Source organism: Manis javanica, chromosome 2 (assembly GCF_040802235.1).
Source record: "Manis javanica isolate MJ-LG chromosome 2, MJ_LKY, whole genome shotgun sequence".
In the NCBI taxonomy this organism is placed as follows: Eukaryota; Metazoa; Chordata; class Mammalia; order Pholidota; family Manidae; genus Manis; species Manis javanica.
The window spans coordinates 51,367,509-51,489,404 of record NC_133157.1 but is presented as its reverse complement, the minus strand read 5'-3'; the positions used below and the strand labels follow the sequence as shown (position 1 = coordinate 51,489,404).

The 121,896-nt window shown below is 43.5% G+C and overlaps 3 long non-coding RNA genes across 7 annotated transcripts; 2 read left to right on the top strand and 1 right to left on the bottom strand.

The window, feature by feature from the left end:
- Nucleotides 1-9,095: 9,095 nt before the first annotated feature.
- LOC140847683 (uncharacterized) lies at nucleotides 9,096-89,529 on the top strand. 5 transcript variants are annotated; one of them, XR_012127703.1, is made up of 7 exons: nucleotides 9,096-9,157; nucleotides 10,027-10,162; nucleotides 15,041-15,133; nucleotides 30,837-30,931; nucleotides 48,883-48,954; nucleotides 87,719-87,858; nucleotides 89,394-89,529. It is a non-coding gene; the product is annotated as an uncharacterized lncRNA (long non-coding RNA). The 5 variants fall into 5 exon arrangements; XR_012127706.1 differs by lacking the exon at nucleotides 30,837-30,931; XR_012127704.1 differs by lacking the exon at nucleotides 48,883-48,954.
- LOC140847685 (uncharacterized) lies at nucleotides 81,573-93,739 on the bottom strand. Its single transcript, XR_012127709.1, has 4 exons — nucleotides 93,618-93,739; nucleotides 89,405-91,187; nucleotides 84,837-85,193; nucleotides 81,573-82,051 (listed from the first exon to the last, which is right to left on the bottom strand). It is a non-coding gene; the product is annotated as an uncharacterized lncRNA (long non-coding RNA).
- Nucleotides 90,990-93,627, top strand: LOC140847684 (uncharacterized). Its single transcript, XR_012127708.1, has 4 exons — nucleotides 90,990-91,110; nucleotides 91,970-92,089; nucleotides 92,279-92,459; nucleotides 93,290-93,627. It is a non-coding gene; the product is annotated as an uncharacterized lncRNA (long non-coding RNA).
- Nucleotides 93,740-121,896: the final 28,157 nt, after the last annotated feature.

Here is a 121,896-nt window from a genome sequence, read left to right as displayed (position 1 = left end):
TTGAGGGATGCTGGCATAAAAGATGCAATGTAAAAGCAAGTGATGGGCATTGTTTTCCATAAAGGGCCCCTTGTTTGCATCTACAAGAGGCCCCATTTGAGGGCTAGGAAGAAATACTGAGAAATTTTCTTGATATCAAGGCCAGACGGTAGACATGGCTCTGGACCAGTTAGAAATGCTTTCTGTGGCGGGGGCTCCTGTGCTGCTGCTGGGTGGGAGCTCAGAGAGGGGCCTACTGGGAACTGGCCTGCAGAACAAACAGACCCAAGGCCTCTGCACTAAGAGGACCCAGGGCCACATCAGGATTAGCCAAGGGACCTGACCAGCAGTAAGGGGGTGGGGGGCCTGTCCCCTGGTGATTTACAGCCAATGATGCAGGAAGCCCACAGGCGAAGGGGGAGTCAGAGAATTTTGGGGACATTTTCAAAACTGGAGGTCGTTCAGAGGAAATTACTCAATAAAAACCAGGTTTCTCTAACTGAATAGATCAATTTACAGCTCATAAGGTGGAAAAAGTCCGAGACTTCATGGTTGTGGCTGGGAGAGTCTCTTCAGGTTTCCTCCCTCGGCAGAGTGGCTGTGGCTTCGGCGTCCACACACCGAGCGCCCCTTCTGTAGCTCTCGGGGCCAGAATTCTTCTCTCATCTTTCTTCTCTCTTTCTCTGCTTTTTTCTTGTTTTTCTGGTTAAGATTCTTACCCTCCACCCTCTTCCTCTTCCTCTTACAAGCCTCCCACTTTCAACTTTCACCTCCCTACAGTTCTGTTAGAAAAGCCCCTTCCTTCTGTGTTTTCCTGGTGATAAAATTTCTTTTCCCCTGATTCTCCTGCTCAGTGGCCTCCCCTCTCCAGGGCTACTTCCCATGTCCCCCGTGCCTCTGTTTTCCCTCAGGTGCCCAAAGCGTCTGCCCTCCTCTGTCAGCTTCCCAGGCTTGGTTTTCTGCCCCTCTCCCCACCTCTCTAGTTCTCCCTGTCTGCCTTTTATCCTCCCAGCCCTCTCTCTGGCTGCTCTCTTGGTCTTTCTCAGCTGTTACGGCAGTAATTCATCATGAGCATCCAGTAACACTGTCACCTATTGCCTGCACTTCTGTAAGTTACACCAGCAACAGTTCTCAAGGAGCCAGGATCACAGAAAGATGGACAGACCCAGAAGGAGCTACGCTGGAATTCTGTCATCATCAATCATCATTCATGTACCTGTCATCCATCCATCCTCCCATCCACCCATCCACCCACCCAAGGCTTCATATAACCATTCATAGATTAATTTGTTCAACAAATAATGCTTGCATATGTGCCTTATGCCAGGCACTGGGGTAGAGAATGGTGATCAAATATAGAAATGGGTCTTGATTTCAGTATGGGCTAAGGAGATGGGACCAAGACCATCTCATTACAAGTTGACCTACTTAGGAATGGAGAATTCTGAGATCTGAAGGCTGAGAGGCAAGAACATGCAGCCGGGGGGGGCCAGCTTTTGAGAAAGCCTGCCTTTCCTTATCTCTACCAAATCCTCTCCCATTTGCTGTCCAAGGACTCTAGTTCTCCTAGCACAAGTCAAGGTTATTAGGCCACAGAGTCAAGTGCAGAACATCACATGACCTGGTAACAATGACTTAAATATATTCAGGCTAAACAGTAAATAATGGACATTAGTCCCTCCCTGGAAATAGGCTTTATTAGGGGGTAAAGGACATTTAATATCTGGAGGTGGGAGACTGTAGGGAAGAGGTCCCTAGTATGTGGGTACCCCCAAGGATGACGGGCTTACTCTACAGAGGTGGACTCTGAGGGCTTGGGGGAACAGCACACAATTCCTTCCTATCTCGCTCTTCCAGGTGTCAGTTGTCTGGTCCAACAAGCTGCTCCTTCCTCCTTTGGGGCCTCAGTGCTTCCGTAAACTTTGGATACCAGGCAGGTCTAGAAGCCCAGCACCTCCCTCCTCCCTTTCACTGGCACTGGTCACAAATTCAAAGCAGCCACTCGGTTTCATGGCTAGATGGCCTTGTAATTGTTATTGGAACTCTCCTTGGATAGATTTACGGTAATGAATTCACCTAATAGCAATTCCGTCCCAGACCTCTTTGCAGACAGGATCTTTTCTGAGTGAAAATATTAGAAAACCTTTCTGCAAAGGAAAAGCAATACTGACCGGTGACTTCAAGTTTAGGAAAAACACCACTGTTTGAGTTTTTCTGTTGGCCTCTAACTTTAAACACTTCATTGGCCAGTTGCTAACCAACATGATTTTTGGCCAGGGTTCTATTTATGTTGGCTCCAAATGTATGTATCACAAGCAGTTTGTGTGTTTCTGGGCATGTGTGTATGTGTGTATGAGTCTGTATATGTTACAAACTCCAAAACTTTTGAACACAAGGTTTTGTACTCTTTTTGCAGATTCTTCGGGCCAAGAAAACAGGCAACTGGCAGTCAGGGCATCTATGTGCATTAATGACTTGCTTTCAGGCCACCTCACCCTATGCCACCCTCTGGCTTGGCTTGGCTTGGTGCTCAGCTCTCTGGCCTCCCTGGACACCTATCTTACTGAGTTATGAATGAGCAAGGTGGCCTTGGCCCTGTAAAAGGGGCTTTGGGGACAGTGGATGCTTTCTGTGTCACCTCAGTCTGTAGGACCAGGAGGCAAGTCATCAGGAATGCCTGGGAGCAGGAATTTTCTCCTAGTTGGGGCCAGAAAGGCTCCATGTTTTTGTGGATTGGCATTAAGCAAACAATGGCTTTTTTGTTCTCTCCTCAAATTATTTGTCCAAACAAAAAGCAACTGTCATGAGGAGAAAAGTACAAATTTTCCAGCATTTGCCCCTTTCTGCACCCCTTCGCACAGCATGCTTTCTGACTGCGCATTTCCACAGCTCGGGGTCAGATTTCCAGTCCACAGTAAAGGCAGGGTTTGCTGCTTCTAAATGGGGAAGCTACCTTCCACCTCTCTCAGGCCTCCTAACCTAATGCCACATCAGAGCTAAAGGCAAGTTTCACAGGGTGGCACCTTCTCTCTCCAAAGTCCCAAGGGGTATCCCAAAGCCTGTAAATCACAAATCAAGAAACATTTCCCTAGAGACTGTAACTTTGGATCAACAGTGAATCCTAGAAGAAAGAAGGTCATTTTCCCTCAACCTCTCTTTCTTTAGAAAGTTTAGAAGTTGTGTTCTTTGCCTAAGAAAGGACTGTTATTTAATCACAAGTCATCCTTTAGAAAAGACACAGCTTATCAATTTGTATCTTACTATAATATGGTAAAATATGCTAAATAATACAACCAAATGATGTAGAATTTAATCTTCTGAGGCTTTTAGGGATTAGGCTCTGTCCTTATCTATCCAGCACACTCATGATTCTCCTTCAAGACCTGGGGCAAGTGTCACCTACCTCTGACCCAGAGACGCCCTCACCCACCCAGCAAAATTAGGGCCACCTCATTTGTGCTCCCATAAATTCTCCAAACACTGTCACATTTGCAATGTTTACACGTTTTGTTCTGACATAATTTCAGACTTATAGGAAACTTGCAAAAGAATATAAAGAATCTGATATACTAGTGTTACTCAATCTTTTTCTCATTATCGCTCCCCAGGAACCTTTTCAGACATTTTTTTCCCTAATTGCTCTCTGCCGTGAAATTTTAATATCACAGATACTGTATATTTGCTGTGGACTTTATGAGTATTTGAGCTTTACGTGGAAAAAGAGCAAGATGTTTTTGTCCCCAAGAACAAACGATCTTTATTCCTTTGACTGCAGTATTGCCTTGCAGAGAATGCATGCTATATATGTTTTACCCATATTCCCCAGATGCTAATATTTCCCCATATTTGCTTTATTGTTCTCTCTCTAAGTGTGTGTGCATGTGTGTGTGTTTATACATATATCACAGAAATATATGCACATAAATATACACATTTATATATCTGTATATATGTACATACATATGTATGTATAAATTTTCTTTTCCAGACTCTTTGAGAGTAAGTTGCAGGCATGATGCCTCTTTACCCCTAAATATTTAAGAAAGCATTTCTTATAAACAAAGACTTTCTCTTTTGCATTTTTAACAAAAGATTTCTTTAAAAATTTCCATTTCTTCCACTCGGCTATTTCTCAAAGTCAGGAAGCTATGCGTTACCATCTTTGGAAACTGTAGTACCAGGATAGGGCCTGGTATGCAGAAGGGCTATTGTAAAATAATGCATTTCATTAGCACATGGTATATTCAATGCATTTCTATATAATTTATATATAATACAAATATCATGCTAGTTTCTTTTATACTAAATATATAATACAAAATATAGTATGCTTTTATTCAGATGCTTTTTGTTTTATAGCATTCCATTTTATTTACAAATGAATGGAAATCTCGGAGTCTGCATTACAGATTTCAATCACAAAGTATTCTAGCATCTAGAAGCTGGAAAAAGTTGGGCTGAAATTTTACAGACTTTGGAATTTGCTTCAAAGCCAGTAAATAGCAAGAAAGTACTTATCTGATATCAACTTCATAGGCCAAGAGCAATATTCTGAGTTGATTGAGGTTGGCATTTGCCATCCCAGTCTCAACTTTTATTGCTATTTGAAAGGCAGTAGTAACTGTCACACTTCTTGCCTTCTTGAGTTCACTCACAAATGTTTATTGACAACTTCCACTTGACAAGCAAATATTGAGGCTCCTGTATTTTATTTTTTGTTTTCTGTGTACTAAAAAGGTACCTAGCCCTTATTTGCCTTGATTTCCTTGACTGCAAAATGGGTATCTACACATTGTGCCTTGTGCTGCTTCCTAGGTCCATGGTTAATATGGTGTTGGGTATGATGGGGACAGATTCTTCATGGACTATAGAATGAGCAGTTGTAGAACAAAATTCCAGGGACTAGGATGACCCAAATAAGACTTAGTCCAAGGCTTTGGGATCATGAGTATGAATATACTCAGTTTGAATGAAGACCCATTCCCACAAAACATGCAAATGATGTACAAAACATGTGAAATACATGTATGTCTTCACAATATAAATATATTGTCTTTATATTAAGTGATTTTGCTGTATTAAATTTTACCAATAATGACACAATGCTATTTGGCAGTCCTAAGCATAAATGAAAAAAGAAATTGTCAGTACTTGCTATTCTGACCAGTATGTAAACGTGTTCTTGACCTTCCTGAAGACTGCCAAACCTCATTGTATCCTTAAGACTCTTGTACTCCATGTAGATTTTGGAGGTAGCCCCTCACCAGGTTATCCCAAATCTCATGGAGGGTCCCCAGGCTTGGGGGAGAGGCTTGCATGGTGGGAGCTGAGGAGAGAGCTGTGAGATTCAATGGATAGAGAATGAGTATATCAAAGACTGGTTTTGTCTAAATCACAGTGTTCACAATTTATATTTCCATACTTTGTGCCTTTCATTTCCTCTACAACAAATAGCCAGGAGGAGCTATTTACATTTTCCAAACTCTGACACAAGACATCCAGGAAAAAAATCACTGTAGGGCTGAAAGAAGTTATGGCAGAAGGCCCCTCATCACTGAGCCTGAGCTGGGAGGGGCCCCAGGGGGAAGGACATCTCATCCTGTAGTTTTGTAGACAAAATAAAGTCCCTGCGAATGGAAGTGACTTTGTTAAGGTCACAGAACAAGTTACTGGCAGAGCTCAGACTAAAATCCAGGTTTGACTCCTGGTCTAGGCAGTGGGACACTTTTTTTTTTTTAGTGGCCTCACTGGAAAGTTTGAAGACACATGGATGGGAATGTTTGTTTCCACCTCTTCAAAACAAATAGCCTACAAAAATTTAGATATTTTATGCACCATCTGAGATGATCAAAGGGCCCAATTAAGTGTCATGGTAAACTCCTAAGACTAAGAAATAGAATAGTTGTCCTCATCCATTCATAATTTCCCTATTTTGCAGATGAAGAAAAATAGGGTCTAGCTGAAGGCAGCGGTGGCCCTGTGAGCCCTCCATGAAGCTCTGGCAGAGTTTGGACAAAGACTTTCTTTCCTAACTCAGATACCTGTAGAGTTTCTATTAGACTACTCTGTTCCTTAATGGTGGGGACTAGGGGTTTTGGGCAGGTGAAGTTTGATTTTACTTCCTTGTTACATCTCCTTTCCGTATGTCCTTACCAAGTCCCTAAAGGCCCTAATGCCCCTGTACTGAGCCCACTGAGAGGTTAGAGTAGCCCCAAATTCAGTTTATCAATGGACTCCCAAAAACATTCACTCTTACCTATGGATCATGGTGATTTTTCTAGAACCTTAAGGATGAGCATGACTTCAGAATCAGTGTCCAATAATTCCTAAGTGGTCCAGATATCTCTTTTTCTAGTGTGAAGTTATTTGTAACTTGCTTTCCAAGTTGCCACAATGCTTACCACTTATAATTGTTTTTACCTATGTTATGCCCCCCTTGATCATCCCCTCCTGCTGGCTCTTGAATCCTTTAAACCCCTCCTTTAATCCCTTGCTCAACCCTTATCAGAGTCAAGACCCAGGAGAAAATAGGACTGACCCATATCAGGAGAAGCAAAAGATTTCACCTCCATCCCCCAAACTAGTCAAACCTTCCATGATTCTCCATGTTTCCTGGCCAATAGAGAGAATAGCCATTCAACAACAGGAGAGAGTAAGGCTGACTGTGCCAAGATAAAAACCTCCGTTCAGCCTTTAGGCAAGATCAGGGCAACTGCTCTCCAGGTAATGGCCCACAGTCATGAATGTCTCTGCCAAACTACTTTATGAGCTGGTAGTCCAGAGTCCTCCATCTCTGTGCCTGCTTTGTGACCTCTCCTGACCTTGAATCTTGTCCCCATCTCAACTCCCTCTCCAGTCTGACCCAGCTAAGCACTACTAGGAAAGGTCTGAAAGATAATAGGTGAATTTTCATGGTGACTATAATGGTTCTAAGGTATATTCAACAAATTCTTTGACAATTCTTTTTTCAAAAGACAGAGCCTAATTCTTTTTTCCTTGTGTGTGGGCCAGATTGATCAACTCCTATCTAAAAAACAGAATGTGGTGGAAGTGATAGTATATGATCTCCAAGCCTAGGTCATAAGAGGCATTGTGGGTTCCACTTTGCTCTCTCTCTTGGACTGCTCACTGTGGGGGAAGCCAAGCACCATGTCATGAAGACATTCAAGAAGCTCATGGTGAGCTCATATGAAGAAGAACTGAGGCCTCCTACCAACAACCAGCACCACAGGAGAGAGCTATCTTAAATGTGAATTCTTCAGTGCCAGTAAAGCACTCAGTGACTTCAGTCATAGCCAAAATCTTAACTGCACACATTACAAGAAACCTTGAACAAAGTTGTTCCAAATTCCTGACTCCCACAAACTATGTGAGATGATACATGTTTATTGCCACCTAAGTTTTGGGCTAATTTGTTACGCAGCAATAGATAAGTAATACAGTGACTTGGCAATATCCTATTTTGCTGTCCAAGCTATTACTTGTGCCAGTCATGGGAATTATGGGCTAGATGAGAGGGAACAATTTATGATAGATCAATGGGAAAGATATTTTGGGAAATGTGACCTTTCCTCATACCAAACCTCTTCATAAACTGTGACAACCCCACTGTGTGATCTGGCTGTTGATGCGACTCAACTTTTAGGGAATTTTAGAACTTAACAAAGAAATATATCACAAATATTTCTTCACATTTCCTTCCTAACAGCTCTATGGAGCAGGAAGGGCAGATATTATTTTCTGCAACTTAAAGAGAAAACCCAAGGTCAGAGTTTCAAATTTCAAGTGACTATTATGTGACAAAGTCAGGATTTGAATGGAAGCCTCTCTGATCCACACTTGGGGTACCACCATGCCCCTTAAAGCAATGCCAGTCCTACTATGTGGGTCAGGTAAATTCAATTCAGCATATTTAATGGAGAAAGATCATATTTACAAAGCACACGGTGCAAGTTACAGTATTCAGTGAGTGGTAGTTACTATTATTACATTTATGGTATGCTAAGTACTGGGAATGCAGAGGTGAACAAGAACAAGCCCCTTCCCTTAAGGAGCTCATGCTGGGAAGATAAAGCAGATCTTGCTGAGGGATATGCCTCCAGGGTTGCCTTGAAAGGCCAGCAGCCCTCATTAAATAAAGAAAAATAATGATTTCTGTTTGAAGTATGCATAGGACAGGCAAATAAAGGCCCAGGGTGGAATGTCCAGGGCCCTTAATGGATCAGTATTCTGTCCCTTTTCTAATGTAGGGGTGGAGCCCTCCCACCCAATTAACACGCCCCAAAGCAGAAACCCACAGAACAGGTTGCTTGAGGGAGAAATCAGTGATCATTTGGAACACCCTACTCTTCAATGCAGGCTAATTATTACCATGTTTTCTTGGATCTAATATGACTGACTGAGGTGTAAGGCACAACTGGAACATTTTAGGAGAAAACACCCTGGAATGAGTTTTACATCTGCAGGGGTTACCCAGGAAATGACTACATTAAAATCTCTTCCCAGAGGAAGAAGGAATGGAGTTGGTTAAGGTATAGCAGAAGAAGGCCTATGGGAGAGGCACAGTGTGATTGCTCATATGGTCCCTGGAGAGAAAATGAGGACCTAAGGCATTAGAGAAGGTCTTCCGTGACACCAGATACATCCAGAGGTTTGCTGGTGCCACCAAAGACTTCTGGAGGGAGGACTGGAACAGCTCAGAGTGGTTTCTCAGGGTCCTGTACAAACACTGAGCGCAGCCTGTTTTTGTTTGATTTCTCTTATTTTTGTTTTTTAATTTTTAAAAAAATGATCACCAAATTCCCATCATTCTTTGTGTGCAACACCCATTAAACCTAAGCGATTCTCCAAAACAGAAAACACCACGTCTTGGGACCTGTGCCAATATGAAGTACATGACCTTCTCTTGCTGGGGCATTGATATTTTTTAAGCCTCAACTGCATGATATTGAATATCCCAGCAAGACTCCCTTAGGAGCCGATCCAACAACTGTCCCAGAGAAGAAACAAACTAGGAAATACCCCCTAACCACATGGGGTGCTCACAAAAAGATGATCAAATTCCTCTCTACCAGGACGGCAGAGGCCCAGGCGTACGTGTGTGCATGCGTACGTGTGTGCGAAAGAGAGCTGCTAGTCCTGGCGCTGGAGACCGGCTGTTGCCGCTTTATCAGCAGAGGTAGGGACGCTTGGATCTTTTGCTTCCCCCATAAAAACGCATGACACAACATAACTTCTCTTCAAGGACATTTTCTACCCAGAGGTCTTTGCCTCAAGGCAAAAACACCGACTCTTTTGGCCCCTGCACAGGCCTTCTGGAAGCTGAAAGCCTGTGTTTGGCTACGTAAATAACCGCCTAAATGCTGGGGTGGGTGTGGCAGAGTGGGCCCCAAGATGCCAGTCGGTGAAGGTGAGGACCTGAGCAGGTGGAGCTGAGCCTGGTCAAGTCCCATGGCTGCCCCGTTGGTTCCTCAGCCCCCGTGTGGGCTCTCTGATCCTTTGTTTTTCAGCAGCAAGTGGAGCCGAGGGTTGAGGAAAGGGAAATGTGATCTCCAGTGAATTGCAGTATTTTGCTTTCTCTAATCCTATTCAGGTGGTGACTGTAGCAAAAAGGGAAAGCAGGCCAACATGCAAGAAGGATAAAAACGCTGATTATTACCCTGACAAATGGCTGAATTGAATTCAAGTCCTAGTGATTCATTACTAATGGGCCTAAGTTCTGACCTGAGGTTGGAGATGGAGCTTATGTGAAGGGGCTTTAGGGGGTGGGGTGTCTGCCGTGGGAGTGTCTCTGCGCTGGAGAAGAGCTAGACCTGAGCAGGCAGCCTCCGAGCCAGGCTCAGCCCACAGCTGGCCTTGGGCTGGGCGCTTCCTCCAGGGCTGCCTACTGCACACCTGCGTTGGGGCTTTTCAACTCTCAGGACGGTGCTGCAGGCGATTTATTCCCTCCTGGAGCCTCCCCGAGGCTGGGCTTGGGGAGAGAGTTTGCAGAGAGGGTGTAGGGGATCACGCTCCTCTAGCCTTGAAACTTACTTCTCCATTCCCCAGTGAGGAGAGTGGAAAATGCTGCTGTCTTGCATGAATAATATGCTGTCTCCTTCGCTCTTTTGAAGAGCTCAGAGCACCCAGCAGACAGGAAGACAGGATATTCTTCACCTTCAACAACTCCCTGAAGCCAAATCAGGTTTTGATCCCCCATTCCATTTTTTTTTTTTTTTTCCAATAGTCGAGGAAATGACAGCCCATAGCAATTGGTCCCTGGGAGTGAGCTGTGTCAGGGAAGAGCTGATGTGGAAAGAGTCTTTTATGGAGGCACAAGAGCTCTCTGCTAATCCTGTGCTCAGTCCCGATAAGCCCTTGAAAGGATAACAATTAAAAAAATACTGATATATTTTGGTTTTAACTAGCAAGAGAGTTCTCTCCTAGGAGGATGGTTCCAGGTCTTGTGGGAATACCACTGCAGCTATACCTGAGCTGTTGCTAAGGCCAGAGGAGTACTGCAAACTGTAGTCCATTGAGCTCAGGAAATGAAGGCAGAGATTCCTGGTCAGGTATCTGAGACATGTTTCCCAGGTTGTTGTTGTTGTTTTGCCAGTTGGATGGAACAAAAAGATCCACATTTTTCTGTGGTAGCTCACCATTGGGTGGAGGTTTCTCATTTTTAATCCTCTTTGGCCTTCATTAGTGTGCCGACTCTGACTAGTTTATCTTGCTACCTCTAGCCTTTTTTTCCACCATACTACAGCAGGAATGATGTCTTACAAAACCAAAATTTGATCATGCCATTCCTGTACTTAAAATATTCAATGGCTCCCCATAGACTTCAAGATAAAAGTCAAACTCCTTAGCATAGCATGAAAGACCCCTTGCAAGTACAGATGATGTACATAATGTACAAAACTGCCTGCTATTTTTTACACTCCATGATCATTAATTCATTCATTTGTTCAGATGTCAGGCTGGCATTTATTGAGAGGTTAATATTTTCCAGCCAGTTTGCTAGACACTGGGAATATACTACATGTGGCAGTGCCTAGAACATGGTCTGTTCATGGAATCTGCCTCTAGCCTTGAAACTTACTTCTCTCTCTGCCTATAACTCCCGCCTCTCTTCCACCAGCCAGTTTTACTGTTCACAGATTTTCTTCTTCATCCGTCACATCCCTCCCAGATGCCACTCTTGAGTGCTCTAGATAGCACATGATGCTGTAACTGGGTATTATGTTACCTGTTTTGAGGAGAGAGACTTTGTCTTATTCAAAGCACCTAGCCTAGGGCCCAAATCATGGTAGGTGACTGTAGTGGTCATGGTTCCACAACTGCACTGACTTTAGCCAACGAGATGCGAGGAAAAGTCTGTTAAGGGTCCCTGGGAGGGAGAACCAAAACAACCGTCCCTTGTTTGCTCTTTGGTGTTCTACCTGGAAGTGGTGCCTGGACCTGCTGCAGCCGTCTTGCTGTCCAGCTGGAACCAGCTTTAGGAAGAATGAAGAGGACAGCAGGGCATGGAGGTGGAAGTAACCTCAGCTCAGGATCATCCTACCTCTGAACTTGAAGTTATGTGAATAGCACATTTCTTAGCATCTAAGCATTTCGATTCAAGGTTTTTTCTTCCCTTCCCTTCCTCCTCTCTTCTCCTTTTTTTCTCTCTGTCTTCTCATCCTCCTTACTGTTCCGCTTCATTTTTTTTTGATGCCAGAATTTTCCTAAGTGATTTAGAACTCAGTGCCTGTCTGGTTGGACTGAGTGCATAGATATCCCAGCAACTGGGTGCAATGGACAGCATCTGGTGTTAATTGTATTTATTCATGTGTCTTGTTTGCCTTAATAAACTATAGGTTCTTTGAAGGGAAGAAGTCTATTTTGTCCAAAATTGTCCTGTTAATCCCCTTTTCCATGTGTTTGCCTAATGTCTATTACATAGTAAGGGGCTCCATAAATGTTTTTAGAATTGAATTGAAGTCTTCCACTACTTTTTACTCCTTTTTCATAACCCTCAATTTATCACTTATCTTAGTACCACATAATTTAGTATTTTATTCTATACTATCGTTCTCGCATTGTTTCCCATCAAAAGTCTTGCACTCCCTAAGAAGATGTGAAGGCCCTGGGGAACAGCATATGAGTTTCCTCTCATAGCTCTTCAGTATCTTATGCATTCTCAGCATATGTAGGGCTCATAAGAAGCATCTAAACTTCCTGATGAAATCATCCTCTGAAACCTTGTACAATACGAATCCTTCCTAAGTTCATAATTCTGTACTCTTGCGTGTTTGTCTCAGTTCCTTGATGGTAGAAGTTCTCACCTGCTTCTTTGCCCTATACCCTAACAGGCACAGAATTGGCATCGATAAAGGCTTTGTGATGAATGGATGAGAATATTAAAGTAGTGTCTCCTGACAGATCACAATTCCAGAAAACATTTTTGATGCCCTAAGCCTCTCAAGGACCAGAATAAATTAATTAATTTAAAAACATTTTTTGGAGAGGGAGGGCTCTTTTTGGAAGTGATGCTACATGCTGATATCCTTGTTGAGCCACGGAGACTACTTTGCTGTTATCTGTGGGTAGTTATGGGGCCCAGTTTTCTTAGTCTACCAAGCATTTCTATTTTGAAGCTCTTCTTACATATGTCCCTCTGGGTCTCTAAAGAATCCTACAGTCACAACTACTGTTTGCTGATAGGGCACCCAGCACCCTGTTTTCTGTCCTTAAGAAGGTCCTCTGACAAGATGCTCTGGCTGCCTGTGTTTCACACCTTGCCACAATGACTGGTGTTCAAAAATACAACTCAGGAGTTTAAATTATTTACATCTACTCCCAACAAACAACCAACCAGGGACAGGTAAAAATAGGGGCCTGTACATTCCCATCCCTTCGCTGCCACTTTAACAGAGTTTCTCTGAACTTGGTGATAGATTTTGACCCTGGTTATAATACAGTATCTCCCAGAGATAGTTTAAAACCTTAAGATCAAGAGAAAACAGGGATTGGGTAAGAGTTAACAAATTTGTCCTCATTTTTTCCTCTTTATTTTATGTATCTGAGTGGTCTAGCTTGTCTCTCCAAATCTGATGAGCAGGTTTTCCTCTTGAAGAACGGTCATGCATTTTTGCCTTGCTTCATTTCCATCTGTGTATGTGAAGGTGACGGTGGTAAATTACGTGTGTGTTTATATGTCAGGAGCATCCACAATATATATGAGGAAATGCCAGAAAGCAGGGCTCTTAGATTTAATCTTCTATGTCAATGCTCTACAACCAGTGAAAATATCCCAGTTTAAGACAATGTTTGACATGTGAGACGATGTGCTACATGCCACGGGATAAAGAGGTGTAAGACATATTCAGGCCAGGTATGCTATGGGCTACAAGCCATTCAAAAGAGAAAAAAATAACTTCTTTTTTCCAAAATGGGAAATGTTTGTATTTTAAAAGTAATTCACTGCCATAAAGATTAATATGAATTAGAAATGTTTTTGGTAAAGAGAGTTAAGTTTCCCCTTATCTATCTCTAATCCCAGAGATAGAGACTATTAAGAATTTGATGTAGCCTTTCAGAATTTTTATGCATACAAAAACATGTATTTTCCTGTAATGAGATCATATACATACTGTTCTATAACCTGTATCACCACAAATAGATGTATCTTATCCTCATTTTACTTTCCCCTGGTGGCATAATATTCCATTGTATGTTTGTCCCAAAATGTCTCTTACTGATCCACAGTTGGACACTGTTCTCTGAGGCTTTTTACTCAATTAGAAGCAGTATTGTAGTGAACACCCTTGTTCATTAATTTTTCTTCACATGGTGAATGTGTATGTGGGAACTTCTTGGGAACATCAGGAAAGATTTCAGAGAAAAGGTAGAAGAATTTTACTGGAGCCCAGGGGAGGGAACAGCATGAGCAAGGGTGGAGAGCATAAGGTTTATTTGGGGATCAGTAACTAGATCTCTGGGTGAAGTGTAGGTTGTGTGGTCTCAGTCTTGGGCAATTGACATACAATTGAAAAGATAAAGGGGGAGCTTGCAAGGGTACATAAATTCTAGCAGTTCAGATATTATGAATTTGCAGTGGTGTGATGACACCGGAGAAGAAAGGTCCCACATCCGTCTGGGAATGGAGGGTGTTGGGTGAGTGAGAGCAGTTGGGAAGGAGAGAGTGGAAGGCACCAGACACTCCAGGAAGCACTGGGAAAGCTCGGATACACAAATGAGACTTTGTGGAGGATGATTCAGTAGGGCTTGGGTACTGACTGGATGTAAATGAAGTCAGTGAGGGGTACAGGCACAATTTCCTCTTCTAGAAAATGGGGACAATTCCTGTACTTAAGGGTTATTACAAGCACCAAGTGAAATAGGCAAACTTTGAGTAAGTAACAGTTATTACTCTAAATTATTTCATTTAGTTATGAACTTTCTCTGTAGTCCCCCAGATAATGGTTGTCCCTACAGTACTTTCAGAGTTGCTAGTTTATGGAATGAAGAGGGTGGATTACAATGACCTTTTCAGAGAGCAACTGTGAAGTCACCCAAGGCAGTTGGCTGTGTTTTCTCAGGGATTCAGTGGAAACTTAAGAGTTCCCTCCAAAGATGTGAATCTGGTCTAAATACTTTGGGGCACTTTCATATCTGTGGTTACTGAGTTAGATTTTCCCTTATATTTAATTCAGTCCCCCTTCACCCACCCCTCCACACACAAAATTACAGAGATTTGTTTTTGTTTTTAGAGCAGAAAGGAAGGATGGGAAGACATACTCCAAATATTTAGTTAGTTTCAAAAGTATGTGTTATCCAAAGCACCTTCAAGTACTAGGTTTCTTGAAATAAGAAACTCTATCATCTTGCTCTGCTGTGTTTCCCTTTGGCAGGAACCATAACCCTCAGCTTCAATAACGCTCAGCTCTTTGCAGGGAAAGAATAATAGCCTGAAAGTTGGGAAATCTAAATTCCAGCTCAGCACTGTCCATTTAGCTGCGATGACTTCTCTGGCCCTTGTGTTCCTTATCCATAAAAGGAGAGCCTTGAGCATGACATCTTTACATTCCTTTTTTTGTAGGCTCTCACAAGTTTTGTTCAAAATCCCCTGTGAGGTTGATGGGACCGGGTCATGAAACCTGTTTTGCAGATTTGGAAATGGAAACCCAAAGAGGTGAGTGACTTGGCTAAACCAAGCATGATTCCCTTCCTCAGAGATGAGATCAGAACCAATGGCTGTTAATCTGATTTTTAGCAGGTAACATTGTCTTCTGAAAGTTTCTCTCTGAGTTTGGTTGGGAGTGGTTTCTAGAAGGTCAGGTGTCTGACTTCCGTCATGTGGACACCCACATTCCACCCCTTGGCAGCCATATCTCTCAGGTGGCCCACAGCCATTTCTTCCCTTCCCACCCCCTCTTCACACTCTTGTTCCAGCCATATTACGCTACTGTGAGTTCTTATGGCCCCACTCCCTTTGTATAAATGGGTTATTTTTTTATCTTGGAAAATTCATTTCCCCATTAATCCCTTCTCTAGTTAACTTATCCACCTCTTTAATTTTAATCTGTCACTGTTTTTTTCAGGTAGTTTCCCTGGCCTTCCCTCTAAGCTGTTAGATGCAATTTCTCTGGACCCCAAAGCACTCTAGTATCAGATGTAATTGGGGCACTTCCTTTTCTAACAGTGAAGAGAGAAAAATCTGAGAAGTGATTCAATAAACTTTGGTATCTTCCCATTGAAAATTTTTCAACAGGAGAGTGACAGAATTTTCATCATTATGTTTCTCTTTCAAAAACCTTTGTTATATTATGGCTGTACCTCCACAGTCTGATCCAGCTCTGGGAATGTTTGCTATAGAGAGCCAGGGGAGGGGTCCCTGCACCCTCATCCCTTCTCCTTTGTTCACAGGAGTGCTGTGTGGAAGCACATCTCGTTCCCCCCAACTGTTCAGGTTTGCCCATACTCCAGGCTCAGCCCCTCTGAGGTCTATGTTGAAGCCCCACTAGTTTCTGGGGATCAGTCTCCTTGAAGGCAGGCCAGGCTCCCCACCCTTAGACCAGGCCAAGAGAGGCCCCTGCCCCTGGGCTCTGAGATGGTGGACATGGTCCTGTTTGCCAAAATATAGTGTTTTTTTGTACTGGGGCTGGGTGCTTTTGAAGCTTCTTTCTTCCACAAGGAAGTGCCTGGGTCACTGTGGACAAATGCTCTTTCCTAATTAAGTGCAAATCCCACCCACTGAGAGCTCACTCTGAGATCTGTTCAGGACGGAGCTGGCCTTCTCAGCTTGCTTCACAATCGATAGCTCCAGAAAAGGCAGTTTTATTCACTGAAGTCACAGATCAATGGGACAAGATTTGCATATGAGCTTAGTATATAAATCTCATGGTGAGGTAATCATTTGTTTTCCCTGCTATCTCCTGATTTCCCCTCCCTTTCTTGTTTCCTCAGTTCATTCTCCCTTCTGCTCTCTTGTCCTTCTCTTCACTGAGAAGAGTGAATCCTAGTTTATGCAAAGGGAGTGGGGCTGTAAGGACTCAGACTGGTGTATTGTGGCTGGACAAGAGTGTGAAGAAGGGGTGAGAAGGGAAGAAATGGCTGTGGGCTGCCTGATAAGCCCACTGAGCAGATACTGCCTCTTTCTTTAGAGACTCCTCCTTTACCCCAACCCCAGCCCCAGCCTCTGTGCTCTCCCTGCCCTGTGTGGCGATTATCTGTTAATTTGACTCTGTCCAGGCAACCCTAGTATTCTGTAAGCAACCTGAGTGCAGAGGTGGTGTATTCCTCTGGGTCTCCAGCGTGTGAGTGGGGTGTGCTGCCTCATGGCAGATGCTCAGTAGTTTGTTGAACCCTCGGTTTTCTCATTCACTTTCCTTACATGGAAGACTCCTAAACATGCCTGGGAAAGGAAGAGCTAGTGATTATCCCGACCACTGGGACTACCCTATCCCAGAGGCCAAGGGGGTGCCTCGGGTAATTAGAATGTTTTTTCTGCATGACAGTATGACCTGCTATGAGTGTTCCCCCGAGTGCTCCCTCATCCGCAATGGACAAGAAGAACATGACAGTTTTGGTGTTCTACTCTTGACTGAAGGATGTGGGCCCCTCCCTTGTAGGTAGAACTACCATTTGACCAAAATGGTATTTGGGGGAAGCCCAGGGAATCTGGCCATGGTAGGTATCTCTGGGAGGTGGAACCCATAGGCTTCATCCGTTTTTATTTTCTACATTGACCAAAAATTGGTAATGTGTGCATGGTTTCAAAGCAGATACAACTTTTAGTTTTCTTTTTGGCAGCTCTGTCATGTTTCCAACTGTTACAACTTTATTTTACTACTGGGGTATTGAAAAGTAGCACTGGCACATTGGGGGGTCTTCTCCTCAATGCTATACTTTTATTTAGAGATAAGTAATCTTTTCCAATAAAAACTGGCATGAGTAACTGCAAAGACAACTTCCTACAGCATTGGAGATCAGAAAGGAACCTCAGGTCCCATCTTCTATGCTTGCTGGTTGCAGTCAGAGGCTCCGGGCCTTTGTCCTTGTTACTCCTAACTATGGTAGCTGCTGACATTTCTGAAGCGTGTTACAATGGGCCTCCGCAGAGAACCTTGTTTGAATCTTACAAGCCCATGCTCATGAGGTCAGTGGTAATCACTTTTGTAATAAGTGAGTGAATTGAGAGTCCAGATGTCATGTGACTTGCTCACAGTTACATAGCCAGAAGCACCTCCCAAAGAAAAATCCCAGACCTTCTGTCGTTAAGTTCCTTGCTCTTGCTGTTGTGTAACATCGTCTGGGTATGAACGATGCTTAAGGTGATTAGCATCACGGGAAGGTGGGTGGCCTGAGTCACCTGTCACCCTCCTGGTGGCTGCCACTGACTAGCTGACACTGTGGGAGTCATCCCCTGATGGATGAAGCTCACTGTTCTGATGGCAGGAACCCTGCACTTTGGTGGAGGATGTGCAAATAGCAGAGCTTCTGGACCGTCAGGGCCCACTGATAGGACCACCTTTAAACTGTTAAAGTCTCTTCTCTCCCTGGGTACATGTTCTCCCACTGAGCTGCTCAGGACCCGCCTGCCTTCTCCTTCCTGCACTCTGACCCTACCAAAGCCCATTAATATCTGTTGTCTTGGTCAAAAATATTGTGCAGTTACTCTCCTGTCCCAACCTTTACTGAAAAAGAGTCTGGTTAATTAACATTGATTACAGTCCACCCACTGCAAGTAAATATTGATCGCTGGGGTCCCTAATTTGAATGCACTTCTCTCTCCTTATCTCTTGTGAGAAAGAAAGAGAGTATGAGAAAGAGAAGGGATGAGAGAGGAGAGGGTATTTTTTTAATCAGTCCATTTTCCAGGGTCCTGGTAAGGGGCATTAGTGATGTGCTGGTCCTTAGATCTTGCCTACTCTCCTTCTGCATGGCTATTTTTCAGCGTGACGTCTAATTGCTGCAAATAGTCACTGTGCACATTTGGGCCTTGTTCATAGCTCCCTACTTTATTGAGAGACGAGTGATAGTATTGATTTTGGATGGCCAGGGAGAATGCCAGAGAATATTAGTAAGGAGCGGAGAGAACACAGTACATAAACTTTTATGACACAATGTCAAGCTGGATTGTGAAGACATAAATGAAAAGGACAACACAGTCTGTAATTACCACAAGCACACAACCTCCATCTGTTGGGGAAGGTTGCCTAGACTGGCCAGAGCAAGGAGCAGAAGGGGCTGAATTGCCCAGCTCACAGGAGTGGTGGCCCATAGTTGGTGCTCCTTGCTATTGAGAGAATATACGGGACATGAAAGATCACTTCTTGTTCTGTGTTGCAGCACAGTCCTGAGGAAAGTGAGTGGATTCTAATGTCAGGTCTGTCACCTTCTGCTAGCCAGGTGACACTGGGTCAGTCACGTGATCTAGTCCCAGTTCTCTCATTAGTGAAATGGAGGCAGTGACCACTCTGCAGGCTGGCGTAAGGACTAAAGGAGATAATGCATGCAAATGTTTTGCAAGGTGCCTGGAAAATAATCAGCCCTCAGCAGATGTAGATGTTATCTACATCTACCATAGCTCTGTGCTAGGTGCTGGGGAGAGAGTGGTGCCCCAGACTCACAGCTCTCACAGCTCTTTGGGTGAGACAGGTGTTGATCAATCATTGACCCAAATAAATATGAAAATGCTCCTGTGCTAGGAGCTGGAGGAAGGACATGATGCTACATGAGGAGATTTCTGTTGTTACAGCTTTTTCAAAAATCACACATATTTGTTTTATCTGTCTCTCCCACTATGACATAAGTTCCCCCAGACAGGAACTTGATCTCTTTGATGTACTGCTCTATATCTGGTGCCTAGAATAGTGAGTGACACATAGTAACACTCAGTAAATACTAAATGAATGGGTACCTTACTATGGGTATGTACCTTGGGTATAGAGGAGGAATTAGTACCTGACTTTTAAGAGCTTATAGTTGAATGGGATGCAGAAGAAATGCATAAAATTTAAGAATCAATAGAATCATTAGCAGGTTTAACAACCAAATCATAGTTAAACTTTACCTTGAAAACTCTCTTTACCTGGACGCAGGCATCACACACCAGCATAGGGCCAGATATGGTATAGTTTACATGTCATGACAAGTAATGAAAGGGAATGGAAAGACAGGGGGACTGGTTGTCCCTCCCTCAGCTTAGTGGTCCTAGTTTACACAGTGTGAGTGTGTCAGGTAGGCTAAGGGATTCAACAAACAATGCCCAATCTCAGCAGATGGGTCAGCGGAGGGGCTCAGCCACAGGTAGTATTCAGGACACAGGCCCTGCCTGTTGGGTGTTGGGCCCTCCCCGGAGCCTCCACGGGCAGCCGTCAGGTGATGGAAGAGATCCATAATACCGAGAATCACACCCCGTCCCATTGTGTCAACCTGGAGGTGCCAGGTTGCTGTGGCTCATGGTGCGGTGGCGAGACAAGTACGTGGCCGCAGGCAGGTCAAAGTGGGGAGTCGGGAGAGCAGACAAGTGGTGCATCCAAGGTTGGTGGGCGCCAAATGTGTATCCACCACAGCTAGTTCAGCAAACGTCTTGGCAGACTCGTGTGCCAAACGCCGGGATCCGAGATGGCCAGTGCCCTCCGAGAGTGCGCCATCTAGTGGGCGAAACACAGAAATAACTAATGAAAGGCAGGCAAGTGCTGTATGGGAAGGGACAGCATGTACGATGGACATATGGAAGGAGGGATTAATTCTGTGCAGCCTGTGAGACAGCTGAAGTAGGCAAGTCAGATTGGAAAGGAGGTTAAGACTTTAACCCCTGGGATGGTGGGGATGGCTAACTGTCCACCACCAAAGGCTTGTGTTCTGCCTTCCATTGTACACATTTGTGGCTGCTAAGCAGTTGTTCAGCTGAGGTCCCCATTTCACATCCTTCCTTGCATCTAGATGAGGCCTGGAACTAGTTCTCAATAGCGAAATGTCACCAAAGGGAAGATGGTTACCTCTGAGCCAAGTCAGTAAAGAAATAGGTTTTCTTTCTCCATCTGCTCATTCTCCATCCTTGGCTAAATATGGACTTGCAGGGTTGCCTTGTTAACCTTATTTGGAGGTGGCAGTTCTGCTGCCATAGAACTGCCTTGGACACTATGTGAATGAAAAGGAAATGTTCCTGAGTTTAAGGTATTACACATTTTGGGACTATTTGTTATAGACAATATATAAGATGTCTTAACAGAGGTGGTAAGGACAGGAGTGAGGCAGTAGGCAGAGGGCTTTCCAGGTGTATGAAAGTGAACACAAAGTCTCAGGGGCAAGAAAATAAAGGGTTTGTTCAATCCTGTACATTGTTGGTGAAAGTGTAAAATGGAGTATAAAACGGATGACTCTGGAAAAGTTCAACAGTTTCTTATAAACTTAAAAATGCACCTATCCTATGCTCCAGCAGTTCTACTCCTAGGCATTTACCTAGGAGAAATGAAAACACATGTCCATAAAACTACTTGGGCTGGAGTTTCATCACAGCTTTATTTGTGGTAGCTGAAAACTGCTTACAGCCCAAGTATCTACCAGCAGGCGAGTGGGTACAAACATGTGGCACATTCATATTGTAGAATCCCATTTGGCAATAATTAATAAATAAAGAACAAATTGCCAATACATGCAGCAATATCTGTAAATATCAAAACATTATGTTGTGCAGAAGAAGCCAGCTATAAGAGAGTATATACTAAAGTTTAGGGCAGGCAAATTAATCTATGGTGACAGAAATCAGGATAGCAGTAGCCTGTAGGGGAGAGAATTGACTGGAAAGGGACATGAGGAAACTTTCTGAGATGTGGAAACATTGAGAGGTGGTTACGTGGTTGTATACATTCATCAAAACTCATCGAGTGGTACCCTGAAGATCTGTGCATTTCCCTGTATGTAAATTTTTCTTTAAGATTAACTAAATAGAAAAGAAAGCATTCAGAGAAAATGAATGGATAATTTTGATTGGAGCATGGGGTTTTAGACAGAGGAATTGGAATAGAATATAGTAGCATATAAGATTGGTATAGAGTTTGACTTTTATTATCTAAACAATGGGGATTTTATTACCTAAACAATCAAAACCCAGGGCTTTGAGTAAGGGAGAAACAAACAATTTTGCAAGTTTCTAGAATGTAAATGGCGGCAGTGTGGAGAAGGGAAGGGAGTAAGATGGCAAGTTGTGTTCAGGCCAGGGCCCTTATAAATTATGCACAGACTGGAATTTCCCTGTGCACGTATGCAAAGGCCAGTCAGGGGAGACAGCTGGGGATCTAGTAGCTATGTTTGCCAAAGTTTGAACCATGAAACAAACAGTTTCTTTCATACAGAGAGTATTTTAAGTCTTATGACTCTATAGTAATATCAGGCCATGTGTTATGATTGGAAATTATTTCTGTTATTAGTTACTATTACTACTCTTGGACTGTTGAATGCCAAGGCTTGGAAGGAGCTGGGCAGGACCCAGAGAAAGAAATGGTCTGTGAAGTTTGCATTTCCAAGAGCTCAGCAGACAGGCGCTTCGCGGCTAGTCATTTTATGCTCATCCACTCACACCTCGGGCTGTGTTCTTCAGTTTGCATCAGAAGCACCAAGAACCTGGAGGTGGTGATGGTGGAACCACAGAGCACAGGCTCAGATGTGAACAGTTACTTAGACCCCCTGCTGAGCAGCCCGTGTGTTTCTCAAATATCCTGGGAAAGGCTATAGCAGCAGTGCCTCTATACCACCCTGAGTTAGCATGTAGGAAAACCTCACAGATTTCTTAGCAGGCCAAAAAGATGTAAGAACTACTAAGCAGCTCAGAAAACTCTTGTTTATTAAGCTAAACATTTATAGCTATTTTCAGATTGTTTACTCTATGTTGGTGCTGGGACATAGACATGGATAAGATACCGATGGGTACCCCTTCTCCTCTTCTTTTCATTCGTATCTTCCAGCAGCATTTCCGTGTTGGGTATTTTCCAAGAGAGTCCTGAATTTATATATTTTTGTCCTTTTCAGCAAAGATGATTCATTAAATGTCAAGCCAAATGACCTTATTTAGGATCTTTGTCAGATTTTTCTTTTAAACGTACCCAGAAATCAGAACAACAAATCCTTCGTCAGTCTCTGAAACAGTTTCATAAGTAGTAGCAATTGTAGTTGCAGTGTACACAGCAGGTGCTCCATAAGTGCTTAAATTGTGCCTAACCTAAGTCACATGAGACTCTCTGGAAGTTAAAGCCAGACAGCTGGTTCCTAGGGTCTTGGCCATTCTGTTGTGATGTGATGTGGCTGTGATGACCTGGGAGCTCCCACCTGACTGTGGATTGCATCTGTTCAGCAGTTTCATGGTATGAGCTCTACTGAATCACTGCACTGCTTGCAGTCCCATGGTGACAGGGGTCTCTCAGTGGCCATGGGGGGCTCTCATTTAGCCTGCCAGCTGTCCTGAATGTGCAATACTCAGCAGGTTAAGAGTTCTTCACGGGATCCTTGCCCTGCCCTGAACAGCAGTGGCTTGGACATGAAGAATCAATCTTCCTGGAAGCTGCAGATGGTCCGACTTCCTTCTAGACTTCCCTGAAGGTGGGGCTGATTGCCAAAGGGAACAGGCTTTTTCTGGCAGAGAGACCTGTTTCCCACTCTGGGAAAAAATGGGGACCTCAGAAACCTTGCCTCCAATGGGCCTTTGTTACAAAGCTTCAGCAGGGTGGAGCAAACACTTTGGAGACAGACAGGCCTAGGTTGGAATCCTGGCTCTGCTATTTACTAGTACTAGATCTAGTACATTAACCTGTAAGCCTCAGTTTCCCCATCAATAAATGGAGATAATAGTGGCAATTACTTGTATTTGTCAGAGTAAGTAGTGCTACGTGCCATAACCAACAACCTTAAATGTCAGTGTGCTGCCGTGAGAACAGCTTATTTCTCATTCATCAGAGTCTACTATGGATGCTGTGATAGATGGCTTTTCCAGATGGCTCCTCTTTGAGAACTGATTCAAAGATCAGGACCCTTTCCACAGTACATATCTCTCATCATCTAGGGATGCAGAGTCCTGTTTCTGGCATTGGAGGGAGAAAGAGATTGAGTGAGACAGAGAAAGAGATATAGGGAGAGAGGGAGGGAAGAAATACAAACATCCTAAAAAGTACAGTCCAGAACAAAACTGTTAGTACCTCTGATCACATGATGTGCAGAAATGCAAGAGACTGATGAATTGTCTTCCAACAGTTAGTAGCTTTAAATTAAACATGATGGGAGTGTTTATACCACAGAAATTGGAAATTGCTAGAAATCAGGGCTATTTTCCCCTAGAAAACTGGTAAACATTTCCAAGAACATCATTGGTTCCCCTCCAGCTCTGGGTTAGATGACCATCCCCACGGCTAAGCACTCTCCTCAAACACTGTGTCAAGTGATGTTTGAGAAGTGATCCTCTTCCCAAGTCCACACTGAAGAGCAGGCCCTGGATGCTAGAGAAGAGTAGCCTCTGGCAGGATTTGAATTTCAGTTCCACGGTATTCAGAGGCTGAGTACTTTTCACTAAGCCACACTCTATCTTAGTGACAAAGTCTAGAGCTTTGCCCGTGGTGGGAAACATGACATCTCAAATCTGAAACACGGGACCCCCCCATTCAGGTAGCTCTGAGGCCCTCTCCCCCTGCACTCTCTTATCCGGCTTGCCGTTTTACCCCTTCTTGCCTGCTGCCCCAGCTGCTGTCCATGCTATCCAAATTGAAAGATTTTGAGGAGTTGGGAGGCTTGGCAAAAAGAGGCTCTCCTTTACAGTGTCCCCCATGTAAAAGAGCTGTCTTCTGAAAATGATTATTAATCCTTCCCCTCATGCACCTATGCACAAGCCCTATTTCCTAATGTTACCATTTCTGACTTTGGCCATTTTCTTTTCTAAGACCTCTGGGAGCCATTAGCAGTGTTTTCCTGCTACCCAGGATTTGCAGAACACAGACGGGCCCAGAGCGGCCTCATGACGTCTGGAAGGATGTGATAGAATTTGCTACTGGAACCCCTGCTTTTCTTACCTGTGGTGAACATTCGTCATCATTCCCCAAAATAGTGCAGACAGGACAAAGGCATCTCTGGGTCTCTGGGCAAGCTTGGCCTGGGTCTGTTTGCCCTGGGGGAGTGGGCTGGGCAGAGGGGGTGGGAGTGAATTTCACTCATCATTCCAGTGGGGGAAAGGCAAGGTTCAGTGCATTTCTGTTTGTTTTTACAAACTCAATGGGACCACCTCCATCCCCACCACCACCCAGTTTGCAGTCAGACCTTCCCCAGACTCTGGAACAGAGCCGCGTACAGCCACAGCTCCAAACAGCAGTGGATGAATGGCAAGGTCTGAAATGATGTCAACAGCTTGCGCGGAGGCCAAGGGAAACATGCGGGGGCCTCCATGGCTTCATCCCTGTGCTTGTTGCAACACATCTGTGAGTCGTAAGTTTTCCTTTGGAGCAGACAGAGTACAGTACATCTGAATTAGATTCGGAACCCAGCCTACCTTTTCCAGACCCCTTACACCCTCCTCCTCTTCCTCACCCTCCTTGAAGAACTAAGGTTCTCCAAGCAGGTCTGAGAGAGGCAAGGGATGGGACATGGGGCGGCTAGAACTGGTGATAATTTGGAATTGTTTTGCAGAGACCTTAAAGTCCACAAGTCGTGGCAGTAGGGGTGGGCATGGGGGAGAAGGGCAGGCAGAGCAAGGGGACAAGGTGTAAGAGATGGGATTCCACAGCCGAAGTGTTGCTGAGGGTTGAGACAACTGTGAGAATTCATGTCCTCACGCCTACTTCCCCCTGAAGTATACAAGTTTTTGCATTTTGTTTTGTGTTTTGAAGGGGCAGAGGTTAGAGCTGCCTAAAATCATTGTTCCAATCTTCCATTTGATGATAGCTGTGGAGACATAGCCAGAGGGTCTCTGAGAGCTAGTTCATCCTTTAGGTGACTTGATGGTGGAGCCATCTCCATGGTCAGTAATTCTGCTTTTGAATCTGAATCCCACAGATGCAGCCCCAGGGGAATTTCTTAAGTACTGGAGCAGTGAATTTTATGGATCAAATGACAAGTCAGTTTATTAAGCCGGATTATTTTTCTGAGTCCAACAAGGCCTTGGAGCCTGGGAGGGGGAGAAGTTTAGCATAACTCCCTTGCTGCCTCCTCCTCCCGTCGCCCTCTCTCAATTGCTTCAGCCAAGCAAAGTTTGCAGAGAGTAGGTTCTGTGCGGCCTGACAACAGGACGGGATGCAGGGCCTCTCCTCCTCCACACTGACCGCCGGGTTGGGCTGGGCGCGGCTGGCCATCGCCAGGAACGCAGCCGCTCCCGCTCTTGCTTCAACCCCACCATCGCTGACACTTGGCTTTCCTTTTACGATTGTGTTTATACTGCAAACATACTTTGGGAAAAGGAGAACTCTCTCCTGGCTGCTGGCCATACCACCTTGTGGTTGCAGAAGCACAGCTGGACTGGGCCTGAGCTCTGGGTGCTGTGGATGCGCCTAAGAGGATGGACCTAGGTGCCCTGAGAGGGTGGGACCGGTGACTCACAGCTTGGCAGTCCCCTCTTCTGAGTCACCTGCCCCAGGAGAAGATGATGGGGCTTCAAGTCTCCTGGGGAAGGAGCTGAGCCACAAAGTCAGAGGTGCGGTCTGTGTTGGTACCTGTAACATCCATTCTCTTCCACTGAGAATAAAAAACAACCTAATAGCTACCAGCTTCTGAGAACATAGTAGGTGTTCCCCAGATTTTAACTGTCATCACCATCATTAAAGAGCTACTAGGCACTGCCTTACTGCTCTGCATATGTTTTCCTCTAATTCTTAGACTAGCCAAGCAAGAAGGATACCCATTATCCTCATTTTCAATGTTTGGCTCAGAGAGGTTAAGTAATTTGCTCAAAGGCACACAGAGCTAGCAGTGTTAGCAGCTGTCTGACTCCAAAATCTAAGCTTTTCATAGGGAAATTCATAGCCTCCTGCTTTTTCTCTGTCCCCTTTTTTCTCTGTCTTGATGGGCCACACAGGGACCACAAGTGGCACTTGAGGCCCAGGGCCCATGGTCTGTGGCCTCCCCCCTGGGGAGGAGTTGCCTCCTTGCTACTCCTTCCCTCAGCCTGTGCACTGGCTCCTGGCCTCTGGAAAGAACCTCGGGCATGTCTCTGAGCAGCTGAGCTCTGAAAAGCAGTGGTCTTTTGGCCAAATGCCCTTTCCATTGCTCTTCATGAAATTGTTGAAAATACCACAGAGGGGTGGGGTTGGCTTGGGCCTCTAAGCGTTGCCTTCTGGGAGCGGCCTTCCCACTGAGATGACTACCTCTCCATGTCCTTCCCACCTACACTGGGCAGTGAGATCCACATGACTCTGGAGACTTGGCAGGCTGAGCTCCAGCAGCTGTAGGGGCGAGGGGAGATGGCTGGGAAGCAGGAAGAGGTCACACAGTCAGGTTGACGAGTAGGTCTGAGACGGGAGGAAGCATGGAGAGCTGGTGCTCACCCACAGAGCCTGGCCAGAGCCTGTGAAGACACGGCCATGGTAGCCACTGGATCTCCAGGTTTAGGGATCCATTGAGCAGCAGAGAGAGAAGTCTGTGACTCCAGGATCTGTGGGAAGGAGGACCCCACACCTGTGCAGACCCTAAAACCCACCATTCTCGTTCTCATGGCATGGGCTTCAGTTTGGCCAAAGCCCTGTGTGCGTGTGTGTGTGTGTGTGTGTGTGTGTGTGAAGGTCATGGTTATGTGCAGAGCGCAAACTTCCTGTTTCTGGAGTGTAGCCAGGAATTCTCCAAGGCGGACCCTGTGCTATAGTTTGGTGGGAGCTATCCTTCCAGCTCAGTAGTGGAATAAAAGAACAACTGCATGACTGAGGATGGGAGATCTATCCTGGTTTTCCCTCTCCTTTCTCTTTCTCTCTCTGTATACAGATTTCACAAGCTAAAAGTGTTGTCTCTTACTTTCTGCACGAACAAACTTTTGATCAACCTATCAACAATCCTCAGATACAGTATCCAGGGTCCTTGCCAAGGTGAATACAGTCTCTATGGTCTACTCCAGGCAGTCTGTAGGGAGCACTGGGCTGGATCAAGAGACCCACATTTGAGCTCCAGTCTGGCTCCCAGTTAACTGTGTGTCCTTAATTAAGACTCCCCTTCTCTGGGCGTTAGTGCTTGCTCTGTCAAAGGAGGGTGTGTCCTAGGAAGTCTGATGGAGCCCATCAAAACATGATTCTAAGTGGCCTGTCAAGGTGCCCATAGCCATCATGCATGTGACCTTTGGTGCAGGAGCCAAAGTCTGAATCATCTTTTGGTAAAGCTACAGACTCTTTAGAGGCTTCCGCTGAATTATCAAGTATGTGAAGCTCGGACGTTACATCTTCCAGTTCATGGGAATGAGGCAGTGAAAGAGCCCGGCAGGGTGGCTTCCGGTCCTGCAGACATGCTTGTCTTGGAGCCATAACCAGAGAGCCTGGAAAGAGGGATGGAGATTTAAGATGAAGAATGTCCCGGGCTGGTGGTGAGTTACTGGACAGGGCTCTTCTCAGTAAGGCAAGAAAAGCCCAAAGTTGGTGGGCCAAAGGGCAGGCAGGGAGGAAACTGTGGCTTTTCTGGGCTCAGGGACAGATAACAACAGGCTTTTTGGTGCTGCAGGGTCCCTCTCTCTCCACTCTCTGCTTGTAACAATCACCCTGGGGAGGAAGTAGGGAGGAGGGTGAGCTGGGGGTCTGTGTCTTGTGTCAGTGGCTCCATACTGAGCTGATGATTCAGATGATTTAGTGGTGGTAACAGAGCAAAGACACTCTGGAGGAAGAGCATAACTTATCAGAAAGATTCACCAGGAGTTTGGGTCAGAGGAGGAAACAGGGTCTCGAGGAAGAAAGGCCCGGAAGGACCATCTGTAGACTGGGCTGCAGGGATGGGGAGCGAGGAGCCAGCATCCACTGGCATAGCTGCCCAAGAGCCTGAATCGCCAAGCATCTCACTGGTGAGCACTGAGGAGTTACAAGGATGGCAGGGGATGGAGGCCCAGGTGGGCTAGTGGCTGAAGGGGTCTAGCCTTCTGTCCCCCACGATAGCAAATGTCAGAGCAATGCCACCCCCAGAGCTGGTGCTACCTAAATAGTATGCTGCAGGGCCAATGAGCAGGTCTTCTGTTTTTCCTGATCCCAGCCCCCTAATAACTTTCCTATAGGCACCTGGAATTCTGGCCAGGTGTGGAAAGCTTTATCATTTAGGGAATTAAGGATAATGAGAAAACTTTTATTGAGCATATATATACTGGTCCAGGAACTCTTCTCAGTCCTTTATACATACTGTATTAGGGTTCTCCAGAGAAACAGAACCAGCAGGAGATCTCTCTGTATACCTATCCATCCATCCATCCATCCATCCATCCATCCATCCATCCATCCATCCAGAGAAAAAGATTTATTTTAAAGAATTGGCTCATGCAGTTGTGGAGTCTGGTAAGTCAGAAATCTGTAGGCAGGTTGTCAGGCTGGAGACCTTGGGACAGTTGATGTTGCAGTCTTGAGTCCAAAGACAGTCTGGAGGCACAATTCTTTCCTTCCAGGGGACCTCAGTCTTTCCTGTTAAGGCTGTCAACTGATTGGATGAGGCCCACCCACACTCCAGAAGGCCATCTGCTTTACTTAAACTCTCCTGATTTAAGTGTTCATCACATCTTTTCAAAAACTTCCCCTCACCTAGATTGGTGTTTGGCCAAGCAACTGGGCATTAGACTAGCCAAGCTGATATGTAAAATGAGCCATCACCTATACTTTACTTGTTTTAACCCTTACAACAACTTTGTGAAGTAGGCCATAGTGTAATCTCTGTTTACAGGCCAGGAAACTGAGATGACATTTAACAAGTTGTCAAAATACCACCAGTAGGAGACAGAGCCGGGACTCAGATTCAGGATTATTTAAATCTGGAGGCTACCCTCAGCCATTGCACTGCACTGCCTCCCTGGTTTTACTCCCAGAGACCCTGTTTTAAAACACCATATGCTTGGAAAGGGGACATGTTAAACAATCAGTGAATCTCTTGCTCATTCCATCATTCAAATATTTGGGGAGTGTCTCTGATGAGCCAGACATGCTGGTTGGTCAGCCTTTACCCCTTGGGTCAGCAGTTTTCAACCTTTCCCATCTGGAGCACCAACATCTGACTGGCATTAATGGTATGCTCAGCATTAGGGGCGATGCCCAACACACTTGTGATTTCTCTACTCTTCTATGTCACACTCCAAAAGCACTAGCATTCTCAGATTGTCACCTCTCTGAGACCCTCCCCAGAAGTTCACTTCTCAGAAGTTCTGATTCCCAAAGGGTATCAGATTGGGTGTGGGCTTTCTCCTGTCCCAAACCGCACACAGTAGTTGTCTGAGAGGCTTGGTTCCCAGAGATTGGAAGCTGGAAGCTGGGGTGTCCATCAGCCTCAGGAGGACCAGGATGTCCACCTCCTACCTTCACCATCAGGGGTCAAGACCCCGTTATTCTCCTGCCTGTGCTCGGCAACATGGACATCCATCTAACTTCCAGTCAAAGGTAAGGACTGAAAAGCAAGAGAATTTTAAATTCTCATGAAGAACCTTGAGAAATGAAGAATTTGAATTGAAAAGTAAAACTTTTTTTCCAGCTTTAGGCCCCCTAAAGAAAGGTGAAGAACCCCAGATAATGAGGCGAGATGTCATCTTTCTCCTGTTGGTCTCTGAGCCTCTTCCCCCTCTGAACTGGAGGAAAAGTGTCAACAAAATGACCACCCCCCTGTTAACTGATGTTCCTCAGACGGTCTGTAAACACAAGACAAATGATTCTGGCCACTACAAATCAAGATCTTGATGTGTTGCAGACCAGAAGTCAAGTGCGCACCGATTGCTGAGACTCCCACACTGTTTCTGCTGTAGAAGAATTTGCCTAATAAATTTCCTTTCCATTGTGTGAGGGGGAAAGGAAAGAGAAAGCCGGCCAGGTTGGACAGAAAGCCCCACATGCTGAGGGCGTGGTGTCGACTGCTGTGCTAAGTCTCCTTGTTCGGTGCAGGCACCAGGCCTTATTCAGCATTTACCCCCTTGTGGTGCCACAAACTGGTCACTGGAAGAGGAGAAAGGCCGACAGATGTTGCTTCTCAGGTTTCAGAGTTTTAAGAGCCACTGGCTCCACGAGAATCAAATCCCACAGGTGTTTCCCAACTTGAGTCAAGGTAGTCAGGTTACAAGGAGAGGCAGAACCTCATAATGGGCAGAGATGTGAAATCAGGGATAGTGTGGTGTGAGCTCTTGAAGTTGCTCCTTAAGTCAGAATAAGTCAATTGATTGGTTCTCATGCTCTGCATAGAAACCTGGGTCTCCTTTCTATTTTCTTTATCAGAGAACTGATTAAATAGATGTCACCAAAAAGATCCCTCTGATGGCCAGATCCACTCTCCAGTGAGCACCAGTTAAGGGCAAGAAAACAGAGAACAGGTAAAGGGTTCCTTATGGTGGCCGGCTGTCTCTTACGGCCATGAGTTGGTTACAACACAAAAATGTATTTTGCCATGTGAAGACTCACTGCAGAAATTAGTACTCTCTCCACTCACGTCAGAGGAAAATGCAAAAGAAGGACATATCTTTCAAAACAACTATTCCTAAAGAGAATGATGTAAGCAGGAAGATTGGCGTGTGAGCGAGGGCCACCAAATTTATTAGCCCCACAACATATGGGTTACACTGGAGGATAGCAGGAAACAGATTTCCACTGGTATTTGGAAAAGAAGTCTATTTTCTATCTAGCGGGTATCAATTTCATATTTTTTAGGCTTCTTCTTTCACTCCTTCCTACCTTCTTTTCTTCCTTCCATCTGTCTTTCTGCCTTCTTTCCTTGATGAAAATGGAAAAATACATACAATAAAATATGTAAATAAGCAAAATCACGTAGAGTAGGTCTTGACTTTATGCATGCATCTCCATGTTATAGAACTAGGTCATCAGTCTTGGAATACATTGGTTTGGATTCTCTTTGTGTGTGATTCTAAAAATCAGAATTTTACAGCTTTTAAATTCATCCCATGTAAGTCAAAAAGTCCAATTCCCTTTTATTCTAACAAAGGAAGAAATGAAGTCCAGAGAAGTTAAGATTCTTGAAAAAGAGTCACACAGATGTGTCCTAAAGTCTGAGTTTGGAGAAGTGATGCCAGTTGCAACCTCAGACTGTGGGGCCCTTCTTTTTCCTGGTGGAGCATGAAAAACTTTCAGAGGCAACTACCAGCTTCATTAATTCACCTCATTTTGCTGGCTACTGTCTTCTCTGTCTTTCCATTCTCTGTCTGCAGCTTCAAGCTCTAAAAACAAAGGATATGGAGGTATTTTGTATTTTGCAAAAGGCTATGAGGGCATGCCTGTATTAGGCAGACTATCTTGTGAGGTTCTTAGTGGCAGAAGGAAACTAACTTGGAAAGCTTGCTGAAATATTTTTTATTCTTCTTTTGAAAATGTCTTGATGCCAACTCAAATTGGTAAGGAGCCAAAATATCAGAGAGTGCTTACTCTTGGTTTATGCTCCAAACTGGAGACCCCATAAATGTGGGTATTATTCTATGTCATCATTTTTCAGAGCTGAGAATTACGAGATAGAGCATTGAGGATGGAGAGGTTAGAAAGGTGGTACAAATTCTATTTTTATCCTACCCTCTTCTCTTGGGAGCCCAGCAATCCCCCTGTGTTCTCAGACCCATATGGAATGATCTTTGGTGCCCTGGTTCTTTGATTTTACTGCAGTGTTCCCATAGGGAGAATCTGAGGGAGAAGAGTGGTCACACAAAGGCAGAAATCCAGTTGAAAAGTCAAACATGCAGGGCTCTGGTGACCACTCGGTCTTGAAATGGAGGTCCAGTTGTAATCTTAATCATGAAGAATGGAAGTCAACATAACCAGGCATAACTGGCCCTGTAGCCCACAGCCTATTCTTTGTGCTGCAGTAGCAAAAAATATTTTCAAAACTTATCATGTCATTCTCTTGCTCACAATCTTCCAGTGGCTTCCCTTCACTCTCAGAACAAATTCCAAGTTCTCACCATGACATAAAAGGCCTCAGTGATCTGTGTCTTGCCCACCTCCACAGCTTCACCTCCTATCACTCCTATCACTAGTCTTTCACTAGTTATAACCACATTGGCATATTTGTCTGATACACAAAACAGGTCCTGCCTCAGGACCTTTATACTTACTGTCTTACCTCCCTGGAATGTTTTCTGCACCATACAACCACACATCTAATTCTTGATTTATTCATATTTCTTCTCAAAGATACTTCCTTGACTACCCTGTAACACCCCATCCATCATTCTCCATTCCCTCATCTTACTTTTCTTTATATCACTAATATGCTTATTATTTATTTTCTCTCTCCTTCATTCATGAAGGATATCATGAGGCTAGTATTCCTAGACTAGTGCCAAGCACATGGTAGGTGTTCAATAAATATTTGTGGAAGAAGCAAATGCCTTATATTTAGTGTTCACGTATCTTTATGTCTCTTTCCACACCTATTTTTTCCAAGTATACACACCTACCTTCTACCCCCATGGACACACACACATGCACACAAATACACACATAAACTAAGCACAAAACATTTAGGCATAAGGTTATTTCATTAAGCATTAATTGAAAATTTTTTAGTGCAAAGCCCTTTACCAGGTTCAGGGGCAAGAGGAAAGTCCTGGAAAAAGGAATAAAAATAGTCTTCTCTCTACAGCAAAACCCCTTTCCACTGACTCATAACTAAATCTGTTTTACTTATTGTAACTGTGACAAAAATTTACATGGGAAATTATTTTACACTCGCATGTGTTCTGAAATTTCACTTTGATTTTAAGCATGCCACTTCTTTAGATTTTTCTTTTCTATATCATCGTGTCTTTGGGGTTATAATTACTTCTTTACACTCTATCACAGTTTTGGAATTCCTGTTGAGGAATAATCCCAGTACTGAGGTTGCACAATTAATTCTGCAAAATAAGATTAAGAAACTCTGCATTCTGGATAGAAGACCCTGTCTGGTGATTAGTTGCCTGGAAGAGCTTGTTACAAGCCAAATAGAAGGAGCTGTCATCCTGTTGATGGTTTCCAGGGACCAAGGCTCCAGGACCTGCAGTAATTTCATTTGTCATCATTGCAAAACCAGATAGCCGCATGAGCTGCCAAAGCCTGCTGCAGAGGAGGTTCACTGCCAACTGTCCTTAGGAACCGGAACACAAGGTAGACAGGGCAACTGCTGGAAATGAAGTATTTCTAGCAGTTAGATTATCATCATCATGAAAAATAGAGGCAGCTAGGTTGGACCTACTTGTAATAATTTTCCAGCTCTAGACAGAAACTTTTAGTGATCAAGGTATCTCTAGAAATCATGAAGGTAGCTATTTCCCTTGCCGTTGTGAGAACAGGCTCTGAGAAGTCTTTGATTAGACAGTGCAGCAACACTGGACAGGACGAGGGGAAGTAAGTATGACCTGGCAGAGACACCCTACCAAGGCATTAAATGTGAGCTAGAGGGAATGCATCTGACTGGAGGGTCAGTGGTGTCTCAAGGGTATAAAAGTGGAGGTGATCCTGAGTCAAGCAACAGTGCCAGAGAAAAGTGGGGAGAATCACGACCCCAGTGGACGCAGGGCTGCACTCTTATTCTGCTCAGTTTGTCTGTCTGCTGATCCATGGGAGTGCCTCAGCTAATAGCTGGGGGTAAAGGCAAAGGACTCAAGTCCCCAAGAAAGGGTGTAGCAAGAGCTGAAAACAGCACAAAGACCTTCCATAGCTAGGACAAGCTAAGTTACGCTGTGGAAACCAATCTCCCCAAGCTTGGTGGCTTAAAACCATGAAGGCTGGTTTCTTGCTCATACTGTACGTGCAGTGCACATCAGCAGGAGACACTGCTCATCGCGGCCACTCAGAGGCCCAGGCTGGTGGAGTGGTCACCATCTCTAATGCCGCCAGTCACCCTGCCTGAGAGAAAACAGGGCTGGACGGAGGGGTGGTTTGTCCTCTTGTTTAAATGCTCTGTCCTAGAAGTGACCCACATAAATTCTGCTTACAGCTTATTGGCCAGAACTAGTTTTACAACCCCCACATGAGGGCAAATACCATCTACTGAGTAGGTGGGTAGATGGGGAGAACTGGAAACACTTGGTGAATAGAATTAAGGACCGGTGCAACCCCTTCCTGATCCCATGGAGTGCTCAAGAAATAATGAGGAGAGTGTCATCCAAGTCAGCACCTGAGATCCAGGGCAGCTGGGGAGTATAAAGAAGACAATACAGAGAATGAGGAAAGGGGGTGCCAAGGCAGAAGCCCAAGATCTGAGAGTGAGCCCACAAAACGGAGGTGGGAAGCCTGAGGTGGTAGAGAGACATGTTACAGCTCAGGGACCATGCCTTCCCCAAGGCTGTCTGTGCAGATTGGGTCTGAATGGCACGTAACTCAATTGCAGATCCATTGTCACCCAGTTAGGGGACTGAGGCTATAAACATAGTCCTTTCCTGTAGGACTTGCAGGTGGAGCTCATCAGAAGATGGACCTGTGAGGAAACAGGGATGGGAAATGTTGGGGAGGGAGGCAGGGACTCTTAACTTCCTCTAAGAGGAAATCATCTATTTTATTTTCAAGGACTGTCATTGTAAGTCCCCAAACCCACAGGTATAGATGTTAGGGAGAATTTTTGAAGCTTTTGTAATTCCAGATGAGTTCTAAGGGAGGTCGAGGATTTTTGTTTGCTTAAGACTCTGCAGCAGTGTTTCATAGAGTGGAGCTCAAGACCACCTATATCTAAACCACTGGGGAGCTGGTCAACATGTGGTTCCCTAGGCTTCTCCCCAGGCTACTTATTTGGGGATGGAGCCCAGAAATTTGCATTTTTGACAAGTTCCCCTGATATACAAGTTGGAGAATCATTGCCTTTAAAAGGGATGGAACTGCCATTAGGGTGGCACAAGTTGGTCCTCCCTAGAAACAGAAAAGGAAACCCTTCCAGTCCTATGATCTTATACTCCCGGGCAGCAGTTTAAAGATTCCGATGGATTTCACTAATTAGTCCTGTTTTCATTCTGGCTCTTAACTGGATTCTGACTCCAGCCTCTCGAACTGTCTCCGCTTGCCCTGGCTTTTGCTGGAGTCAGGGCCACCAGTTGCTGCGATGGGGAAAACAGGTGGCTGGGCCTATGGGGCAGGGGTGTCTGCTCTCCGCAGGACACAATTACATGCTCCAAAAAGGACAACCATGACCTGTCCTAGGCAACAGAGGGGAACTGTTGTCAGCATTTTGAAAAGCTGGAGCCATGCTTGGAAAGGGCTGACGGGGGCCACTGATGGGTCTGGCTGAAAAACAATTGCTTATGAGGAGGATCAGTGTCAACTCTGGAGTGAGCCATGCTCGAATTAGCACCATCGTGGTAACAAGCAGAATAAGCAGGGCTGAAATGACATATTTAGTCAGGAAAGAAGCCTGTGTTTAAGGGAAGAGCTCTTTTAAAGGAAACAATGCATGAGAATTGGATGAGAAGCTTCTGGCTCCTTGTTTGTCTGGCTTTTAAAAAAACTTCAGAAAAGTCAAGTGGCTCATTCCCTGAATTGAGTTATGTGTGCAGCTTCCATATTTCCACAGCAGATGAAAGCTGCCCTTTCTGGATTGTTGTACGGTTTCCATCATTCATGAGCTTTGTGTCCTTAGGAGTCACAGAGCCTCTATTTCCTCCAGAGTTTGCAAAGGAGGACTGCCATGCCTTGCCCCGCTGCCTGATGGGTCTCTACACAGAGCTATGGATAATGCAGCGTGGCTGCCGCACCTGGGGAACTTGGGTCTGTTTTCCCCTCCTCTGTAGGGGAATGTACTTGCATGTACTTGCATGTCCTTGAATGTACTTGCAGAGAGCAGTTGTGTTTTTGCGGTGATGGTGGTGGGAGAAGAGTTGAGTGAGCAGGTGTCTTACCCTCTTCCCAGCTCTGCTCTCTTTGCTTCTGGCTCTGCCATGAGCTCCCATTCTCTAACTTCTCATCTCAGTTCTAAAGACTGTATGCCTTCATGTGAGTTGGCTTCCTTCTCTTCACAGGCCTCCCATAGCGAAGCTTGTCAAGGCCATAACTAGGTTCTTGGACCAGGCCTTCTCCTCCTCCCTAGTAGCTCTGGGTGGGAGGTGGGAAGTGGCAGGACGTTAGTTATTCTTCCAATCACACCTTCATAAGCCTTTACTTTCTCAACTTCCTTATGTATAAAATGTGGGAATAATATCTCCCTTTAAGGATAAAATACAATCTCTAAGAAGCCTAGCTCAATGTCTGGCACAAAATCAGCATACAGTATGTACTTCTTGAGTTTAATTGGGCTATTTTGATTAATATTACAAATGATATTATTATAATGATTTCCTATTTGGGAGAGACATAGATTCAGGCTCCTTCATCAGTTACATTACAGATGTCACAAAAGGCAGAATTTTTATTCTGTCTGCGGCAAATAAAACAAACAGCTCAACTTGTCTTAATTTAGGGGTAAAGTGTTTCTGCCTCTTTTCTCTTAAAAGCATTCTTTAACAGAGCCCAGAATGCACAGTTGGAAAACATCACCCAGTTTGTAATTGAAATCAGGAGTCTGTTATTAGCTTTCTGCACATGCACAGACGAGTTACTTAACATGTCTTTGCCTGGTTCTCCTCATCTGTAAGATGGGGACAGTGTTTGTTTTCCTGATGGTCATTTGTCTGCTGTGTTGTAAAGATGAATAAAAGAAGATCCTTTCAAACACTTTCAATTCCTCAAGAGAAAATGTTGCTATAGTAACGTAACCCAAAGCATTAGCAGAGGTTGTAGTTCATTGCTGGAAAATCTTTCAAAAGATAGTTTTTGCGTGGGGAAAAAAGAGAAACATCAGGTTAAAATCACCCATTCAGGTACACTTGGCTGCTTACATACAGATCAGGGATCTCTTCTGGAAGGTTATGGGGTGTGTGCTTAAAGAGTAACTTGCAGCAAAGAAAAAGCTTAGCACGGGTACTCGCAGCTCAGCCATCTGGAGAGCCCCCGCTCCCCACCACCCTTCTGTTGCCCACCTGGTGGAGAGCCTGCCCAGCAACAGCAGGCGGTGGCTTTGCCTATCCAAGGCCAGGCTGGTGCTGTGGCAGCCGACACAGCAATCCAGCCAGGAGACAGGAGAGCCCATTAATTGGCTAATTTTGCTTATAATGTTTGGTCACTGCTTGGCAGGCCCCTCTGTCTCTTGGTGGTATTTAGTTGGGCTCATTTAGAGAACTGGCCTGGCTTGGAATTATTTTTTGAATGGCTTGGTGTCATCTTCCAACGGCTCGCCTAAGGTCCACTCCTTTCTTTCCCTCTGCACCACTCTCTAGTCTGGATCAGTTCTTCCAGCCTCAGTACATTGACCAAGCTGATTTGGAGGTGGGTCTCAGTACGTGTCTCAAAATTTCCATTCCTTCCTAACCTCAGATGAAGGAGGATGGCTGGCAACTTTAAGCTAGTCACACTCTGCCTAAGGAATCATCTTTAAACTAGACCCTATAATCCAATATGTCACTATCCAAGGGAAATCTCAGATTTCTAAAGTTGTCCTAGGTCTCCAGCACCAAAGGTAATGAAATCCCCGGATGTTTACTCCAGTCTGGATTTTGGCATTTTCTTTGAAGTCATTTGTGTTCCTAAGGCATTTGTTTCTTTGTGAAAATTTACTAGAAATTGTTGAACAAAGATGAGCCTATGATCTTACTGCACTGATGGACAGTGACTGCATTGGGGTATGGGTGGGGACTTGATAATATTGGTAAATGTAGTAACCATATTGTTTTTTCATGTGAAACCTTCGTAAGAGTGTATATCAATAATACCTTAATAAAAAGTTAAAAAAATTAAATTAAAAAAAAAAGATGAGCCTATGATTCTATTCTTTATTCAAGGTTTGTGTTCAGTGCCAGTTACCCTTACATATTTTTCTTTAGGGTTTTATCTTTCAAACTTTTTAGTAGCCTTGGAAATGTGTTCTTTTTGATACAGCTTTATCCCAAACCCTACCCCCAAATTCTTCCTACTTTATACCTAGGGAGGGACCAAGTCTCCTACTATCAAGGTCAAAGTTTTTAAGAGCTCCACAGCTGTGTCCTCCTGTCTCTTCCCCCCAAGAGAAGGGTATTGCCACTTTCTCTGTCTCCTAACTGTGCCGAAAATGTCTTCTTACTCATCAGTTTTCCCAGTTCCCCCTTTGATTTGTCAAAGATTTTTTGAAATCTCATTTCCTTCCCAGTGACCATTCTACCCTTTGGAGGGATGTTGGTGAAATAGCTCAACACTCAACGCACACAGGTCTTTTTGTCTTTCCAGCTCCCCTAGCTTTTATATAATGAAGATGCCTTAATTTTCTCATTTGCCCCGTGCCTGCCCCTGGGGGTGTGCGACCTCCCAACCTCCCAGGTTTTCAGTGTGCCAGGTCTAAAACATCAGATGCTGTCTTAAACTTAATCTTGTCTGCTCACTTCTATGGCTCCAGGTATTTGGGGGTAATTTAATTTTCTTGCACAATGATGAGGAGCTCTGGTTTACAAATGGCAAAATGAGGTGCAGATAGATTCCTCAGAACAAATTTGTGGCTTGATTAGACATGGAGTTAATCTTCCAGTGCCTGAGTTATTTGGCTACATTCCCTAGAGCTCCTCATTTCTTTTAGATCTCACTATGTATGGGCAGAAAAGAGAGGAGCCATTTTTTCAGTCTTGGTTCTGCCCCATTTCCCCTACGACTTGGTAGGAATTTTTATAAATGGTATATAATGAAAATTAAAACTTTACATTACAAAGAGCAACAACATTTGACACTATCTAATTTTTAAACTTCTAGTAAGCTTTCAGAATGTGACTTGTTTTTCTGAGAGAAATAATTTAGTTAACAGTCAGTTACAGTTCTTCTCAAGGATAAGATAGAGTCATTGAAATCAATTCCTTATGAAGTTTTCCTTTAGTGAAATTGTAACTCTGAGGCTGGTGAGTGTGTGTGTGTGTGTGTATGCGTGTATGTGTATGTGTGTCTTGGGGTCCTGGTGAGAAGAGGGAAACTCTAAGCATCTTGGAGAAAATATTCATAGTTAAATTTAAGTTAAGGGCTCTTCCTTGAGCTCGAGTTTCACTGAAAACCTAAAGCATGGGCCAAATTCAGCAAAAAGCTTATTTGTGGCTGTGACCCTTGAGGACTGGGCAAATTTGATAGTTCATCAGGCCTGGTTTCTGGAGGAGTCTGGGTAGGTTTGTGGGAGAGAGTCTGTGTCTAATTAGGACATGATGTGCAAGGAGGGTTTGCTTCTGATCTAAAGGACAAGTCAGGGTTCCTCATACCCACACACACTCACAGACACAGACAGACATGCCTCTTATGGGTTGTACAAGGTTTGCATGTGAGGGACTTTTCCAACTACATTTCACTTGGATATTTTCAGATTCAGAGAGCTGTACTTAAAAAAATGAAAAAATTCTCTGTGGTAAGAAATTCAAAATCCTGAAACAAAGGAAAAAACATTCTACATCCTCCGTGGGCACATCAGCCCCAGTTTTCCTCCTCAGACTAGGCCCTTCTGGGAGACAGAAGGCTGATACTAGTGCTCACTTTGGAACTACAACTTTAAAGAAACATATCTGACACACACAAAATTTGCAAACACTGGATCTGGAAAAGCCGGTCATAGCTTCCCAGTTATTAAGCACAGAGCAATGCTCATGCATGCTTTTCTCCCTGCAATTCCCATTACGTAAAACAATTCTATCTCCCTATGCATCTTGTCACCAATCAAACCACTGCCTAATGTTAAAGCAAGACAAATATAAGCCTGTGTTCCTTGCACAGGGGAAAACATAAGTGAATTATTTTGAAAATTTGATTGTGAGATGTGCCTATTTCATCTGACAAAGAGAGAGAGAAAGGCAGAGTTGAATGACCATCTTTGTCTTGTAAAACCCCCCACGGTAGTCAAATAAGCTCTCATATCTGTTGATAAGTGATGGTAGTAAATAATTAGGTGATCATTACTTTTGTGAAATATTGTGAAAAGTAACACAAAAACAAAACCCAAAAAAAGCCAGTGGTAGAAGAGACTGTAAAATAATTTCCAGGTAGCTGTCTGGTAAGGAATACAGAGAATGGCATCTTTCTCCCTCATGCCTCTCAGTATTGTTCTCTTTGTTTTGACTCTAATCTCGGTTCTCCATATTTGATACAATAGATAGCAAGAAAACTGAATCTTACAACATGGTTGACATCTTAAAGGAAGTTTCAGTTACATGGTAGAAGTTCAGAAGAGCTTTTTTTCTATACTAGAGGAAAATAAGGGTGGGGGGAAGTGTATGTATATGTGTGTCTGTTCATGAAGAATTTGTATTTAAAGATAAAAATCCTGTATGTCTGGAAGTAATTGAGACCCCACTTGATATATAAATCAATGAAGTAAAATGCATAAACAGTACAGATAGCAACCAAGAAACAGATTAATGTAAAATAATATAATTCGGTGACACATTGGCTTCTGCCTTCTTTTTAGGTAATGAAAACACATGTTTGTGCAGTCTGGTTTCCAGGACGTTCCCTTTAAAGTATCTTCAAAACATTATCTTATCTCTGGCTCACTCCCTCTTTAACCTTGCTCCGATGTCTGGGATAATGATGGTGAATGCACACGAGATGCAGAAAGCAGTATGTTAACCATACAGTGTTCAGAACTGTTCATCGGGTGGAGACACTGGCATGTGCATATTCTGTGGTACAGCAGCAGAAAGAATGGACAGAGGGCCTTTATATTGTCTGATAATGCAGCTCTTTGAAACCTTGCTGGCAGACTCTCTTCACATCATGTCACACAAGACAAGAAACGGGACAGGCCCTCTCTGCTTCTCGATTCATCGACCTGCTATACAATACAACAAACCAGCTTTTTCAAGGCCCCCTGAAAGAAGGTCTGTGCCTGCAAGGGAAATTTAATTGGATTTCTTTATGGGTTGCAACAATCCAATGAAAAATTATGTAAGAATGGCATGATTCAGTTTCAGCATGCACTTGAATAATAATATATTTTTTTATTTATAGCAAGAATTCTTTAAAAAATAATAAGAATTTTTAAATGAAAACATCCTGCAACAGCACTTTTCAGCTCAGCTAGACCAGCCAGCCCAACTTTATCCACAGCAGCTTGTGTTGTGTGGATGTTTGTGTCATTGTCCCAGCTTAGCAAATGATTTTTAAATGCATAGATTATATTCAGAATAGAGTCGGAGTTGGAGTTGAAGGCTTTCAAAAGCACTGGGTTTGGTTTTCTGGAAGAAGAATGTTGTCTTTAACAATGTCCCCTGCTTTGAACCAAAGTGCATTTGTGAATCCTGGAGAGGAGGAAAATGTCCGTCACTCCATCCATTCTTTGAAACATCTTTGTGACATTTGAAGATTAAGTCCTCTGTAGTGTTTTGACATCTCCAGATCGGTTGACACAGCACTCAGGTGGTTTCTTACCTTCTTCCTTGAAGTGGCAAGCAGCTAGTATCTGCCTAAACTTCTTCCTTGCTATTCCTTTGCTAAGCCCCTGCTTCCTATTTCCACAGTTTCAGGTGTCCTTTTTGGCCACTTGGGCAGCATATCAATTAAAACAGCTCATTACACCCACCTTCACCCACAAATATCAACACAATTGAAATACAAGGTGACAGATGATTTAGGCTAATTTCCTTCCTGACTCAGTCATCCCTTCACATTCATCTTCCTTTATTCATCAGATCACATGCTCTTCCCACTGCCTGCAATACATCTTCACCTAGTTTACGTGGAAAACCCATATTCATCCTTTGAGACTGGGTTCAAATACCACCTCCTCTGAAAGGCTTCCTGCAACCCTTCACCCTTCCAAAATAAGTACTTACCCCTCTGTGCACCTATTGCCCCTTGTACATATGCACGTGCCTGTCTGTTATAGTTCACATCACATTGTTATAACTGCATTTATAGTTTGGGCACCCACAAGACAGCTAAATACAAGGGCAATTGGCCATATTTATCATTATAGCCTCAGTACTTGACACCATGCCTGGCACAAAAGAATTTAATAAACAGTTCTTAAGTGCAGAAGTGAATTGATGACTGAAGAATAACTGACAAGTGGATAGATAAAGGTAAAATATGGGTAGCCATCACATATACATGTCCAGCCAAAGAAGACAATCTAGCTATCCAAAGAAGCAATATTAAAATGCTGGATTTTGTACCCCTGAATCAAGACCCCATGCTGAATTTCTGTAGAAATGACTAAAAACATCATACTCATTTATATAGAACCAGTATACCCAAAAACTATACAGTAGAAAGCTTTTAAATACATACATAAATTGGTTGAACAGGGCAATCCAGTAACCAATCACTTGGTATTTGCAAGATGTCTCATAATAATAATATTATCTGACTTTAATATGTGCTTTGCAGTTTTCAGAGTACTTTTACATTCTAAGTCTTGTATTTATTCAGCAAACATTTACTGAAAGCCTGCTATGTTTTGATCACCCTGCTATAGTGTGCTACATTGAGCAAAATAGGCCTCATGGAGCTTGGAGTGTAGTGGCAGAGGCAGATTTTAAACAAATCATTTCACATATGATTTTAACTACAAATAGTGCTGTGCTTAAAAGGAACAGAATATTAGGAGGGTATTTATTACATTTTTTTTGAGTTTTTTATTTTTGTGAAGATTGCAGACAAGTATCCATCATTATGTGTCATGCTTAAACCATGTTTACAATGGCTAGCAAGAATGGAAGCAAGATTAGAATCTAGTTCTACTTCCAAGTGGGGCCAGGGATTGATGGTGGATCAAGGCTGAACTGTGAAAGCTACTGACCTGAGCCACTCCAGAAACTTCTTCAGAAGTAAGCTAGAAGTAAAAGGTCCCAGCTTCATGAATGGAAAGGACTTGAAGGCTAGGAAGAAGTCCCTTTAAGAGTCTACTATACTTCGTTGTTTGATTGAGATTGTGTTGTGTGTGTGGTGGGGATGGTGTTGGAGGGGGCAGTGTTCACAGTGTCTTTAGGCCTCCTGTTGTTGACATGATAATGGCCACCATTGGAGCACTTACTACATGCTAGGCATTCACAATATATTAATCTCCATTTTTATAACCAAAAGTCATGAGAGCTGAGGCTCAGAGAAATTAAGGACATAAGGACACTGCTCAAGAGCAGAGAGCTAGAAAGTGACAGGACTAGGACTTGAATACAGGTCTGTGGTCTCAAACCTAAGTATGGTGCTGTCATTTAATGTGCCTTCTGCTTCCTGACCTACAGATCTCATGGTTTTGTAAACTGGCAGTTGCTGTCAAAAGAACTTTTCTATCAATTTCACTTGTACAGTGAAAGGATTCACAGGATATTCAGGTTGTCTGCTTTTAAACAATGACGATTTAGAAATGGGTTTCAGACTGTGGTAAAACTCTCCACCCATGTGTGCACATGCATACACATGCATGCACACACGTGCACACATACTCCTGCTATAGAGCTCATCTTTATACCTCTGCTTTCTTGCCACCAAGAAGAGACTTCAAATGTGTTTGGAGCCTCTTGGACTTCAATGGGATCCACATGTGTGCATCTGCAGACAGTGTTTGGCTAGTGGGGAAGAAATGAATTGTCATTTTCAGTGACCGTAGAGAGAAAACTTGATCCAAGAGCCTCTTTTTACCATGGGAAGCAGCTTTGTTGGTAACAGTCCTAATCTTTTTTTCAGCGGGTGAACAGGGTAATGATGCTTTTGGCCAAGGGTCATGGGGAGTGTGGCACATGCGGGAATAGTTGAGCATTCATGGGAGGAAATGCAGTCGCAGGCGTTGTAAAACAACTGCCATTCGACCAACTCCAACAGCTCCAGCCCCTCACATTTCAGTCACTCATAACTTTACAACAAATTCTGCTTTTGGGATAAAACTTTCCAAGTTCAGTTTATGCTCTCTAGGGGTCAGCTTTTTATGGGAAATTTGTGCTAAATCAGCATAGCTCTGTTCAAGTTGGAGAAATACAAGACGTGATACACTTTCCCTCGGCCAACTTAAAAGGGATGGTCAGCAGGGAACATCCCCCGAGGCTGCTGTCTCGGGGACGTCTCTTGTTTCTAAAAGGTCCATGGCTGGATGTGATCATAGTGATGATGAGAAACAGCATCACCAGTTCAGAGAGGTCTGGATCAATGACAGAGCCAAGAGATGGATATTGCCAGGGAATGGAGACAAATATAAGAGAGATTTGGAAACAGTAATAATGAATGAAAAGAGAGATTATAACAGCGAAAATGTTAACTGAAAGGGCCTTCTCTGATTCAGAAAAATCAAACAAACAAAACTTCCAGGTTTGAATAGGAAAATCATCTGCCAGAATTCTAGCTCCCATCTGTGCAATGGGCAGGAAGTCACGAGAGCTGATCTCTCAGATTGGGCAGGTAATGTCCCCTGAGGATCCACCCAGTGTAGACAGCACATGAAGTCATGGGCACTGGGTCCCTCATTTGCACCACAGGCTTATATGACAGAAATTACTATCCCCATTTTACAGAAGAGGGATCAGAAGCTTGTTCATTCATTCATTTAGCCAAGAAATAGTTTGGAGGCTTTATCATGGGTTTGAATCAGTGAACCAAACCATAAAGTCCCTTTCTCAGGAAGGCCACATTCTTGGGGGAACGGCAGGGATAGGCATGTCTATATTAACTGAACCAACCTTGCTGACACCTTGGTTTTAGATTTCTAGCTTCCAGAATTATGAGACAACAAATTTCTGTTGAAGCTATCTCATGTGTGGTACTTGGTTACAGTACCACATTCACCCTGGCAAATTTTCACAGTCCTCTACATATGCAACTTCAACAAGTACACCCAAATAGGGTAACAGACTCAACTTGAGGATGAGGCATTTATGCAAAAAAAAAAAAAAAGTCCTCACCTCTAATTTGTTGTGAAGTCCTGTGCTAAGCTCCCAGGATTTGTTTTTACTGGTGCTTTTTAGAACCTGGGAGTCATTTTTCCAGTTGTACCAGTGGCCCTGATAAAAGAGATTCATGTCATACACAAACCTTGAAGAATGTCAACTATCCCAATTCAGGGAAGAAAGAGAAAGAGAACACTTTTAATGTTGCTGGTGAGTTTGCCCACCATCCCACTCAGGTTTATGTTTCAGAATGACTATGAGCCGAGAGATATCTGCTGCTCCAATTTGCTATTTCTTCCTGCTCTAATTCCCACATGCCTTCAGGTGAGGCCATCTTCCAAGGCAAGGGTGATTTCTATGGAAAAAAATGCCTATTTTTCATTATTTTGGGTTCAAACTACTTTGCCCTATAAAAAGACTCTTAAATCCATCCCTACATAGAAGGTGAGTCCTCAGAAGGGCCGGTATGGAGCACTTCTAGTGGGCACAGTGGCATGGGGTGATGAGGCATCCTGTAGGCATCATGCTCCATGGCATGGATTTGAGCAGGCATGACAGGCTAATTAGAAGATGCCCTGCAGGGAGTATTTATGAAATTATATCTTCTCTCATTGAAGTTGAATGCAAAAATGAATGGGTAGGCCTGATGTGAAAGAGCAGGAAGATAATCTAATCCAGTCATATTTAAACTTCTTTTTTTAAGCACCAGGTATTTTATACAATGCAAACCTATGTAGAACCCAATGTAGAAACAGATATAGGTGGAAATTCTCTAGGTGAAAATCACACCAATCAAATATCTCAAAGGGAGTCATGCAGCTGAGTGAAGTGGGCTGGGTGCAGTTCTGGTGAACTGGAGAGAACAATCCTGTCTGAAGAGACAGCCACTAGATGGCTTCAGCCCTGCAGGGATGGGTCTCAGTGTTACCAAGTCTACTTCCAAGGGAAGCCAGAAAGCTAGATTGTTAGTGAAAACTCCAAATGTCTAAAACTTCTTCTCTGTGAGAGGTGCTGTTAAAAGAATGAAAAAAGCCACAGGTTTGGAGAAAATATTTGTAAAACACATATCCAATAAATAACTTGTATCCAAAATAAAGAACTCAACAATAAGGAAACAACTCGATAAAAATGGACAAAAGATCTCAACAGACACTTCACTAAAGAAGATATATGGATGACAAATAGGCATATAAAAATCTCCTAAACATCGTCTATCATGACCAGTGGGAACTGCCAATTAAAATAATAAGATACCACTACACACCTGTTAGAATGGCTAAAAGCCAAAGCACTGACAACACCAAATGCTGGTGAAGATGTGGAGCAACAGGAGTTCTCATTCCTTGCTGATGGGAATGCAAAATGGTGCAGCCACTTTGGAAGACAGTCGGCAGTTTCTTACAAAGCTAAATGTAGTCTTACCATGAACTCCAGCAATCGCATTCCTTGGTATTTACCCAAATGACCTGGAAACTTATGCCCATACAAAAACCTGCACATGGATGTTTACAGCAGCTATATTCATAATTGCCCAAACTTGTAAGTAACCCAGATGTCCTTCAGTAGGTGATGGAAAATTACACTGTGATACCTACAGAGTGATAAAAACAAATAAGTCACAGGGATATGAAGTACAGCATGGAGAATATGGTCAGTAAAATTGTACTAACTGGTATGGTGGCAGATGGTGACTAGATTCACCCTGGGGGTCATTTTGTAAAGCATATAAATGTCAAGTCACTATATTGTACACCTCAAACTAATATAATATTATATGTCAACTACACTTCAATTTAAATTAATTGTTTTTTTAAAAAATAATGTGGATAGGCATGACAGTGGAGAGTTGTAGAGAAAGTTGGGCTTCTTTGCAAAATATATCTTTAATTTTATATGAGATACTTCAGCTAATTAATGAAGATCCTAAGCTAGAACCTAGATTTATACTACATCACCCTGACAAACATTTTAACAATCTTCCCCAACTCTAGCTTCCTGATCTCCTATTTACATCTATTTACATCTCCAGGTTGTTCTGAGTCAACCTCACTTCTTGTATAGAATGGATGAAAAAAAAGTAATAGTGGTTGCCCTGTTATATCACATTCAGTGACTTAGTAAGACATTCAGACTCCCCATTAAGAGTGCTTCAAGGCAAGCCCTTGCCTCTTACAGGCTCCAGTTAGGATGGGAAAGCGTTCCTGACTTGGAAAAGTTACAGACCCCTTATCACCTATTCCCCAGATTGATTTAGCACAGGGTGGTAGAAAGAAGGGAGCTGACATCTGTTGGGAACTTAGCTTCAATGTGTGTTTAATGCTCACAGCCACACCATAAATTGAGATAGAATTAATCTAGATTACAGAGAAGAAAACTGAAACTCACCACAGTGACATGAGTCCCTGAAACCACACGGTGTATTCGTGTGGAGCCAGATCTCAAGCCACATGGGTTTCACCCTCTCCTTCTACTTCCAGTTTCCTCGGTGGGGAAAGATCAGTTCTTCCAGCAGGGAGCTTCCTGCAAGGCTGTGATGGCACTTCATTTTTGATGCTGCTTGTAGACTGAGATTGAATGTGTGTTGAAGACTCCTGGGTAACACTAAGGCTTTCAGGGGAAGAGTGCATAGCATTCATGGGATGCCTGTAAATACTTGTAGCTGCTGTCACTGAACACAAACACTGTGCTAGGTACTGTACGTGCCACAGGCTACTTTGTCATCACTACCACCTTACAAGTCAGGCACCCCTTGTAAGTTCACTTGTTAAGGCATATGGGGCGTCTGAAGCACGTGCAGGTTAGCTGCCTGCCAAAGGTGGTATAGGTACTAAATGATAAAGCTGAGATTTGAACTCAGGTGGTGTGACTCCCAACCCTCTGCCATAATGCCCCCTTAGCACCTATCAAGTGCCTGAATTTAGTGTTTGGTGTTTTGACTGTGTTACTGCGCCTGTGGGGCAGGTTTAGTTGGTTATAAGCATCTTTGGTCAAACATACAGGTTTCATCAGATACCAGTTGTGCTGTCTGGGGGCAAGTTATTTAGCCTCTCTGTGCCTCAGTTTCCCATCTGTAAAATGGGGCTAAAGGAGTCCCGATCTTGTGGGGCAGCTGTGAGTGGTAAAATAGATACCTCCCGCCCCCAGGAAGCAAGCACTGTTTCCCATTTGATAAGTGAGAAGAATGAGTTTCCGAGAGAGTAGGTCGTTTGCTGAGGGTGACACAGCTGCTGAGTCTGTTGCTCCTTGGATGGGAGGGAAAAGGGGGTTGGGGCTGCTTCTGAAATGGATGTAATTCACTCCAGCGTGAATATAATTTGGACACCAAATGCAGTGGAGAGCACCAGCCTCTAATAGAGAAAATATGATTTAGTGGTTAGTTTTTAAACTAAACAAATTTACTGTGGTCTCTAAATGAGTCTCATGACAAGAACAAAACATTTCTTTTGCTCCAGATTACCAATATCACATGTCCCAGAGAGAAAACCAGATGGCGCTTAAGCTGGGGTCAGTAGAAATATATATAGGTGAGTTGTTTTTTATAGCCATTGGCATATAAAATAAGTCATTATTCTAAATAGAAAAATATTGATGATGTCATTGAGACCATTGAAAGACACATCAACCTGATCTGATGAACTGGGAAATCGATAGATACTTTCCAAACAAGATGACATGCCTTTTTAATTGGTTGTGTGAGTGTGATATACTGTGTATTACAAAGTTCAAAGTTAATTCTCACTGGTTTGGGGTTTTGATTGTTGTTTCTGTATGCAGGCACTTTTGCGTCCACTTAGTGTGTTATTAATAGCAATAATAGTACCTGCTGTGTATGCTTTCATTCCAATAGGACAAATTTATTGGTTATGTTTGCCAGCATCATAAGATTGGCATTTCTACCTACTTCCTGGATGGTCAAGGGATGGCTGGTGTCAGATTGGTCTACATTTAATGCATAGGGCATCAGCCACAGAACATCCTATTTCCCGTGGGATATTAATTTAGAGGCAGGTGACTTACTAGATAATCCCAATCAATTCTGGATGGGCTATCTTGGTACTACTGACCCGGCCTCAAATGAAGCCCAGCTGAATTGTGGAAACACACCGTTGTCTTTGAAACACCTTGCTGGAAAGGCCCTGAGGTCAGAGAAGGAGAGTTTAAGATCAAGGGAGGTGGTGTCTTGCTGTCGTACTGTGTGGCTTCTGTTTGAGACTGTGCAGTATTTTTCTGATACGGAACTTCTGAAGAAGTGGGCCCTGATAAATATTAAAAGGATTTGTTCCCAAAGGATTTGACATCCCTTCATGTATTTTTTAGTGCCTTCTCTTGATTTCACATTGTTTGGGGTAAATTTCCTTTGGGAAGGTGACTGGAACTCCAGAGAGGCCCATGTGAGAGAAGAGAGATGAGTGAATTCTGAAAATTCCTGGGAAATCAGCACTGAAAGGAACTTCAGAAATCGTTGAGTCTGTCCCCCTCTTTGTAGACAAGGAGGAGTTTCAGCTTACAGTACCACCTAAAATCAGGGGCTGAATATCAAGGTAATTTAAAAAATTTAAATATTTGCTTAGCATAGTGTTTTGGGAACAATGGAGAAGAAAGTAAAATGACTTCATCTGTGAAACTGCTTTCTGGAATGCCCACATTTGGGAGAGGATAATGCAGGAAAAAAGGGAAGAGAAGTCAGAGAGAGGATCAGAAGAGAGGCAGAGTAGACAAGGAGACGAGAGATAGAGAAGAGAGTGACAAGAATAACAAGGAAATGCCCACACCAGCATCTTAGTCCCCACACCACCTGCCTCCCAAATAACAGTGCTTTCTCCTGGCCATGGGGAGGGAGTCCACTGACAGGGAACTAACTGTGTGAACGCCCTCAGCCCACAGGCAAAGAAACCTCTCGTGTTTCAGGACCCTCCACATATCCTTAGCATCTCTGAGTGACACTTGATTGTCTTTCACGGGGAAGCAAAAATGATAGGCACCTAACTGTTGTTATGGAAGGATTGTAAGAGGGTGCAACAGTGGGAGACGGAGCTTGGGAAGGTGAGAGCTCAAAAGCTGTGGCCAAGTGGGTGGGCTGGGAGGTAGGCCTGGACACTACCATACTCTTTTATGAAAGTTCTTCAGCCTCTGCCGAGGATCCCTGCACATAGAGTACTCACATTAGAAGATAAAGCAGCTGTCATGCTCCAGACCAACTCCATATTTATAATGACCAACACTGACGGAGATTTACAAGCCTGGCCCTTAAGAGGGAAGCTCCTAAGAACACACACCAACCTCGAAATGGAGTTGGTTCATCACTCCACACCTTATCACCTCTTCATCAATCAGAATGACATTTTTTATGGTTGCCTTCCCAGTCCAGGGTCAGTGATAGGGCACTGGGCCCCTCTTGTTTTCCCTCCTTCTGAGAATGCTGGGTGACCTCACCACATTCTTTCCCACCATGCCTTCTGCAGGGGTGGGGGGCCTTCCTACTCACTCTAAGCTGGGCTGCTGATTATTGATGTCTAGTCCTTGGTGTGAAGGTGGCCATTATCCTGGTGAAACTGGAGAGGTCTCATTTTAGTTGAGCCAATCAGTTTCCAGTTGCACATGCCTTTTCCCCTGAGGGCACTGTCAGGACCATCCCGGGTGGCACCCTGCCAGAATCTGCCAGGGTAAAGCAGCTCTCTATGGTATGGAAAGTGACATCAATGCAGCAGCATCCCTGTCACCTGATGTCATGCTTTCTTTTTGGAGTTGTGACCTTGAATAAACCTCTGAAGTTTCCTGGGACTAAATTCCCTCATTTTGGATAACAACAATAATAATGATGATGTAAGTGCTAACATTTACTGAATTCTTATTATGTCAGGCATTATGGCCACCTAAATCCTTTGTGTTAGTTAACTCATCTAAATCTCTCAAAAAGTCTGCCGTGAAGCTACTCTCATAATCCTCATTTCACAGCTGAGGCAACTGAGGCCTAGGAGGTTTAGGACCCAAAATTGTTTGTGACTTCTGTTTAGAAACTTAAATGGTTTGCAGAGACTTTCACAGAAGCTTTCTCACTGACTCCTCAGTATAGCTCTGGGAAGAAAGCAGGATAAAAAGGATCATTCCTAGTTTATCAACAAGAAAACGGTACAGTTTAAGTGACATGCAAGGATAGCTGTCCGGGCAAGAGGAGAGTCATGAATGCCAGTTTCCTTTCTGATAACTCAAGACCCCTTAGCTCTGAGCCTCCACAGAGTGTAGCACTCGGTGCGGGGACCCGTAAGTGTCCTTCCAGCTGCTTCATCTGATCTATGAGGTGGAGAGGCACCTATCCTGCATATACAACATAAGCTCCTTCCATTTTCCTTGAACAGTGGTTAGAATATAGGAAGGAATTTCTTCTCATTGAGGCCAAACAACTGTTTTATTTAGAAAAACCTTGCTGGTACTTTCTTAACAACAACAAAAACCCTGAAACATTTGGTTGGATTTCTTTTTTTTTTAAACAGAGCTCTTCAACAGAGGCCTAATATTTACTCAGGATTGCCATATCTAAAGAATATCAATTAGGAAATGATTAAAGAATATTGGATCTCCTTCCATTCATTGCCTCAAATATTTATGAGGAATGCATATTTATGGAAACATGCATTTTGTAATCTTTGTATCTACTTTATTAGATTTCATACTGAGTTACTTTTTGTCATGTTTCCCCAAAATCCAGTGGCTAAATAGGACTTAAATCTATTAAGTATTGACTCCAGCTTTGCCAAGCAGAAATGATATTCCATTAATAATGCAAGTGTATTAAGCATTTTTGATACTGTAAGTGAGACAACTTCTCAGTTCGAGGGGCTGTGTTTACACTCAGGCAAGAGAGCAGAAAGAGGTTTTCTGATTTATGTCAGCCAGTTTACACCACGGGATACTTGTGAAAGAAAAAACTGACCAAATTAAAATTGGCCTGTGGGCTTTATTTTTTATTTCCTGTAGCTAAAAGTGTATAAATTGAACTGCACTGCATAAAGCACAATAATTTGTTCTTGAAATTAGCAAGCACACGTTTCACCCATAAAACCGTTGCTCTGTGAGGTGAGACTGGATTTCATTTCAGTGGTCTTGATTTATTGTTTGGTTTGTTTTATTTTGAGGGGGTAGGAATAAGACCACTGCAGAACAAATCTATTATAATGGTTGACAAGAACAGATCTGTGAAGGTTTATTAATCTTTAGAAAGTCTGAGTCAGTGATTTGAAAATGTTTAAATGTTAGGAAGAATGTTAGAAGTCCTTAAAGATGTGTATATGCAGCTTTAACCAAAATATTTGATGGTGGCTTGGAGAGGTCTTCCGTTATTTCATTCTTCATTTTAGTTCATTTTCTATGCTCTTGCTTTTTGTGCTTAAGGGACAGATTACTTGTCATGACTGTTGAGAACATGATATATTAGGACAGGTTGGCTAACCTTGCAAGAATCGGCCATTAAAGCCGTTAAGAAAGCCATTGCCGATTGCATAGACAACCCCCACCCTCAACTCCCTTGCTCACCACAACTGTGCATTCTCTGATAGGAGCTGGATAAATGGGAAAGGTGAGAGGCATTTTTGGTTGAAAGTGGAAGCCAGGAGGCAATATGGAGAGAGAGGGTGGAATTGTAGCCATTTCTTTTGGCTGGTTGCTTTTTTGGTAAGACAGGTAAAAGCCATCAGAACAGCTCAAAGGAGAGTTGGCGAATTGCTGGGCCCAAGCATAGTTGTTTTGGGGCCTAGATGGTACTCTGCTCCACTCTGCCACACAAATAATTCAGTTTGGGCTCTTGGCTTCAGTAACAACTCAAGTGGCTTAAGGAATAGAAAAAGAGAACTGTTGGTTCATGTGACTGAAAAGTTCAGGAACAGGCTGGTTTCATTTATAGGGCTGTTCCAGGGCTCCAAAGGAAGTCACCATCCTCCATCCCTTGGCTGTTCTTCCCCAGGTGGTTTCATGAGGCTCCGTGTTGTGGCAAGAAAGCTGTAGTTCACGCCCAGGGGAGAAAACGCCAGAATCCTTCCCAGCATGCCCAGTGAAAATGCTGTGCATCTTGCCGCCACTGGTTGGCCTGCCTGGCTGTCCTGGAACCAATCACCAAGTCTAGGAGAATGAGGGCTCTGATTGGTCAGGCCTGAGCCATAGGCCCACCCTCAAAGAGAAGAAACAAAATCTGCCCAAGTGCGTGGACTGGGGGAGGTGGTTCCTCAGAAAAAAGGAGTGCAAAGCTGAGTGGCAGGAACGGTAGAAAGCATGGTGCGCTCAAAGAAGCAGGATAAGAGACCAGGGCCAACTGCAGGTGGCAACTGCTGTTCCCAGGTTGGGACATGCATGACATCCATTTAGGGACTCCAAGAAATAACTGACACACTTGGGGGAGGCTCTGTTTCTGGCAAATAACTGGAAGGGAGACTTGGGCCATTGTGATCTGCATATAAAAATGGCATGCTGATTTTCCCTCCAAAGCAAGCCTAGGGCATTTGATTACACTTGGAACTCTAAAGAAGACAGATGTCATTTAAGACAGAGTTGTATGAACATATGTAATGAAATTCCTACAACACTCTATTTAAACTCTTGTTACGGTTTGTTTTAGTGCAGTTTTAAAATGTTTTGTTCTGGTAGTAATACAAATCCATTTATAGCCTGATTCTGAGGAACTAGAGACAAAGAAGTCTTTATCCAAGGCAGTTATAAAGTTGAAATTTTCTGAGGCAACCTCAACAGTTAAGAGATACAACTGTATTTGTCTCTTAAAAATGAATCTAGTCCTTCTCGTATCTGTGACAGGGCCTTTTCTTTCTCATTCCTCATGTTGTATGTTTTTGTTTGTCCAATTTTATTTGTCTTTTCAAAGAGCCCACTTAGATGTTCATATTCATTTATACTTTTATTTAAATTTCTAAAGTTAATCAATTCCATCTTTCATTTTTATACAGTTCCTCTTCCAACTTCCTTTTAATCTATCTTTTGCTGTTTTTTTTTCCTATTTCTTAGGTTGTATGTTTAGTTTATTTATTGTCTTGATTAATAAAGCTACACATTTTCTTTTGAATACAGCTTTAGCCACTGGTCATGAATTTTCTTAATAAAGCATAACTTGTCTGCTAATTTCTAGATAGTTTGTCATTCAGGTTGATTTCCTCTTTGATTCAGGAACTTCAACACACCACTGACCCCAAAGGATAGATCCACCGGGCAGAAAATAAGTAAAGACACACAGGCACTGAACAACACACTAGAACAGATGGACCTAATAGACATCTATAGAACTTTACATCCAAAAGCAACAGGATATACATTCTTCTCAAGTGCACATGGAACATTCTCTAGAATAGACCACATACTAGCTCACAAAAAGAGCCTCAGTAAATTCCACAATATTGAAATTCTACCAACCAATTTTTCAGACCACAAAGGTATGAAAGTAGAAATAAATTCTACAAAGAAAACAAAAAGGCTCACAAACACATGGAGGCTTAACAACATGCTACTAAATAATCAATGGATCAATGAACAAATCAAAATAGAGATCAAGGAATATATAGAAACAAATGACAACAACAACACTAAGCCCCAACTTCTGTGGGATGCAGCGAAAGCAGTCTTAAGAGGGAAAGTATATAGCAATCCAGGCACACTTGAAGAAGGGAAGAACAATCAGTTAAGAGATACTGAAAAAGCATTTGACAAATTCAACATCCATTCATGATAAAAACTCTCAGCTGTATTTGTCATAAAAAACCCTCCACTCCAAAACTAAAAATGATCCTGCCAAAAGCAATATACAAATTTGATTCTTCAATGAATTGGAACAAATAATTCAAAAATTCATATGGAAACACCAAAGACCCCGAATAGCCAAAGCAATCCTGAAAAAGAAGAATAAAGTAGGGGGGATCTCACTCCCCAACTTCAAGCTCTACTACAAAAGCCATAGTAATCTAAATGAATTGTTTAAAATTCTTCTTTGAATTACCAAATGAATGAGTTTTGTTTCATTGTTGTTTATGGTGATTTCTAGCTTTCTTCATCATGGGAAGGGAATATGACTTATTATATGAGCCCAGAATTTTGGATTTTTAGTTTTGTTTGTGGCCGAGCACACTATCAATGTTTTGCAAATGTGTAATGGATGTAAGAGGAAAAATTAATTCTTTATAACATACATTCCGTTTGTGCATATGTATGTACATGTGTGTGCATATATATATATATACAAGCATGCATGAAAGCATACACACATATACTAAATAGATTTTATTATTGTTCTAATCCTTTATATCCTTTTTTTCTTTTTTTGCCACATCTGATCCATTGCAATATGAGAGCCAAAGCCCCCCACGATGGTACTATGATTCTTGTTTGATCAGATTATTCTTAGATGGTTAAAGATTTTGTATTAGATATTTTACTGATTTCATCAATTCCAAATATTCCTCTTTTCCTAATTTCATGTATTGCCCTTAAGTTCCACTTTACCTGAGTTAATATTATTGCTTTTCCTCTGGTTGGATTTCTATTTGGATGATAAGATACATAACAACACTTCACAATAAAGAATGGGATATACAAAATATTTAGGATAAAAAAAGATACAGCTATTCTTTGTTCTTAAACTCTGATTTTCATTTTGCTTTAAGTATATCTCTTATAAATCTAGCTAATTTGGTTTTTTTTCACTGGTTGGCTTGTTTTTTTCACCTAATCTGTGAATCTCTGTGTGTTAATGAGAAAAGTAAAGCTATCTGCATTGTGAATATCTGATATTTTTGCTTTGATGCCTTCCATCTTATTTGATTTTTTTATTCTGAATATTTTGTATATCCTTTTCCCATTCTTTAATGTGAAGTGTTGTTATGTATCTTATTTTGTTTATAGATACCTTCATTTTTTTAGCAGTCATATTTAAACTTATATATCTCTACCAAAATTAATGACTAATTCTACCCTTGCCTCCTCCCAAAAAAAGGACAGGACCTTTAGCAGGCTTTTGCTTTCCCAGTCTTAATTCCTGTATCTACCCCTGATCCATGTTCTGGGTATTGTTCAGTTAATATGGGATTTTATTTCCAAGCAATTAGAATTTTAATATAGTATATCTCTTTCCAAATATTCTTACTTAACTCTTATATTATAATTCATGTTTGCATTATTATGAGGCTATTTATGGAGGTCTTACAGCAGAGAGGGTAAGAGTGCCATTTCCCGAGTCAGTGTTTCTGAGTTCAAATCCTGGCTGTATAGGTTACCAAAAGAAAAGTAATAGTAAAATGTAATTTTTTTCTACAATGTGAAGAAAGTAATAGTAAATAATACATATACCATAGTTAGAAAAATGCTTGGCACATTGTATGTAAGCAGTCGAAAACTGTAAGGGAGTATTATTATCATCAGATTAAATTTCATTGTTAACTTGACTGCATTATTGCACTGGTCTTCTCTAGTTCTTGTACTCCATTATCTGCTACCTTGAGATCTTGGAATGACCATTATTATTTTGAGATCTGTATTCTGATTTTATTTTTATTTGACTTACACAGTTTATTTAGTAATTCCTTTAGAAAAAGTGCAAAAGCCTTTGCATGTGTGTAAATGGCTTCCCAATGTCTTGATCAGGTGGATAATTTTGAAATTATCATCCTTTGTTTATACATAGTAAAATCAATGCTCATCTTATTCTGTTCTCTTTGTAAGTAATGGTTCTCTACTTATCCTCTAATTTCAGAAACTTTACCCAGATATGTTTAGGTTTGTTTTTTTTCCTCTTATTAAATCTCCCTGGCACTTCATAAACCTTTTTGATGTGAAAATGCAAGTGATTTTTTAGATCAGGGAAATTTTATTTTAAAATATATTAGATGATTCTCTCCAAATTGTTCTTTTTCTCTCTCCCTGAACACCTGATATTTTCACATTAAGTTTTCTGAATCCATCCTCCATATCTTTTCTCACTCATTATACAGTTTCTTTGTATTTTTGTTCTGTATCATGAATCAGTTTGTCCATTTGATCTTCTAAATCATGAGTTGAATCTTCATCAAAATCCAGTCCATTGTTAAATTTCTTTCCTCTGTTTTAACATTTATAACTTGTTATTTTTTTCAGAAGCTTTAAATGCTCTTGGGTTTTCTGATACTGCATCATCTTATATCACTTTAAGAGTTTTCTTAGTTTTCTATATTGTTTTGGGTCATATTATACCTTATTTCAATTATTAATTCAGCCTTCACAGGTGCCACCTATCTGGTTTTACCTTGCTCTCTTTTGGAAACTACTGTTTTCATTTGCATTCTTTCTCTGCTAACTTATGTTTGTTTATGTGAGACGCCTTGTTGTTTTGACACCTGTGAAGGTAAAACTACCTGTGTCTCCTAGGCATACACACATGGTAAAAGACTGGCGGGTGATCAGAGGAAAAGCAGAATATGTTCCCCAGTAGTTACCAACAGATTAGCAAGCTCAGTCCTGTTGCCTGTAGTGTGGGGGGCAGCCCTCTGGGACCTTTTGGTGCTCCATTAGTGACAGGGAAGTGCTCTCACCAAAGCCCATGGAAGGGAAGCTCTTTGTTCCAAGATTGGTGCTGCCCATGAAGGTGGCCAGCGCCCAGGGATGAGAGGACTTCCTGGGGCTGTGCACAACCAGCAGATGGGGCAGTTCCTTTGCCTGTGTTAAGGGCATCTATGGGCTGAGCTGCCTGCCCCACTCAGGCAGCCCTGGGAGAGGTGGTCTTTGCCCAAGTGCCCTCCAAATGCAGGTCACCCTACCAGTACCCCTTCCCATCACCCCTTAGTGCTGAAAACACAGCTCAGAAAAGCTAACCTTCATTGGCCTCTCATCTGCACCTCTTCTCAAGAACCCAGAGTTCTAATTGTATATGGATTCCCTCCAGCCTCTGTGATAGACCTCCCTCAATCAGTAGAATGTATCCCTAAAGCAGGGAGTCTTCTCCTGAAATTGTATTTGAATTTTAACTTCCAAGATACCATTTAGTGCTAGAAAATCCTTTTGGGAAATATTTTTCTACTTTTTTAAAATAAAAAGTTAGACATCTTTCTGATTCAGAGAAAGAGAAAGGTATCAAGGTATACAGACTTCATGAGACAAAGCAATGCAATTTCTTTTGGGATGCCCGAAGAGGGAGGACCAAGAGGAGGCAGGAAAAGCAGAATTTCCTACCTCTGTGTTTTTCAAATCAAATATGGAAGATGCTATTATTTACCTATTCAATTGACATTCCCACCTCCTTATTCCCAGTTATTCATACTCCAGGAGAAGGATCCTGATTAGTCTGAGCCAGTCATGGAAGCTCCATTGACCTTTGCTAGACCTTGATTTCCAGCCTTCCGTGTAGATAGGGAGGGTCATAATAAGTGCTGACCAATGACACTTAAAAGTAGGTATTTTAGGGGGCTGCTTTTCCTCTCTTTCATTCTTCTTGGTATGATGGTGTGAGAAGTGATGCCTGGAGCTGTGGCAGTCATTTTGTGATCATGAAGGAACAGGCCATCTGTGGAAAACTAATACCTTTAAGATGATGGATTAACCTAGGATGAAAAGAATCAGATTCCTGATGATAGAGGTGAATCACTAAACATGTTAAGTAATCATATGGGAGGTAAAGTTTAACTCATGGCATTTGAGTATTCTGTTATTTGCAGTTGAAGGCATTTTCAACAGATGCACTGAAATTTGGGTTGGTGTGCTGGGACCATGTGAAAACAGAGAATAAACATTATTTTTTTAAAAAATAATACCACTATATTATGAAGTGGAATTCAAGACTTAAATGAATTTTTTAAAATAAAACAGGAAAGATCAAAGTAAATGTCTACTTGCATTGGGCTTTTTGGCCCATGGTTATGGATGACACTCTCCTGTGCCCTTAGCAATTTGGAGTGAGAGCTTCAGAAAGAGCCTAGATGGACAAACCAGTGTTCTCCTTTCAATAAGATCAATAGTCAAGCAGATTATTGCTGCTGCTGCTGCTGTTATCATTATTTTTCCATCAGTGACTGAAGAAGAACACATTGCTGACAACTCAGCATCAAATGTCAGCATCAAAATGTGAGACATTTTGATGCCAAATATGCCAGCCTGTGAAACATCTGATTTTACCAGAAAGATTCAGAGAGAATTAGTGTATTTCTCAATTGAATTAAAGTTAAATGACACTGTAATTAATAACAAGAATTTGTGTTATTTATTATTCTTTAAATTTTACTTCTGAGGTTAGCTGCTCTTTAAGTATTTTTTCTTTCCAAATAGAAGACTGGGTACAATAACAATAAAACAATAAACGCTGCATGTTATTAGATACTTACATGCCAGACACTGTGCTAAGCACTTTGTAGGCATCATATCATTAAGTCCTTACAAGAATTTTAGAACAAACTGTCACATATAATGAAACCAAGACTTAGAAGAGTTATGTAATTGGCAGAAGAGATTTTAATCTCCTGAGCTCATATCCTTAATGCAACACTGTGTCTTCTTCCAAAAAGCAGTTTAATGACACTCCTAGTGCACAAAACCTATTTTAACATGGGGTCTGGATTTTTAACAATTTACCTGTTTTATGGTGACATATTTAAACTTCAGATTCACTTTTTGAAAAATTATTTCCTTTGTCTTTAAAATTGAATTGGCAAAATTCAAACTAATTGATTAGCAACAGAATATATGGCATGATTTGTTTCATTATTAACCAGTGGGGTGTTTATTAACTAGTTACATGCATACGTCCATTGTATTAGATTCTTAAAATATCAAACACAACACTGATGGTCTTTGAGCCACAGATTAAGTGAGAAAAGATCAAGGGTGCTGTGGGGGCATATCATAGATAATTCAAACATAGTACAGTCATTTCCTTCATAAGACAGTGCACATAGTCTCTGACTTTTTTTCTATATTGACAAAAAGTAATTCCAATTTTCACACTGTCACAGTACAAATAGAAGTGTGACTTATGTCTCATAATTTGCATAGCTGATTTCATGTCTTTTTGACCATTCAATCATGTGTCTGACGGTTGCAAAATTGTTTTTCTTTGGGACATCACTGCTATACACTTATGCTTCAAGGAGTCTCCAAATTAAACCATGAGTTTATTATAAGACACGTAGGGAACCTGATCCTAGAATATGATAATCAGGTTCAGCAAATCAATGAATTAGTCTTCACCATTACTCAGATCTGCAGTTTCATTCTCAGAGAGCTTTTGGATTTTCACTGAGTGCCAAGGTACTCAGGCACCCCATTCTGAATGGTGAATAGACTGAGTGTTCCTGAGGCCTGGGTTAACCAGCTGGAATCCTCTTATCCTGGGTGAGTCCTGATATACATGTAATTAGAATACTATAAACCTACAAGTGGTGCCTGTGAAAATGCCAAGTTTGATATAGCTTAGGTGTCTTCACTTTTAAACATGGGGATAATGAAGGAAACTTGAATGACTCTGGTGGAGGTCAGTCACCCTGCCTTAGTCACCTGCGTCCCCTCAATTACCGTGATACAGCACCAAGACCACCTGATATATCCCCACCCTTCTTAGGATGCCTCTCTGTCTACAGCTCCTGCTGTAAAAACAACTGTAGGCAGCTATCTCTTATATTCTGTGACTTCTCCGAGGCACAGCTGGTCAGACCCAGGGTCGGCACTGACCCAAGGAAGCCAAGACAAAGCTTGTCAAAGACAGAAGCCAGGGCCTGGCCCCAAGAAGAGAGCTAAGTCAACAAGATCTCTGTTGGAGCTGACAAGAGAGAATGTCATCAATGGGGCTGAAGTAGAAAAGATACCATGTGGTAGAGTAGGGCTAGACAAGATCTTGGGGAAATAATTTCCAAGTGTGACAACACAAGGGAGCAGAGCTACGGGGTAGGGAAAAGATATGATGTGCATGGTGAACACAGGCCATTAAAGGACAGAAGAGAAAGATGTACAGGAAGAAACAGAGAATGAGCAGGCGGGTGGAGAGAGAGGAGGAGAGAGTGAGAGGGGCTAGTCCCTCAAAGCATCTCATGCTAACAGTTTTCTGATTTATGTACATGAGCCTGTGTATCTTCACAATAAACCTTAGTTTTCTTTTTAAGAGTTAATTTCTTCCCTCTTATCTAAAGGGTCTGTCTGAATCACACAAAGTGGACAAATAAGGGAAGAGGTTCACAAGTCTAGATGCCTGGTGATGATGAGGCCAGGTAAACACAAACACCAGGAGATTTTTCTGTGTCCTTCCCTCTGTGATAGAAGGCTCCATGGTTCACTCCTGCCTTAGGAGCTGCCACACCCTAGAAGCGCAGCCTTTGCAGGGCCTGGGGTGCTAAACGTTTTACCCTATGATGGCATTTTCGGAAGTAGAGACCTTGAAAGGCTCTCTCTGCAGTGTCTCAGAAGTCTGGAAATGGAAGTTGGGCCTATTTGGCATGACCGTAACTAATATTACTAAGAACAAACCCTCCTGAGAAGGGACACATCTGGTAATCTTAAATGAAGAGTTTAATTCAAAAAAGCAGAGTCTTTGGGTTTCAGGTCTTTAAGGAGAAACTCACAGTTTGTTTGGTTGAGAATCTTCTATATTGCCCGTGACCTAATTTTGTGAACAAAACTCCAGAGACCAGCGACTGTTTATAGCTGAGGGAGGTATCTGTTCACTTAAATAGGGCCCATCAGGCTGGTAGCTAAATGCTTTGACAAGTGGGAAAGGACAAGTGAAATGATCTTAATGGCTCGAGCTATTTATCTATATATTGTAAGTGCTGTATTTCCTGGAAAGAAGCTGTGAGTGAAGAAAATAGTTTTAACTTGTTCTCCCAACTTCCTGGCTGTTGTGATACTCAAACCACATTTCAATATTTCTGGGTTTAGTCTGACAAACTAGAAGCATGTGGAGATGGAAGCAGGGAAGGGAGGCAGGTAGAGGATGTAGTAAAGACAAAATCATGAAACTGGAAGGAATGTCATGGGATCAGATGCTGCAACCCCTGTTTGCAGGCAGGGCTTCCCTGAAACCAGTGTGGATGTGCCTTCTGTTTTAAAATCACAACAAAGGCATTATATTTAGACTACTCCCTCCTCCCTATCCATCGCATGTCACCAAAAGCCACTTTAGCCAAGAAAAGTTGACTACATGGGGTCTACTTGACAGGGTAACTGCCCTATTTTGGAATCTCTCTTCCATTGCTGTCTAAAATTTTCTAAGTTGAATGTCATTTCTTTGGGCTACACATCTCTAGGCATTCTCTTTGATCTTTATATAAACTCGTCAACTAACTTTTTCTCTAGAGCAGCATGGGATTACTAGTGAATTTGATATTACTTGGCATCTATGTCAGTTGTGCGAAGAAGCAAAAACAAAACTGATATCTCTGTAGCACCATAAATCTGTGGTTTACAAAATACTTCATATAATATCTCATTTCATCCCCACAACAATAGAAAAGATAGATTTAAGATAGATGTGATAATTCCCATCTTTCAGATGAGAACACTGAGGCTTTGAGAGAGTCTATGAGTTTTCCAAGGTCTGTATACAAGAAGCAGAGTCAAGATATGACTCAAGTCCTCAGGTAGCGGGCTTTTTTTCTACTTTCAGTGGACTCACCAGGGAACAGAAGATACTCACAAGCAGGTTTAGGTCAGCTTTTTAGCCAGCGACCAGCAGCCAGGAGGGTGCAGGGCAATAGCAGGCAATGAGTCCCAACCCCAGGAGTTGGCCAGGCCTCTCCCTGAGGGTCTCCTCCAGGAGGCTGTGCCTGCCCACTCCCAGGTGAGTGGCAGCCTGGCCAGCCTTCGTGAGTGACAACAGGAGCTGTCTCTGTCCCCAAGGCAGAAAGTTCTGCAGGGAATCACCACCCCTCATCTCTGCCTTCTCATTTTCTACTCAAAACAAGTCACTTTGAGATACCCCAAGTGTGTTGTTGATTTAGTCACCTTCTTTATTAGTCATCTACTAGTGAATAATAAATTAATCCAATGTAGCAGTTTAAAACAATAAACATTAATTATCTTTGTTTCTGTGGACTAGAGATCTAGGAGCAGCTTAGCTCCATAGTTCCAGCTCAGGGTCTCTCAGAGGCTATAGCCAACAGAGGGTTTGACTCCAGGCTGGAGGGCTCAGTTTGAAAATGACTCATGCACAGGGCTATCCGCAGGAGGCCTCGTTTCCTCACCATGTGCACCTCTCCAAGGGGCTGCTTGAGTGTCCTCCCAACCTGGAAGACGGCTCCCTCCAGAGCAAGAAGTGCAAGAGAAAAGATCCAAGGACAAAGCCCTTGATGCCTTTTATGTTCGAATATTGGAAGTCACACATTATTATGTCTGGCACACTCTGTTCATTGGAAGGAAGTCACTAAGTCCAGCTTACATCTAAGAGAGGGAATTAAAGTTTACCTCTTGAAGGAAAGCGTACCAAAATATTCGTGGCCATATTTTACAGTTACCACACAGACCCACTAAGGCACTGAGGAATCTCAATAACATTCAACAAATGTTAAGATCCTAGCAACTTTCAGGTAATGGAACCAGAGGGATGAAGATTTCTCTTAGTCATGCACTTAGAGGGAGATTATGGGATTGTTGTGAGGGAGCGCTGAGAACAATGTGGTCATTCTAAGAAGCAGACAGTCACCAACACAGCAGGCAGAGAATTACAATACCTTGAATCCTTGCTTTAACAACCATGCCCAGGATTTACTGAGCACTTCATGTGTACCTATGATTCTCAGAAGGGCTCTACTTGTATTCAGTCATATAGCCCTCCCAGCAAGCCCATGTGGTAGGTCCCAGCAAGCCCATGTGGTAATTCCCACTTACCTATGAGGACAGGGAGTAGTTGGTGGAGCTGGGATGAAAGGAGCATGAACAGAGTGCTGAAGGAGCCCTGAGGGGATGTACGGCCTTCTGCCTGGGTGGCAGTGAGACTTATAAATTCATCCTGAAATAGGAGATACTTGAGTTGGGCTCTGATGCATGAGTAGGAGTTTGCTAAGCAAACAAGATCAAAGAGATGTAAGCACACAGACTGAGCAGGAATTGTGAACACTGAAGCTAGGTGTGAAGAATTGCTGGAATTTTCCCTCAGCCCTGTCATATGTTCTGGTGAATATGAGCAAGTTTTTGTAATACTCATATATGAGTTTTACGCAGTTCCTGCACACAGTTTGATTTTGGTCCACTCCTGAATGGACATTCCTGAACCAGCTTGACCTTTAAGGGAGCAGTGGTGGGTGTGGAAAAAGAGGAAAATGTCTATGTCTTACCTCTGTCTAGTTAGCCATGTTGCTCAGAGTAGACTAGGAAAGAAATTTCCCTTTTAAGTTCATTTCCCATCTGGTTTGGGTTGCTTTTCTTTGATTCCTGCCACAGACAGTGACCATGGCCTGCTCTGACATGGCCAGCTGGCCCACTGGTGTGTCTGGCTGGTCACATGCAACCTGTATAAACTCCATCCACATTACTGAAGATGCATGGGAGGTCTTAAAGCACATACCTTAATTACCTCCTTCTAGCTGAAGGGTGCTATATATGACAGTGCACATTATTGCCACAGCAGACTTCTATTTAGCTTGACTAGGTAGGTAAGATTGCTAAGGTTAGTTGAATATTTTGATTAACTAAGGGTTACTCAGAGGTCATCCATACATTACTAATTTTCAAGAGTTAGAATATAATAAGACACCAGTTTGTCTAAAAGAACTGCATGATTTAATACTTTTATGAAGATTCGAAGGCACTGCAGATGTTATGGATTCACATTATGTTGGTAAGGTTAGCTACAGTATGTTGAGAAGGAAAGAGAAAGAGGGCAAAGAATGTTTCCCTGTGGAAACCATCAAACTTACTCTGGGGGCTGAATGTGGAGATCAACTCAAAAAGTCATATATCTTCCAGGTTGTTCCTAGAACAGCAGACCTACAAAGAGGTCTACATAGGACAGGTGCCACCACAGATAGTTTGTTGGGAGTTCTCTGACTTATGGCTTGAAAGGCATCTGTTGAAAAATTCCCTGCTAATCACAGTGAGCTTCAGAGAAAGGTCAGAGTGCAGTTTCTAGGGGCATTGCTCCATAGGATCACTAAAGAATTGCTGAGGTTCTAGACCATACTAGAAATATAAAAAGATGAAGAAAGTTGTATTTATTGGAATTATATATGTGGTTGGAATATTTAAAAGAAATATTGTTTGCAAGGGGATCACAATATTTGTATGTCATTTTGTCTTTAAAGGAGGGCATGTGTGGCTGGCTGCCAAGCTTTTGCTTATCAGAGTGGCATATGCAAATTTGGGACAGAGCAGAATTGTTCATGGAGCAGAAGAGAGGCCTAACACCTTTGTTGGCTGTCCCCTCCTTCTCTCTCTTCTCCTCCACATATATGTTGAACAGCTACCTAAAGAAAATCGTTTTGAAGGAATGCTAAGTTATTAGGCTTCCCACTAAGGCCATCATATCTCTATCTGGCTTTGTTTAATGCATTGATTGTTTAAAGCTCACGGTTCAACTTATCTTGTGACTCCAACCACCCCATTTTCTGCCATTTCAGAAGGTTGATTTTTATACTTCCATCAGAAAATGGGAACAATAAAAAAGAACAGGGGCATGAAAAGCAGTCAGGTGCTCTACCTTCTGACAACTCTAATTTTTAAAAGAGGGGGGCAAATCAGTGGAGGAGGGTGAAACTGGTGTTGTTCAAAAATTGCTTATATCTGGTTTAAAAATAATCTATACTAAAAAGGATCTTAGAAGTGATCTAAGAGCCTCTGCACATGAGACTTCCATGACTTGTTACAGGTTACAATGTGATTATAACATGTAAGAGGTTATCAATGAGGTATAGGAAAAGGATCCCCAAGACAGAGTCTGAACAATATGTCTGTCTGGTCATCATTTCTGCGTGTTCTTTCCTTCCTTTTACCTAATGAGGGATAGGATAAAAAGAATTACTCATGATTACTAGTGATTACCCAGAATTACTTGTGAGGATAACACAACCAGCCCAGATTATGCACCTGTATTTGACAAATGTTTATATAGCAGTTATTCTATGACAGACATTGCTCCAGGCAGATCCTGAATAGAACCCCTTTCATGACCCTAACAACCCCCTGAGGCAGGTACTATTGTTATCTTCATTTTACAGATGAAGCAACTAAGACACACAGCCAGCATGGGACAAAGTCGGGATGCACCCACACAGTCTAGCTCAGAATCTGTGCTGTTAACCACAAAGTCTGCCTGAACTCAGAGCTCTGCCCCTCAATTTTAACAGAAGTTTTCATTGTAATACCTTGTGATCTGCCTATACTAATGAACACGTGGAAATCTGGTGATGGTGAGAGCACGGAGGTCCTCAGGGATGAAGCAATAGAAAAACACCAAGATTCCCAGAGGAGATTTTTCACAAAAACACCAGCTTTGTTGGGAACAGGGAGGAAGGTGGGTGAGGGCAAGGCTGAGGATGTAAGATGTAGTCCATGTGGGATTACATTAAGACGTATTTATAGATGTGTTTGGAAGTCTGCGCACATGTGGTTCTGGTTGTGTGTGCAAGTGTTTAGGCATTCATGTTTTTATACCCACTGTGCGAGTGGGTGTGTGAATATGTGTGCACCAGTGGGCTTGCTAATGTACATGGAAGGTGGTAGGAGAAATTCTGCCTGTAATGACTTGGTTTCTGCCTGTGTAGTAAGTTCACATCCACATCCAGTTCTGTCTGTCTACTGAGTGATTCAGAATGCTTCTTGAGCCAAAGGAAAATGAAGCTGAGAGAAAAAGGAAAGAGAGAATTCGAAAATCAACTTTTTTTCCCCCTAAAGGACTGTGTCGTTTGCTCAGAAGTCCATAGGATGAGCAAAGCACTTGGCGGTTTTCCCTTCTCTTTAATAAAGCTGAGGTCCAGCTGGAGAGGACCACAGAGTCCCCTCCCTGTATGCTGGCTCCTCAAACCCACAGCCCATCCCTGTGGGCAGCCAGGACCTAATCCTGTGGCTCATAGGCATGAACCATCCGGCCGTGAAGTAAGGGCCTGGGAGGATCCTCCAGGTTCCATTTCCCCAAACCCATTCAAGGCCAGCCCTGCTGTCCCCAGAAACAGTTTATACATGGCTTTTCAAGGAGTGGCAGCTACACGCAGTCAGAGAAAGGGAGTGTTGTTACTGCTACAGTTTTAACACAAACTGTGAGCACAACCGTAGGCATTTGTCTGTCTGCAGCAGTGTCCATCCAGGTTCCCTGCTCTGAAAGGTGATATTCTTGGGGCAATATTCCTGAAGTCAGCCAAGAACGGGGTGGGAATGGAGAGAGGGAGTTGCTCAGCAGCTGGGATGATAAGCAGGACAGCAGAGGGCGCCACCGCGCTGACTCTCCTCTCGCCGCGCCTACCGGGCAAGTCGGGCGATGCTCACGAAGGCCAAGATGGATTGATTCAATACTGTGCCCCCCTTGTCTGCTTGCCTCCCGCTCCTATCTCTTCTCTCCTCCCTGCCCCCTCCCCTGTCCCTCCCTTCCCTCTCCTCTCTCAGTCTTTCTTTCTTCCCATCTCTAGCCCCCCACCCCCTCCCCTACTTGAGCAGCTCACCCCAGGGAACCTCAAGTCTAGTAACTGAGTGTTAATTATGTCTGAGTGGATTCTAGAGAAAAAGAAAACCATATACTGTATCAACAGAGAAATGGTTTCACTATGAGGAAACTAATGATGCTTTTATCAGGAACAATATAAAGATTGCTTTTTTACTAGTGTGTGTCCCACAGGGTTCAGGGCTATGAGATATTTCTGTATCTGGCTTTAGGTTCCTCTGAGCTTTTACATAATCAAATCAATATAGCCATGATTCACCCTCTGGCAACAACTGCTCCCTGCAAGTTTGCTATTGCTCCTTTAGTGGCTAAAAAGAAAATAAATAAATATATAGAAAGGAACTTATTATGAATCTGTAAGCATTGATTTGTTCAGTCTTCGGTCTTCCTTTTTAATTGCTCTGCATACACATGCCCACACGCACACACAGGGAGCATGTAAGTTCATGGTCAGGAAGTGAGGAGACTCTTGTGCACGTATTTACCGTTGTCCGTATGGTAATGACATAGCTCATTCTGTTTTCCAGAGCCAGAGATTTGTTGCTTGCCTGTCCTCCAGCGTCCTTTTCATACATTGTATTCATCTTCTTTCCCATCCCTGTGAATTCCCTACATTCCGCACGTGATTTTGGTTCTTGCCTTTCTCTTGGGTCATATTGTTTTTATCAGGAATTTCCCTCCCCTCTGCCTGGCAGAAATGCTGCCCCTCAGACCTGTATCTTGTCCCAGGGCCATCAGTGAGGGCTCAGGCTTCCCTCTCCCTACGCTGAGGACAGCTGGTCTGGACCCCAAAGAGAACAAAATATGGGAGTGGAAAGGAGGAGAGAGCGCAGGGCCACTTGCCAATAGATCTCCCCTTTGTCACAGGAAATACGCCTTCCCATCTCATTTTCCCCAGTTTCACTCCAGCCTTTCCAGTTCACAGAAGGATAGACCAAGAACAGCTCTTGAAATCTTTTCAAAACGCATGCGTTTGCCACTGCTTTTGCCTCACCTCCCTTCTCTAAGTAAATAAACGAAGACGCCTTCCTTTCAGACTAAAGCATGGGGGAGGATTCAGTGTCACAGCACAACTGTCATCTGCTTTTCACAGATAAGTTAGAATGATGGGGACCTTTAAATATGGCTCTTTCACAGTCTCTTGCTGCTTTCAACTGACAAAGTCAGCTGAGGAGATAGGTGCAAGTAGCTGGGTTTAGAGAATAAAGGTGGTACCTCACAAGCATCTGTCTGGGCACAGGGACAGGCCAAGATTGTTTAGTCGTTTCTATCTAGTCCCAAATGTTAGACCTTTTTTGTAATAGGCTTCCTTCTTCTCTTCCCTCAGAAGAAGGCAAACATTAAGCAGGAATAACAGACAAGGCAGGAAAGAAAAAACACTTATGTAATCAGGTGTACTGAGCTCTGGGGATGATAGTTGTCATAAAACTGTAACAGCACCCTAATTGCAAGGGAGTTTTATTACGGAAGCCATGTTTCCGTGACAGGGAAGGCTTACTGCTCTGACAGGACAACAGCGATAGAGTTCTTTAAAGGTCTCCCTCTTTCCTTTGGGGCAGTGTTGGCCAGTGAAGAGCATCAGCCTGCACTGCTGTCCATACGTCTGTACTTCAGGGTTCCCAGGCATCCAGGCAGACATGATCTAGCTTGTATTCCAGGGGAGGCTGGGGATATTCAGATAGTACTGAGAATTGTGGCTCTAGTGTCACTGTGTGTTAGCATATGGAGAGTCACAGTGGCTGCCATTTATTGAACACCTACTGTGTACCAAAGACCGTGCTAGGAGCTTTGTGTGCATTATTGCATTAATTCTAATCCTCTGGACAGTGTAGTAAAGAGAGTTGTATTATTCCCATGTTAGGGAAAAGGAAATTAAGACTCAAGAAGGTTAGCTATTTGCCTAAGGTCGCTGAGCCAATATATGATTGAGTCTTTTTGTCCCTAAAGTCTGTGGATTTCCGGCCATGCCAGTGTCACAGAAAGTGTGGAAAACTTGCCAAGGTGACCTTGAGTAACTTCTGTGCAAACTCAAAGAGATTACACAATTATGTTTCTTTTTAACAAATATTGAAAGTCATATTGCTATCACATTAAACCCCTATTTCAGGGATATTCTTAGGAAAAGGCTATTTTGCAATTCAAAAGAAAGGGACTCAGTGTAAGTCAGTTTAGTAAATAAAATACCATAAGGTGGTGGAGAGTGCTGATACAGTAAAGATCACAAAGGAGGCAAATAAACGACTGGAGGCTGGGGGTACCACAGTCAGCCCCACTGCCTAGGAAAGCAGGAATACTGTCATAGCTGCCTCGCATTCTGCGTTGAGAAGGATTCTGAGGCCCCATGTGCTGTCTATTAGTGATGTCTGCTCTGGAGCACCATGTATGCTGGGGGGAACTTGTGAGGCCTCTTTGATCAAACCCAATGTGCTCCTTTCCCAGAGAAATGTACTGAATCATTCAAATGTTTTGAGTCAATAATTCTACCATGAACAGCCTTTTTCTAATGGATCCAAACATTTGCTCATGGCTCCCCACCAATACTTGTCTTTTGGGGAGGGAGTCATGATATATGCATAATTTCACCAGTTTAAGTTATTTCCAGTGGACAGGCAGAAGCAGATTAGAACCCTGCCTTATTCCACATGTGATCAGAGGAAGTGATCATTGAAGTTTCCTGGTCCACACAGGAGATCATCATCCTCATAGTGCTGTTCCAGGATTGGCTGAAATAAACTACATAAATACCAATTATTATATGCAGAGTAAAAGGTTAATAAGTGGTAACTAATAACTCTAACAATCCCATATCTGTAGTGAATAGTTATTCAGTGCCTACTATGTGCATTGACCTTTAACCAGGACAGTTTGCACAACAATGAAAACAACAGGCAATTAATTTTTCAGCTCACACTTACACAGCTCAGCTGATACTTTCTAAGGTCTTTATGGATGTCATCTCTGGCACATAGCCCTCCATCCTCACCAACACACAAACGCACAGATCCTGACCACATGCTCTCACACCAGAAAAATCACAAAATACACTAAGAAAAATCCAATAATACTTACTTGAGGTTTCTAAACTCCTTGGGGGTAGATAGATACAAGGCAGTAAACCAGCATAGGGAAAGAAAAACAGTTAAAAAAAAAACTAATAAAAAAATCCTGTAGGAAGGAAATGGAAACTCCCACCCCCCAAATGGAACTAAATTGTGTGGTTGCTGTAGCTGGCTTCCTGGAAAGGGGGCCAGGAGCTGAGAGCATGGAGCACTTAGACTGGAATTGTTTTCTAAACAGTTTTTTTTTAGCGTGTATTTTTTCACATATTTTAACCTTTCTCAAAATGCCCTGGCCAAAAGCAGTAAAAATGCTGTACTATTAAAATTAAATGAGGGGCCTGTGTCAGCTGAAGGGCCCAGCTGGGTTTCTTCTGGCACCAGGAAAAGGGACGAGGAGGGAAAGTGGGACCACAGCTTATTACCATCAGGTGCGTGCTGCGTGCAGCTTGGGGCCACTCCACTCCACTCGGCCTGGCTAATGGCAGTGAGGGCAGAGGTGCAGGAGCTGAGAGAGAAATCTTAAAAACAATGAAGGGACATATGTATGTTGAGAAGTAAAAAAAAAAAAAAAAAAAAAATTAAATCTGCATGTTTGCAGAATCAGCAAGAGAGGTTATGAGTACAGTTTCATTTTGGATTGCTAGTCACAAAAGGGAGGGCCTTTTCAGACTTGGCAGGGGGTGCTTAGAGGTAGGGTGTTAAGGGGGTGGAGAGTGGCCCAAGTTTTATTCAAAACAGTAGGTTTTAGCCAAAGCCAAGTTGGGCAAAAGAGACATGTTCACAAGTCATCACCAGTTGTGGCCAAAGAAAAGTCGCTTTCCATCTTGTGATTTCCCACTGTCCTTGGGGACCAAACTGAAAGTTTAGGACTTTTATCCTCAGGAAAACAAACTCCGGGTGAAGTGTAAACCTGTGGTGACATGTTGGGTTGTCTTACCGTTAGGAGAGTCCAGCACAGCCTGACTTGGTTAGAGGGTACCTGAGGAAAGTCCTGAATTCCTCAGGGAATGGATGAATTGATCTTTCTGGAAAGTGGCCATTTCAGCTTCTCTCTGGAGAATCAGCCTAGATGTGTCAGCTAAGAGTCCCTTTGGACTCACTGACCCAAAATGGAAAATATACTTACACATCATATCTACTGCTTCTGGTACTGAATCGGTACTACTGACTGTATTGTCTGATGGTCCATTGAAGAGGAGAGGGCAGGAGGGGAAGTGAGGCTTACTTCTCTGTGCAGACTGCTGCAGCCCATGCTTGCACCGGGACGCCTCACAGAGAGGCCTCTGGGCAGTTGTGGAAGCTGTCAGGGACCCATAGAGCCTGGGCACAAAGCAGCTGGGCGGGGCCTTTAGCGCACAAGTGTTTCGTAGCAAGGGTCGGACATGTGGAGCATCTGCTGGTGCCACCAGACCTCAGAGCTGGAATCAACTTGGGCTGCCAAGACATGACCAGAGAAAACGTGTTTGACCAGACGTCTGAGAACACCTGTTTCCTTTTGCTTGTGTGGATGCAGCCTGCCTGACCTGAGGTGTCTGCTTTCGGCCGAGATGCAATGGAGTCCCATTGCAAACATGGGTGATGGCAAACATGGGCAAAGCTGGCTTAGGTGATTGCGTTTTTCCATGAGTTTCTTCTTGTTTCATTCCAAACCTAAACTTTCAGTGTTTGAAGGGAGCAGACAAAAATGGGCCTGGGGTATCTTGGGCACCAGCTGTCTTCTAGGCTTTGAACCCTTTTTTTCCTCTCTTTTTCCCAACTTGGGATATACTAACAGGCCTCAAATCGCTGCTGCTTGGCTGCCCACCTCACCCCACCCCCATTACCGACTTCTTCTCTGAACAGAACAAGAAAGGTGATGAGGAGGGCAGGGTGTTTAATGGAGTCCTGGGGGAAGGTGCCATTGAAAAAAAGAGAGAAAGAAAGGAAAAAGAGAAGAGAAGGAGCAGTTTTGTCCTAGTCATTTTTACATGGACTTTTTAAGAATGCCTAGGCTCCCGGCCAGCCGTGGCTGCCGTTTGCCGGTGGCAGACTGATGCCTGGTTTGTTCTGCGTGAAGTGCTCGCGGAGTGTGAGCCCGAGGAGTCTGGGCCAGGACACCAGCACCCAGCAGAACCCCGGAGGCTGCTCTGCCTGCCTTCTGGATCTCCTGGCAGCTGGGGCAGGAGGGGAGAGGGAGGCAAAGACCCAGACACTACTGCATGACGAGTGCCTCGGCCCCCGCCTCCTGCCCCCCAAATCATGATTGTTTTATGCGGTTCTTTTTCCCTTTGGTGAGGAAAATGGGATGTGGTGTCAATTACTGGGAAAAATATACAAAGTCCTAATGGCTAATCTATTCTTCTAAGTATGAGGAGGGCTACTACACCTGAGAGACTTGATCTAATTGTATAATAAAACTCGAATCATTTCAAGCAGGATCGGACCTGCCGGGTCGGCTGGAGGAGGCTCGCGCTGCTGCCTGCGCAGCTGGAGCCCCAGGCCAGGGAGCGGCCAGCTGACCCTGGAAATTGCGAGGGGGCGCAGGCAGCGCGCGCTGGAGGGAGTCGGGAATATGGCTGCAGGGAGCAAGGAGGGACCGTAAAGATGTTGGACCATAAACAGTATCTTCTTGTTTTATGTGTCTCCATGGTGGCGGTTGTTTTCTCAGCTCCAATGTCTAGTCAAGAGCCTAACCTTGGAAAGAAATTCACAGTGTGTGCTCCGTGAAAGTTCTCGCCCTGCTTTTCCTCTTCCCCATGCTCATCTTTTGTAGATTGTTGTTTAAAAATTCGCGGTACCAAGCCTTTTCACACAATTTTTATCTTGTTTAACTTAATCCTCCTGACAACCCTCGGTGGCACATCCAATTATCATTTTACAGATGAAAAATCCAACAAAGGCCAAGTGCTCCAAAGTTGCGTGGCTAAGAAATGATGGCACTGGCGCTCAAACCCGGGCTTTCTAACTCGTTTCTGTCCTTTGCTGCTTTGCCCCGGCTGTCCCTGTTTTGGGGTGGCACACCCGCTTTACAAAGCCCTGCTAAGTGACTGGAGTTGAGGGCGTGGTGGGAAGCTGAGCCTGGGAGGGGGTTAAATGCAGGGCCAATACAGATCCTAAAATTAGGTTTTCTCCTTTCAACTCTTTCTGATCCTATCTAAAAACATGAAACGACTTGCAACTCCCTTGCATGTAAGTCCAATGACAGCTTCTAACGCCACCACAAAAGGCAAAGCCAATGTTTATTTAAGCACTGGGATTTTTTTTTTTAAGGAAAAATACATCTGGGAGTAGAAGTCACTGGGTTATAAATGAGCTCTCACCCCACCAAAGAAAAAAATAATAATTATAATAAAAATAATGGCACCATATTCCCTGATAAACCAGTGCCAGAAAAGCTCTTGGGGATCAAGTTTTGTCAGTCCCCAGCTTTTACCAATTTAAATTCTTGGCAGAGTATTAAAAAAAAGTATAAGGTATTTGAAACTCCAGTCCCTCAGGTACTAAATCTAGTGTTTCCTGGCAATAGATGAATGTTGCTGGAGTGAAAACCTAGCACCACAGGACCATATCTCCATGGCTGTTCATATTTATACTTAACAGACAAATATGTCATTCTTTCGGGATCCCTTTACAGGGCCAATTTTTTTTTATTCACATGTTACCCACCCTTTTCTGATAAAAATGAAGGCAGACCAAGGCCAGGATGCAGACTCTGAGTTAGTGCAATGCTCTTTTGGTATCAGAAGCCATGTTTCCTCTAGGGCTGCCCCATTTCCTTAGTCACAAGTATAATGAAGGAGGAGGTAGGAACAGGGATCTCCACCCACAGCAGAAGTGGACACATGACTGACAGAGCCTAGTGACATCCACTCCTTGCTCACTTCACATTTCCTTCTTCCTTATAGTGTGACTGTGATCCGCAGAGGGAATTGGAACTCTGTGGTCTCTCAGATGTTTTTGCCAGAAGCTTTGCTTGGCAACGGATGTCAACTCTTTCTGCATAGTTAGCAAGAGATCCATTCTTAGTATCAATGCCCGCACTCCATTCATGAACAATGGCTCATCTTTTCTATCATCGGCTCCTGCAGTTTTGCGCCATCAGAGAGTCCGCTAGCTACCTTTCAGAATACTTTTTCTACTGTACTGCTTCAAATCAAGTTTTTCTCTCTCCTGTCATCTAACCCCTACTAATGGAAATTAGTCCAGAATTATCTGGAAAGATCCCAGATGATTTACCTTCCCTAAGTTTGTAGAACACATTTCAATCTTCATCATAAAGAAAGGGAGAGGACACACGTGTATAGAACACCTACTATGTTTTGCACACTATGCTTAGTCCTCACCAATTTTAAACTTAGACAAAGAATCTTATAAACCTCATGAAAAAATAAATGGTATTAATATTTTAAGTACTTTGGAACTCTTAGAAGCACTGAATAAAATATTACAATATGCCACTTCCATTTCTTTGTCCAATCTAAAGTTTCATATTTTTGCAGTTGGAAAATACATCCTTTAACTTTGAGAAAAATGAGTTTTCAGTCAAAGTGTTAAGATATCTCAACCCTCTGTACTTAGTAAAATATTTATATCATAACCTGAGGGACACAGGGATGTCTCAGCAGGAATGGAAAATAACTGGGATGAGGATTTTCAACAAGAAGTTGCCACGGGAACTTTCCACATGTCCTGTGAGGACCACTTAAGCTTCAACCCCCATGGCAGCCTTTTCTTGGCCCCGGCTGGTGAGATGCTGCTCAGCCATCTGAAGCAACTGAGAAGCACAGCATCAAGTCGTAGCAGCAACGAGATCAACCTTTCATTCTCCTTCTCCCAAAATAAGGCAGCTGCCAAAAGCAGTCCTGTGTTTCCTGTTCTTTCCTTCTGTTCTCCTTCTAAGAACTGATCGTGTGTTTTCACAATCTCAGTCATGGTTTCTGTGCTATTCTCTGTGCCCCATGCTGACCTCTCCTTTGGGCTTCAGTTTTGTGTGCCCAGCTACCTGTGGGACCTTCAAATGTGGTGGCCTAATGCAAACTCAACATGCCCCAAACAAACCTCTCCCAGAGTTCCTTATTTTAGCCATTGTCCCCACTTTCCCAATTTCCCACATCTGAAATACAAGCACCATTCTTACTCCCCCATCTTTCTTAACATAAACAACAGTTGCCTCTTACTAATAGTGATAGCTGACCTTAACTGGACTCTTCCTGTGTGTCTCACGCTTCTGGCTTCATAGCCTCATTGAACCCTCATTACAATTCTATGACATAGATATGATTATGGTTATTATTATTTCCATTTATAGATGAGGAACAAACTCAGAGATAGGAAGTGATTGACCCAAAGTCACATTCCTGGGTGTGGAACTCCAAGTAGTGAGTCCCAATTCAGATCTTGGTCTGTCCTTCTTCAGAGCCCACACTTAACTTCTCTACAGTGTATGGCAATCAGGTAGCCTGATCAGTTCTCCCCAAGAAATGTCTCTGGATGCCATCAGTCATGGTCTATTTCCAGTCCACCTTAGCCCCTCACCATCTTTCTACTGAATTAACTTCCATGGTACCATGATTGTCCTGGATTCAGCCTTTTTCCATCAAGAACATTAACAAGAGCTCATCTTTTAAGGTATTTTGTTTGCTATTTTGAGCAAGAACCAACTTCAGTGGTTTCTCCATGACAGCAGCCTTTCCCAAAGTATATTTTGGAATATTCTAATGCTTTCCTTCGTTAGAGGGGTGAGAGTCTGCTCTGTGCAAGAAGCAGACAAGACAGACTAATGGGGCTTTTGGTCTAATAGAAAAAGATACACATTGGATAAAATTACTGAGCTCATAAATGTTTTGGGGGAAAATGCAGAATGCTCTGGGAGCCGCTGAAAGGTGCCTTTAACTTCCTTCAGCCAGCTGGTCAGGATATATTTTCCACTTGCAAAATATGAAACTTTAGATTAGACAAATAAATGGAAGTGGCATATTGTAGTATTTTGTGTAGTGCTTTTTTTTTTGAGGAAGATCCATAGGGTATTTATAGGTGTACAGCAAGTTAAAGGAAATGAAATATTTATTCCAGTTCTTCTCAAAGCCTGACAGTATGCTAAAGTGCAGTGTGACTTTTCCAAAGCTGTGACTTGGCATACAGCATTTCCCAGATTTTCTCGATCATGATATCTTCTATTTTGTGAAACATCTTACAGGGTGAGTGTCCCATAGTATTCTAATGTAGAAAAGGCCACTCTAAGGTGCAGATCCCTCCTCATGGCCTTGGTGTTCCAAACACAGTTATTAACTTGACTGGAAAAACGTTGCCCTGCCCTACCTGTCCACTTCCTCCAACCCCATTAACGCAGCCACTCGCTATTGACTCGGTTCCACTCTGCATGTTACACGTGCAGATCCCCCTCCCTTAGAATTCTTTACCCCACACTCACTGCTAAATAGCCCAATATCCCAGGTACAACTGGAAATTCCTATTGCAACCAAGGAAGCTTTTTTAAAAAATGTTTTCCGTTCCTGTGGCTCTCTCATTTTACAGCCCTCTACCCTTAGCTATATCACTCAGATGAGACAGATATTGGAGTCTAAAGGTTGGCTCATGTCCCAGCTTTGAGTCCACTATTTATGCAACCCTGTGCCCTTGCCTTTTCTGTCTCAGCTTTCTCGTCTGTAAAAAAAGTAATTTTATTCCCTCAGAAGCTGATCTGTTTTTCCTTTCAGAAGTGGAGAAAAGGAACATGAGTGTGGAGAGAGGCAGTTTCACAGACACCCTCCATCTTGGCCTCTGAGCATGTCCGTCCAGGCCCTTTCCCACACTCCCCATGGCGTCAGCCTGAAGCTGGCTCTTCTGGACCCTAAGTTGAGAACATGTCTGAGAATTATGTTCAGCATGCCTCGTTCTCTCCACTCTTGACTGTCATACTCAGCTTGGGTGCAGCCCTCACAGCCCCAGGTTCTGAGCGGGTCCCCTGGCCACCTTTGTACCTCACAGCCTTCAGGGGAGGTGGCAGAGCACACCACATGCATGACTGTGAGGCCAGAGAGATGAAGCCTCCAGAAGTACAACCTAGATGCCTTCACTGCCTTTGTTCTGTTCCATCGTGTGTCCCTGATCACTTCAGATGGGAATGGAATCTCTTTATCTCTCTGTGGCTAGCACTCACAAGAACTCAGTTAAGTGTTGCTGAATCAGAGTGACAAAGCAAGGTCCTGGACCGGCCCTCTCTGACCCCACCCCGAACCAGATGCTGCGCCTCAGTCTGCCTCCCATGGTTCTGGATCTTTTCCTTTGGGCTGCTCCTGACTGTCACCTGCCAAGGTTCGGGGATCCTCCTGAAAAATAAACTCGAGCAAAACCTTATTTCCTTTAGGCCCCACAGACTTTTATTGCAGGCAAGAGTTTAAAGGGACCAAGGATTGAAGTCAGATGACTGGATTTGAATCTTCTCTTCCACTTATTATATAAATTTGGGAAAGTTACTTAACCTCTCTGTGCCAGTTTCCTCCCCTGTAAAATGGAATTATGATCCTAACTTTCAGGGTGCCTGGGAGGTGTAAATGCAGTAATGTATGTGAAATCCTCTGCACAGTGCCTGGGCTGCCGTCTCCCAGTGAACGTGTGAGTGTGGGGCTCCAGCCCCTATCTGCCTGCATTCCAGTGGAGGAGGCACAGGCACCCTGGCACTCCCACCTCAGATGACCCTCGGGCATCCCATGCGCGGGGGGCGGGGTCATGTTCAATGCCTGCCTTGGGAGAGGACCTGCCCTTACTCCCTTCAGTATGCACCTTTTAGACCCCAGTTGGAATTCTAACTCCCTAACTGGCAAGCCATGAGACCCTAGGGAAGCTACTTCACCTATTCTCCTTGGTGGTTTCTGTTTCCATGAGTACAAAGTGATGTGGGGCTAATGATGTGGGGCTGCGGTCAAGACTAAACTAAAGGAGACAGCATTCGTGAGGCGGCCCTTTGTAGATTAGGTGTGTAATAGCTATCAGTAGCCTCCACTCCCTAACTCACCTTCCCCTCCCCCGTGCCCTGCCCACCCCCAGCTTCCAGCTTCCCGGTGTCCTCCTGGGGCTGGGATTTCACTCTGGCCCTTGTATAAGAATGCTGCCCACTGTCCAAATGTCTTAATGAGTTTCTGGGTCCTGCAAGAGAGACAAGGATTCTTCTGAGGAGGGTTTCCTCAGCTCTCTGGACCTCCTCCTCCCCTGAGCCCCCAAGTCCTTTCTTCCCCTGCTGAGCCTGTGCATTGGGCCTTGCTCCCTAGAGCCTGTACTCAGAGGTATCAGCAGGACCCTTTCTCTCTGCTCCCCACTAGACCTCCTTCTGGCTCTCAGAGCCAACAAGTACCCCTGTCCAAAGATCCCAAAGCCCCACTCCACTAGAAACTTCCCCACTGGTGCCCCTTCTCCACACCTTCTGAATCTGGAGTCTCATTTCTCTGGTCCCCAGTGAGCCCTGGAGAACTCGTGGTTCCTATGTGGGAACTCACAGTTCCCCTCATCTGTGAAGAAGGGAGAGAATAGTAGTGTTGTCTTCCTTCTTCCAGCCTTTTTATTTCTGGTTTCTGTAGTGGCTCCTCAGCATTTCTTACCATATGTTCTTGAGTCTTTCAAGGTCCTAAAGAAACAGCTGGGAAGAGATGGAGGAGGGTATAGACAACTAACTAATGTAACAACGTTTGGTTTTCCTGGAAGTTCGTATGGCAATGCTTCTTGAAGAAGGAAGAGGGATGTTATGGAATAAGTAGGGTGATAATTTGAGAACGTGACGAGAAGCTGAGCATGTGCTCCAGTGGGTGGAGGCTGCAGGAAGTGGGTGAGAGGAAAACCAGTGGTGGCCACTGAAGAGGAATGACAGCGTCCAGAAATATCAATGGGGACTCAATCTGTCAGCTGTAGAATCCATGTAGACTCTTACCAAATGTTCAGTAAAATCCGCTCACCACAGCACTCATGTAAATGGATTCTTCTTTGGAAACTCCCATAGGAATCCTGCTACTGGATTGGTGCAGGATGACAAGAAAGAATGCTTGAGAAGAGGCCGGAGCTGGGGAACCAAGGGATCACCTACATCTGGCTTTCATGAAAAACATTATGGTGCTTTTTCTCATGGAGCAGATGATCTAATGGAAGAAACAAATACTCAAACACCCAACTTGAACCCAAACACAATGACCTCAAACTAATACTGGTGCAGCCATTAACTTCTGCTGAGGGAGATCAGAGAGAGCTTCCAGAATTCGGAGAGATGAAGTAGGTGCAGAAGGGTAAAGCCATGCATGAAGGGGCAAATGAACATGTTAGTGTTGAAGAACGCAAGATTGGATAGTATCATGAGACTCAAGAATGGGGTCTTACATCAGGGGGAGCCCTGAAAACACTCAGTAAGTTGGGGTTTTCTTACCCAGGCAGACACTGATGGTTTTTGAGGACACGTGACATGATCCAACCAACTCTTGACAGCCGGTGAAGATAGGTTGGGAGAGTAGTGCATGAGGGGCTCAGATACCAGCTAAGAAGTTACTGCAGTCATATAGGTAAGAGGGGATCAAGGCCTGAATGAGGGGTCCCAGCTGGGCCCCCTTCTCAGCTAGATTGGCTGGATTCTTTTGTCCCTCTGAGTATGCCTGTGGAAGAAGGCTCCACTCCTGGCAGTCAGTCACAACAGCCCAGCTTGTGTATCCATTGACAGAATCTGGCTTTGGTTGTTGCCCTCAACCCTGCTCCCTTCGTTCCCAACATACCCATCAAAAATGAATCAAACATGCTCCAGGAAAGCAGGTGCTTGGTGGGTTGGAAAGGATGCTGGCAGAGGGCGTGGTTGGCCTGCCACTGGGGGAGCTGGGTGCTGGTTTGGGGGGAAGGGCTGATGTGCATCCAGAGTGAGACTCACTGTGTATTGATCAAGCCCATTTGCACGTGAACCTCATCATCAGCTCCTGCTTTAAGCCCTCGCTTCCCCGGTAATTGACTCTCGCATATTGATTAAGATGTTGATGTATCCCAGGATTTCTCGGTGGTGATGCAGGCTCGCCTCCCGGCAGGCAGGACTGGCAAAGCTCTCACTGTACGGCTGTCACCGCATGCTCCTTAATGGATAAAGCTGTCATCTGAGAGCTGGAATGTCTTGCAGGCACAAAGACAAAATTAACTGTTCAATAATGTATGGGACATGGAAAAAACTTTACCCAACAACTCGAATTGATTGCTGTAAGTGTTTTGACTGCACTTGCCTGCTTTGCATAAAGTCAGCGACTTTGGCTAGCCTGGTTTCACACACAGCCATTTCTCCGCCTCGTTCAGAATAAGAGCTGAGAGACTTCAGTGGCTGCCAGGAATGGAATGGGTGTCTGGAGGGAGGGGAGGTGGGAGGGGAGGCAGGAGGGGAGGGGAAAGGGTGGGCACCGCTGACGCCTCTCCCTCAGGACTCTTGTGCGATCCTTGGTCTTTGAAGTAATGCGTTACTGGCAGTTCTATGGAATCTTGCTGGAATTGATCATCTGGGGCGAGTGGGGTGAATTTGGAATTCCTGGATCCTGTGGCTTCCCTTTGCCTGTGGCTCTCCCCCTCTCCCCCTGTGTCAGGCTGAAGCCTCTTGCAGAGAGAGGCTCTCAGTCAGACCTGTGGGGGAAGAGGGCAGTTGGGGCACACGTTCAACTCCAGTTTGATAAACACTTTCCATACCAATTAAAGCAGACCTTGCTTATTATATGGGATCCAGTTAAACACAAGCTAAGTCTCCCACAGGTACCAGAAGCCACTAAGCATTACTCGCCTGTCTGTTCCTTTTCTAACCTGGAAAAGGGGGAAAATATCAAGGTAGCGAACCTATACTCTACATCTTTCCTGCCAAGCTCAGCCTTTTAAAAACATAACAAGATCCTTTGAACATAGCTCTGTTTTATCACAGGATCTTTATTGAAGTTTTAATCAACACAAGCAGCTGACAAAATAGGAGATTGCAGATTCGGCTGTACGTTATGTATCCTCCTTGTGAGTCTGAAAAAAAAATCATAACATTGAAAGAAGAGAAAATAAACAGCCTCGTTTAAAAAACAAATGAATCTCACCAAATCAAGGAAATCCCCTCTCACCCGGAGGAAGGCCTGCCGTGTGGCGTGCCGACTGCAGCCCTGGAGTTCGGAGCCTCTTGGAGATCATTACCATAAAACAAATAACCATCTCATTTTCTGTCGCCCACTATGAGTGAACTCAAAACCTCAGGCTGGTGTCCCAAGATTCCTTCTCCACAGGCTGAGCCAGCTATGGGTCAGGACACCTCCAGAGGAGGGGAAGGAGGGCATGGCTCCCATGTCCAAACCCAGATCCTTTTCTCAGTCCAGCCACCGGGCCTTGGCCCGCGGCTTCCTCTCATCACCACAGCCTCCTTCTCCCTTACTTGTTTCCTTTCTTCCCTCAGCCAACAACCGACACATACATACAGGTTGGATTTTCTCCACTTAGAGAGCACTGGGTGAGGAGAGAGGAGTGCTCTTCTCTTTCTTTCCCCATCTGGGTCCCTTTTTGAAGCCAGGCTGCTGTCTTGCACTCCGAGAAGGACATCCCCTGGGTGCGTATAGCTGTTTCACTTCAGAAGTGTAGCATGGAAACTACTGCAGAGAGGGGCCCTAGTGGCTGCAGCCCGACCGGTAGGACTCCTGCCTTTATGGCCGATGCCCCCGTCTCTCCACGGAGACAGAAAGTGAGGGCGATAGCAAGGGAATGCAGCCCCGGCCCGGGGTGTTGTGCTGGTCCCTGGACTCTCCAGTTGTGTAGAATTGATTTTCAATCTGCTCTGCTGCTTTAACATGGGTGGAATTAGTACCTGGTAGGATTTGATGGATGTGCATTGAGAAAAGGAATGAGTGAGGAAGAGGAGGATGGTGAGGATGTCGTCCAATGGGCAGCCAAGCAAGGAGGGGATGCAAAATACCAGAAAGATCAGATGGACTTTCTCGCAACAATACTTAAAACTTTTAACTGAGTCATGAAATAACAGATGAATACCGATTGGCAGAGAAGTGTTGGAAGACTCGAGGTATGAGACAAGAGGATTGTCCTGAGGGTCCTCAGGGAGTCTAGAGATAGATGATGTCAGAGAGCCTTGAGTGCCCGAGTGAGCACTCAATGGGAGAGTTGCAGGATTTGTCCCTGGGGAACGGTTTACTTGGCCATAATATAATGATGAATGGGCCACAGGGAGTCAGGACACATGAACTGTCCAGGGCAGCCACTAGGTTGTGGAGTAACCAGGGCCAAGGCCAAGGTTCTGGCTATCCACATAAAGACAAAACACAGTATCGGCTGGTCTTGGGGGAGGCTGCTCAGCCTCCTGATCCTCCTAATATTGCAGTAGCATTCATATCAGAGTTTCCATCTAGGAATAAAGACTTTCCAGGAAGCTTTCCTGGAAGTTCTGTTTCTGTGCATTTTATCACAGTTTACAACCAGATCCAGAGATGCGGATCACTTGGTCAAGGCTTGTTGTCCTTTCCCCTCTCCTGCTTCCTCACATTTTTCATCCTGTGTCTGCTCTGGCAGGTAGTGGGGATACAAAATGCAAGACACTGGACCCCTCTTCTCAGGTGTGCTCAGCCTGCACCAGACATTCAGACTGATACACAGACATGGCTAAAGTGCTGAGGAGGCCAGGAGGACAGCGTAGGTAACTCACATGAGAAGCACAGTTCACAAGGGCTGGTACCTCTGGACTGGGCAAGTGCACATAGGAACTTGGCACCTCCGAAAGGGAAGAAGAGAAGTTTGGAGCCTTATTCATCGCAATGGGATGAGATAAAGATTGGGAGAAAGTGGGGGAAATGCACAGAAGGGCATGGTTGGGTCTGACCAGGCTCTTGGTTTGAGGGAAAGAGCAGATTGGTCCAGCAACAGCTCCACACGTGAGCACTCGGGCTCTCAAGAGTCACCACCACTGGGCTGGGTTGGGGATTCTTGGAAAGACTTTGTAACTATTCTGGTCACCTTTAGCTTCTAGACTCCCTAAAGTAGAGCAGGTACTTGCCCCTTGGCCATAGAGAAGAGCAGTAAATTAGGTCAGGACTGCAATTTATCCTCGTAAGTGACTGGGGAGAACTGTCCTAGAGCCGGGCAACCAATAGCCAACTCCCCAAATCTGTCTCAAGGCAGCCACAGGAAGTGATTTGCAGGTGGTAATGGAAATGATTTATTCTGAAAACCTTGTCAGTATTGCTGTTAAATCATTTGTATTCTGTGATGGGACATGAGAGGGCTAGCTGTTCCCAAACTACATTCCTTTACTTTGAGGCCCCCAATCCATTTCCACAAACTGGTTATTTCAGGTGACAATTAATAGGAAATGATGGTAATGGTCCCAGGGTGGTCACTTTTCTGAGGGACTCTGGGTATTAAGTTTCAATTACTTATAGTCTCTGATCTAGGCCTCCAAAAGGAAATGAGCTGCTTCTGTAGTTATCACAGAAAATCCATTTCTTTTTTTCTTTTCCTTCCCATTCTCTGTTTTGTCAGTTTTCAGAAAGTTAAACTGAGAGTTAAACCAAAGGTTCTCTGGGGTCTCATCTCTAAGAAACACATCTACTTCTCCCACAATCCAAACTCCAAAAGGCAAAATAAAAAACCAAAAGAAAAAGAAGCAAATAATAAAGATGACCGAAATAACATGTATTTGCCATTTTCGCCTCAACATGTGGGTCCTGTGTTATTGAGGAAGCTCCAGGCAGGGTTCCCAGATGGAAATGCAGGATCCCCAGCATTTCCTGCCCTGACAGAGGACCTTCTCACTTACTCTCTTCTGAGGAACTTGGCTTCAGGTCCCCGGAATAGTGTTGGCTTCCAGGGTAGGTAGCAACCCAGGGGCCAGCCCAGCCAGGCTGCATGTGCCGGGTGCCTGCTTGCTGCTGCCACGGCTGGCGTGGTGCTTCTCTGCTGCCTCTGCTAAGACAGCGAGCAGTGTCTGTTTGAAGTCTGGTCTTTTGGAAGGAGACCCAAGAGAACATGAGCTGGGCTTGTCTGGATATCAAAGACCAAATTAAAAATTTATTCCAGTGTTTGAAAAATTCCTGGCCAAACCTTCATATGAATTACAAAAATACCAACTCCCTTATTTCTCCAGTGTCTCCACTTGAGTACTAGAGGATTTATTCTGAAAAAGAAAAAATAAAAGTGAGACAAAATAGTTCCATAAATGGACTCAGGTCAGATGGTTTCTTAGCTAAATCTGTAAGGAAAGTAGTCTGTTAAACTGCTTTGGGCAACGGGGAAGCACTTGTTTGAGTTATAATTTTTTAATCTTCTATTTTTTCCCCTCTCCTATTGTATGTCAGATCACCTGGCTCTTTACTGCTGGAGCTGGAGGGTAAAAGATGAGAAAGAGCTTCTGTTTTACCCCTGCCCCAACCCATTGGACAGGACAGCAGAGAAGAAGGTTGTTTTTAAAAGTTGTTGGTTTGAGGAGGAAAATGGAGGCCAGCAAATAATCTAATAATAATTATGAAACTGTAGATAAACAAGAACATAAAAATCATTGGACAAAAATAGGAAAAAAATTAAATAAGGACGGAGTGAAAATTTAAACCAAGGTCATTAACAAAATTAACAGTGATGCCTTTGTTCTAAATCAGGTGACTTATGTGCACCTGTTTCTGGATTCTCAGCACTATCCATGGGTCTATTTGTCTATTTACACCAATTGCTCGCTGTCTTAATTACTTGTTACTTTATAGTAAGTCTTGATAGCTAGTAGTGCCAAGTCCTTCAACTTTTCTTCTTCAGTTTTGTCTTGACTATTTTTAACTCTTTGCCTGACCATGTAAATTTTACAATTAGCTTATCAATTTTTCTAAGGAAAAAAAGGAAGAAGGAAGGAAATAAGGGAGAAAACCTGCTGAGATTTTTATTCATATTACACCAATGCAATAGGCATATTTAGAGAACATCAACAGTTTTACAAGATTGAGTTTTCCAATCCAATTTGCATGGTACATCCCTTCATTTATTTATTTCTTTTGAAACTATTCTCTGTAATGTTTTGCATTTTTTATGCTTAAGTTGGGTGTATATTTTGCTAAGTTTGTTCCTATGAAGGTACTTGATTTTTAAAATGCTAGTGTAAGTGGTATCAAATTTAAACATTATTTTCTAATATTTATTGTAAGTATATGTAAATATAATTGATTTTTCTATGTCAAACTTATATTCACTAGTCTTACTAAATTTACTTACTCATTCTAATAGTTCACCATAGATTCTATGTATATACATGTCCACAAATAACATTAGATTTATGTATTTTCTAATCCTGAAGTTTTTTTTAAGTTCTTGTCCAATTACTCTGGCTAGAAACTTCAGTACAATGTTGGACAGAGTGAGCATCCTTTTCTTCTTCCTGATCTCAAGTAGAAGCTGATTAAACATAGTTTTGTTAGACAATAACCTTTATAAATTGAGGAGTTCCCTTCTAGTTCTTTAATGAGAGTTATCTTTTAATCATGAACACTTAATACATGAATCAAGTACTAAGTCGTATCATGCTTTTTATTCATCTACTCATTTATTGAGAAGGTCATATGGTTTTTCTTTATCCCATACCTGTGCTGAGTTACAGTGATTGATTTTTAAGTGTTAAACCAACCTTGCATTTTGGAATAAAATTCACTTTGTCATGATATTTGATTCTTTCAATGTATCTCTTGATTTGACTTGCTAATCCCTTGCTCAAGAATTTTATATCTTATGTTCCTTTCCTGTAATGTCCTTGACAAGCTTCAGTATCAAGGTTATGTTGGCCTCATAAAATGAGTAGTCAAGTATTTGCTATTTTTTCCATTCCCTGGAAGAGTTTGTGTAACATTCATAGTATATTTTCCTCAGATGTTTGAAATAATTTTCCACTCAAACCATCTGGGCCTCAAGATTCCTTGTGAGTAATTTAAAATTATAGGCTCAACTTCTTTTAATGAACAGATGAATAAATGGTCTATTTCTTCTCATATCAGTCTTCTCACATTTTTCTAGGAATTTGCCATTTAACTTATCATTTTTAAATTCATTAATATAAAATTATTCATAATATCTCTTAATATTTTTGAATGCCCGTATGGCATATATTGGTAATTTATGCTAACTCTCTTTTTATCTAGTTGAGCCTTTACAGGGATTTGCTTATTAGTCTTCCTCTAAAAGATACAGATAAATACACAGAAACATTATACAATAAATAATTAAGAGAATGCCAAATGAAACTTATATAGTGAATTGGTAGTTTAAAACAGGAGAAATTATAATTCTTTGGCAAGTGGGAAGTATTTTTGATAAGCTTTGAAAGAAAAGTAGAATTAAGCAGAGTAAATAGAGGAAAAGGCATTGCTAGCAAAAGGGAAACTTAGAAACAGTCTTTTGGATAAAGTATAACAGAGAACTGGGGAAAGGGGAGCATCTGAAAGATGGGATGATCTGGACTATCAAGAGACTTGAGTCAGAGACAAAGGGAAGACAGTGAATATATTCAACATTTTGTTATCTTGAATATTTGGTAAACATGAGCAATGATGTTGAGAAATAGACTCCAAGTTTTCCAGCCTGGTGATTGGGAGGAGGGTGACATTTCCAGAAAAAGAAAAGAAGGCAGGAGAAAGAGCATTTCAGGGTTTCAAAATACACACTTCACAGGTACCAGCAGAAAGCTGAAGGCTGATGCCAAAACTGAATAAACTTTCAAGGGAAGGAGCAGCGTAAGGAGACCATCAGGCTGAGTCCAGAACGGCTGACTTGCTACTATGAAGAAGTAAAAGGGGAGCACAGAAGAGCAGGTATGGACCACAGGAGCCTACAAAGCAGAGTTTTCAGTCACAGAGACTCAACTGTATCAGCTTCCATAGAGTAGCTGAGTGACAAGGACTGAGAGAGCTACTGGACTTGGTATGTGGACATCACGGTTGGCTTTTGTGGTATTTAAGGAGATCATAAAAGTTTAGTGTCAATGAGAAGACCTTCCTGGCTGTGCAACTCACTCTTTCTTTCATTCAGCAATCATTTCCTGACTCCTGCTTGCCAGGCACCATGCTAAGTACTCAGCATGCGGTGGTGAACAAAAGAGACATGATCCCTCGCCTAGTGAGCTCACGACAAGTAGAGAAGCTAAACATCAAGTAAATATAAAGAAATAATTAAAAACCATGATTAGTACTTGGGGCAAAAGAAGAGGGATTATGAGGAAATAAGAGAGGGAGCCTGTTTTTGATAGCAGGGAGGGGAGAGGATTCCGTGGATTGCACACAGGGGCATAAGTGGATAGTGGCAGCCAGTGTTAAAAAACCAGGTGAGCAGCTGACTGCCTCAGTCAGGGCCTGTGTAGACCCTGCAGTCGTTGGACTCAAGAGCATCACTGCCCACCTTCACAGGACGCCAGACCTCACACCCCATCATATGTCCATCTTCAGGAGGCAGAGATCAAAAGGAAAAGGTTATAGTTTGGGTCAAATTGTTCTTCAAACGCACATAGGGAAGATGCATCTACCAGGGTTAAGTTATAAGGCTGAGGGACTATGAAGGCTAATTTGATTAATTATAATTATCATTTATAATGAAGACTCCATCTTACTTCTGCTAGAACATCTTCATTATCTTTCAGTTTTAAAATGCTTGGGTCTCCCTGCAGACTTGGAAAGGGGCTTTTATTAGGCACAGGTCATCAGTCCAAACCTTTTAAGGTGAGAGTGTTACTAGCCCAGAGGCATTTGCTGGCCTGCAAAGAAAGCACTAAATAGCCATAAGCTTCTTCAATCTGTTCACCAGCCCACCTGTCACTGAGGTTAGGCTGGCCTCAAAATTAACTCTGCTCTGTTTGTCCATCAACATTGTTGTCCCACAGAATGTGTTCTCAAGTGACCTTGGGCAAGCCTTGTTTCATGCCAGAGCTAAGTTCTTGGAGGAAAAAGGTCTAAATTAGATTTCCTTTATGCAATTCCATTTGCAACGAAGCCTATGTCTAAAAGAAAGTCCCACTCAATCCTTCTTAAAGCAAGTGCCCAACATTTGTTCTAACTGGTCTCAGAAATCCTGACATGGGAAGTGTTTGCTCCCCTCTGTCACTGGGGCGATGCCCTGTCAGGAGGGGCTCTTAGCCCCTTGGAAGCTCCAAGCCACACTGCTACCCCCACCCCTCCCTCTTCACAGTCACTCTCAGGACATCCTCCTGTCTCAGCCTTCTCTCTCTCAGTGCTCCTCAGGGCTCTTGGGTCTTGTGTCACCTGGGCACCTTGTTTGTAGGAGTCCTTGCCCAAGAGCATCTTGGCTGGCCCCTGCACCTTGACCTGTCCTAAGTAAGACCTTTTGGAATCCACAGGGACAACTCACCAGTGACCAGGGGCCGAGCAGCTGTATCAACTCAGCTTGGGGAAGCTCAAGTATCCAGTGATCTTGGCTGTGTGGAGTTTGAAATGAAGCCCAACATATTACTCACGGCAAAACCAGGGGCCAGCCAAGCTAAATAGAGCGCTCCCCAAAATGTTCACGGACTGATTACAGAAGGAAGCTCTGATTTGAAGAGAAGCTATGTTGTGCCTGCTTTTATTTTTTTAAAACAACACACTTTCCACAGGAGAGATGGGATAAGTAGAAACCTCAAAATATGATATTTATTAACTTGAAAAGCTTAGACCTATGTCCATATGCCACGTCCCTTTAATTTCCAAAGAATGAATGGCCACCATTTTAGTGAGCTCTTCTTCTCCCAGTAACTGTGCTAAGGCACATTATAAGTATGTTCTCATTTAATCTTCATGGTAACTCTATGACGTAGGTTCCATCACTATTCATTCCCCTTTGCAGCTGGGCAAGCTAAGGCCCAAAGAGAGCAAGCACACATGGCTTTTAAGTGACACAGCTGGAGTTTTAACCTGCGGCAGTCTGCCTCTATATTCTTACCTGTTCCTAAACAAATGCACGTACCCAGGAGCTTTCAGAAGAAAACACCTTAAGAGAAAGCCATGAGGTTACACCATGGGTCTGTGAGTGGAAGCCAGACTGTGCTTGAGAGAAATCTGATGGCTAGGAGTTCAATAAAGTTGAACACGCCCCATGGAACTGAACAGGGCTTGAGTTTGCAAATTATTTGGAGATTATATGGAGAAAGAAAGAGGATCATTTAATGAACATACAAAAAATATTTTTATTTTCGCCTTTTTTTACCCCCTAGCAAATGGTCAAATCTTCCCAAGCCATGGTTCTTATGCTCTGTTGGCCTTCCTACCTGGGATTCCTACATTCAGGAGACCCAAAGCTGAGGCCTGGGTCCCGCACTGACCAGCCTGCCCTTTGCTTGATCAGGGTACCTATGCTACCCTTTGCAGCTGTGTGTCCATATAGACATGTTCAACCACTAAGAATCTTGCTTCATGAAAAGCTCTGGGAATTAGATTGTTTTCCACACTGTAAGTTTTTATTTGAAAAATAACCCTCTTTGTTTAACTAATGAAAAGGAGGGGCCACTGCTCATTTCTCAGGCTTGGTAAGAATTCCATGGGCAGTAATTGTGTTTCTCAGTGGAAAATGTTTCAGTTTCTTAATATTGTTTTGCAGACTGACCCCTGCCCGGCCCTCACTCCACGGACCACACATACACACATGTGCATGCTCCCCCATGACACAGTGCAGCTCTTCCCATTGTGCCTGTTGGGGGCTGGGGATGGCTGCGATCCTCTTTCCAACACCTGCAGGGAAAAACGAGGTGGGGCAGGGGCTGACACCCAGTCAGAGGCCTCCTTGCCTGTTCAGGAACAGAATGCCTTCCTGTGCTATGCTCTGAATTCCAGAAGCTGGGTGGGCCACTGAGGAAGAAAATTAGACTCCACACCTCTCTTGTTTCTGTGCAGCTCCATGTCAGACGAGTCTCTCACACCACAGAGGGGGTGGTCTGACATCCCCTTCTCACTAGGTGAGCACGCAATGGTGACAAATGCAGGGTTGTCATCGTTGGACATGCAGCATGGCCGGCATGGTGCTGGGCGGTCTGATCTGCACAAAGCCTATTGATGCCTGGCCCAGAGGCAACGGAGTGGAGGGTGAGAAAGCAACTCTGCTCTGTCACTTACCAGCTCAGCCCATGGGCAAGTGGCACTGACCAGCTCTGCCCCTGTGTCTGTAATTGTGAACAGAAAAGTTATTTACCTCACAGGGAGAGATGAGGGGTGCATGGACAATGCGTGTCACATAATAGATATCCAAGAGCATTTTTCTTCCCTCTGTTCTCCGAAAACTTCCCAGCTGCTGTCTAGTGTAGGAGACAAACCCCATTCCTGTGAAACAAGCTACAAACAATTGGGTGCTGTCCCAGCAAACAGAGCCCAGAGCAGGGCACTGTCACCAAAGTCCACTTGGAGTGAGCATCAGCTGTCGAGAGGAGACTGAGTACTCTCAGGATGTGAGAATCTGTCACCAGAGGGAACTGTTAAGTCTGTTATCCAGGGAATTTGAAGAATTCCTTCTTTCTAGATTCTTTGTATGGGAAAGATACAGCTGCCCTGAGTGCATAGCTTAAACACAGACCAGCTTAAAGCAAGCAAAAGGGCTGGACAGGATGGTTGTTATGAGAAAATAGACATTTAGAAGATCCACATGCATAAAATGTAGAGGGAGTCAGCTGTTAGCATGGAGTAAATGAATAGCTTTGAAAAGATATGGGAACAGCATGAAACAATATAGTAGTCAGACTGTTTTTTGGTTTTAAGTGATAGAAACCTGCTCTACTGTTACCTTAAGCAAATAAATAAATGAGGAATGTATTGGTTCATATAACCAAGCTGGAGCTGAACACACCCTCGTACTATGTTGTCAGAGCTAGCTTGTTTTCTCTCCCTCCCTTCTCTCTCTCACCATCTCTTCATTTTGTCTGATACCCAGTTCTCTTCTCTTTGTGATTAGCTTCCTACCCTCAGCTTAGCAGCCTCAGCAGAGAGAGAAATCCTCTCGACATTTGTGTATCAAAGCCAGAGAAGATTCTACCTGACTCAGCCATGAACCTGTCACTGGCTAGAGGATAAGGTATGATACCTTCTTTGCAGTAGTCAACCAAAATAGTGTGGAGTGCCTGTTCTGTGCTAGGCATTGTGCTAACGGCTGGGGACACAGCGGTGAACAGGACAGATGGTGCCTTGCCGGCAGGGAGCTTACAGTCCAGTGCAAGGCCTGTGTTTTAGTTGAATCCTGCTACCTCCTGCTTCTCTCCATCAGGAACCAAACAGGAAGATACCATCCTCTCAGTCCACAAGAAGCCGGCTCCTTAGCAAGATCAACAGAGTCACCCGCTAGAATTACATGTGCTGAAGGTTCCCACATATACGACCAGCATACACGTCTCTCTCCATCTCAAACACCACGGCAGCCTCAGTGTGGAAATGGCTTGGGTCCTAAGGTGATGTCACATCTTTGGGGTTTCTTGCAGAAAACTCTCACAAGGAGTGCGCACAGTTTCCATCCCAAGTTGGGGCAAACGGGATGACCCTGCAGCTCTTGGCATCTGCCCTTCTTATCCTGGCTGCAGGGGGTTTCCAGGGATAAGGATATGTAGCTCTTACTGAGTTGTTAATAACTCCTGAGGAGCCCATGGAAGTGGGCTGCTCTGTAATCATTGGTAATAAATGGAACCAGTTCTGCACCCTGTTTGCACCATAATGGGGCTGTAGTTTTCCATTAGGGGAGAAAAATGACTCCTCAAAATTTCTGTATTTCAACAGACCAGTAGATTCATGTTTCTTGCTAACTTGGATGTGTGATGGGGTAGGAGGGAGGTCCCACAATGTATTCAGTATTTATTGAGTACCTACTATGTGCCAGTCTGTGTATATACAATAACAGAGAGTGTCTCTGCTTCATGGATGGCGTGTCCAGGGCAGGGACCTACATACAAACAACCACATTATGGGGATAAGTGTTCTCAGAGATATGCAAGCACATCTCACTATAATGTGTATAATGCTCATGGTGGGCCATCTGTGCTTATGGTGGGGAGGAATGGTTTTTCCCTTATCTTAAAAGGGCCGCCTTGAACCCCAGTAAGGAGACTTAGCTGGAAGCTGGAGATTTGGGAGAAAGGTGAGGACAGGCGTTTATGTCAGGGTGGAAGCCAACTGAGGCCACTGCTTGCTAAGCCCCCTTAACCTCTGCAAGCCTGAAGTGGTACGTGACAAGCATCCCCAGGGCCTGCTGGGCAATCATTACTTTCATTATGCTTCTTACTGCCAGGTACTCTGAAATCCACATGGACTGCTGTTATGATTTCCAGTTGTCCCAAAAGAGAAACTCAAGAATCGGAGATGAGCACAGCAGGAGAGGGAGCCGGCTGCCTATCTCAAAAGGGCACATCACCATAATCACAGATATACCGTGAGCATACGCTGAAAGAATGTAACCAAAGGGTGTAAGTCAGGAGCAGCCAAGGGGATACATACACCAGGTGGCCCTGCCTCCCCCCGCCACCACCAAACTGTGCCTGTAAAATATGTGATGGGTGCCCACATCTTCTCCCTTACCCTGCAGAACCCACCCCTCTCCCCAGCCCCACCAGAACTACCTTTGCTGCTATTCCACTGAATTCACCCTGCGGCTCCCCTGGGCTGGCTGTTGCCTTCATATTTCATGCGGAATGTGCAGCTTCCCAGGAGCCTGAGGCATGGCCTGCATTCTGATGCATCGGCCAGCTCTGACACCAGACCGCTCTTGAGCAAGCCTAATGAGGAGGCTGACACCGAAGAGGGAGGCAACCGGCCTGCCAGGGCGGCGGCCGCAGACTCTGCAAGCAGTGACAGGAGGGCGGGGGGCGGCGGGGTGGGGGCAGCCCAGCGAGAGAGCCAGTGCGTGCCTTTTCAAGACACAATTCTACCACCAGATGCTACAAGTGCACTGATTTAAAAGGCACCAGGAATGGATAGGAGCCTCAATTAAGGCGCAGTCAGATCAAGGAACATAGTTGGGAGCAGCACACTGTTAAAAGAGGAAGGAGAGGCTGCAGAGACTAAGAGGCCTGAAACTCTGACCACCCCTGTCTCAGTAGGCTACCCATTCTAGTGTTTCTTACAGTGTAGGGCTTCTTCGAGTTTCCTTAGAGACCACTTCATTATCTAAAAGAGCCTGCTGAACAGAAATTTTTCCTTTCCTTAAAGCTTCATCTACCTTAATTTCACACATTACTCCTCACTTTGATTGGCTTTATCAGGATAAATATACCCTTGTTTCCCCTGGTACTTAGAGCATTTAAATTGGGGGCAGAGTAAGTGGCTACACTCACCATCCGAATGCCGAGAGGATGCAGTGCTGACATGCATTGCCCTCTACTAACAGTTTTCCCAAGCCCGGTCCCATCTGCTCATCCCTCCAAGCTGAGGAGTTGGGTGAGCTTAGCTCCATGCTACAGATGATAAAATCAGGAGTGAGAGAAGTTTATCCAAGACCACATATCAGACCAAGGGCCCTCACACCTGGGCTAGTCTTCAACAGTTTCTAATGAGCTGGCCACCCGTAAAAGCTTGTCCACCATTCCACTTGGTTGTATGCAGAATGAGGTAGCAAACCATGACTCTCCATAATTTAACTTACATGTAAAAATCAGCAAGTGAAACTTTCCCATTTATGAAAGGAAAGACCAATATTTAAGTCATGGAATCAATCTAACAAAAAAATTTCCTTTAAAACTTTGATTTTTGTCATCCCTGTCTCTGTGTGTGTGTGTGTGTGTGTGTGTGTGTGTGTGTGAGTGTGTAATCAGTCTTCCATTTTGACACTGGGGATAATAATTTCATAATAAGGATAGTCATACTTTTTTGAATTCTTACTACATGCCCTACACTTTTCATTAATTACCTCATGTCATCCTGATATTGGGAGACAGTGTCGCATGGTATTGTCCCACTCTGCAGAGGAGGAAACTCTTGCTCAGAGAAGTTAAGCAAATAAGCCAAGGCCACAGAGCTCTTGAGTGGCAGGACAGGAACCTGCCTGACTTGAAACTCCATGCTTTAAACCCCTACACATAATGCTGATATTAAACCACCCTGGTTTCCAGTCCTATAATATAACTACATCTTTAATATAAAGCAATTCTCCTGTATTTTAAGCATCCCTCTTCCTCATGCACTTTCTGCCTACTGGGTTCCTGAAATATCTCGTTAATATTTGCACTTTTTTTTGGGTGGAATTATATTTTACTGGTTCTGTTTTTATGATTCTTTGTATTCTGTCCTTTGTATGCACAGAACAATCCCCAATTTTAAATTTTAAGGTACTTTTTATTGTCATTGAATACTTTGAGAGTTGGAACCACAGAGTTTTATACTTGGAGGAAACCTTGAGGTGATCATTCCCACCTTGCTCCCTCCTCAGGCAGGAACCACTCCCACAGCACCCCAAGAGGGTGGCCATCCAATTCCCATTTAAATACCGCGAGTGCCAGAAGGCACACCATGCTGGCTGACGCAGCGCCGTCTGCTCCCGCACAGCCTGTACTGCTGGGAAGGGCTCACTCCCACTGCCTTGTGTTGAGCCTGCCCGCCCGACACACCCAGGCGGTCATCAGCACGAGTCATGTCTACCACCAAATGACTTCAGACCGTGTGAGCTTCCTGGGTCTGTGGTGACAAAGTACCACAAACTGGGTGGTATAAACAATGGAAAGGAACTGTCTCATGATTCTGGAGGCTGGAAGTTCAGAATGAGAGTGTCAGCAGGGTTGCTTCCTACTGAGGGCTGTGCGGGAGATCTGCTCCCTCTGTTCCTTTCAGCTCCTGGTGGTTCCCTGGCAGTCGCTGGCATTCCTTGGCTTATACAACTTCCCTTCGCTTTCACCTGGGTGCATGCCTGCCTCCAAAATCCCTCTTTTTATAAGGATGCCAGTCATACTGGATTGGGGATCCGCCCTCCTCCACTGTGACCTCATTTTAACTAATCACAGCTATAACTACCCTATTTCCAAATAAGGTCATGTTCTGAGGAACTGGGGCATTAGGACTTTAACATATGAATGGGGGGACCACAATCCAAACAGAACAGTCCGTCTTCTGCAAATTGGGCCCTTAGGCCTATGAGGAAGGTACTTGTGTTATCCCTGAGGCTTCTCTTTCTGGTTTAACAACCTCCAGCTTTTGGCCAGACTCATACTGTCTCGGGAGTCTCTCCTGAACTCTTCTCTTTGTCAGTGCCTGAACGGGTGGCACCCCACAGCTGAGCTCTGAGAAGTCAGTCCCTCTGCCCCATGACTCTTCTGCTTCATGTCGGCTCTGGCAGAATTCACACTTCCAGCAGGTTGTGCAGAGCATGGCTCACGTCCATCACAGACTCTGCTAATCCTCCTCGCTCTCTAACACATAGATGGCCCTTAATCCTGGACTTCTCCATCCAGTGATATGCTATTTGATTCCCTCTCCAGAATATCAATGAAACAACCCTGGCCAGAGAGAGATCCTTTTGGCAATTCACTGGGAGCTTCCTGTCCAGGTCTAAGGCATTGCCACCTACTGTGGGTCTCAGTCACTTTCCAGTTCCCATCACTGCAAACCCTGTTCCTTTCTTTATATCAAATGCACCACAAAAATGAAGACATGAATGCTTTGAAGCCACTTCATTTGCTAATACTAAAGCTGAAATGTGAGAAGATAGCCATTGTGCTTGGCAAGCTGTTCGTCACGAACACACTATGTTAACTTCTCAGCATTCTGTCGTCTTGCTCACTGAGCCTTTCTCTCCTGAGATATGTTCCATTTTCTTGCAAAATGTTGAAATTTCCAGTTCTGTGTTTTCCCTGGAATTTTTCCAGGGAAACAGTGCTTTCTGATTTTGAAAATCAGTCCCACGTGTCTTCTTTTAATACTTCTGATAAATCCCCTGATGATGATTCATATTCTTCGGTCCTTTAATAAGTGGACTTCTTGAGAACTGTTCTGACCAGTTTCCTCATTTGTGGGTGGGGAGTGTGGTTCTTTCAAACCTTCTGATCTGTACTTTTTCCAAGGATGTCCTTTCCTGGGTAGGTTTCCTTTGTCAAAGAACTAAGGCAGGGCCCCAAGGAAATCTGGAAGTGGAAATAGGGGAGATTGAGGAGCAGGCTTAAAAGAAAAAAAAAGTCAACTCTTTTCCAAAATTCTTTCTGTGAGAAGGATATAGGAGAGCTAGAAGGGGTTCAGAGAGGAAAGCACAGGGGAGCAGGGAAGAGAAAGGTAGGAGAAGAGGTGAGATTAGGGAGGGCCCAGAATTGCCTCAGTGTATGAAAAAGAGGTAAGTATGCCAGCTCAAGCAACCTCCAGGTGGTGAGTTCAGGCCCCAATCCTCCCAGGACAAGTCCTGCAAAAAGTTCTGGGAGACAGCAGCATTCCTGGGGCATCGACATGCAGAGTGAGGCATCGTTCAAGTATCCCCAACTCTGTGCCATGACTTTTAGGAATCAACATATAGTGTTCAATAATAACTATTTTTATTTGTTATGTTTAGTTTTAAAGCCAACAAGTAGCAACTTAAAAAGAGGAAATCTCAGTTTTAAAGATACTCTTCAAAGTCAGCACAGTATACCATGCATGTCCTAAAATTTACAAATATTGAACAAAAATATTACACCTCACAGTTTGCACCTCGTTTCACTGTCTTGAATTTTTAAAACAAAACAAGAACTTGAAAAGATCATATAAAATAACAGAATTGCTATAACCCAAGTTCTGTGGTTTCAACCTTATGATTGTGTAGCCTATTGCTGGGTTTTTTTTTTTGTTTCTTCATCTATTGTTTAAAATGCAGGGATATGTTCTATCACAGTAGTTGAAGACACAAACTTCACCCAGTGTGAACTCAAAGGATCCCTAACTGCAAGAATTTATTCCCAAAAGGAAGAAGCCTGTTTTGGTGACTGTATGGCTAAGAATTTGTGAATTAGCTTCCATGTGGAATACAATATTTATTAAATGGAATAACAATAAAAATGTGCTTTTGTAAACAACTATATATATAAAATCAAAATTCAGCAGTAACTGCAACAGTGGTTTAATTTAGACCAACAAAAGATTTTGGGGGGACTGGAAGAGTATTTTATCATTGGCATTTTTTGAATCACAGTTGTGTGGTGATAATAAGCAGCAGACTAACAGCACACCTGTACCTGGGTGTTCTTCTCCCACTACCCTCAGTGCTGCGGGACAGTCATGGGGAGTGGGGCGGGAGAGCATACTCAAGTACGCCCAGAGGACTGTCACAGGCAGGGGAGAATCAGGGCCTCAACTAAGGGTCTATGTTGGGCCTAAGTTATGAATGGTTATTTCATTTAATATATTTAGGCTTTCTCTCTTTGGCTCTACAAATATCTTCAGGGCTCTGTCATCAGAACCATTTGAGGCCCCACCCCTGTTTTGTGCTTCTCTGTATCTCCCCCTCCTCTGCCTGGGCCCCTGGATGTGGCACAGTATTTGGTTCTCTTTAAGTCCTCTCTAAATGTCTACTGAGAGAGAGATTTTGCCAGTTAGTATCTTCAAGTTTATGAGCAACTCATCCTCTCTGTGCTATTCGAACTCATGAATTGCATCTGTGTATTATGTGCCCTAGTGAGCTTGTTTTTCCCCCAACACAGTTACATAAGACTCTTGACGCTCTGCAAGCCTATTAGCTCACCTTCACTCCTTGGGCCTCACTACCTCGGAAGATCAACATGGGGAGGAAGGAAGAAGAGCACGAAGCAGATAGAAGGCCCCCAAAGAGTTCAGTGTGCTGGGTCCACCTGTGATCATTCAGACACAGGTTCTTAGCATCCCTGGACCTGGGGAAGTCTCCCCATTATCTTTACAAACAGAGGTGACATATCAACAGAGGTGTCCTGGGGAACAGGTGGTAGTGCCTGGGGGAGCTCTCAGGAAACTTTGTGGGCCCTTGTCTGCCTTCCTTGGGGAGGAATTCAGCTCTGCGAGTTGGAGCAATTCCTCCTGCCCTCCTCCAGACCCTGCAGTTTAGTTCTTCATTAAAAGAAGGTCCGTAGAGGAGCTTAAACACAAAACTCCCTATAATGGTGAATACTCAGAATTACTTTCCACCTGATACTGCTTCATTTAATTGGACTAAAGCAGACTCCCCTGGCTCCAGGCTCCCTTGAAATCCTGCCCAAATTTGCCTGGCTCCTGCGCGGGCCTGACTGAATATGCAGCAGGTGTACCAAGGGGCTGTGAGCTGGGCTCCCATGAACTGTAATGGTTGCTGCATGACTGATTCCCCAACTCCTCCACCCTCCTGCTAAATCCCAGGACCCTCCCTGCTTATGCAGAGAGCAGGCTCCCTGGTGCCGTCTTATGAAGAAGTGGTAGAGCAATTTCATTTAATATTGCTAGTGCTTCCATTAACCTGAGTATATTGCTCTCCATCCTCAATTTAAGACTCCCTCTTTCTCTTGATTATCGCTGTATTTCAGAGTGCCTGAATGTCCTCCCCAGACCTCTCAGTCAGGCTGGAATAACTTGATGATCGAACTCTATGGTTCCTTGAGGTTTCTGGCTTTAGAAGAATGAGCCTTCCTGTGCCCCACCTCAAGGCCTTAGAAACCAGCCTGGGGTCTCCATTTTGCTCTGAATGGGGCTCCCTCTAGTGTGCTCCAATATTCTCTGTATACACTCTTCCCTTCCTTCCCTTTCTTTGTTTCTTTCATTATGCCGCTCTTTTCATTGTTGATACTTGTGGGACAGAAAGTAAACACTTCAGAGCTTTATTGTGGGGAGCGGACAAAGAATTTGTTACTGACTATTTTGAATTCGATTGGTTAGTATTTAGATGTCTGTGACTGTATATGATTGATGGACTGATTCAATTATTAATTCAACAAATAGGCATTAGGTCCCTACTAGGTGCCAGGCACTCTTGTAGGGCTGGGGATGGATCATGCACCAAACTGATAAAAGGCTCTGCTTTCAGGAAGCTTAAATTCTAGCAGAGAGAGCTAGAAAATAAGCAAATGTATTTACAGCATATGGTGATAAATGGTATCAGGAAAAGTAAAGCAGGACAGGAGGCTGGAGAGAGATGGGGAGCCTGCCATGAGTGCTCTGGTGTACGTACAGCTCCTTTGAGTGATAGAGGCCTTTCTGCATCTAAATTCTACATTAACTACAATCATGGTGGTGGTGGGAGCGAACTAGGAGCCGCCTTCCTGGGAGGGTGGGACTGGCAGTGTCCTGAGTCCTGGCTTACAGGGGTCTGGGGCGCGGCGCCCAGGAGCACTACCCCAGACTTTCCTCTGGAGCACAGCCCTGGGGGCACGAGGACTGGTATGACCACAGAGGGCAAAATGGTGCTGTGTCCTGCCACTACCATCAGAGCCCTCATCCTGTCACTGCTCAAACTCCGCAGAAAGGCCGATGCCTGCACCCCTTGTGTGCTGTGGGCAGCCAGGGCTGAATGAAAGTTGGCTTTTCAAACCTATGAGAATTGGGTTGACAGGCTGCAGCCTGGCCAAAGGTGAGCCTAGTCCTCTGACCTCAGCAAGGAATGGTAATCCCAGGGTCAAATGCTCAGCGGAGAGGATAGTTCTCTAAGAAAAAGAAGCCAAGTCAAAGGTAGGGTTCAGAGGAGGAGAATCATAAGCCTCCCATGAAAATGCGTCTCTAAGCCTCTGTGCAGTGAGGGAGAGAGCTGGGGAAGCTTCTGTCAGACTTGGGTTTGGGTGGATTTCCACTGGTGCCAAGTGGGAGGCAAGAGCCTGGCACTGAATTGATGACCAAAAATGTCATTTCCTGGGATTGTGCTTACGGAGGAAGATGTCCTGATTTTTTAAAGACTAAAGAATTTAGGTGTGAAATATCACGTCTATAATTTACTTTAAAATATTCCAAAAAATATTGAGAGGTAAATATGGCAGCATATGTGTATTGTGAAGTAAATAATGGCACCTGTCTCTCTTCCTTGGATAACCTTTAGCCAGCACAACACTTACTCAAAATCTGGGTAACATCAGTCATCGTCTTGATCTAAAAGCCATTTGCTTGCCAACAACTCCATATTTATATCTCCAAGCTAGACTTCTGTTAGGAAGTCCAGACTCAAATATTCAACAGCCTGTCTGACATCTCAAACTCAGCATGTCCCAAATGGAATGCTTGATTCCCCATCCCAATACCACTCCAATTGCCTGATACCCTGCCCCAGCCGCACCCCACCTTTTCCATCTCAATCAATAGCACCATCATTCACCCAGAAACTTCCAGCATAGTCCTGGTCGCTCCCCTTCCTCTGCCCCCTGCATCCAGTCCATGAGCAATCCCTGCTGATCCTGTCCTAAAGATTTCCCTAACCCACCCCTTGGCACCACTCCACTGCCACCCCTATCTGGACCAGGATGACACCTATCTGGCTAATCCCTGGCTTCGACTCTTGCCACCTTGTAATCTGTTCCCTGCACAGCCAGCATGATGTTTTTAAAGCATAAACCAAATCACTCCACTTGCCTGCTTGAAACTATCAGTAACTTGCCTTATGCACACAGCTAAATCCGGACGCCTCCGCTCAGCCTGCAAGACCAGGCATGATTCTTGTCTCCTTCTGCACCTTCTTCGCCCTCCTCTCTTTCTCCATGCCTTCCTCATCTCACTGCACTTCCAGCCACACTGGCCACCTTTCCACGTCTCCTGCCCCTTCTGGGCTTTCCATTAGGATGTTTCCTCTAGCTTGAATTCTCTGTCCCTTCCTCTTGCCTTGTCCACCTCCTTCTCATTCTTCAGGTCCCCACTTACACTTTAGCTCTCTGAGTTTCCTTTCATGACACCTTAAGTCCCAAATGGGCCCCTCAGTTATTCTCTCTCATAGCACACTCAGCTGTTAACCTTCAGAAGGGGAAGGAGTGTCTATTTACCAATGTATACCCAGTGCCTCACAGACAGCTCGTTAAATACGTGATCTAAATGAATAAACAAATTAAAAATTTCATTGTCCCAATTTCAAATCTCCATCTATGATCCTCACACCTTGATCTCAACCACTCTCCTACCAGCCCTGCTGTGGCCCCAAGGACCCTCTTTGTGAAGCCCTCACACTTCTTCTCTGTGCCCATGACTCTGAGCCTGCCTCCCAGTTATCCCCCGGCATTCCAGAGCCCTGGGAAGATGGGAGGAAATGGTACCTTTGCTCCAGCACACTGTTGTGCACACATGTGTATGTTAATTGTATGTATTTCATGTGCAATCTTTTATTTCTCTTGCAACAACTGCTGCCTCTAGATTGCCCATCCAATAACTCCTGCAAAATGAGGCCATTCAAATGTTCACACAGCAGACAGTGGGCCACTCACTCAAGCTGAGCCCTCGGAGAGACCTTCTCCTTGTGCTTTCTGATGTCGTCTTCTGCTCTTGCTGAGGTCGCTCTTCAGACCAGCTCTGAACATGGAAGCCTCTCCCATCCCAGGGAGACTCTGGCTTTCCTGTTGGGCTCCTCACTAATGAGAAGTGAATGCTGCAATCTCAGGGCGCACTCCGAGGTCGCAATTACGTAAGGATTATTAATGAAGCAACAATGTCAAAATTGTGTGAAATCAAACTCAGATTTAAGTACTTAAAATAAACAGATATAAAGTAACAGATGTCCCGTTTTGTTCTCAGATGATTTCATCCCTTGTTAAAAATAAATGTCTGGCTTGAAAGGAAAAAAAAAATAAAAAGGAACTTTACTTCCATGTTAAAAATTAATTGAATCCAGAGGTTGGTAAGGCAACTAAGTGGTGGTTTTTTTTTTTTTCTCAAGGCAAAGACATATTTGTGTTGATTTTTATTTTGGCAAGTAATGAATTCATTGCATAGCCCCAATTGATAGACCAAACTTAACGTCCTTCAAAACCCAAAGGGAAAATTTCTCCATAGTTATTATGTAGATAAGAATGGAGCCCAATGTATCTATCTGAGGAGAATTTAGTTCCATGCTGTCCCCCAAAGGATGCAACAGCAGAGGCTTCAAAAATCACAAGTCCTGATTGTCATTGATGCAGCCATCAGAATCCCTTGGAGGTCTTACCTTGGACTTTCAGTGTGGAATTCCCAGAGAGGACTCCTACTGAAATTAGTAATGGGAAAGGCAAATTAGGTCATCTTGTCGGTCCCCCTGCCAGCTTCATACACTGTGGTTAATTTTCTCCTCCTTTGATCAGATACATTTTAAATGTTTCAAGAGATGGAAATTGCACCAGTTGCCTCCCTCTGGAGTTCCCTGTTACTGAAGTTACAGGACTCGATTTTCTGCCTGTGAGACTCTGTGGAAATTTTTCAGAGAGTGGAAGGTTGTGGGCTGGGGGATGCCTTTACCTCCCCCAAATGTCTCTTCTTTGTTTCTGGTTTTGGCCCAATTCATAGGGATTAGGTTTCTAGAGGAATGTTCATCTGTCCCACATCACAAAATGGCCCCAGGAACATTCAAAGGAAATAATTGATTTGTAGAATCGTAGTACGAACACGAGGGGATTGATGTTGATGCCCTTGAATAAAAGATGGAGCAGCTCGCAGCCCTGATGCTGGCTCTCTGCGCAGAAGAGGTAAACGTAGCAAATTTATGGAGGGGGATAAATAATCCAGATAAGCAGCTATGTGTTTCCAGGCAGAAAATACATGTGTTTCTAAGCCCTTCTTCACCACTTTGGAAAGTAAAAATAGTTTGTATTTTTGAATGAATTCAAATTTCATTGCCCATAGTTCAAATCTGCATCTCTGAACCCCACATCAGAAAAAACCAACATCAGATTAGCAATGAAAAGTAAATGTTGGGATCGTGGTGGTGTTTGCACACCACTGTCATCGTACTTAATGCCACTGAATTATACACTAAAAACAGTTGAAATGGTAAAAAAAAATAAAATAAAAAGATTAAAAAATATGGAGTCATTCCAACTGTGCCAGAGAGAAGCAGGGGACATTTTGTAATGGGTAAAGTGGGTCACAGCAGTGGACAGCATGGTGCCTTCCCCTCACTTCGAGTAGGCCCCCAACTCCAGGAGACAGGGAATGGGGTGACGAAGTGCTTAGGGACCTGTGTGCCCACTCTGCTTCTCTGTACTTCACTCTGTACCTTCTCCATAGACAAAGAGGGTGGAACACAGTGTCCTTTAAAGTCTCTCCAGCCCCAGCATGTGCCCATTTTGTGGCACTCCCCATCCGTTGCCAACTCCCCATCCGTTCTCCTTTCCTACTAACTGATAGAGCCTAGATTTTGGTTTTGGGAGTCACTCTTGGAAGCTCACTTCCCCACTGCCCATGCAGCTGAGGGCTGGCCATGTGACTTGGTTCTGACCAAAGAGGTGTAGGCAGGGTCCCTGGGGAGGTGGCCCCTTCGCCTCTGCTCCTTTTGCCTTCTGCCTTCTTCCTTTTGCTCCCTGTGGTTGTGATGCCCCTGGGAGCAGCAGCCATCCTGCAACCATGGGGATGAAGCCAAAAGAGAGAAGGAGGCTTGGCCTGTGGTGACATTGCAGAACCACCGTACAGGCCTTTGCAGGGGTAGAAAAAATGTTCTTGTCTTCCACTCTGGGTGCTTTGGCTTGTTTAGTAATTAAGTTGACATAGACAGATTCATAGGAGAAAAACAAATTTGATTTTGTACATGCAGAAGCCACAAAGATATGAGACTCAAGGGCAAGTCTAGCAGTTGAGGCTTGCATGCCATCCTGAGCTGAGGAATGGGACAGGGGCCTGGGGCTTCAAAGGGGCAGAGGGGAATTCACAGGATGAGTGGAAGAGCAGATGTTTGGTAATTAGAAGTTTGCCCTGCCATATAGATAGGTCTTTCAGATAAAAAAGTTATCTCATAATAGCTCTCTTTCTGGGCAGGCCCCCTGTCTAAATTCTTCCAGATAGTTAAGGGAGAGCTACAAGTTTTCCCTGAGTCTGCTGGGGCCTGACTGCCTTCAGCTCAGAATAATCCGCATGCCTAAGGGACATATTTTGGGATGGCCTATTCGGTTCCCTTTCACCCTGGACAGACAAATCAACACTGTGAGGTGGGGTGGGGTGGGGCGTGTTCTCCTGGAACAAATAAACACCTTTACTTGTTAGTTAGTATGGCTTTCTGTTACAGCCAAGTACATTCTTAACTATTGTAAATTCTATGTCATGTCATTTGAAATTCCACATTACTCACTCCTTTCAATGAAGTGCTGAAGGCCAATGTTCAAATACAAATGATCTTTGAGAAGAGGACATTTTGAGTTATAACAAGCCATTGACATCTTACTTCAAGTGAGTTCATCAAAATAGCATCTGGTGCAATAGCAGAGGCCTCAAGAAATAGGCTAGGCAACAATGGGTTTTGATGGGAGAGAAGGCATTCTGCCCCTGTTGAGCCACCATAGTGACAAGAGGTCTGGGAGTTGGGGGTTGGGGGTCTTGGGGGAGGCAGGCAGTGGGTGAGGAAAGACGGAAAATGGTTGGAAAGGATGTGAAAAAGGCCAGATTTGTCCTTGAATTTGTCTCATGTGGAGGACTCTTCATCCCTGAGAAGTACCCAGAGGCATCGGGGGTCTGTAGAATCTGCTCTCAGACATTTAGAAGGGAGAGGGGCGAGCTTCATAAAAATGACCTGTAGTATAGACTACTGAAAATACTTCTGATTCCAGTTTGATTGCCTGGGAAGAGAGCTTTCCTCCACCACTCTCACTTCTGTACACTTCACCCCCACCATGAGGCCACTCAAAGCCCAGAGCCCGCACCGACACCCTTGTTCCCTGAGACCCCCACAGCATGCCTCCGTGCCCCACAGCTCTCCCCTCCCAGCTGGGTGGCCACAGTCTCAGCTTCCTCTGGCTGAACGTTGCCCAGGGCTGGCCTGGCCCTTTTTTGTCTTTTTATCTCCCGCTGCACTTCATGACCCACAGCCTGTTTTTAAGCTGGTATTTGCTGAGTGCTCTCAGTAAGCAAGGCACTATTCTAAGCTATTTGCAGGAACCCACCGCTTCAGTCCTCAGTCCTCTGGTTCGATGCCACCCGTCCTCAGGGGCCAGGGCCCTCATGTTGCCCTAAGACTAGGGCCCCTTCTACCATGTAGTGACCTGTGCCTGCTCATTCTATCCCCTCCCCTTCCCTCAAGTCCTCACTCCAGGTAACCTCCTTGCTCGTGACAACAGCCCAGAGCCCTTACGTACTTCTGCTGTTAGAAGATAGAGCAGGGGAGGAAATGACCTGATCCTGAAGCTCAGGTCAAGAGGCAAGCGAACAAGTGTCCTGGAGAAAGCATTCTAAAGAGGGCCCACAGAAGTCAGCCCCACACACCAGGTGAGGAAGGGCCTATTGCTAAGCATGCACATGATGGCAAAAAAATCATCCAGTGGAAAAAGTAGGATTGCTTTTGAGGGACAGAGTTAACTACTCAGATTTAGGCAGCAGACACCTGATTTATGTCCCTACTCTGCCACCACCTTGCCATGGAATCTTGGGCAAGGCACTTAGTGTCTCGTAGCCTCAGTTTCCTCATCTGTAAAATAGGAGTGTAGTTCTAACAGCTCACAACTCATGTTTCTATGAGAATTCAGTGAGAGATTCCCTGGGGGTATTTCATCAGGGGAGATTGAATACCAGAGATTAGTTACTACTGTTCTGGAAAGGCCATTGGAGCAAAACCAGGAAGGCAACATTCTCCAGAGAGCTATCAGTAACTGGAGGAAGACCCCATCCTCTGGGGCAGGAGCCACAAAAAGTAGGCAGGGCTCCCCACGGCCCAGGAGCTCTTGTGAGGCTGCCAGAGGGCCATCACTGCTCCTCTTGCTGGGGCCGTCCCCCCTGCATGATGCGGAAGCCAGAGACTGTGCCCCTGCTGAGGCCGCGGGAGCCCAGCTAGTCCATGGCCGCTGCTCACCAGCCATGTGACAGTGACCTGCAGGCAGCCTGTGCTGCTGCCACCTGAACCCAACACTGAACTGATGAGTTAAAATAATGACATAATGACTTCTCTCCTGATTTCCCAAGATTCTATGAATGCTTCCCCATGACACAATCTAACCAAAGCTGGTGAGAAAGTCTGGGAAATATAGTTTTCCAGATTCCAACCTAGCTTCCAAACAGTGAAGAAAATAGGAGAGTGAGTATGGAGCTAAGAACCAACTATGAAATTATCAAAACTAGCAGTAAGCACAGTCCAGCCCTTGATTATGGTAACTATCATCCTCCTCACCATTGCCATCATCATCCTTGTTGTTGTTACAGTGGCAGTTACTAGTATGAGTGGGACCTCAGTCAAGTTATTTCACTTCTCCAGCCTTTAACTTCTTTATCTTCAGAGTGAAAGAGTTGGACTGGATGAATACCAGGTCCCTCCCAACAAATAATTTTTTTTCTCTCCCTCATTTGTCCGATCAACAAACATCTGCTGAGCACCCAGTAGGAGCCAGGCACTGACATAAAATCAGCAAGATCAGGTTTGTACTAAAGGTCACTGTCTAGGGACAGAGGCAAACAAATGAATAACTGTAATACTTAGTAGTGTGAGCTCATCCAGCTAAGCAGGAGCAAAACAGACTCCTAATTCAGGGCTCTTCCCTGTTCATCTCATTACTTTCTAATTGTTCTAGCAGATTCCACTATCACAGAAGATTTGTTCTTCTGCCTCTGGGTGTCCACATAACCAATAGCCCCTTTCTCCAATGAGCTCCACTTCCCATTATCCATCATCTATCCCATCCTCCATCTGGGCCCCAGGATCAGCCTGTCAGTGACGAGGCAGGGAGATGAGCTGCAGAGTGGGTCAGCAGCCCGGGGCCCTGGTCAGCACCTGCGGAGCAGTCAGGGTAATAAGGGATGTAAAAATACGAATGCTCTGGCTCTCCATGATTTCCCTGTTTGCCCAATCCATCACTCTGCTACTCATGGATTTCCCACTATTGCTTGTGACCCTAATGTGGAGTGGGAGACCCCATGTATTCCATCTCTTATTCCTGCTCACTCCAAATGCATTTCAAATATTGCCGTGGCAACATCAATTCCCCAAGCCAAGAAGACCCACATTTCCCAGAAGCTACTTCTCCAAACTCTAGAATATAGATGAGCCAGGCCCAATCACACACTGCCTTTGGCCCCAGTGGACTTGCAGCACACCTGCATTGGAGGTAAATCGATTGGAGCTTCTTAATCCTGGCTCCTACCAGGCAGGTTCTCTCCTACTCATTGAAGCTTAGTAGCAACATGCCCTTCACCGTAAAGAGAATTTTTTGTCCTCTCACTTGGGACTAAAGGTCAAAGTTTGAATCTATATTTAATGCCATTTTCTGAAAACTGGATTTGTGATTCCCTTTATGTTGGTATTACATATCTTAAGGGATTTCAAGGGGAGAAATCTGGGAAGCCCAGTTTCTGAGAATGACCTTTACTTTAAATGTGTAAATAGGATGGAGCTTGTGTTTCTGCTTTTTAAACCTTCTAATTGTGCTTCCAAAGACAGTTCTGGAAAGCACAGGCTATGCTGAGTGGTTACACAGAAGCCACTTTGAAAAGAAGAGACTTTGATTTTTGTCTTACACAGATGAAAGGCCGAAGGTTAATGGCTCACGCTCTTGTTGGCCTGCTAGGGACAGTTTCTTTTGAAGCTTTGTACCATGAGCTACAATGATCCCACATTAGAATATGCAAATAGTACGGCCTTTAACTGCCTCGGAAAAAGGAAAGTTCAAATTTACTTAATTCTGTTTTACCTCTGAATTTTATAAAACATTATTGAAGTGGTATCAGAATATCATTCAGAATGTCAGTTTTAGAATATTTCAAATATTTACCTAATGGTTTTTTAAACAGCCGCTTTCCCAGTCTGAATGTGGCACTAAAGGCAGATAGAAAATTGACTTTCCTTGCACTTCGTATGCTCAAACTTGCATATTTAAAAGGTAGTGATGGGGATTTCTCAGTTTGTTAAGTGTCTCCAGTCATGGTCAGATAGATAGATGGTAGGTAGATAGATAGGAATAGTTGCAAACTTTAATAAATATACCATGATGAGCATTTTTCTTTTAAAAAACAAAGATTGATCTTCATGTTATTATCATATAATCTCCACCCCTCAGACCACTAAAATTTGGCATTTGTTATTTGGAAACAAGATATGATTTGCCCTCTATGGTTATATTGAAGGAAGAATGGCTCTGGAATTAGATTTTTCATTACCTAACAACATAATAAAATCTGGCTCTGGAAACTCATTCTTGGGGTCATACTGGACTGTTCAGCCGTGCATATCCCTGTCACTCCTACAGCTAACTGACCAGCCCCTTCCAGGTGCTTACTGTGCTCAGCACCCATCCCTGATAACTGTGAGGGGCTGCTTTTCCACAGCTGAAGCCCAGGAAAGGGCATAACTTCCCCAGAGTCAGTTCAAAAGTGGTGGGACCAGGTTTCAACCCCAAGCCTGTCTGACCTAGAACCCACACCTTCCCCTTCATTCGCCTGTGCTCCAAAATGAAGTTTGCTGGGCTCTGTTCTTTGAAGAAGAAAAAAAAAAATGATTCTTTAAAAAAAATATTTTCTGGTAGCATTTGTTCTTTAGTTTCATGCACATATGTCCTTTGGAGGCCTCACCCTGGTCCCCTGGCCTCTCCATTACAAAGCAGACTCACAGACAGGTGGTGGCAGGTTTGGGCTAGTGTTTCAGCCTCTTTAATGACCAAAGCAGGTCTCTTCGTGGTCAGCACTAAGCTGGCCAGGTGCAACGAAGCTCTCCATGCCTCGGGCAAATTTATTAATAGTTTAGAGCCACAGTGAATTTCAGTTTTCAGAGAAGCATCTAAATATCCACTTTATGATTGCCCCAAACTTTCCTGTCTCCCGTGGTCATTGATGATTTGTCTCCCTCCTGCCAGCAAATGCCAGCCCCTGAATACTCCTGAGGGATACCGCAGTCTTCTTGCCTCTGACCCTTCGTTTTCCTGGTTGGTCTTTGTTTCTTCATTCTTGCAAAATGATCCCCTCACCTTGTCTTCCCACCTTTGTCCCTTTGCCCTCAAATAGCTGTCCTGAAACCGCTGTTGACCCTTGCCTTTCCAGAATGGCTATTCTCCTTTGCCCTGCATTCTTTATTTAGTTGTGGCTGCCTTAAGCGAAGCTGATTAAACTCACCTCCTCCACTGCCACGCTTCTTCCCTGGGGCTTTGTGCTACCTCTGGCTTTCTTCTCACCTCTCCTGTGATCTTTTATCTTCTGTTCTCTGAGCTCCCTTCATTTCTCCTCTGCACTTTGTTTCTATCTGACCTCCTCTATTTCTTCACTTTTAACTGTAGAAGACTCAAGGGAATGTCTTAAAAAAAAACAAAAACAAAAAAAGAAAAACACCTGAACACACTACCTTCCCTCTATTCCTACCAAACCTCTTCCAGCTCCTCCTTTCTCTTTTAAGGGAAGTTGCCACCACATCAGACTGAAATCGAGTTTGATTGTCATGCCTGAGGCTGTTTCCTCTCTATTCCCAACTCCTGATCTCTAAGCCAGAGGTACTCAGATGGTTTCTCCTACCCAGACCCTCTTTTCCTTTCTTTTCCAAAGGATCTCCAGAAGTCATTCTTCCACTGTTTTCTCAACAGAAATGTCTTAATTCGGGGTCTGTGTCTCTTACACCAGGACTAATCAAATTCTTGACCTTTGTGATGTAGCCCAAGACAAACCCACAACTAGGGTCACCTTTGAGATGATGTTGGGTGGCTTGTTACAGTTGTAAAGACAGGAGAAGTGACTTGTTCAGTGCAGGCATTTAATAAATATTGCTGCAGTACAGAAACCATTTAGAGTGTGGTTTCTGGAGTCAGGTAGATAAGGGTTCAGATCCTACTTAGATCCTTACAATCTCCTCATTTCTCCTGTAGAAGATAAATGATAATAAGAGTATCTATCTCATGTTCTGGTTGTAAGGATTATGTGAAATAATGTGTATGAATGTTTAGCCACAAGTCTGGTATAAAATATTATTCAAAAATATTTCTTGTTATTAAATTGTGTTCAGTAGACAGCAAACTGCCTGGGACAGATCATAGCTTTTTACAGCTTCCCTGCTGAGTCTAATTTAAAAAATAAAAATCTCTGCTTATTTCGCGGTCTCATTGTTTCCTAGGCCAATTTCTACTTCTTGCCTATGGTGTTTGTTTTGGGTGTTTACAGTTCAGCATGAATTAGGCAGCTTCCCAGCTTTGTCTAAAAATCCCTAAATCTACCTCTTCATTTTCCTCTGGGGTCCACTGTCTGACACCTGGGGTTTGCCTTGAGAGACAAGTGTATGACTTAGGAAAGAATTCTTTTTGACCTGCTCGGCCCCCAACCCAGCTATATGTCCAATGTGTCGCTTAAGAGCAATCACAGGGAAGACACGACAGACATGATTCTTTCACAGAAGGAGTTGTACTGTTTTAACTCTTTTAATTAAATTGGCCAGTATATTCAATAAGCATTTTAAAGAAGGACCAATTCAAAGAAACAAGGAATTCAGGATAACCATAGGTTCTGCCCTTTTTTTTTTTTTTTGGTTGTTTGTGGATGAGCCACCATTGCAATTGAGACAAAATGGCTGGATCTGGATTCCATCAACCTACTTAAAAGCACTTTCAAGGAAGCTGCCTTGACCAAGGGGCTCAGAAGTCAGCGTTTCATTGCCTTCTCAGCAAATTGTAATTTTTTTCACCAGCCCTGTAAAGTGAAAGTCTAAAGTTGAAGTGTTAGCCGTTGTTCCCACGAGAAAAAAAGGGGGCCCAGTGTGGCTGCCAGAGCCAACAACTGGAAACCAGGACACTCTGAGTTCTTGGTTCTGCTGTGTGATTAATGCTCCATGAAGGTGCCTTGTTTTCTCTCCCGTAAGTTCTGCATCTGTAAAATAGGAGTGAGTGGTATCCAGAGTAGCCAGAGATTCATGAGCAGGAACAGGCATTAATGAGGTGGCATATGAAATATTCGGTGAGATTCTTGGATAAAGCACTACGAAGGATTACATACTTGCTTTCCAACTTCCAGATTTAACAAATCTGTTATGTTAATGCATACTAAAAATTAAAGGATTGCAAGAAGTTCAAATTTTATTTTGCAAAAAGGGCTTCAAAGAGCCAGTTTGGAAATGTCCCTCTGAGCCTCCAGCTTTCCTCTAGTTTCTGCTCTAACTCAGGCATTGACTGCAGTGTGTGATGGGTGCCCTGGGCCTGCAGTTGGGGCCCCCCACTCCATGCTGCACCCCTCCTCTGCCAGCTTTGTACTACAGCCTCCAACCTTATTTTACTATAAAGACCACAAAGCTGTCCTTTTGCTGCTAAGTCTTAAATAATGCCTTGATGTTAACCCCTTAGAGGCTACAAAATGTCATTTTTTCCTCTACTGTTTCAATATGCAAATAAGTGGGTCATCTAAAGGGCAAGAACAGACATTTTTCCTCAGAAGACTCCATAAAACTGTTTTGCTTTGAATGAGGGAGTAAGAAGCCTCCAAAAATATGTTGGTGTTTATTTTCCTTAATTGACCTTTGTGTGAAGAAAGTTGTAGAGTATTTGCCCTGCCTACAGATTGCCTCATCCATTGAGCCAACTTGTAAAGACAACTCTTCCCAAACTTCCTCCCAGACCTCACCCTACCTCCTCTGGAAAAAGTGAAGGTTTACGTTCTAGTCATTGGAGAATGAAAAAGGTTGGAGCCACCACCTTCACTCAGAGAAAGCATCTGGCCTTCTGCCTTGCTGAACCTCATCCTTACTCTCCTTAATGTTTTCCTTTGTCCTGTTTCTTTAAAAATCCCTTCTGGAGTATGTGTGAGGCTGGTCTCTGGGGAATAACATGCACTCAGCAGGGAACCCAGCCAGGGGGAAAGCCAGACAGGGTCGTGTCCCCTGACTCCCTTAGTGGGACCAAGCTGGCAGTCATTTTGGAATGTCTAAGAAAGGAGACTCCAGCAGTCAGTCTCATTGCACAACCTCACAGCTCCTCTGGCTGTGAGTCACCCACCACCTGAGCCCACAGCACTCTGATGCACCCCTTCTCAGAGCCCTGGTTATGTTGCTGACAGGACTGTCTAGCCCACTCTGAGTCCGGGCAGGCAGCATTATGATTTCTCTGTGCCCCTCTGTGCCTGGGCTGTCCCTGGTACTTTGGGAGCCCTCACTAGTTGCCAGATGGATGAACACAGATAAAATATCAGTTGACAATTAACCCGCTTCAAAGGATGGAGAACTTTATTTCTGGAAACGGTATTGAAGTAATTGGTTCACAGATTAAAGCTCTAAAGTGCTTACTGGACAAATGAGTGAGTGACTTTCTTGGCACATTTCATAATAAGTCACACATCTCTGACCCATCGCCAGGAATGTGAATTTACCCATCAAGTATTTATTGAGACCCATCTACTGCCTAAGGGAAGGGAGCAGAAAAAGGAAGACATTACGGAATTGAGAGCCCAGGCCCTGTCCTTGAATATCTTGATCTTCATGAGGAGGGGAAGCCCTTTGCAGAGCCCTTTTGACACTCTGAGCTGGGCTGGGAACCGTAGATAGATTTTTCTGTGATTTAGATGTGGCTCAGCCAGTCAGATTGGTTCTGTTCCCTATGTCTCAAGACCACGTCATGTCACAATATACACTACGGTCACAGTGCTTAAACGTCCAGACATGTGTTCAGCCATCAAGCAGCCAAACCAGTGTCTGTGGGGAGATGAGTGGTTCTGGTACAATCACAAGTCTGAGAGCAAGAAAGGCAAATGGAGAACTTCAGTGGACACACCAACTGCAAAAATAGATGGGAATGTGCCAGCCTCTCTCCCAATAGAGCTGTTGCCTCTTTCTCCCATCTGTCTAGATTTCCTAACCTGCTTTTGCTAAGGAGAGTATAGCTCATAGTTTTTTTTTGGTAACTCAACACCTATTTCCAACCCTTTTTCTTTCACATCCTTCCACTCTAGCATCTGGAAAGCTAACTATGGCTTTTCCCAGCCTCCCTTGTGGTATTTGACCTCTCTGGCCAATGACGTGAACTCATAAGTCTGCTAGGGGCTCCCGGGAATGCTTCTGCTTTCCTGACACCTTCCCTCCTCAAACTCCCCTTACTGTCTAGAATACCGACATGATGCCTCAGGTTTGGCAGTATTGTTGTATATGAGAGAGTGTTCAGGGTAAAAGATAAAAACAGAGATATCAGGCCTGACATCACTGAGCCACCAAAGCACCCTTAGACTTCTCATTATGTGAGTAGAATCCAGTTTTGTTTAAGCCACTGTTAGATTTTTCTGTTACTTGCAGCTGAAAGTATTCCTAAATAAGTTAGAGATTAAAATGTTTTCCTTTTCTTCTTCTTTTTTTTTTTTTTTTTTGAGAGGGCATCTCTCATATTTATTAATCAAATGGTTGTTAACAACAATAAAATTCAGTATAGGGGGGTCAATGCTCAATGTACAATCATTAATCCATCTCAAGCCTAATTCTCGTCAGTCTCCAATCTTCTGAAGCATAACGAACAAGTTCTTACATGGTGAACGAATTCTTACATAGTGAATAAGTTCTTACATGGTGAACAGTACAAGGGCATTCATCACAGAAACTTTCGGTTTTGATCACGCATTATGAACTATAAACAATCAGGTCAAATATGAATATTCGTTTGATTTTTATACTTGATTTATATGTTGATCCCACATTTCTCCCTTTATTATTATTATTATTATTTTTATTTTTAATTAAATGCTGAAGTGGTAGGTAGATGCAAGATAAAGGTAGAAAACATAGTTTAGTGCTATAAGAGGGCAAATGTAGATGATCAGGTGTGTGCCTATGGACTAATTATTAATTCAAGCTAGACAAGGGCAGCAAAACATCCACGGATGCAGAAGATTTCTCTCAAAGCAGGGGGGGTGAGGTTCTGAGCCTCACCTCTGTTGATCCCCAATTTCTCACCTGATGGCCCCCCATGCGACTGTGCCTGTCTTAGGTAGTTCCTCCCTTGAGGAATCTTACCCGTCTCTGGCTAACCAGTCATCTTCTGGGGCCATACAGGGAAATGTAAAGTTGGTAAGTGAGAGAGAAGCCATATTGTTTGAAAAGCTTAGCTTTTTACTTCTTTGCAGATTTATGCCCTGTGGCTTCTATGCTCAGCACTTGTCTCGAGGTATCTTTACGACCTGGACGAATTATCATACTCGGTAAATTCGATATGAGGCACGAATTCTATTTAAGGGTTGTAATTAGGAAGAAAGAAGAAAAGCTATAGAGGTAGCATATGGAAGAAAACATGGGAGGATTGATTATTTCTTTGACATATCTTCTTGTAGAGTACCTTAAGTATGTATAGGTTTTAAACTACTAACTAATTTGCACACACATATTAACATAATAGGAATACGGTGACATAAACAAAGCAAATCTATAATTACCATCCATCTCCAGTGAAGCCAAGAAAACCATTTAGGCACCCTAGGCATTTGTGAAAATTTGTCTATGATATGATGCATATTGTCCAACTGTACTTAAACAGTCTGAGAGAAATCAGACAAATTAAAGCAGCCCATTTCTGGGATCTGTTCACATCCCATATGTTCTTTTAACCATAGATAGTCTATAGTCATAAGATTTTGGAGTGCTGCAACTTGCACCCCTCCCAACTCCTGGTTGAGTTCCAACAGTACAGATCCGGTCAAATTCGTTGTCTCACTGTATGCACATGCCAGCCTAGACATCTTGCTCCTCATTCCAATGGCAAGTCCAGGAAACGGTGGGGTGGATGCAGCCACAACCGCAGCATCGCCCAGATCCCTGTGGAGGCTTTTTGATGATCATCCCCCTGGCACAAGTCCTCCAGAGAGTGCTGATGCCGGAAGCTCCTCCTCATATTGTATCTTAGTTCATTTTCTGGGTATCCAAGCTAGGCCTTGATCTTCTGCATAGAAACAAACAGACCATTTGCCCACACTTTGACATGGCCTCTATACCACCGTGCAGAACTCATTGGAGGTTGGCACACAGGAACTGCTTTTTTTTTTTTTAATTAAGAGAAAGGAATATTATCAGAAAAGAGTACCTCCATAGCTGATCATCTGACACCCTTTAAGTGATCAACATTAAGGATATTTAAAGCATATGTTGATCTTTGATTTACCAATAGTTTTATCCTATCAAGGAGTAATTCCCCTTTTCTTTCTTTCTTTCTTTCTTTTTTTTTAAATCTTTAATCTACACTTACATGAAGAATACTATGTTTACTATGCTCTCCCCTATATCAGGTCCCCCCTAACAACCACATTACGATTACTGTACATCAGCTTAGCAAAATGTTGTAGAACCACTACTTGTCCTCTCTGTGTTGTGCAGCCCACCCTCCCCTTTCTCCCTCCCCCCCATGCATGCTAATCTTAATACCCCCCTTCTTCTTCCCCCTCCTTATCCCTCCCGGCCCACCCATCCTCCCCAGTCCCTTTCCCTTTGGTACCTGTTAGTCCATTTTTGGGTTCTGTAATTTCGCTGCTGTTTTGTTCCTTCAGTTTTTCCTTTGTTCTTATACTCCTCCGATGAGTGAAATCATTTGGTATTTCTCTTTCTCCGCTTGGCTTATTTCACTGAGCATAATACTCTCCAGCTCCATCCATGTTGCTGCAAATGGTTGGATTTTTCCACTTCTTATGGCTGAGTAGTATTCCATTGTGTATATGTACCACATCTTCTTTATCCATTCATCTACCGATGGACATTTAGGTTGCTTCCAATTCTTGGCTATTGTAAATAGTGCTGCGATAAACATAGGGGTGCATCTGTCTTTCTCAAACTTGATTGCTGCGTTCTTAGGGTAAATTCCTAGGAGTGGAATTCCTGGGTCAAATGGTAGGTCTGTTTTGAGCATTTTGATGCACCTCCATACTGCTTTCCACAATGGTTGAACTAATTTACATTCCCACCAGCAGTGTAGGAGGGTTCCCCTTTCTCCACAGCCTCGCCAACATTTGTTGTTGTATGTCTTTTGGATGGCAGCTATCCTTACTAGTGTGAGGTGATACCTCATTGTAGTTTTAATTTGCATTTCTCTGATAATTAACGATGTGGACCATCTTTTCATGTGTCTGTTGGCCATCTGTATTTCTTTTTTAGAGAACTGTCTGTTCAGTTCCTCAGTTAATTAAAAAATTAAACCCATTTTTTAATTGGGTTATTTGTTTTTTTTTTTGTTGAGGCGTGTGAGCTCTTTATATATTCTGGACGTCAAGCCTTTATCGGATCTGTCATTTTCAAATATATTCTCCCATACTGTAGGATTCCTTTTTGTTCTATTGATGGTGTCTGTTGCTGTACAGAAGCTTTTCAGCTTAATGTAGTCCCACTTGCTCATTTTTGCTGTTGTTTTCCTTGCCCGGGGAGATATGTTCAAGAAGAGGTCACTCATGTTTATGTCTAAGAGGTTTTTGCCTATGTTTTTTTCCAAGAGTTTAATGGTTTCATGACTTACATTCAGGTCCTTGATCCATTTTGAGTTTACCTTTGTATATGCGGTTAGACAATGGTCCAGTTTCATTCTCCTACACGTAGCTGTCCAGTTTTGCCAACACCATCTGTTGAAGAGACTGTCATTTCCCCATTGTATGTCCATGGCTCCTTTGTCAAATATTAAATGACCATATTTGTTTGGGTTAATTTCTGGAGTCTCTAATCTGTTCCACTGGTCTGTGGCTCTGTTCTTGTGCCAGTACCAAATTGTCTTGATTACTATGGCTTTGTAGTAGAGCTTGAAGTTGGGGAGTGAGATCCCCCCTACCTTATACTTCTTTTTCAGGATTGCTTTGGCTATTCGGGGTCTTTGGTGTTTCCATATGAATTTTTGAATTATTTGTTCCAATTCATTGAAGAATGTTGCTGGTAATTTGAGAGGGATTGCATCAAATCTGTATATTGCTTTGGGCAGGATGGCCATTTTGACGATATTAATTCTTCCTAGCCATGAGCATGGGATGACTTTCCATTTATTAGTGTCCCCTTTAATTTCTCTTAAGAGTGACTTGTAGTTTTCAGAGTATAAGGCTTTCACTTCTTTGGTTAGGTTTATTCCTAGGTATTTTATTCTTTTTGATGCAATGGTGAATGGAATTGTTTTCCTGATTTCTCTTTCTATTGATTCATTGTTAGTGTATAGGAAAGCTACAGATTTCTGTGTGTTAATTTTGTATCCTACAACTTTGCTGTATTCCGATATCAGTTCTAGTAGTTTTGGAGTGGAGTCTTTAGGGTTTTTTATGTACAGTATCATATCATCTGCAAATAGTGACAGTTTAACTTCTTCTTTACCAATCTGGATTCCTTGTATTTCTTTGTTTTGTCTGATTGCTGTGGCTAGGACCTCCAGTACTATGTTAAATAACAGTGGGGAGAGTGGGCATCCCTGTCTGGTTCCCGATCTCAGAGGAAATGCTTTCAACTTCTCGCTGTTCAGTATAATGCTGGCTGTGGGTTTATCATATATGGCCTTTATTATGTTGAGGTACTTGCCCTCTATTCCCATTTTGCTGAGAGTTTTTATCATGAATGGATGTTGAATTTTGTCAAATGCTTTTTCAGCATCTATGGAGATGATCATGTGGTTCTTATCTTTCTTTTTGTTGATGTGGTGGATGAAGTTGATGGATTTTCGAATGTTGTACCATCCTTGCATCCCTGGGATGAACCCCACTTGGTCATGGTGTATGATCCTTTTGATATACTGTTGAATTCTGTTTGCTAATATTTTATTGAGTATTTTTGCATCTACATTCATCAGGGATATTGGTCTGTAATTTTCTTTTTTGGTGGGGTCTTTGCCTGGTTTTGGTATTAGGGTGATGTTGGCTTCATAGAATGAGTTTGGGAGTATTCCCTCTTCTTCTATTTTTTGGAACACTTTAAGGAGAAAGGGTATTATGTCTTCTCTGTGTGTCTGATAAAATTCCAAGGTAAATCTGTCCGGCCCCAGGGTTTTGTTCTTGGGTAGTTTTTTGATTACCGTTTCAATTTCTTTGCTCGTAATTGGTTTGTTTAACTTTTGTGTTTCTTCCTTGGTCAGTCTTGGGAGGTTGTATTTTTCTAGGAAGTTGTCCATTTCTTCTAGGTTTTCCAGCATGTTGGCATATAGGTTTTCATAGTAGTCTTTAATAATTCTTTGTATTTCTGTGGAGTCTGTTGTGATTTTTCCATTCTCATTTCTGATTATGTTGATTTGTGTTGATTCTCTTTTTCTCTTAGTAAGTTTGGCTAGAGGCTTATCTATTTTGTTTATTTTCTCAAAGAACCAGCTCTTGGTTTCGTTGATTTTTGCTATTGTTTTATTCTTCTCAATTTTGTTTATTTCTTCTCTGATCGTATTATGTCCCTCCTTCTGCTGACTTTAGGCCTCATTTGTTCTTCTTTTTCCAATTTCGATAATTGTGATGTTAGACTATTCATTTGGGATTCTTCTTCCTTCTTCAAGTGTGCCTGGATTGCTATATACTTTCCTCTTAAGACTGCTTTCACTGCATCCCACAAAAGTTGGGGCTTAGTGTTGTTGTTGTCATTTGTTTCTATATATTCCTTGATCTCTATTTTGATTTGTTCATCGATCCATTGATTATTTAGTAGCATGTTGTTAAGCCTCCATGTGTTTGTGAGCCTTTTTGTTTCCTTTGTAGAATTTATTTCTACTTTTATACCTTTGTGGTCTGAAAAATTGGTTGGTAGAATTTCAATATTTTGGAATTTACTGAGGCTCTTTTTGTGAGCTAGTATGTGGTCTATTCTGGAGAATGTTCCATGTGCACTTGAGAAGAATGTATATCCTGTTGCTTTTGGATGTAGAGTTCTATAGATGTCTATTAGGTCCATCTGTTCTAGTGTGTTGTTCAGTGCCTGTGTGTCTTTACTTATTTTCTGCCCGGTGGATCTATCCTTTGGGGTGAGTGGTGTGTTGAAGTCTCCTACAATGAATGCATTGCAGTCTATTTCCCTCTTTAGTTCTGTTAGTATTTGCTTCACATATGCTGGTGCTCCTGTATTGGGTGCATATATATTTAGAATGGTTATATCCTCTTGTTGGAATGAGCCCTTTATCATTATGTAGTATCCTTCTTTATCTCTTGTTACTTTCTTTGTTTTGAAGTCTATTTTGTCTGATATTAGTACTGCAACCCCTGCTTTCTTCTCACTGTTGTTTGCCTGAAATATGTTTTTCCATCCCTTGACTTTTAGTCTATGCTTGTCTTTGGGTTTAAGGTGAGTTTCTTGTAAGCAGCATATAGATGGGTCTTGCTTTTTTATCCATTCTATTACTCTGTGTCTTTTGATTGGTGCATTAAGTCCATTTACATTTAGGGTGACTATTGAGAGATATGTACTTATTGCCATTGCAGGCTTTAGATTCGTGGTTACCAAAGCTTCAAGGTTAGCTTCTTTAGTATCTTACTGCCTAACTTAGCTCGCTTATTGAGCTGTTATATACACTGTCTGGAGATTCTTTTCTTCTCTCCCTTCTTATTCCTCCTCCTCCATTCTTCATATGTGTGTGTTTTGTTCTGTGCTCTTTTTAGGAGTGCTCCCATCTAGAGTAGTCCCTGTAGGATGCCCTGTAGAGGTGGTTTGTGGGAAGCAAAATCCCTCAGCTTTTGCTTGTCTCGGAATTGTTTAATCCCGCCATCATATTTAAATAATAGTCGTGCTGGATACAGTATCCCTGGTTCAAGGCCCTTCTGTTTCATTGCATTAAGTATATCATGCCATTCTCTTCTGGCCTGTAGGGTTTCTGTCGAGAAGTCTGATGTTAGCCTGATGAGTTTTCCTTTATACGTGACCTTTTTCTCTCTAGCTGCCTTTAAAACTCTTTCCTTGTCCTTGATCCTTGCCATTTTAATTACTATGTGTCTTGGTGTTGTCCTCCTTGGATCCTTTCTGTTGGGGGTTCTGTGTAATTCCATGGTCTGTTCGATTATTTCCTCCCCCAGTTTGGGGAAGTTTTCAGCAATTATTTCTTCAAAGAGACTTTCTATCCCTTTTCCTCTTTCTTCTTCTTCTGGTACCCCTATAATACGAATATTATTCCTTTTGGCTTGGTCACATAGTTCTCTTAGTGTTGTTTCATTCCTGGAGATCCTTTTATCTCTCTCTATGTCAGCTTCTATATGTTCCTATTCTCTGGCTTCTATTCCTTCAATGGCCTCTTGCATCTTATCCATTCTGCTTATAAATCCTTCCAGGGATTGTTTCACTTCTGTGATCTCCTTCCTGACTTCTGTGATCTCCCTCCGGACTTCATCCCATTGCTCTTGCATTTTTCTCTGCATCTCATCCCATTGCTCTTGCATTTTTCTCTGCATCTCTGTCAGCATGTTCATGATTTTTATTTTGAATTCTTTTTCAGGAGGACTGGTTAGGTCTGTCTCCTTCTCAGGTGTTGTCTCTGTGATCTTTGTCTGCCTGTAGTTTTGCTTTTTTATGGTGATAGAGATAGTTTGCAGAGCTGGTACAAGTGACCGCTGGAAGAGCTTCCCTTCTTGTTGGTTTGTGGCCTTCCTCTCCTGGGAGAATAGCGACCTCTAGTGGCTTATGCTGGTCAGCTATGTGTAGGCAGGGCTTCTGCTACCTGCCCATTTGCTATGGAGTTTATCTCCACTGTTGCTGTGAGTGTGGCCTGGCTGGGGCTGCTCCTCCAAAGTGGTGGAGCCCCATTGGAGGGGGAGCGGCCAGGAGGCTATTTATCTCTGTGAGGGGCCTCTGTGCTCCCCGTTGCCCAAGGGGTTAGAGTGCCCAGAGATCCCCAGATTCCCTGCCTCTGGTCTAAGTGTCCTGTCCTGCCCCTTTAAGACTTCCAAAAAGCACTCTCCAAACCAAAACAGCAACAGCAACAATGAGAGAGGGAACAGAAAAAAAAAAAAGAAAGAAAGAAACACGTGATTTTTTTTTTTCCTCAG